This window comes from Manacus candei, unplaced genomic scaffold, assembly GCF_025592945.1.
Source record: "Manacus candei isolate 608988 ecotype Guabito, Panama unplaced genomic scaffold, ASM2559294v1 h1tg000117l, whole genome shotgun sequence".
In the NCBI taxonomy this organism is placed as follows: Eukaryota; Metazoa; Chordata; class Aves; order Passeriformes; family Pipridae; genus Manacus; species Manacus candei.
This window is the reverse complement of record NW_026138165.1, coordinates 316,572-438,467: the sequence shown is the minus strand read 5'-3', so window position 1 is coordinate 438,467 and position 121,896 is coordinate 316,572. Positions and strand designations below refer to the sequence as shown.

At 57.0% G+C, this 121,896-nt stretch overlaps 6 protein-coding genes and 1 non-coding gene across 47 annotated transcripts; 4 read left to right on the top strand and 3 right to left on the bottom strand.

The window, feature by feature from the left end:
* The first annotated feature begins 4,411 nt into the window (after nt 1-4,411).
* Nucleotides 4,412-10,337, top strand: QPRT (quinolinate phosphoribosyltransferase). The gene is given in 4 exon segments (XM_051770165.1): nt 4,412-5,862; nt 5,864-6,034; nt 7,199-7,330; nt 7,665-10,337. Coding segments are annotated over 4 exon segments (906 nt in total). The 5' UTR covers nt 4,412-5,445; the 3' UTR covers nt 7,851-10,337.
* An 884-nt stretch (nt 10,338-11,221) lies between these two features.
* LOC127461963 (medium-chain specific acyl-CoA dehydrogenase, mitochondrial-like) lies at nt 11,222-19,487 on the top strand. Its single transcript, XM_051770218.1, has 11 exons — nt 11,222-12,237; nt 12,378-12,477; nt 13,116-13,213; nt 13,312-13,381; nt 14,242-14,342; nt 14,522-14,602; nt 14,740-14,910; nt 16,717-16,791; nt 16,934-17,029; nt 17,443-17,691; nt 19,112-19,487. Exons 1-11 carry the CDS (start codon nt 11,947-11,949, stop codon nt 19,181-19,183), a joined length of 1,404 nt encoding a protein of 467 aa, XP_051626178.1. The 5' UTR covers nt 11,222-11,946; the 3' UTR covers nt 19,184-19,487.
* Nucleotides 19,488-21,230: 1,743 nt separating this feature from the next.
* Nucleotides 21,231-21,314, top strand: LOC127461986 (small nucleolar RNA SNORD45). Its single transcript, XR_007900260.1, has one exon. It is a non-coding gene; the product is annotated as a small nucleolar RNA SNORD45 (small nucleolar RNA).
* Nucleotides 21,315-22,575: 1,261 nt separating this feature from the next.
* LOC127461959 (tenascin-X-like) lies at nt 22,576-56,048 on the bottom strand. Of its 38 annotated transcripts, XM_051770174.1 has the most exons (32): nt 56,021-56,048; nt 53,443-53,681; nt 52,809-53,033; nt 52,095-52,207; nt 51,426-51,579; nt 49,839-50,597; nt 49,324-49,413; nt 48,780-49,073; nt 46,286-46,666; nt 45,227-45,583; nt 44,153-44,509; nt 43,072-43,428; nt 42,007-42,363; nt 40,939-41,295; nt 39,522-39,878; nt 38,442-38,798; nt 37,369-37,725; nt 36,037-36,384; nt 34,663-35,016; nt 33,322-33,675; nt 32,203-32,559; nt 31,080-31,433; nt 29,977-30,333; nt 28,920-29,270; nt 27,844-28,200; nt 26,663-26,787; nt 25,956-26,088; nt 25,476-25,627; nt 24,928-25,024; nt 24,343-24,504; nt 23,797-23,993; nt 22,584-23,375 (listed from the first exon to the last, which is right to left on the bottom strand). In XM_051770174.1, the coding sequence occupies exons 2-32, from the start codon at nt 53,678-53,680 to the stop codon at nt 23,295-23,297; spliced, it is 8,889 nt and encodes a 2,962-aa protein (XP_051626134.1). In that variant the 5' UTR covers nt 53,681; nt 56,021-56,048; the 3' UTR covers nt 22,584-23,294. The 38 variants fall into 38 exon arrangements, with proteins under 38 accessions (XP_051626169.1, XP_051626170.1, XP_051626164.1 ...); XM_051770172.1 differs by lacking the exon at nt 56,021-56,048 and having other exon boundaries at nt 22,582-23,375; nt 27,844-28,194; nt 53,443-55,279; XM_051770185.1 differs by lacking the exon at nt 56,021-56,048 and having other exon boundaries at nt 22,583-23,375; nt 27,844-28,152; nt 29,229-29,270; nt 53,443-55,279.
* A 1,774-nt stretch (nt 56,049-57,822) lies between these two features.
* On the bottom strand, nt 57,823-67,344 carry LOC127461955 (antigen peptide transporter 1-like). Its single transcript, XM_051770166.1, has 11 exons — nt 66,879-67,344; nt 65,662-65,764; nt 65,238-65,583; nt 64,378-64,575; nt 63,546-63,674; nt 62,724-62,930; nt 61,129-61,302; nt 60,244-60,412; nt 59,447-59,583; nt 58,476-58,731; nt 57,823-57,866 (listed from the first exon to the last, which is right to left on the bottom strand). The coding sequence occupies exons 1-11, from the start codon at nt 66,973-66,975 to the stop codon at nt 57,823-57,825; spliced, it is 1,860 nt and encodes a 619-aa protein (XP_051626126.1). The 5' UTR covers nt 66,976-67,344.
* Nucleotides 67,345-67,570: 226 nt separating this feature from the next.
* Nucleotides 67,571-75,468, top strand: LOC127461962 (antigen peptide transporter 2-like). Of its 2 annotated transcripts, none has more exons than XM_051770216.1 (12): nt 67,571-67,671; nt 68,106-68,698; nt 69,523-69,631; nt 69,709-69,839; nt 70,393-70,598; nt 71,761-71,958; nt 72,487-72,615; nt 72,695-72,883; nt 73,101-73,274; nt 73,687-73,846; nt 74,153-74,280; nt 74,866-75,468. In XM_051770216.1, the coding sequence occupies exons 2-12, from the start codon at nt 68,176-68,178 to the stop codon at nt 75,091-75,093; spliced, it is 2,175 nt and encodes a 724-aa protein (XP_051626176.1). In that variant the 5' UTR covers nt 67,571-67,671; nt 68,106-68,175; the 3' UTR covers nt 75,094-75,468. The 2 variants fall into 2 exon arrangements, with proteins under 2 accessions (XP_051626176.1, XP_051626177.1); XM_051770217.1 differs by having other exon boundaries at nt 67,597-67,652.
* A 4,779-nt stretch (nt 75,469-80,247) lies between these two features.
* Nucleotides 80,248-91,149, bottom strand: LOC127461961 (integrin alpha-L-like). 3 transcript variants are annotated; one of them, XM_051770214.1, is made up of 29 exons: nt 91,075-91,149; nt 90,651-90,759; nt 90,444-90,538; nt 89,851-89,909; nt 89,640-89,754; nt 89,251-89,381; nt 88,625-88,770; nt 87,628-87,772; nt 86,868-87,012; nt 86,565-86,632; nt 86,358-86,490; nt 85,748-85,896; nt 85,417-85,548; nt 84,815-85,018; nt 84,607-84,734; nt 83,822-83,952; nt 83,597-83,742; nt 82,915-83,028; nt 82,617-82,829; nt 82,401-82,508; nt 82,238-82,317; nt 82,069-82,155; nt 81,909-81,984; nt 81,720-81,836; nt 81,340-81,420; nt 81,012-81,125; nt 80,859-80,945; nt 80,570-80,680; nt 80,248-80,477 (listed from the first exon to the last, which is right to left on the bottom strand). In XM_051770214.1, the coding sequence occupies exons 1-29, from the start codon at nt 91,130-91,132 to the stop codon at nt 80,352-80,354; spliced, it is 3,408 nt and encodes a 1,135-aa protein (XP_051626174.1). In that variant the 5' UTR covers nt 91,133-91,149; the 3' UTR covers nt 80,248-80,351. The 3 variants fall into 3 exon arrangements, with proteins under 3 accessions (XP_051626174.1, XP_051626173.1, XP_051626175.1); XM_051770213.1 differs by having other exon boundaries at nt 84,572-84,978; XM_051770215.1 differs by lacking the exons at nt 81,012-81,125; nt 81,340-81,420 and having other exon boundaries at nt 84,572-84,978.
* Between the last annotated feature and the right edge of the window lie 30,747 nt (nt 91,150-121,896).

The following is a 121,896-nucleotide window of genomic DNA, read 5'->3' as shown; positions in this document are numbered from 1 at the left end:
GATTTGCTGTAGTTTTGTTACAGTTTCACTTGGCACATTTAGGAGTGAATTTGGATGGGTGAAATCCCTGACGTTTCTGATGTTCTCCAAGTGAAATCTCGTGGGTCCTGGGAGGCAAAGGGATGGTCTCTCAGTGCAGAGAGAAGAACTACGCTGGCCATCACTCCTGTTCTCAGCCACCCCTCGCTGGCAGCTTGGAGCTGAGGGAGGATCACACTAAGGAGCTCCCTTAAAAAGAGACAGGGCCTTTCTGGGAGCAGAGGAATCCGGGCTCAAAGGGCAGATTGACAGACTCCTTGTCTTTTCTCAGGGTGCCTGATTAGGATCTCCTCTTTCTTCTCCCAGACTGCTACACAGAGGGATCAATGCAGCTGCCCAGAGCATTTCTATGGCTCTACCACCGAGGTGTCCTCTCCATGGGGATCCCAGACAGCACAGAGATACTATGGCAGAGCTGTGCCTTTCTGGAGGACACCCTGCAGGACACCCGGGGAAGCAGCTGAATGTCCTGAAGTTGCCTGGAGGGCACTTGGGCATTTTGCTCCCACAGACACATCCCCACAGCAGCACCCAAAGGGTTTGTGTCTGGACAGGAACCTGCCACCCCAAAGCCCCTGCACTGCCTGAGAAAAGCCAATGGTGAGAAGAAGAACAGCCCAGACAACAGGGGATGGCAGGGAAATGCCACAATGCGGCTGCCAAGGGAGGAGGGACACACAGAGAGAGATGGAAATGGGGGCCTTGTCCTTGCCTGGGCTCTGGCTGCTGCAGGGCAATGCACAGCCCAGGGGCCATGGCCTGAGGGCACAGGCTCTGCTTAGGCTGGGAAAGGAGCCCAGGCAGGAGCTGCTCAGGGAAGGGGTCTGTGCCACAGGGACAGCAGGGAGGGGCCCCCATCCCCCTGCCCAGCACTTGTGGCAGCAGCTCCCTGTCCCTGCCTGCCTGTCTCTGGGTGAGGAGCTGTTCCTGCCAGCAGCCCCTCCCTGTGCCCAGCTCAGCTCCCTGCCAGTGCTGCCAGAGCCATCCCCAGCCCAGTGCCCAGGGGCAGCTCTGCCTGGGCAGGGGCTGCAGAGCAGATCCCAGACCCCTGCGGTGGCTGGGAAGGGGGAGGTGTTCGGGGGGGATGTGCTTCCTGAGAAGGGCCCCTGGAAATGGAGGAGGTGGAGCTGAAGCTGTGAGGAGCCCTGACCCTGCAGCTGAAGGGCCCTGCCCTGCCCTGCCCTGCTCTGCCCTGAGGGGTCACTCCTTCCACCCACCCCTTCTCCCCCAGCCCCGTGGCAGCTCCTTGGCCAGGCTGAGAGCTGCCCCTGGCAGGCAGCAGAGTCCCTGCCCCAGCACACAGAGCCCTGGGGGCAGGACCCTGCTCTGCACCACAGCCCTGGGCACCCCTGGCTGCACCCCCACCTTCCCACCCCACAGCCAGCCCTGGCACAGGGAACCTTCTTGCCCTGGGCCTCTGATGGGGCAGCAGCAAGTCCTGCTCTGCAGCAGCTTCTCCTGCTGCACCCCAGCAAATCCAGCAGAGCCATCCTGACAGCTCCTGCCACTGCTGCCATTTGGCAGCTGGCAGAGGCACTTGCAGGAACTCACCTGCACTGCTCTGCAGCCACAGCCTGATCATGGCAAAGGGCTGGCAAGGTTCCTCCCCTGAGCAGCTCTCTCCTGTCCTCCCACCCCCGGGTCCCTTGAACCTCCTGCTCACTTCTCCTGTCTGCCCTTGCTGCCTGCAGCTCTTGCCCTGCTCTGCCATATGGCCACTTCCTCTGCACTGCAGCAACTGTGAGAGTCCTGCTGAAAGATCCTAGAAGCTGATAGTAACATTTCCTGGGAAATCCCTGAGTGCAGCATTGGGATGTGCTTCTGTGCACAGAGCTCCCCGTGTCCATCCCTCAGGCCGTGGGGCATCTCAGACAGGGCAGAGCAGGTGACACCCCGCAGGGCTGAGGTGACTCCAGCCCTTGGGAGCAGCAGGAGCCAGGGAGACCCTGCCCCTGCTGCAATGAACTGTCTGTGTGTGCAAGGGAAGGACTCGTGTCTCTGAGCACCCCGGGGGTGTGAGCAGGGCATGAACCCAGCTCAGGTGTGGACACTTCACAGAGCCCTGATACACACACACACTGCTGCTCTTCCTCACCCTCCTCCCCAGTCCCAATGAGAGGTCTCTCATCTGCCTTGGAAGCAACCACTGCAAAGGCCTCTCTGCTGGATCCCCTTCCTTGGCTCTCTGGCTGGTGCCTGCCGATGCACAGCCTTTGGGGAGGCACACATGGGGAGCTTCTCACCTGTGCACTCAGAAGAGTTCTGCGGGCACAAGTGACATTGGCCTTCAGAAAAATACTTTTCTTCCCTTTCCTCAAGACCCCGCTGAACACGCTCATCTACAGCCCGTGGAACAGAGAATTCATGACTCTGAGAAAAACACTCAGAAAAGCTGAGCTGGAGTTGTGATCCTGTGGGAAGAAATCTCTTCTGATTGTCTTCTAATCGGGCCCAGAGGACCTGCACTCTTTGCCAGGCATTGCCCTGGAAATGTGCCATGTGGGGAGGGCTTTGGGTGTGGGAAGGGGCAGAGAGGTGCTGGGGGACCTGGCTGGTGTTACCATGAGACCTCTCTCAACTATCTCAGGAAAGACAGAGCAATCAGGGGGGTTTCCAAGTCCTCAGAGAAGGAAAATACCAAATCTGTCTTCAGGAGGGAGAATTAGGGACTGGTCAGCTCCACCTCAGTCCTTGGGAAGGTGACAGGACAAGCTCTCCCACAGTCATCCCCAGGCACTTGAAGGCAAAGAAAAACACAGCACAAAGTGTTTGGGAGGGCAAAGGAGGGAACGGGGCACACTTGGACTTTGGGAAGGCCTCGGCCATGGTCTCCCATCATCTCCCACAGCCAGACTGAAGCAGTGGACGATGAGGGAAGTTTGGCTGGATGACCAGGCCCAGAAGTCACCAGTGGTCTGGAGCTGTCCTGGCAGCCAGTCACTGTTGTCATTCCTCTGTGCCCAGCACTGGGCCGCTACTGTGATGCACATGAACAATTGTCTATGTCCATTGACCACAGACCTTCTCTTCTTGATGGGAGGAAAACCACTCAGGTTCCCAGTGACCTTTGAAGTCAACGAGAAAGTTTGCTCAGGTGACCTGTGAGTTTCTTGTCCCACTGCAGGCATTGCTGCTCAGATCCAGGGCTGCCTGGCAGCTCCCCCCAAACAGCCCTGAGCATTTCCTTTGCTTCATCTTGTCTTTTTCCTTTTTCTCTGCTCACAACTTGCTGCCATTGCCGGCTCGCCCCCCCCAAACCCGATCCAAATGAGGATTCCTCGAAGGGAAAAGGTGCCAGCACAGAAAGCCCATTGACCTTACCCATCCCATTGACCATCCCTGTATCTCCCCCTGCAAACAGCCCATGTCTGTTTGCCCTTCCCTCCCTGGCCCCACTTGGCATCACAGGAACATGCACCCTGGGGAGCAAGATCATCCAACAAGCACTTCATTAATAGTTTGTAGCGCCCTGCAGTGCCTCGGGCTGTTCCCTTGCCAGAGGCACCCCAGGCCACACACATTGACAGCATGTGGATTATTCCTGACAATCCCAGTCTTTGGGCACTGCACTCCATGCACATCCCCCGTTCATTAGAGGCTCCACGGGAGGGCAGCTCTGCCGGAAAGAACAACACACTGACAGAAGGCCTTGGGGTCAGAGGGACGGCTTGGTGTGGCTGTAGAAACCCAATACTCACAGGACAAACACCCAAAGCACAGAAGCTGCTGGACAGTAGCTGGGAAACACTTGGGAAGAGAGACGGGTGGCTCAGCCCTGCTGGAACGTGACCACGTGAATCAGCTGCCTCAGGGTGTCCTTGAGCTCCTGGTTCCTCAGGCTGGAGATGAGGCCCCTCAAGCACCCCCGTCCCTGGGGCACCACCCAAGTGCCCTTCAAGAACCCTGAGCCCCCAAGTCCTCCAAGCACCTCTCCTGATCATGGGGTGCCCCCCAAATTTCCCCCAGTCATTCCCCCCACCCCCGGCATCGCTTATTTATTGCCAATAAAGAGAATTTTCCCTCCCCCACCCCAAACCTTTGGGGGGGGGGGGTGGGGACCCCGGGACAGCCAATCACAGCAAAGGGGGAGGGTCTTTGGGCAGGGCTGGGCACGCCCCCACAGGTAAGAACTCCCCTGACCCCCCCCAGTTCCGCTCAGTTGCCCCCCAAGTCGTGACAGGTCAGTGAGGTGCCCATCCCCCACTTGGGCGCGGGGGGGGAGGGGTGGGGATGTGGCCAATCAGGGCCAGACTTTGGACCCCCCTGAGCTGGGGAGGAGGGGCAGGTGGGAGACCCACATCTGGGGGGGGTCGGGGGGGTGCGAGATTTGGGGGTGTTTCGGGGGGGGTTTGGACCCACATGTGTGGGGGGGTGGATTTGGGAGTGGGACGGTCATTTTTGGGGAGGAAACTCACATTTAAAGGGGGTCTGGGTGGAGTGGGACCCACATTTGGGGGTCTCTGTGGGGCAAGACCCACATTTGCCCTACCCCCAGGGCCCCAAATACCCCCCAGGACCCAAATAACCCCCTAAAATCCCTTCCAGGACCCCAATATATCCCCCTACCTTCCCTCAGGATCCCAAAATTCCCCCCCTCCGACACAAAATACTCCCCAAAATCCCACCAGTAAACCCCCCGAGCCCCCCACATCCTTCCCTCTGCCACTCCAAGGACCACAAAACCCCCCCAAATCCCTCTTGGACCCCTGAAGACCCAAATAACCAACCGAAATCCCCCCGCGGACCCCTCAGGACTACCCCTAAACCCCAATATCTCCCCCCAGGACCACAATAAACCCCCAGGGCCCCCCCAAAATCCCTGTCAGAACCCCAATAATCCCTCAAACCACCTCCAAGAGCCCCCAGACTCCTCCTCCCCACCCCCCGAAGACCACAAATTCCCCCTGCTGGACCAAAATAACCCCCCGAAGTCCCTGCAGGACCCCCAAATCCCCTGCAAGACCCCTTCCAGAACCCCCAACCTCTCTCCCAGATGCCCCCTCAGATCCTCCCCAGAACCTCCTCGACTCCCCCAGGATGCCAAAATCACCCCAAGGACCCAATAACTCCCTAAGATCCCCCCAAGAACCCCTCAGGACCCCAATTACCTCCCAAAATCCCCCCTCCAGATCCCTCCAAAATCTGTCCAAGGACCCCAAAATCCTCCAGGAACTCCCTAGCACCCAATAAGCCCCCCAAATCCCCCTCCCAAACCCCCAATATCCCCCCCAAATCCTCCTTCAACGACTCCAATAACCCTCCAAACCACCCCCCCCCCGCAACTCCCGAGCCACCTCCCCCCGCCCCGAAGATCCCAAAATTCCTCCCTGGACCCATATAACTCCCCCCAAATCCCCCGCCAGCACCCCAATAACCCCCTTCTCCCTCTCCCCAGGACCCCCCACCATGACCTGCGAGCCCCCCGCCCCTCTCTGGGCCCCCCTGCCGCCCCCCCACCGCCTCGTGTCCCTCGCCCGCGCGTGGCTGGACGAGGACCTGCCCTGGCCCGACGCCACCGTGGGGGTCGCGGGGGACGCCCCGACCCGCGCCCACCTCCTCAGCAAGGGCGGGAGCGGCCTGGGGGGCGTCCTGGCGGGGGCCCCCTTCGCCGATGCCGTGTTCGGGGTGTCGGGGTGCCGCGTCACCTGGAGGGTTCCCGAGGGGGGGTCGCTGCCCCCCGGGCGGGCGCTGGTGGCCGAGGTGGAGGGTCCGGCCGGGGGGGTCCTGACGGGGGAGAGGGTCGCCCTTAATATTTTGGGGCGCTGCAGCGGGGTCGCCTCGATGGCCGCGAGGGCCGTGGGGGTGGCCCGGGGACAGGGGTGGGGGGGGGGTCGTGGCGGGCACCCGAAAAACCACCCCAGGCTTCCGACTGGCGGAGAAATACGCGCTGGGGGTGGGGGGCGCCGACCCCCACAGGGGAGGATTGGGGGGGGGGCTCCTCCTGCTCAAGGACAATCACCGAGCGCTGGCGGCAGCGGCGGGGGGGCTCGAGAAGGTGGGCACCCCGAATTTTTGGGGAGTAATGGGTCGGGGGACCCTTGAATTGGGGGGGTTCGGGGAGGGGGGCCAAAGTCTGGGAAAAGACGAGGGGGGAACTCCGATTTGGGGAAAGAGATCCATAAATTGGGGGGTTCTGGGTAGAGAGACCACGAAATTTGGTGGAGTACTGTCGATATTTTCGGGAGGCAAGGAGGGGGGACCCCGGTTTGGGGGGCTGGAGCAGGTGGGTACCCTGAAATTTTGTGGGGAGGGCACCCGTATTTGGGGCTTGATTTGGGGTAAAAGGTGGGTGGGGGACCCCAGTTTCAGGGGGGAAACATCGATTTGGGGGGGTGACCCCTAAATCGGGCGTTCTGGGTGGAGGGACCCCGAATTTGGGTAGGGACACACTGATTGGGAGACAATGGGTGGAGGGCAGATAGAAGGACCCCTGGATTAGGGGGAAATGGGTGGGGGAACCCCAATATTTGAGGGGAGGAGCCCAGTTTGGGAAGGAAATGGGGGGGGGCCCTGAATTGAGGGGTTCTGGGTGGGAGGAGAGATGACCCCAGTTTTGGTGGTGTTGGGTAGGGGGGACTCCTGAACTGGAGGGGTTGGAGGTGGGGGCCCGATTTTGGGGGGTTATAGCTTGGGTGACCCCAAATTTCGGGGATGGTGGGCAAACACTGATACGGGGGGGGGAGGAGACCCCAATATTTGAGAGGGGCACTGAACTGGGGGGGAGATGAGTGGGAGGGACCCCCGGATTAGAGGGTTCTGTGTGAGGGGTGATGTGGGGGGACCCCTGAATTGGGGAGGGATGGGTGGGGGAACCTCACCCCTCCCAGTTTGGGAGGGAAATGGGGGGGAGTCACACCTGAATTGGGAGGTCCTGGGTTGGGAGATCCCAAATTTGGAGGACAATTGGTGGGGGAACCCTAATTTTGGGGGGAAATAGGAGACATCCTCGAATTGGGGGATTTGAGAAGCGAGGACCCCAATTTGGGGGGATCAGTGCGGGGGGGGAGACCCCAATTGTGGGTCAACGAGTTGGGGGGGACAACCCCATTTGAGGGGCTCTGGGTGGGGCACCCCCTCTTTTACCTCACCCCCACCCCATATCGGGGCTTGGTGGGGTCCCTCTGGGATTCCTCCCCCTCATCCTCCTCTCACCCCCCAGATGGTTTTGGGGGTGCGCCGGGCCGGGGGATTCACCCGCCGGGTGGGGGTCGAGTGCTCCAACGCGGCCGAGGCGCTGGAGGCCGCGGGGGCGGGGGCCGACATCGTCCTCCTGGACAACCTCTCCCCCCAGGTGAGCCCCCAAAATCCGGGGGGGCAGCCCCAGGTGTGGGACTGGACCCCAAAAATAGGGGAACCCCCTGTATAAAATGTGGGGAAGCCCCATAGATAAGGGGGGGTGAACCCCATTTTTAGGGTCAGTGGGTTGGAGAACGCCAGTTTTGGGGATCAGCGGGTGGGTAACTCGTGGGTTTGGTTGGGGGGACCCTAGTTTGGGGGGTTTCTGAGTGGAGGGGACCCCGATTTTGGGGGTCAGCGGGTGGTAACTTGTAGATTTCTGCCTTGCACACCTCCAGTTTTGAGGGTGAGGGGCTCCTCGCTGACATGGTGCCCCCCGTGTCCCCCAGGAGCTGCACTCAGCGGCGGCGCAGGTCAAGGCTGCGCACCCCAGGGTGACGGTGGAGGCCAGCGGGGGGATCGTTTTGGGGACCCTCCCCCAGTTTTTGGGGCCCCACATCGACGTGGTGTCCATGGGGTGTCTGACCCACAGCGCCCCCGCCCTGGACTTCGCGTTGCGGGTGCTGGAACCCTAAAACCCATCCCGGGGCCCCGGAAAGCCACCCTGGGACCCCCTAAGTCCCCCCCTGGGAGGGGGACCCCGAAATCCGGCAGTGGGTCCTCCCAGCCACCAGGGGGCGCCAACGGCTGAGGACCCCCCCCCGCCCCAATATCCAGGGGATCCCAAAATCCATCCTGGGGCCTCCCTAAACACATGCTTGGACCCCACATCTTCACCTTGGGGTCTCCCTTACCCAGAGAGGACCCCAATGCCCATCCTGGCATCCCCAGGGTCCCCCCAAACTCTTCCCCCCTCCAGGGGTGACCCCAGATCTCAATCCTGAAGTCTCCTCACCCCCCTTTTCTCTCTGTACCCCCAAATAAACCCCTCCCACACCTTCCCCCTACGTCTCCCCAACATTTTTTGGGGGCATTGCTCCCCAAACCCCACCAGTGAGTGTGAAAACATCCACTTTACAGCGATCAAAAATGGAGGGGGGGGGGAAGGAGGGGGAGAGAGAAGAGTGTCAAGACCGCCAACCCATTTGAGTCCCCTACTCAAAAATAGTGGAAATTCTGCTAATCAGGGAGTGGGATCCAGCCTTTTGTGGAAATTGGCACTTGGGGAACGAGTCTGAGTTCAGGACAACAGTTTGAGGGGTCCAGAGCCCAGTTTGAGGGACCCAGATCTCAGTTTGAGGTGCACAGACCCCAGCCTGGAGAGCCAAGATCCCAGTTTAAGGATCCTAAACCCCAGTTTCAGAGGCCCAGAGCCCAGTTTAAGGGGCTCGGACCCCAGGGGATGGGTTAGGGATGAGCAGGAAATCTGGCCATAAATTACTGCCACCAGCAAGGCACTGTCACCCCTGCACAGGACCCCATCCCATCCCAGGACCCACCCTGTGAGTCTGATCCCTTATCCCAGGACCAGCACCCACGCTGTGTGATCCCTTATCCTAGGACCAGCACCCATCCCCTGAGTGTGATCCACTCTGGGACCAGTGCCCCCCGCTGTGGTCCAGCCCCAGCCCTTCCTGGTGATCCCCCTGAGTCACCACCTTCCAGGAAGGCTGCAGGCCAGGCTTCTCCTTATCTCACCACCTCGGGAAGCTTCACCCTGGCATTCCTGTTTCCAGCCACATTACCCCCTTCGGCATCTTGACCCTCTTGAACCCTCCCCATATCAGCTCATTCCTGGGTCACAGATCTCAGGAGCTTGTTCCTTACCAAAGGGTTATTGATTCTGATCTTGGAAGTCCCTGGAAATAACGTCTCAGTTCTGTCCATGCTGTCCCAAAATCCCTCCCCGCAGCAGGAACACCCTGCAGTTGCTCAGGCTCCTGAAGCAGCTGCACCTGTTTGTGACAGATGTTACCTGTGCCATTACCTTTCCATAGGGATACCAACCCCCCCTTCCTGCCTCTGGGATTGTGTGTATGGGGGGGGGAAGATCCCAGTTAGTGAACTCCAGTAAAATCCACTCTGCTCATTGGAAAACCCACATGTTAGAACCTTTCTCTTAAAAGGGATGGAGAAATGTCTCTGCATCCCAGAGCTGTGGTGATAATAAATCACCTGAGGAGCACTGAGGAATTAGGTGTGCAGGAACCGTGCAAATAAGGGATGAATAATCCATGGACAGAAATTGGGCTACTCAGCAGTTAAACTCCCAGCTTCAGTCAGGAATGTGACCTGTGGAGCAGAACCTGTGGTGCACAGGACACAAGCTGGAGAGGGGGTGTTTCCCAGCCCTGAAATCACACGTCCCGTGGCCTTGAAACTGGATTTAAAACTGGAACATGAAAATCTTCATTAAACATTGGAATAACATAAAGTTACAAATTAACTTTAACTCAGCTGCAGGGAGAAAAGTCACAGAATCATCAAATTACTAAGGTTGGAAAAGGTTGGAAAAGATCTCCAAGGTCATTGAGTCCAACCTGTGACCAATCCCCCCCTTGTCAACTAGGCAAGAGCACTGAGTGTCACGTCCAGTCGTTCCTTGGACACCTCCAGGGATGGGGACTCCACCACCTCCCTGGACAGCCCCTCCCAATGCCTGACACCCTTTCCATGAAGAAATTCCTCTTGATGTCCAACTTGAACCTCCTCTAGCACAACTTGAGGTCGTTTCCCCTTGTCCTGTCCCTTGTTCCCTGGGAGCAGAGCCCGACCCCCCCGGCTCCTCCCTCCTGTCAGAGGGAGTTGCAGAGCCAGAAGGTCCCCCCTGAGCCTCCTTTTCTCCAGGCTGAGCCCCCCCAGCTCCCTCAGCCGCTTCTCACAGGACTCACGCTCCAGCCCCTTCCCCAGCTCCCGTCCCCATTCCACCCGTACCAGAGCGAAAAACCAGCCGCGACCTGAACAAAACCCGTGCGAGACCACGATCGGCTGCTTTTAACGCGGTGCCTTCACCCGATCCGCGTCTACCCAAGCCCACCTCCTCCCTGGGCAGGGGCCCGGGGCTCGGGGCTCTCCCGGTCGCATCCACCCAACCCAGCTCCCGGGGAGCCCCGAGCCCAGCGCGGCTCCGAGGGCGTGGGGTAAATTTCCCGCCGAAAAAGGCTTTTCCCAGGGAAATCAAAGCAGCTCTTTCCCTAAAGTGTCATCCCGATGAAACGGGGCAGCGGCGGGGGAGGGGCGCGGAGGGGAACCCGGGCCGCTCTGTTCGGGGGGAGCACGGGGCTGTTCGGGGGGAAAACAGGGACGTTCGGGGGGCGAGGATGTTCGAGGGGGGGCAAGGGGATATTCGGGGGAAAAGGATGTTCGGGGGGGGCACGGGGCTGGTTCGGTGGGACACGGGGCTGTTCGGGGGAAGCACGGGGCTGTTCGGGGATGGGGGGGGGCACCGTCCTATTCCGTGGGCGGGAGGGGGCCGGGACCGTCCCACTCTGCTCCGCCCCCCCCAAGCCGGACACTGCCGGAGCCGCCGCCGCGATGTCCGCGCTCAGCGTCAGCCGGGCTCGGGGGCTCGGGGGGCTCGGAGGGGACGGAGAGGGCCGGGATCGTGCTGGGGCAGGGGCGCCGCTGCCAGCCCCGACACCGGGGGTCTCGTCCCGGGGGCGGCCTCAGAGCTGCTGCCCCCGCTGCCCCCGGGATCAGTGCCCGCTGCCCCTCCCAGCGGTCGGTGCCCTCTGCTCCCCGAGGGCTGCCCGTGCCATTGGTAACTGGGAACATTCCTTACGTTGGGATCCACCGGGCCCCCTCCCCGAGAACTGCGCCGGCGCTTCCAATTCTCCCCGTGATTCCTGAACTGGGGGAAAGGTGAAAGGCGCCGGCCCGGCCGTGTCCCTGCGCTGTCCCTCCGGTGCCGCTCCAGTGTCCCCATGGCCACCTGCCCCAAGCGTCACGGTGACCGGGGGGGGGTTCCGTCCGGGAGCGGCGGGGGCTGCGGATCTCACAAGGGATGCTCCGGGCACCGGGATTTGGGGTTCAGCCCCCGGCAGCGGGGCCAGAGAGGGTGGAAGGCACGAGGAGTTGGGGTTAGGCTCAGGGCACAGAGAGGTGACCGAGCAGACAGGTGCTCGCCCAAATCCATACACGGAATCACAGACTGGTTTGGGTGGGAAGGGACCTTAGAGACCACTCAGTTCCACCAGTTCCTGCCACAGGCAGGGACACCTTCTGCTAGACCAGGTTGCTCCAAGCCCTGTCCGACCTGCCTGGGAACACTTGCAGGGATGGGGCACATAAACTGCTCCAGCATCTCATCCTCTGTGTGTGACCTTTGGTCCTTTGTCCCTCCTCTGTGCGCCTCCTGCTGTGACCCCCTGCCCAACCCTCACCTCCACCTGTCTGAGGGTGTTGGTGTTTCCAGAGTCACCTCAGCGATGTCCTTGACCTTGCACAGCCCTGGGACAGGAGAACCACGAGACCGAATGTCTCTAACACAAACTTGACAGCTCCTTTCCACAGGGTGTCACCTTCAGCCTTGTTAGGAATTCAGGGCTTTTCCTAGTTTCGTCTAAACTTTTTGGTGGACAAGCTGCATAGGACTGGATCATCCTTAAGGAAAAAAAACCAGCAAATCCCAAAGGAAAACAAAAACCAACCAAACAAAGCTCCCACAATTGCAATTCCCTTTTTTTTTTCTACCTCATCTTCCTGTCAGTTATAGCTCAAACAAGGTGTAAAATGTTTGGGAGGGTTGAGGTTTGTCTGGAGGTTTCCTGGTATTATTTGTTTTATTTTCCTACCCTGTGGCAGCAGTTTGGCAAGAAAGCTCAGGCAAGAAGGGAAAACCTGGATGAGAAGGGAAAATATCATTTTACAACATCTGTGGGTTGTGAAAACCCCACGGATAACACTTCAGCTTCTGGAAGCCACCCCCCCCATTCCCTGAGCTGTGCAGCACTGACTCTGCAGCTCTGCCTTCCAGGCTCTATCCCAGTTCTTCCCACAGTTCTTCACCTTTTGGTTTTACAGGTATTTTCAGTATTCTCTGAAAATACCTTTTTTGCCTGTGTGACACCTGTCACAGCCCGTGTCCCTCACCAGCACCTTTGGGATGTGCCCCTCGCTTCAGCCCGGGACATTCCCTCATTCTCACACTCCTTTTCCTGCAGCAGCTGCTTCGGACCGTGGTCTGGCACAGCTGGAGGTCGAGCTATAGCAAACCTGCCCCAAATGTGCACCTGAGCAAACCTGGGGCCGGGTTCAGCTTCGGTGAGTGTGGCAGGGCTGGGGAGGGAGGGAACAGGGAAGGACAAATGGCAGCAAATGAGACAAAAAACCAGAGACCCTCCCCAAAAAAACCCCAACCAACCCCAAAAAAGCCAAACAACGGCATTGGAGTTCAGGAGGAATTTCAAGGTAGGTGTTTATTTGGAATAGATTTCTATTCTTTTTATAAAAACTATTTGAAATCCGAAATCCCTTTTCCTTTCCAGCTCAGGACTGCTGGGAGGACGTGTGTGATACTTCTGAGACCTTCTTTTACCTGTCTTGAGCTCTTTTCATTGCCAAAGTTACCTCAGCATTGAACGATGATCCTGCATTGGCTTTTAAACTGTTAAAAGAACCCTGTGTAGCATCAGGGGAACGCAGTGGGTCCAGGGATGTGACACACAGATTCCTCCTCACTTGAGCTATTACAGCAAATTCTGTGGGGCAGCAGCAGATGTTTGATGGGTGTTTTTACTAAAACATTTTGTTACCTGGCACTTCCTGCTCTATTTTCAGTAGTTTTTGAATAATTTGGTAAGTAATGGTGTTGTGGGCATTGCTCAGAGCTCAGGGGAGTTTCAAAGGGAAGGAGAAAATTAAACATCTTTGTGATTTTTTTACCTCTTATTTTCCACTAGAACTGACAGATGAACAGAAGGAATTCCAAGCCACTGCCTGGAAATTTGCTCTGGAGGAGATTATTCCTGTTGCTGCTCAGTATGACAAGACTGGCGAGGTAAATCCACCACACAGCAGGGGAAAACCAGACTTTTCTCTTAATGTGAATTTTGAAATGTTACCTGTGATAATCAATCGGGATTTTTCCTGTTCCAGTATCCTGTGCCACTCATCAAACGGGCCTGGGAGCTTGGGCTGATGAATTCTCACATCCCAGAGAGCTGTGGTGAGTGATGATCCATTTTAATCCCTAAAATAAACCAAAGAAAAGGTCTTGGAGGGGATTTATGTGTGAAATTGTGGCTTATGTGTAAAATTACCAGTTGCACCCTGGAGTAATCCCAAAAGGATCCATGGGCAGGTGGACACACACAGGTGGGCCAGGTGGGTGTTAAACACTCGAAATTCAGGAATGGATTTGAAAAATCATCATGTTTCATGGTGAGAAAATCATCAGCACAGTCTGGCTGGGATACCCACAAATAACCTGGAAAAGGAGGTCACTGGTGAGACTGACTTAGTGGGTGTGGAAAAATAGAGACTGGTGCCTCCCAAGAGCTGTGGGAGAAGGTCATGGAACAGGGTGTTAAAATGAAATTCAAAATGGGAAAAGAGATGGACACAGGAAAGGGGAAAAGTGATCCAGACTTCCCAGGTAAATGGTGTCTGCTGCACCAGTCCCTGCCTCTGAAAAAAGGGAGTTGGGGGTTCTAATAGGTAGTTTTGTGAGGTGTCAGAGCCCTCATGGCCCTGCCTCTGCTCCCCAAGAGCTTCTGGGGGAATGCTTGGATGTAAAGCAGTGACAGATCCTAGTGGCACCTCCTGGCCATTTTGTGCCACTTGTTCCACCTTGAGCGCAAAACTCCCCCAGAACCATAAAATGGGATTTTTAAATCATCTGACTGAAATGAAAATAAAGAAATAAAATAACAAAAGTATAAATCTGACAGCACATTCTTTCCCAAGCCCGTGGGGGGATGTCCAGTGGAATGCAGTGCACACAGGGGATGTTTGGATAATAAAAGCTTGTAAATCACTAATATTTTCCGCTTGAGACTCCACTGAGCTCTGACCTGTCCCCTACAGGGGGGCTGGGGCTGGGCTCCTTCGAGGCATGTTTGATCACAGAGGAGCTGGCCTATGGATGCACCAGGGTGCAGACAGCCATCGAGGCCAATTCCCTGGGGGTGAGTCCTGCTCAGCCCCAAACTGCACTCTGGGACCCTCAAACTCATCTCTGCATCCTTTAAACTGGGGTTTCAGCCCTCAGAACTGGGATCTAGGCCCTCCAAACCGGGCTCGGTCCTCCAAACCGGGTTTGGGGCCCTTGAAGTGACGGATTAATGCTCTGAACGTTGCCTTGCAGCAAACGCCGGTGATCATCGCTGGGAATGAGCAGCAGCAGAAGAAATACTTGGGAAGGATGACAGAGGAGCCCCTCATGTGTGTGAGTGTGACCAGGCAGTGACAATAATTAGTTAATTAACTAGCTGATGACAGAGGAGTCCCTGACGTGTGTGAGCGTGACTGGGGATCCATCGGTGCCCACAATTCCACAGTAATTTCATGGCTGCCCAAACTCAGGCCGTTGATTCCTCGGGGTGCTGGCGTTTGTTACCTCCAGGCCAACTGCGTGACGGAGCCCAGCGCGGGCTCGGACGTGGCCAGGATCAAGACCCGGGCGGAGCGGAAGGGAAACGAGTACGTCATCAACGGGCAGAAGATGTGGATCACCAATGGCGGGAAGGCCAACTGGTGCGTTGGCTGGAACCAGTGTGGCTTCGCAGTCCCACTGGGCTCTGCTGGTGTTCCTGGAAGGGCCTGTCACCAACCTGAGTGCTCCGCTCTGTCACCAGCTCATCAGGATGAGGCACCAGCAGCCCCTGTGGGTGCCCAAACAGGGAATGGAGTGATGACATCACAGCTCGGTGACATCATGGCTCGATGATGTCAAAGCCCCAGTCAGGAATGCAGCTTTATTTGGGCTGAAACCAAACCAAATCCGCTCTGCTTTCCCCTTGGGACAGGGAGTTACTCAGCGTTCACTCACAGAGCGCTCAGGTTACCCAGCCCTGCCCTGGCTCTGGGACAGGGATCAGCTGCTTCTGACTCAGCCACGAACCTCTCCAGGGAAAACAGGAAAACTCTGGAACTGGGGAGTTACATTGAATTTCCTTAAGGGAAGGCATTTCCAAGGAGTCCCAGAGCCTGCCCAGCACAGCAGGGCAGCACAGACCCTTCCCCAGGGCTCAGCACGCCATCCCTCCCCACCCCAACACACCAAGGCTTTACAGTTCAAGAGGAAAAACTTTATACAAAAAATATCTACAAAAGTTGGGGTTTCTCACTGTTTAACTTCTTGCTTGAAGCAGAACCATCACAGAGACTCTCCCAGCACATTCCTGACCCCCAGCAATGGGATTTCAACAATTGCTAACAGAAAAAATTGCATTTACAACTGATACTGAGTAAAATTGAGATATTGGCAATTGAGAGGATAAGGCTTTGCACACAATACTGTATTCCCTGAGCAATAATCCTTACGGATGTTCCGGGAATTGGTTTATTTGGGGCTACTTGTGAGGCTGAGTGTGATATTGAGACACAACTCATGGAGAAGGCAGAGAAGCTTTGCAGGTAGATCTGAGGGAATTTCATTAAGTCTTGATGTTTGCAGGAAGAGAGGCCCTGAGAACACTGACATTCCTCACACTCCTCCCTCCTCGTTGGTTGGGGTTTTTTTTGGAAGGGCTCATTAAAAAGGTTTCCTGTATGGTACACAGATAAAAACTGGGGACATTTCTGTCCAGCAGTGTCTGCTTGCTGAGGATGAGCCAAGCCCCCGTCTCTGTTCCCCCACAGGTATTTCCTGCTCGCCCGCACTGACGCCGACCCCTGAGCCCCAGCCAGCAAAGCCTTCACGGGGTTTATCGTGGAGGCCAACAGCCCCGGCATCCAGATCGGCAGGAAGGTGAATTGGCAAGAGCTGATTAATATTCAGGGGGGTGAAGGTGTCAGCAGCCAGGTGGAGAACTTCCCCCAAAACTTCACAGTTCGCTGGAATTTCGCCTGCTCCTGTCCCAGGAAGGCGCTCTGGAGTTCTCTTTGTGGGGGGGGAAACAAAAACAAAACAAAGAAACTGCCATTTTTAGTAGCAGCAAAACTAGAGATTGAACATTTGGAACTTGAAAACCTCATTTATTTAGGAATTTGTCTGTTGGCAGCACAGCTGGGTCTCACAGCTGCCTTCACTGAGGTTCTTGGCTGTTTCCTCTCCCATGTCAGAGGGTAGAATTGAATTACACATGTAACTGAATCCTCCAAAGGATAAACTGAACCAGAAAAAGCCAAAGGAGAGATTCTAGCCCCAGGATTGATATCCCACACAGTGGGACAGGTCAGGGCCTTGCTGGGCTGGGAAGGCAAAGTTGGTATTTCTTGTCTCTATGATTGGTTTTAGCTAAAATTGAAGTGGTTTGGGGGGAAAAAAAAGCTTCTTTGAGTAAACTAAATCTCAGAAGAATCTGATTTAGTGGCACCTCTGTAAATTCCCTTTTCCAGGAGCTGAACATGGGCCAGCGCTGCTCGGACACGCGCGGGATCGTCTTCGAGGACGTCCGAGTCCCCAAGGAGAAGGTGCTGATCGTGGAGGGGGCTGGCTTCAAGATCGCCATGGGCGCCTTTGACAAGACCGGGCCCCCCGCGAGTGCCAGAAATGGGCTGTTTCTAACCTAAGCTGGGGATTTCTGCTGCTCATCCTGCACTGTGCCTGCCCCAGGTGGCAGCGGGGGCCGTGGGGCTGGCGAAACGAGCGCTCGATGAGGCCACAAGGTACGCGCTGGAGAGGAAAACCTTCGGGAAACCCATCGTAGAGGTGAGTCCGAGGGATTGGGCGTCAAAAATGGCAAAGTCTAATTCAACATGGAGTTGAGGGATGGATCCCAGTTCTGTAGAACTCCTCAAGCACAACTTCCCAAGTGTATTGAATTTGCAAATTAGGAAATGAAGATATAAAATCAGATTATGGGGAAAAAATTTATTCCCAGAAAGATTTCTCCAGCCCTGGCACAGGGCTATGGGGGACTCCCCGTCCCTGGAGGGTTTCATCATGTGGATGCAGCACTTGGGGACACAGTTTAGTGGTGAGGACAAGGGTTGGGCTCGGTGATCTTGACACTCTTGTCCAGCCTCAACGATTCCATGGCTCCTTGAGTCCCTGAAGAAGGCACATTCCCCTCAAGTGTCCCTGCCCTTTGAAGCTCACCCGGTGGGTCTCCCCGCTCCCAGCACCAGGCCATGGCGTTCCTGCTGGCAGAGATGGCCATGAATGTGGAGCTGGCCCGGCTGGCGTACCAGCACGCGGCCTGGGAGGTGGACGCCGGCCGCCGCAACACCTTCTACACCTCCGTCACCAAGGCCTTTGCCGGGGACGTCGCCAACCAGGTGGCCACCGATGCCGTGCAGATCTTTGGGGGGAACGGGTTCAACACGGAATATCCCGTGGAGAAGCTCATGAGGGATGCCAAAATCTACCAGGTGAGTGGGACAGAGCGTGGGGCCTCCACAGCGACACAGGTGTTCTATAGAGAATAATTAACACCTGAGTAATTGCAATCAGGATGGACACGGGATGAAAAGATTTGGAGGCTGAGAGCAACAATCCTTCCATTGGCAGAAAGGCCTTAAATTTGAGATCCTCAAATACTCACACACCGGGCAGGTGCTTCAGCTGAGCTCTCACGAGCACTAAGGAACACGGATTAATTAATCAGCATTAATTACCCTGTGTGGGCTGCAGGAACAGCTGTGGGGCTCAGCCTGTGGTGATTCACTTCTTTAGGTATTTATTTATTGGTTTTTTTTCCAAAAGAACAAACACGGTCATATTTCCTCATTTTTGGCCCACAGACACCCCTAATCCCCAGCAGTTTTTCTGCAGTATTATTGCCAAGAAATTATTCCAGGCCAGAATTTCTCTCTTGACTCCAGTTCGTTATTCAGCAGGAAAGATTACATTCCATTTAGCAAACCCAGGGATCTTCACCTTTCCCCTCTTTCTGACATTACCCATGACTGGATGGAAGAGATCCAAACAGGTCTCAGGGAACAGGGGTCACAGCTGCTGTTGTTACTGTTGATTCTGGGTAGTTGACATTCCTTTTACAGCTGACTTTAAAATTCCAACTGTTCTCACCAGCTAGGAATTTTTCCCTCCCCAAGGACAGAAAGCAGCTGTTTGCAATCTAAAAATTATCAGTCCTGATTTCAATCCTGCCAGGGAGGAACTGAATGAGATGCAGGCCTTTGTCAAAATCAGGCTCTTTTCCTTTTCTGGGATTTTTGTTTCCCAGGATCCTAGTTATCCAATTCTCCATCACACAGATTGATCTTCAATGCAGAGCCAGGGAAGCTGGGACCTTGAAATTGTTCCAATTACTCTGCTTTAGTATGAATTTTGGGGTGTGTTTCCTGCTCCCTCCATCCCTGCAAGAACTCAGGAAAGGCACTGGGCCGTACAATTCCAGCAGCTTCACCTGGAAAAGGTTTGTGTGGTTTGGGGAAGATTATCTTGATTTTGAGACTGCAGAGAAAGTGGATCTGCAGGAGTGGGAGCAATTTGCCAATCCTACTTCTGGTAGAACTGGGAGCTGAAACACTGAAACCCCCAAATTCTGCTGCCCTGGAGCTGCGACAGGCTGAGCCTGGGGGATCCCTGGATCCCTCCTGCGCTGCACACACAGGTGTTTGTGTACCTGGGATCCCTGGATCCCTCCTGCACTGGGCACACACACCTATACGTGGTTATTGCCTGTTGTGGGTCATGGTCACACTCATTTTTCCTCCTTTTCTCTCTTCCTGCCCCCGGGCTCGGCGCTGGGAGGGTCCCGGGTGGGCAGAGCTCTGGTTGAGCCCCCTTCCCAGCACTCGGCTCCCCCAGCCATGGCTCTCCATGCAGATCTACGAGGGCACAGCGCAGATCCAGCGGGTGATCATTGCCCACGAGCACCTGGGCAGGTACAGGGCCTGAGGGACGCGGCGGCTCCGGGTCCTGCCTTCCAGGGAAGGAGATTTTGCTGCATTTCTCCGTTAGAAACATCTGGGAAAATCCCTTTTCCTCCAAACTCCTCTTCTTGTGCCTGATCCAGCACAGGCTCTGGGACCCCATCCGTCCCTTCACCCGTCCCCCCAGCTGACCGTCTCAAACATCCCTGAATCCCACAGGGATCGGTGTCTCCCTCGCCCACTCTCCTTTTGGCAGCAGAGGAAGAAAAAACCTTCCCTGGCAAACCTTTGTGATCAAAAAGTGAACAAAATTTGGATTTTTTTATTTATTTCTGACTTCTTGTTGATTTGTTCCCGTGAAGGCAAAAAATCCAGCACATCCCAGGGGTCGGATTTGGGGGGTTTCCATGTGTGTAACAGCACTGATCGGCTCCCAGTGTTTACGCCTGGAGCCTGAGCAAACGGATCAGTCTCAGGGAACCTAAAAAACTGGCTTTGCCTCCTGAGGAAGGGCCCAGCTGGCTCTGGCACAGGGAACGCAGGGCCCCAGTTCCCCAGATCCATAGGAAGCACTGTGGGTTTGGGGCCTTTCATCAGCCAATTTGAGAGGAAAACAAAAGTGAATCCGTTTCTTGTGCCTTGAGCTGGATTTCCTTGTTACAGGCAAGCAGCAATGATGGTGCCTGACAGGGGCCGCGTGTCCGGGGGCCAAAGGAGCAGGATGGGGCAATGGGAACGTGGATTAACTGATCCCATGGGAAAAGCCTGCAGGAAAGGGGCTTGGTTTGGGCATCGCAGCGTGGGCTGAGCTGGGGTGACCCCAACACAGGCTGGAGATGGGGCCTGCCCAGCACAGCGGGTTTCCCTGGAAAAGGGCTGTTTGGGAGTCGCTGCTGCATCCCAGTAAAAGCTGTCGTGTGGGCGGGACAGGGGCGGCTGTTCCCACACTCCTTGCACGCTCCGGTGGGATCCGGTGCAGTGTGCGGGACCCAGCGTGGGATGGGCCCCGGGTGGGGCTGGCGGGTGGGAGTGGACAGGGGATGGATGGGCTGGGGATGGAGGCAGATGGAGGCAGATGGGATGGGGATGGAGGCAGATGGGATGGGGATGGAGGCAGATGGGATGGAGGCAGATGGGATTGGGGATGGAGGCAGATGGGATTGGGGATGGAGGCAGATGGGATTGGGGATGGAGGTAGATGGGATGGGGGTGGAGGTGGGTGGAGGTGGGTGGGATGGGGATTGGGCGGATAGGATGGGGATGGATGCGGATGGAGGTGGATGAGATGGGGATGGATACGGATGGAGGTGGAAGGAGGCGGATGGGGGCGGGCGGATGGGGATGGAGGTGGATGGGATTTGGGGCGGATGGGGATTAAGGCGGATGAAGGAAAATGGAGGCGTGCGGATGGATGCGGATGGGGGAGGACGGGATGGGGGTTGGGCAGACTGGATGGAGATGGAGGCGGATGGGGGAGGATGGGATGGGGACTGGACGGATTGGAGAGCAGCGGATGAGCACGCAGCCAGACGGGGGAGGATCCCGCCGGCAGCTCCTCCTGCCCCGCCCGCGGTCGGGCGTCACTTCCAGCGGAACCGAGGGTAGGAGCGGCCGCGTGGTGCGGGACGGGGCGGGGGTGCAGAGGTGCCGGCGGGTCTGGGGGTCCCGGGGGGGCTGCTGGGCGGCTCGTTCCCCGCAGGCGGCGGATGCCGCGGGCACGAAACCCCCCGGCCCTGGAGCTGCCCCACGGGCTGGGGGGGTCCAAGGTGCCGCCCCAAGGCCGTGGCGCCGGAGCCGCTGCCCCGAGCCCGGCGGGCCCAGGACGGAGCGTCCGGGCCGGGCGAGGCGGCCGCGGGAGGATCCTGAGCCCGATGCCGGCCCAGCCGAGCGGCTCCTGCGGGAACAGCCCTGCCGGCTCCGGGCAGCAGCTGCGGGCGGGTTTCTCTTGCCCGCAGCGGCGATGGCTCCAGCCCCGGGCTGTGCTCCGGGGTCCCGGCTGAAGGCGGGAGCGTCCTGCTTTGGGGACAGGGTGTGTGGGCTGGGCTGGGCCGGGCCGGAGGAGGCACCGCCTGGGCCGGGGATGAGTGCTGGCATGTATTAGCTGAGCTGAGCTGATGTCTCTCACCGCTTTAGCTCTAGAATTACTCTGAGGCCCAGCGAGCTCCAGGTCCCTTGGGAGGTTAGCGCGGAGCTTTTCCAAACTGTGGGATCAAGGTCCCATCGTCCCAAACTGTGACGCAGCGAGAGGGGGAGGGGGGCACAGGTTGTGTTTTGCTCGGTTCCCACGCTGGGCAGGAGCAGTTCTGGGCTCAGTCCTGGCTGTTGTGCGCGGGGGGGCTCTCCCCTGGCCTGAACTCCATTGTTTGGGGCTTTGTGGCCATATCCGGGGGGAAATGTTGACTCGGGGTGTCCCTGAGTGCCACGTGCGCTGCAGTGCCACGTGTGCGGCCGGGCTGGTGCAGCTCCGGGTGGGAGTGGGCAGGAGGGAACTGGCACCTCCCATCAGCTTTGCCCTAAAACCAGAATGTTTTCTGTCCCACCCAGGTCTTTGGGACAGCCCCGGGCTGTGCCATTTTGGCTGGCCCAGAGCTGTGCGCCAGCATTTTGGAGAGTCTGCAGAGCTGCAGCTTCCGGTGGGGCACGACAGGTGAGGTTTGGGGTGACCCAGCTGCTGGCAAGGTCCCTCTTCCAGGGCGTTTGGATCTCCAGACGGGTCTCCAGCCAGCTGGAAAGGTGTGGGTGCATGTGTGCAGCTCCCTGGCGCTTCTTGGGCACCTGTCAGCTCCCGAGAGACTGATCCGTGGGGTGAGAAAGAAAACAGGCCAGGGGCACTTGTTAGATTGGGTCTTTTTGTGTCTGTAAAATGCAGGTTTGGCAGTTGGTTTCATATTTATAAAGAGGATTTGAACATTCTTTTGTTGGTATCACAGCCTGTGATTTGTTCCATTCCTACCACTCTGCATCCTGGGAGACACACTGATCATCATCCAGGCTCGGACGGGGAAAAGCCCCCGAGCTCCAGGTTGCTCCTGGGAGGAGGTGGTGCAGCAGGGCGGGGGTCACAGGGATATTATGGGGCTTTATCCAAGGGGAGGGTGATGCCCATCCCTCTGCCCATGGTGCAGGTCCTGTGTCACATGGTGGGTGCTGGTCCCCAGCCCCTCAGTGATGGGTGTCCCGTGTCACACGGGCGGTGCTGGTCATCAGCCTCTTGAGCCACCATCCATGTTTCCCACCTGCCCCTTCCCTACACTCAGGGAACAAACAGGCAGAGAGACCTGAGCAGCTGGGGGAGCTCAGGGGGGGAAACCAAACCCATGTGATGGATATTCAGTAATCCAAAGGAGGCAGCCTTCCCTCTTCCTACCCTGGAAAGGTCTGGAAGGCCCTGTAATTTGGAAGCTGGCAAAGCCCTTCCCTGTCAGAGGTGACAAGGAGGTCCCACAGCACCGTGTGGAAAGGGGCCCACGTTGGAGCAGTTTGTAGAGAACTGTTGCCTATGGGATGGACTCCTGTTGGAGAAGAACTGTCTCCCTCCCTCCCAGGAGGGACTCATGTTGGAGCAGGGGAAGGACTGCCACTCCTCTCCCTGAGCAGCACCACAAACAACATGAGATGACCATGACCCGATTGTGACCAGGAGATGACAATGACCATGACTGTGACACAACTGTGACCTGACTCCATCTCTGAGTCCTGGGAGGATGCCCAGGGCATTCCAGTTACCCAACTCCACAACCTCTATTTTTGGCTTGAGGGGATGGATCATCCCATCCCACCCTACCCCACCTCTGCCCACTGCTGATGACAACACGTGTTTGTGTTGCCCAGGTTGGGACATCTCAGCATCTCCAGGGCCAGTGGGGGGTTGAGTCCAGCATTTCAATGGACAGAGAGACCAGGCTTGAACCCCTGGGTGCCCCCTGCCCCCACTCCCAGCCTGACCCTTGCTCCCCCCGGATGCCGGGATCACCACGGGACGGGGGCGTCACCGTCAGCTTTTATTAACCCTCAACGAAAGTTTCACCGTTGACCCCCCACCCTCTCCCCAAGTCCCACCTGGGGCCCCCCAGCACCCAGGGAGGCCCCTTGCCCCCCTAAACTCCCCCCGCACACAGGGGGCTGCCCCAGCCCCCTCAGTCACGTTGCGGCCGCAGCTTCATCTCGGTGAAGGGGATGGAGACGTTGAAGCCTTTCCAGGGGAACCAGTGGATGCCCTGCGGGGAGGGGGGGTCAGGACCTCCAGAGACCATATTGACCCCTACAGGTTCCATAGACCCTGTGGATCCCTTTAGAACCCCCTAGACCCTATAGAATCCCCACAGACCCTATAGACACCTCTAGATCCCCACAGGCCCTGTAGTACCCAATAGAGACTTATAAACCCCCATAAACCCCGTAGACTCCTACAGACCCCCACAAACCCTTATAGATAGATCCCTATAGACCACCACGGGTTGCCATAGACCCCACAGACCCTAGAGACCCCCAGAGATGCCTACAGACTCCCACAGACCCCTGTAGGCCTTGACCGTCTAGACCCTCACAGACTCCCACAGAATGCCCACAGACCCCTACAGACCCCCAGGGATCCCCCCCATGCCCCCAAATCTCCCCGTACGCCCCAGCCCCCTGTACCTGGTGGTCCCGGGTGGCCCCGTAGCGCCCGTTCAGGTTGGCATAGTGGCAGTTCCGGTACCACCAGGCCCCTCCATAGGCCACAGCACAGTGGGGAGGCCGGGGGTGCCCCGGGGGCTCTCGGGGGCCCCGAGGGTCCCGGGGGTCCCGGTCCCGTGTCGAGAAGGGGCTGCCCGAGTGGTAGGAGAGGGCGTCCCCTGCAGGAGGGGGTGTCAGCACCCCCAGGGACCCCAAAACCCCACAGAGAACCCCCCCCAGGGACCCCTTGGAACACCAAAACTTGTCAGGGATCAAAAACCACCAGGCACCCCTAAAAGCCCCAGCAAAAATCCACCAGAAACCCCCAAAACCCGTCAGGGACCTCGAGGAACCCCAAATCCCATCAGGGACGCAAAAATTCCACCAGGGACCCCCAAAACATCCAGGAACACCAAAACATCCCAGAGACCCCCCAAAGCCCAGCAGGGACCCCCCCAAAGCCCAGCAGGGACCCCCCCAAAGCCCAGCAGGGATCCCCCAAGCCCACAGCCCCCCCTCGCCCCGCACCGGCGGTGCCGCTGAAGGTCCCGACTCGGAGCCGATATCGCTCCTCGGCGCCGCCGACGGCGAAGTCGCGATAGTGCGCGAAGGCGGAGTCGCGAGGGGTCCGCAGGTCCACGCGCAGCTCCGTGGGGGTCCCGGCCGTCAGCGCGTGCAGCGCTTCGTTCCCTGCGCCCCAAAACCGTCCGGCACCCCCCGAACCCCTGGGGACCCCCCGAATTCCTCCCCCAGATCCCCCCTTCCATTCCCAAGTCAGCACCTCATTCTCCGTGCCCCGAAGACCGTCCAAGACACCCCCTCAACTCCTGGGAACCACCCGGACCACCCTTAGATCCCCCGAGTCCTCCCTGGACACCCCACAGCTGCTGGAGCCCACCCGAGTTCCCTCTGTGCCCCCTCAGGTGCTGGGTCTCCTCAAAGTCTTCCCCCCACATCCTGGGGTGCCCCTGTGGGTTGCTTTCTTCCGTGTCCCCTGGAATTTCCGGGTCCCCTCAAAGGCCCCCCGGACCCTCCAAACCCCGGGGGACCCTCAAACCCTCCCACGCCTCACCAAACCCCCCCAGGACCCCCCAGACCCCTGCCCCCCCTCACCGAGCCAGAACTCGCCGCTGATGTTGCCGAAGCCGCGGGCGTACGACTCCCACCCCCGCCAGAAATCGGTGCCCCCGTCCTGGCGGCGCTGGAACACCTAGGGGGGGTGGTCAGGGGCACCCCAAAATCCACCCAGGGGCCCCCAGTTCCACCCCAGACCCCCCCAGTGGCACTATGGCCTCTTGTAATACTCCCCAGAAACCCCTGGAGAAGCTTCCCAGCCCCTCCCAGTGCCCCCAGTCTCTCTTCCTGTGTCCCCCAGTTCCTCACCAAAACCCCTCTCAGTCCCCTCCCACTGCCCTCCAAGCCCCCCTAATCCTGCTTCAGAACTCTCTGTTGTCCCCGAGGACCCTGATTTCCTCCCATAAACATCCGTGAAGCGCCCTATGGAAGACCCCCAGCCCCTTTCCAGGGCCCCTGTGCTCCTCTGTCACCCCCAAACGCCCCCATTGCCCCCAAAGACCCTCATTGCTCCCACAGAACTCCCTACATCCTCCCCCAGCCCCCTGTAGAAGTCCCCCAGCCCCTCCCGGTGCCCCCAGTCCCACCAGCCAGCCGCCGCCGTCCGTCTCCATGTCACAGAAGACCCTGAGGGGCCGGGCCGGGTCCCCTCCGAGGAACACGAGGGTCTCCCGCGAGGGGCCCGGCCCGTTCCGCTGCTCCTCGGCACAGTCCCGGGGGTGGGGGTGCGGGAGAGGGGCTGGGAGGCACGGGGGGGTCCCTCAGGCACCACAGGGGCTTCTGGGGACACAGGGGTGCGGGTGCCCCCTCCCCAGAAGGACCCAGACCCTCCCTGCCCAATAAACACCTCCCCACCAGGGACCCAGTGGTCCAGGTGCCCTCCCCAGAGATCCACTCCCCCCTCCCAAGGGACACAACTCCCCCCAGTAAAGTACCCAGCTACCCCTTCAATGAACCCCTCACGCCAGGCATCCATTTGACCCCGCAAAGACCCAGAGCCCCCAAAAGGACCCAGGGGTCCAGGTGCCCCCCCAGGGAGCCTCCCCATCCCCCCATGCCCCACTCACGGGTGTCAAAGGTGGCCTCGAGGGGAGCGGTTTGGGGGTCCCCTCCCCGGCCCCACAGCTGCACCCCATAATGTCCCGCTGGCTCAAGCCCCCACAGCTGCTGCGACGTGGCCTCAGGAGGCAACTGCAGGGTCTGGGGGGCACAGAGGGGGATTGGGGTTCCAGGGGTGTATTGGAGGCCCGCAGGGGGGTTACTAAGGTGCCCAAAGGGTTATTGGTGTCCCCCGGGGGGTGTAATGGGGTTTCCCAGGGTATTGAGGTGCCCAAAGGGGGCTAAAAGGGAACTCCTGAGGTGTTATTGGGATTGCCTAGGGTTGTACTGAGATCACCAGGAGTGTTACTGGGATCCTGCAAGGCATTATTTGGGTCCTCAGGGGGGTACTTATGTTCCATGAGGGGTTTTGCGGTCCCTCAGGGAGGCATTGGGGTCCCCACGGGGTTACTGGCGTCCTCCAAGGGGATACTGGGGTCTCCTGAGGTCATATTGGGGTCCCCCAAGGGGTTATTGAGGGGGCCACAGCAGTGTCCCACAGGGGTTTTGGAGGTCAGGACCAGTACCTGCTGGGGCCCCCCAGGCGGTTCCTGGGGATTTTTGGGGTGCCACTGAGGGGTCTCCCGGGGATTTTGGGGTGGGGGGGCCTGTTACCTGGTGGGGTCCCCCTTGGAGGTCCCTGAGGGGGGTCGGGGTGCTTGGGGGGGTCCATTACCTGCTGGGCCCCCCCGGGGGGGCCATACACCAGCTCGTAGCCATCGGGGGGGATGAGGGGGGGGTCCCAGTGCAGTTGGGCACTGCGGGGCCACACGGAGCCCACCCAGAGGGTCCCCGGGGCACCTGTGGGGGGAGAACTGCTGACACCCCAAAACCTTCATGGCCTCAGGGCCCCACCCACATACTGCACTCCAGTAGAGAGGCCCCAGTGCCCCTCAGTTTCCCTCAGGCCCCAGTTCCCCCAGGTCCCTCAAGTCCCCTCTTCCCTCCAGTTTCCCACACCCCTCAGTTGTCCCAAGTCTCCACATCTTCTCCCAGTCTCTCCCAGTGCTACATTCCCCTTAATCTCCAGTCCCCCCCAGTCCCTAGTTCCCCTCAGTCCCCCCAAGTCTCCTTTTTGCTCCAGGTCCCCCCAGTACTCCAGTTCTCTCAGCCCCCCAGCCCTCTGGTTCCCCCCAGCCCCCAGATCCCCCCAGTTTCTCCCAGTCCCCCAATTCTCCCCAGTGCCCAGTTTCCTCCAGTCTCCCCAGTCTCCAGCTCCACTTTAGTCCCCAATTCCCCCAGCCTGTTTGCCCCAGCTCCCCCCGGTACCCAGTTTTCCCAGTTCCCCCTAGTCCCCAGCTCCCACCAGTTCCCCCACTCCTCAGTTCACACCAGTTCTCCACAGGTCCTAGTCTTTCCCAGGCACCAGTTCCTCTCCCATTCCCCCTGAATCCCCAGTTCCCCCAAGTCCCCCAGTTCCCATCAGTTTCCTCCAGGCCCCAGTTCTACCCAGTTCCCGCCAGCCCCCCAGGGCTGAGAACCCCCAGTTCCTTCCAGCTGTCCCAGTTTCCCCCAGTCCCTCTGGAGCCCAGATTCCCCAAATTCCTTCCAGCAGTCCCCAGTTTGCCCCAATCCCCAATTGCCCCCAGTCCCTCCAAGTGCTGTGCTCCCCTCAATCTCCAGTATTCTCCAGTCCCTGGTTGCCCCCGGTTGCCCCCGGTTGCCCCTGGTTACCCCCAGTTGCCCCTACATCACCCAGTTGCCAGTCCTCCCCAGTGCCCTGGATCCTCCCAGTTGCCCCCAGTTCTCTGGTTCCCTCCAGTACAGCCCAGCCCCGCAGGTCCTCCAGGCTAACCCTGGGCCCCACTCCAGCACCGCTCCCTGAGAGGCCCGGGGGGAGGACCTGCAGCCCCTCACCTGTGGTGACATCAGTGGAGACCCGATCGATCCTCTTCCCGCCCCGCAGCCCGTAGAGGTGGAAGCGGTACCGGCGGGATGGGGACAGCCCCGGCACTGTCACCGAGCGGGACCCGCCATCAATGGGCAGGGCCTGGGGCTGGCCCTGGGCATCCCGGTACTGCAGCATGAAGGAGTCAAAGGGGCCCTTGGGGACGCTCCACTGCAGCCCCACAGAGCTGGGGGTGATACTGGAGACCCTCAGCTCCCCCAGCACTGCCTGTGCTGGTAGGGCCTCAGATGGGGGAGGCTCAGTTTGGGGATGCTCAGGTTGGGGCTCCTCTGAGGGCAGGAGCGGCTCCTCTGGCTCAGCTGCAGCTGCAACAGAGGGGATGGTGATGGGCTTGGCCACCCATGTGTCCATCAATGTGTCCATCCATCAATTACCCAACTATCCATCATTCATCATCCATTCAGCCATGTCTTCCTCCATCCATAAACAACCATCCATTCATCCATCCATTCTATCTACCACCCAACACTCAACCCAACTCCCCACCTAATCACACATCCATATCTCTGGTTCTTCCTCCTCACATGCCCCCAGGCCTCCACCCCTGACATCCCATAACCCATGGAAATTCTTCCACACATAAGAAATTGTAATATGGCCACCAGGAATCCTCTGTCCATCTCAGCTGCCCCACCTCAATCCAACTACTCATCCACCCATCCAGCTTCTTCCATCCATCTGGGCAGGAACCCACCCACCATCCAGTCTGGAATCCATTCAGCCATTCAGTTCTTGATCTGTCATGGATGGATGATGATGATGATGATGATGATGATGGAAGCTGATGATGATGGATGAATGATGATGATAATGGATGGTGGATAATAATGATGATGGATGACAGATGATGAAGATGATGGTGGATGATGGTGGGTGTTGGTCAGTAGGGGGTGGAAGGGTCGATGGTTGACTGGATGGTGCCAGGGTCAGTGGTGGCTCAATGCCTGGTTGGGATGGGACGGGGATGGGAACCCTTGATCCCTCCATTGCTTGATTCATCCATCCCTCTGACCTTCCCCCTCACCTGTGATGGCCTCAGTGGAGACATGGTCGATCCTCTTCCCGCCCCGCAGCCCGTAGAGGTGGAAGCGGTACCGGCGGGATGGGGACAGCCCTGGCACCGTCACCAAGCGGGATCCGCCATCGATGGGCAGGGCCTGGGGCTGGCCCTGGGCATCCCGGTACTGCAGCGTGAAGGAGTCAAAGGGGGCCTTGGGGACACTCCACTGCAGCCCCACAGAGCTGGGGGTGATGCTGGAGACCCTCAGCTCCCCCAGCACTGCCTGTGCTGGTAGGGCCTCAGGTGGAGGAGGCTCAGTTTGGGGGTGCTCAGGTCGGGGCTCCTCTGAGGGCAGGAGTGGCTCCTCTGACTCAGCTGTGGTTGTGACAGAGGGGATGGTGATGGCCGTGGTCATCCATGTGTCCATCAATGTGTCCATCCATCATTTACCCAACTATCTACCATTCATCATCTATTCAGCCATGTCTTCCTCCATCCATAAACGACCATCCATCTATCCATCCTTCCATCCATCCATCCAATCTAGCACCCAGCATGCAACCCAACTCCCCGCCTAATCCCACATCCATATTTCTGGCTATTTTTGCCCGCATTCCCCCCAGACCTCCATCTCTATTATCCCCATTTTCCATGGACAATCTTCCATGCATAAGGACATTCATACGGTCACCTGGAACCCTTCGTCCATCCCAGGCGCCCCACATCCATCCAATCACTCATCCATCCATTAAATTTCGTCCATCTGGGCAGGAACCCGCCCATCATCCAATGCGGAATCAGTTCAGCCAGTCGGTTCTTGATCCATCATGGATGGATGATGATGATGATGGAAGGTGAACGATGATGATGATGGTTGATGATGATTATGATGATGAGGAATGATTAAGATGGTGGATGATGGCAGGTCTTCATCAGTAGGTTGGTGGAAAGGACAATGGTTGATTGTATAGTATCAAGGTCAGTGGGTGCGTGACAATGGGTGGGGATGAGATGGGGATGGGATGAGACGGATGATCCCTCCATCACTTGATCAATCCATCTCTCTCACTTTCCCCCTCACCTGTGACAGCCTCAGTGGAGACGTGATCGATCCTCTTCCCGCCCCGCAGCCCGTAGAGGTGGAAGCGGTACCGGCGGGACGGGGACAGTCCCAGCACCTTCACTGAGCGGGACCCGCCATCGATGGGCAGGGCCTGGGGCTGGCCCTGGGCATCCCGGTACTGCAGCGTGAAGGAGTCAAAGGGGCCCTTGGGGACACTCCACTGCAGCCCCACAGAGCTGGGGGTGACGCTGGAGACCCTCAGCTCCCCCAGCACTGCTCGTGCTGGTAGGGCCTCAGATGGGGGAGGCTCAGTTTGGGGATGCTCAGGTTGGGGCTCCTCTGAGGGCAGGAGCGGCTCCTCTGGCTCGGCTGCAGCTGCAACAGAGGGGATGGTGATGGGCTTGGCCACCCATGTGCCCATCAATGTGTCTATACATCAATTACCCAACTATCCATCATTCATCATCCATTCAGCCATGTCTTCCTCCATCCATAAACAACCATCCATCCATCCATCCATCCTATCTACCACCCAACACTCAACCCAACTCCCCGCCTAATCCCACATCCATATCTCTGACTCTTCCTCCTCACATCCCCCCAGGCCTCCACCCCTGACATCCCATTACCCATGGAAATTCTTCCACGCATAAGAAATCATATAATGCCACCAGGAACACTCCATCCATCCTAGCTTCCCCACATCCATCCAACTATGCATCCATCCATCCAGCTTCTTCCATCCAGCTGGGCAGGAACCCACTCACCATTCTGTCCAGAATCCATTCAGTCATTCAGTTCTTGATACATCATGGACGGACGATGATGATGATGATTATGGATGGAAGATGGATGATGGATGAAGATGGATGATGATGATTATGTTGCTGAATGATGAATGAGAATAATGCTGATGGATGATGATTATTATGGTGACGGTTAATAATGAAGATGATGGTGGATGACAGCAGGTGTTGGTCATTAGGTGGTTGAAAGGTCAATGGTTGATTGGATGGTACTGAGATCAGTGGGTTCTTGATGGTGGTTGGGAATGAGATGGGATGGGATCCCATGATCCCTCCATGGCTTGATCAATCCATCCCTCTCACTTTCCCTCTCACCTGTGATGACATCAGTGGAGACGCGGTCGATTCTCTTCCCACCCCGCAGCCCATAGAGGTGGAAGCGGTACCGGCGGGATGGGGACAGCCCCTGCACCGTTGCCGAGCGGGACCCGCCATCAATGGGCAGGGCCTGGGGCTGGCCCTGGGCATCCCGGTACTGCAGCGTGAAGGAGTCAAAGGGGCCCTCGGGGACGCTCCACTGCAGCCCCACGGAGCTGGGGGTGGCGCTGGAGACCCTCAGCTCTCCCAGCACTGCCTGTGCTGGGGGGGCCTCAGTTTGTTGGTGTTCATGTTCGTGGTCCTTAGCTGGGGAGTCCTCAGTTGGGGAAGCTTCCGAGAGTGAGGTTGGTGCTGTGCAGAGATGGGACAAGGCAGGACATGGAGATCAACCACCTGCCTGACCTTTTGTCCATCTGTCATCTGACCAGTCACACGCAGCCCCCCTGTCTGTTCTTCCATCTTCAACCCCACACCCCTGCTTCCCAAATCCAGGGCACAAACCAGCCATAGACTCATCCCAACCTGCACCCATCCATAAACATGTCCACCCCTCCATAAACATGTCCACCCATTCATCCATTGACCCATCCATCTCATCCCTCCAACCCATGAGACCCCCATCCATCCACACACCCAACTATCTATCCGTTCTCCAACCATCCATCCATCACTCCGTTCCACACTGTCTTCCATTGTTCAATCCATACTTCCTTCCTCTTGTTATTTCGTTCATCCTATCCATCCATTCATGCATCCATTCATCCATCCACCAATCACCCATCCACACCACCACCCATTGACCCATTCCAGGAACCCCACTACCCATCCACCCATCCAATCCAGGATCTCCCATCCATTCTCCATCCATCTTACTTCCCACCCCACAGGACCCATCCCCTCTCCATGAACCTTCTCCCTTACACACATTCATTGATCCATGAAGCTCAGGATCCACTTAGGGTCCAACCACACAATAAGTCATTAAATGTCCAAATAGTCACCTGAGCACCCGCACATCCATTCCTGCTTCCATCCATCCATCCATCCATCCATTCCCTGCTTCATCCCTCCATCCATCCATCCATCCACCCATCCTCAACTCTTTGACCTTCCCCCTCACCTATGACAGCCTCAGTGGAGACGTGATCGATCCTCTTCCCGCCTCGCAGCCCGTAGAGGTGGAAGTGGTACTGGTGGGATGGGGACAGCCCTGGCACCGTCACCGAGCGGGACCCGCCATCAATGGGCAGGGCCTGGGGCTGGCCCTGGGCATCCCGGTACTGCAGCATGAAGGAGTCAAAGGGGCCCTCGGGGACACTCCACTGCAGCCCCACGGAGCTGGGGGTGATACTGGAGACCCTCAGCTCTCCCAGCACTGCCTGTGCCGGTAGGGCCTCAGATGGAGGAGGTTCAGTTTGGGGGTGCTCAGGTTGGGGCACCTCTGAGGGCAGGAGTGGCTCCTCTGGCTCAGCTGCAGCTGCAACAGAGGGGATGGTGATGGTTGTGGCTGTCCATGTGTCCATCAATGTGTCCATCCATCAATTACCCAACTATCCATCATTCATCATCCATTCAGCCATGTCTTCCTCCATCCAAAAACAACCATCCATCCATCCATCCATCCATCCATCCATCCAATCTACCACCCAACACTCAACCCAACTCCCCGCCTAATCCCACATCCATATCTCTGGATTTTTCTCCTCGCATCCCCCCAGGCCTCCACCCCTGACATCCCATAACCCATGGAAATTCTTCCATGCATAAGAAATCACATAATGCCACCAGGAATCCTCCGTCCATCTCATCTGCCCCACCGCAATCCAACTACTTATCCACCCATCCAGCTTCTTCCATCCAGCTGGGCAGGAACCCACCCACCATTCTGACCAGAATCCATTCAGCCATTCAGTTCTCGATACATCATGGACAGACGATGATGATGATGTCAGTTACGGACTGAAGATGGATGATGGATGAAGAGGGATGATGATGATTATGTTGATGGATGATGAATGAGAATAATGATGATGGGTGAGGATCATTATGGAGATGGGGAATGTTGAAGATGATGGTGGATGATGGCAGATGTTGGTCAATGGGTTGGTGGAAGGGTCGATGATTGATTGGATGGTACCAAGTTCAGTGGGTTCTCTATGGTGGGTGGGAATGTCATTGGGAGAGGATCCCATGATCCCTCCATGGCTTGATCAATCCATCCCTCTCACTTTCCCCTCACCTGTGATGACATCAGTGGAGACGCGGTCGATTCTCTTCCTGCCCCGCAGCCCGTAGAGGTGGAAGCGGTACCGGCGGGATGGGGACAGCCCTGGCACCGTCACCGAGCGGGACCCGCCATCAATGGGCAGGGCCTGGGGCTGGCCCTGGGCATCCCGGTACTGCAGCGTGAAGGAGTCAAAGGGGCCCTTGGGGACGCTCCACTGCAGCCCCACGGAGCTGGGGGTGACACTGGAGACCCTCAGCTCCCCCAGCACTGCCCGTGCTGGGGGGGCCTCAGTTTGTTGGTGTTCATGTTCGTGGTCCTCAGCTGGGGAGTCCTCAGTTGGGGGAGCCTCTGAGGGTGAGGCTGGTGCTGTGCGGAGATGGGACAAGGCAAGATGTGGAGATCCACCACACACCTCTCCTTCTGTGCACCCATCCACTCTCCAGCCACATTCAGCCCCCTGTCTGTCCTTGCATGACCCTTTCACCCTTCCCCTCACTCACCCAGGGCACAAACCAGCCATGGGCTCATCCCAACCTGAAACCATCCAAAAACATGTCCACCCATCCATCCATCGATCCATACATTTCATCCATCCCACCCACAAGACCCTCATCCATCCATCCATCCATCTATCCATCCATCACTCCATCCCCCCTTCTTGCATTTCTCCATCAGTCCTTTCTTCCTCTTGTTTTTCTGTCCATTCCATCCATCCATACCCCCATCCAAGAAATCCATAAGGGCCTAGGCATGCATCCATCCATCAATAAATCCATCATCCATCCACCCATCCCAAGAGCACCACATTCATCCATCCAATCCAGAAGCCCCCAGCCTTTCTCCATCCACCTCTCTTCCCACCCCACAGGACCCATCCCGTCTCCATGACCCTTCTCCCTCACACCAGTTCATGGATCCATGAACCCCAGGATCTCCTTAGGCTCCAAACACACATTAAGTCGGTAATGTCCAGTTAGTCACCTGACCATCCACCCTTCCATTCCTGCTTACATCCATTCATTCATCCACCAATCCATCCCCATTTCCATCCATTATACATTCATCACTCTATCCGACATCTCTTTCTACTGTTCCATCAATCTGTCCTTCCTCTTGTATTTATGTCCATCCTTGCTCTTTATCCTACCACTCATCCACCACTCATCTGGGCATTCATCCAACCATCATGAACCCATGATCCATCACCCTCTTGGTTCCTCCATCCCTCCATCCAATCCCTCAACCATCTTCCATCTCTCCAACCCTTCGTCCCAATCTCCGTCCCTCTCATCAACACTCCATGCATCCCTCCATTCACCCACCCACCCTCAACTCTCTAACCTTCCTCCTCACCTGTGACAACCTCAGTGGAGACGTGGTCGATCCTCTTCCCACTCCGCAGGCCATAGAGGTGGAAGCGGTACCGGTGGGATGGGGACAGCCCTGGCACTGTCACCGAGTGGGACCCTCCATCGATGGGCAGGACATGGGGCTGGCCCTGGGCATCCCGGTACTGCAGCGTGAAGGAGTCAAAGGGGCCCTCGGGGACGCTCCACTGCAGCCCCACAGAGCTGGGGGTGATGCTGGAGACCCTCAGCTCTACCAGCACTGCCCGTGCTGGGGGGGCCTCAGTTTGTTGGTGTTCATGTTCGTCGTCCTCAGCTGGGGAGTCCTCAGTTGGGGGAGCCTCCAAGAGTGAGGTTGGTGCTGTGCAGAGATGGGACAAGGCAGGACATGGAGATTCACCACCTGCCTTTCCTTCTGTTCATCCATCATCTGTCCAGCCACACACAGGCCCCCTGTCTGTTCTTCCATCCTCAGCCCTCCCCCCTGCTTCACTCATCCAGGGCACAAATCAGCCATAGACTCATCCCAACCTGCACCCATCCATAAACATGTCCACCCATTCATCCATTGACCCATCCATCTCATCCCTCCAACCCATGAGACCCCCATCCATCCACACACCCAACTATCTATCCGTTCTCCAACCACCCATCCATCAGTCCATCCCACACTTTCTTCCATTGTTCCATCCATACTTCCTTCCTCTTGTTATTTTGTTCATCCCATCCATTCATCCATCCATCCATCCACCAATCACCCATCCACACCGCCACCCATTGACCCATTCCAGGAACCCCACTACCCATCTACCCATCCAATCCAGGATCTCCCATCCATTCTCCATCCATTTTACTTCCCACCCCACAGGACCCATCCCCTCTCCATGACCTTTCTCCCTTACACACATTCATTGATCCATGAAGCTCAGGATCCACTTAGGGTCCAACCACACAATAAGTCATTAAATGTCCAAATAGTCACCTGAGCACCCACCCATCCATTCCTGCTTCCATCCATTCATCCATCCATCCACCCATCCATCCCTCCCTTCCCACTTCCATCCATTGTATATCCATCACTCGATCCCACATCTCTTTCCACTGCTCCATAAATCTGTCCTTCCCCTTGTATTTATGTCCACCCCTGCTCTTTATCCTGCCACTCATCCACCCATCATCTGGACATTCATCCAACCATCATCCACTCATGATCCATCACCCTCTTGATTCCTCCATCCCTCCATCCAATCCCTCAACCATCTTCCATCTCTCCAACCCTTCATCCCACTCTCCATCCCTTTCACTAATGCTACACACATCCATCATCCATCCATCCATCCACCCACCCACCCACCCTCAACTCTCTGACCTTCCCCCTCACCTGTGACAGCCTCAGTGGAGACGTGGTCGATCCTCTTCCCACCCCACAGCCCGTAGAGGTGGAAGCGGTACCGGTGGGATGGGGACAGCCCCGGCACCGTCACCGAGTGAGATCTGCCATCAATGGGCAGGGCCTGGGGCTGGCCCTGGGCATCCTGGTACTGCAGCGTGAAGGAGTCAAAGGGGCCCTCGGGGACACTCCACTGCAGCCCCACGGAGCTGGGGGTGACACTGGAGACCCTCAGCTCCCCCAGCACTGCCCGTGCTGGGGGGGCCTCAGTTTGTTGGTGTTCATGTTCGTGGTCCTCAGCTGGGGAGTCCTCAGTTGGGGGAGCCTCCGAGAGTGAGGCTGTGCAGAGGTAGGATAAGGCATGATGTGGAGATTCACCACCTGCCTGTCCTTCTGTCCATCCATCATCTCTCTGGCTATATTCAGTCCGCTGTCTGTTCTTCCATCTTCAACCCCACTCCCCTGTTTCACTAATCCAGGGCACAAACCAGCCATGGGCTCATCCCAATCTGCACTCATCCATAAATATTCTCCACCCACCCATCCATCAACCAATCCATTTCATCTATCCTATCCAGGAGACCTCCAGCCAGCCAGCCAGCCACCCACCCACCCAGCTATACATTCTCCACCCATCCATCCATCACTCCATCCGCCCTTCTTCCATTGCTTCATCCATCTTTCCTTCCTCTTGTTTTTCTTTTCATCCATCATCCATCATCCCATCCAAAGAGCCACACATCCTTCCATCCAATCCAGGAGCTCCCATCCATTCTCCATCCACCTCTCTTCCCACCCCACAGGACCCATCCCCTCTCCATGACCCTTCTCCTTCACACCCATTCATTGGTCCATGAATTCCAGGATCCACTTAGGGTCCAACCACACATTAAGTCATTAATTTTCCAATTAGTCACCTGAGCACCCACCCATCCATCCCTGCTTCTAGTCATCCATCCATCCATTCATCCATCACAACTTCCATCCATGATACATCCATCACTCCATCCCACATCTCTTTGCACTGCGCCTCTGTCCTTTCCCTTGAATTTCTGACCACCAGAACTCTTTATCCTGTCACCCATCCACCCATCATCTGGACACTGATCGAACCATCATCCACCCATGATCCATCACCCTCTTGATCCCTCCATCCCCACAGCCAACTCATAACCAATCACCCATCTCGCCAACCTGTCATCCCACTCTCCATCCCTCCCACCAACACTCCATGCATCCATACATCCATACATCCATCCTTCCCCAACCTAATCCCTCCATCCATCCACCCAACTACTCTCACTCTCTGACCTTCCCCCTCACCTGTGATAGTCTCAGTGGAGACGTGATCGATCCTCTTCCGGCCCCGCAGCCCGTAGAGGTGGAAGCGGTACCGGCGGGACGGGGACAGCCCCGGCACTGTCACCGAGCGGGACCCGCCATCAATGGGCAGGGCCTGGGGCTGGCCCTGGGCATCCCGGTACTGCAGCATGAAGGAGTCAAAGGGGCCCTTGGGGACGCTCCACTGCAGCCCCACAGAGCTGGGGGTGACGCTGGAGACCCTCAGCTCCCCCAGCACTGCCTGTGCCGGTAGGGCCTCAGATGGGGGAGGCTCAGTTTGGGGATGCTCAGGTTGGGGCTCCTCTGAGGGCAGGAGCGGCTCCTCTGGCTCGGCTGCAGCTGCAACAGAGGGGTTGGTGATGGGCTTGGCCATCCATGTGTCCATCAATGTGTCCATCCATCAATTACCCAACTATCCATCATTCATCATCCATTCAACCATGTCTTCCTCCATCCATAAACAACCATCCATCCATCCATCCATTCTATCTACCACCCAACACTCAACCCAACTCCCCACCTAATCACACATCCATATCTCTGGTTCTTCCTCCTCACATGCCCCCAGGCCTCCACCCCTGACATCCCATAACCCATGGAAATTCTTCCACACCTAAGAAATTGTAATATGGCCACCAGGAATCGTCCGTCCATCTCATCTGCCCCACCTCAATCCAACTACTCATCCACCCATCCAGCTTCTTCCATCTATCTGGGCAGGAACCCACCCACCATCCAGTCTGGAATCCATTCAGCCATTCAGTTTTTGATACATCATGGACAGACGATGATGATGGTGACAATTATGGATTGAAGATGGATGATGGATGAAGATGGATGATGATGAATGAGAATAATGCTGATGGGTGAGGATCATTATGGAGATGGGGAATGATGAAGATGGTGGATGATGACAGGTGTTGGTCAATAAGTGGCGGAAGGGTCAATGATTGATTCGGTGGTACCAAGGTCAGTGGGTTCTTGATGGTGGGTGGGAATGAGATGGGATGGGATCCCATGATCCCACCATGGCTTGATCAATCCATGCCTCTGACCTGTGGTGGCCTCAGTGGAGATGTGGTCGATCCTCTTCCCACCCCGCAGTCCACAGAGGTGGAAGCGGTACCGGCGGGAGGGGGACAGCCCCGGCACCAACACCGAGCGGGACCCGCCATCGATGGACAGGGCCTGGGGCTGGCCCTGGGCATCCCGGTACTGCAGCTTGAAGGAGTCAAAGGGGCCCTCGGGGACGCTCCACTGCAGCCCCACGGAGCTGGGGGTGATGCTGGAGACCCTCAGCTCCCCCAGCACTGCCCGTGCTGGGGGAGCCTCATATGGGGGAGGCTTAGTTTGAGGGTGGTCAGGCTGGGGCTCCTCTGAGGGCGAGAGCGGCTCCTCTTGCTCTGCTGTGTCTGTGACAGAGGAGATGGTGATGGGTGTGGCCATCTATTTGTCCATCAATGTGTCCATCCAATATTTACTTAACTATCCATCATTCATCATCCATCCATCCATATCTCTCTCCAACCATAAACAACCATCCATCCACCCATCTATCCATCCATCCATCCATCCCTCCTATCTATCACTCAACCCAACTCCCCACCTAATCTCACATCCATATCTCTGGCTCTTTCTCCTCACATAAACCCAGGCCTCCACCCCTGACATCCCTATTTCCCGTGAGCAATCTTGTAGCATAAGAACATGCATACAGCCACCAGAAACCCTCCATCCATCCTAGCTTCTCCACATCCATCCAACAATTCATCCACCCATCCAGCTTCTTCCATCCATCTGGGCAGGAACCCAACCACCATCCTGTCCGGAATCCATTCAGTCATTCAGTTCTTGATCCATCATGGATACATGATGATGGATTCATGATGGGTAATGGATGAAGATGGATGATGATGAGGACAGATGGTGAATGATGATGATGGGGGTTGATGAAGATGATAGTAGATGATGGCAGGTGTTGGTCAACAGGTTGGTGGAAGGGTTGATGTTTGATTGGATGGTGCTGCGGTCAGTGGATGCTCAATGGTGGGTGGAGATGTCATCGGGATGGGATCCCATGATGCCCTCATGTCTTGATCAATCCAGTCCTCCATTCCTCTCACTTTCCCCCTCACCTGTGGTGATGTCAATGGAGACACGATCGATCCTCTTCCCGCTCCGCAGCCCGTAGAGGTGGAAGCGGTACCGGCGGGATGGGGACAGCCCCGGCACGGTCACCGAGTGGGACCCTCCATCGATGGGCAGGGCCTGGGGTTGGCCCTGGGCATCCCGGTACTGCAGCATGAAGGAGTCAAAGGGGCCCTTGGGGACACTCCACTGCAGCCCCACAGAGCTGGGGGTGACGCTGGAGACCCTCAGCTCCCCCAGCACCGCCCGCACTGGGGGGGCCTCAGATGGGGAAGGCTCAGTTTGGGGGTGCTCAGGTTGGAGCTCCTCTGGGGGCAGGAGCGGCTCCTCTGGCTCAGCTGTGGCTGTGACAGAGAGGGTGGTGATGGTGTTTGCCATCTGCTTGTCCATCCAGCTGTCCATCCCACCATCAATCCATCCATCCAATCATGTTTCTTTCCATGCACTCTTTTCTTTCAATTGGTTTTTTAACCTCTCCCTCCAAAGGATTATCAAATCACCACCAAGTTGCTCCAACACACATCATCAATCCATCATCCATCCAGCATCCATTATTTTCCTTCTTTCAATCCTTGAATCCATTCCACCATCACTCTTCACTCCCTGCATCAACCCATACCCCCACACTGACCCCCTCCTTCATTCAGGGCACAAGCCAACCATGGGCTCAGTCTCACATATGCCCGTCCAACCACATGTCCATCTGTCATCCATCCATCCAAAACACCCAGGAGACCCCCATCTGTCCATTCATCCATCACCATCCATACCTCATCTATCATCCATCCCTCCATCAGTCCATCCATCCATCCCATCACCCATCCAACACCCAAACCAACTCCCCACCCAGTCCCACAGCCATCTCTCTGGCTCTTTCTCCACAAATCCCTGCAGGCCTCCTCCCCTACCATCCCCCATTTTCCATAGAAAATTTTCCATCCAAGAGGACATGTGTCAGGCCACTAGGAACCCTCCGTCCATCCCAGCTGCCCCACATCCATCCAACCACTCATCCATCCATCCACGTTCTTCCATCCATCCACGTTCTTCCATCCATCTGAGCAGGAACCCACCCAGCATCCAGTCTGGAATCCATTCAGCTGCTCCATTCTTGATTCATCATGGATGGATGAGGATGATGATGATGATGGAAGGTGATGATGATGGATGGATGATGATGAAGATGATGGAAGGTGGATAATGATGATGATGGATGACAGATGATGAAGATGATGGTGGATGATGGCGGGTGTTGGTCAATAGGTCTAAGTAAGGGTCGATGGTTGATTGAATGGTGCAAGGGTTGGTGGGGGCTCAATGTCAGGTTGGGATGGGATGAGGTGGGATCCCTTGATCCCTCCATCACTTGGTACATCCATCCATTCCTCTCACTTGTCCACTCACCTGTGATGACATCAATGGAGACACGATCGATCCTCTTCCCACCCCACAGCCCGTAGAGGTGGAAGCGGTACCGGCGGGACGGGGACAGCCCCGGCACCAACACCGAGCGGGACCCGCCATCGATGGACAGGGCCTGGGGCTGGCCCTGGGCATCCTGGTACTGCAGCATGAAGGAGTCAAAGGGGCCCTTGGGGACGCTCCACTGCAGCCCCACGGAGCTGGGGGTGATGCTGGAGACCCTCAGCTCCCCCAGCACCGGCCGCACCAGGGGGTGCTCAGATGGGGGAGGCTCATTTTGGGGGTGCTCAGGCTGAGGCTCCCTGGAGGGTGGGAGTGACTCCTCTGGCTCAGCTGCAGCTGCAACAGAGGAGATAATGATGGTTGTGGCCATCCATATTGCCATCCATCATTTAACCATCATTCATCATTAATCATTAACCATCATTCATCATCCATCCATCCATGTCTCTCTCCATTCATAAACAACCATCCATCCATCCATCCATCTACCCTATCTACCACTCAACCCAACTCCCCACCTAATCTCACATCCATATCTCTGGTTCTTTGTCCTCACATCAGCACGGGCCTCCAACCCTGCCATCCCCGTTTCCCATGAATAATCTTGTAGCATAAGAACATGTATACAGCCACCAGAAACCCTCCATCCATCCTAGCTTCTCCACATCCATCCAACAATTCATCCACCCATTCAGCTTCTTCCATCCATCTGGGCAGGAACCCAACCACCATCCTGTCCGGAATCCATTCAGTCATTCAGTTCTTGATCCATCATGGATACATGATGATGGATTCATGATGGGTAATGGATGAAGATGGATGATGATGAGGACAGATGGTGAATGATGATGATGGGGGTTGATGAAGATGATAGTAGATGATGGCAGGTGTTGGTCAACAGGTTGGTGGAAGGGTTGATGTTTGATCGGATGATGTTGTGATCAGTGGATGTTCAATGGTGGGTGGAGATGTCATCGGGATGGGATCCCATGATGCCCTCATGTCTTGATCAATCCAGCCCTCCATTCCTCTCACTTTCCCCCTCACCTGTGGTGATGTCAATGGAGACACGATCGATCCTCTTCCCGCTCCGCAGCCCGTAGAGGTGGAAGCGGTACCGGCGGGATGGGGACAGCCCCGGCACGGTCACCGAGTGGGACCCTCCATCGATGGGCAGGGCCTGGGGTTGGCCCTGGGCATCCCGGTACTGCAGCGTGAAGGAGTCGAAAGGGCTCTCGGGGACGCTCCACTGCAGCCCCACGGAGCTGGGGGTGACGCTGGAGACCCTCAGCTCTCCCAGCACCGCCTGTGCCGGTGAGGCCTCATATGGGGGAGGCTCAGTTTGGGGGTGTTCAGGTTGGGGCTCCTCTGGGGGTGGTGGTGGTTTCTCTTGTTCAGCTGTGGCTGTGACAGATGGGATAGGGATGGGTGTGGTCGTCTGCTTGTCCATCCATCACCCACCCAGTTATCCATCACTTATCACCCATCCATCCATTTGCCAGTCCATCCATAAACAGCCATTTGACCATTCATCCATCCATCTATCCATCCCATCTACCACCCAACACCCATCCAAAGTCTACACTCAGTCCCACATCTGTCTCTCCAGATCTTTCTCCCCACATCTTCCCAGGCTTCCGACACTCCCATCGCCTATATCCCGTGGACAATCCTCCACACACCACGACATGGATCTGGCCGCCAGGAACTCTCCAGCCACCCTGGTTTCCCCATATCCATCCAAACACTCATCCATCCATTGAATTTCTTCCCTCCATCTGGGCAGGAACCCACCCACCATCCCATCCAGAAACCATTCAATTCTTGCTCCATCAGGGATTGGCAGTGATAATGGAAGATGATGATGGTGATGGATTGTTATGACAATGGATGGATGATGGAAGGTGATTGAGGAATGATGATGATGACAGGTACTGGGTAATAATGATGGAGGGTAGATAATGATAATGATGGAGGGTAGATAATGACAATGATGGTGGATGACAGATGATGAAGATGATGGTGGATAATGGCAGGTGGGGATGTCATCATGATAGGATCCCTTGATCCTTCCATCCTTTGATTCCTCCATCCTCTCATTTTCCCCCTCACCTGTGATGACATCAACGGAGGCGTGGTCGATCTTCTTCCCACCCCACAGCCCGTAGAGGTGGAAACGGTACCGGCGGGATGGGGACAGCCCCAGCACCTTCACTGAGCGGGACCCGCCATCGATGGGCAGGGCCTGGGGCTGGCCCTGGGCATCCCGGTACTGCAGCATGAAAGAGTCAAAGGGGCCCTTGGGGATGCTCCACTGCAGCCCCACGTTGCTGGGGGTGACGCTGGAGACCCTCAGCTCCCCCAGTACTGCCCGTTTCGGGGGGACATCATATGGGGGAGGTTCAGTTTGGGGGTGCTCAGGTTGGGGCTCCTCTGAGGGCAGGAGCGTCTCCTCTTGCTCAGCTGTGGCTGTGATGGAGAAGGGATGATCCCGGTCATGACCATCCGTGTCTCATCCACATGTCCATCCCTCATTTACCAAACTATCAATCATTTGCTATCCATCCATCCATGTTTCCATCAGCAATTTCCAAGCTATCAATCATTAAACATCCACTCATTCATCCACGTCTCCATCCATCCCTAAGCATCAATTCATCCATCCATGCAATCAACCACCCAACACCAAACCCCACCCAATCCCACATTCATCACTCTGGTTCTTTCTCTCCACATGGCCCCAGGCCTCCCCCCTTACCATCCCCCACTTCCTATGGACAATCTTCTATTCACCAGGACATGCATCTGGCCACTAGGAACCCTCTAGCTGTCCCAGCTTCCCCACATCCACCCAACCACTCATCCACCCACTGGATTTCTTCCATCCATCTGGGCAGGAACCCACCCACCATCCAGTCCAGAATCCATCCAGAGTTCATCATCCATCATGATGGATGATGATGATAGTGGATGGACAATGATGATGAAGATGGATGATGATGATGATGATGAAGATGATGGTGGATAAGAGCAGGTGTTGGATAATAGGTCAGTGGAAGGGTTGATGGTTAATCGGATCATGCTGAGTCAGTGGATGCTCAGTGGTGGGTGGGGACGTCATTGGGATAGGATCCCATGATCCCCTCATGTCTTGATCAATCCAGCCCTCCATACCGCTGACCTTCCTCCTCACCTGTGGTGACATCAATGGAGACATGACTGATCCTCTTCCCACCCCGCAGCCCGTAGAGGTGGAAGCGGTACCGGCGGGATGGGGACAGCCCCGGCACGGTCACCGAGTGGGACCCGCCATCAATGGGCAGGGCCTGGGGCTGGCCCTGGGCATCCCGGTACTGCAGCATGAAAGAGTCAAAGGGGCCCTTGGGGACACTCCACTGCAGCCCCACGGTGCTGGGGGTGATGCTGGAGACCCTCAGCTCCCCCAGCACTGCCTGCGCCATGGGGGCCTCATATGGGGGAGGCTTAGTTTGGGGGTGCTCAGGTTGGGGCTCCTCTGAGGGCAGAAGTGGCTCCTCTGGTTCAGCCGTGCCTGTAATGGAGAGTGGGTGGTGATGGGCATGGCTATCCATCTCTCCATCTATATGTCCTTTCATCATTCACTGAACTATCCATCATTCATCATCCATCCATCCATCTAGATGTCCATCCACCCATACATCCATGTGCCAATCCATCCATAAATATCCATTCATCCATCCATCCCATCCATCATTCAACACCCAACCCAACTTTCCACCCAATGCAACCTCCATTGTTCTGGCTCTTCCCCCCCACATCCCTCCAGACCTCCACCTCTACACCAGACCTGCATCCCATTACCTATGGAAAATTTTCCATGCATAAGGACACGCATTGGGCCACCAGGAACCCTCCAGTCATCCTGGTTTCCCCACATCCATTCAACTATTCATCTGTTCATCCACATTCTTCCATCCATCTGGGCAGGAACCCATCCACCATCCAGTCAGGAACCAGTTTAGACATTCAATTCTTCATCCATTATGATGGATGATGATGATGATAGTGGATGGACAATGATGATGACGATGGATAGAAGATGGATGATTGATGAAGATGATGGTGGAAAACAACAGGTGTTGGTCAATAGGTAAGTGGAAGGGTTGAGGGTTGATCAGATGGTGCTGGGGTCAGTGGGTTCTCAGTGGTATGTGGGGATGGGATGGGGATTGGATCCCATCAACCTTCCATTCCTTGATCAATCCATCCCTCTGATCTTCCTCCTCACCTGTGGCAACATCAATGGAGACACGATCGATCCTCTTCCCGCTCCGCAGCCCGTAGAGGTGGAAGCGGTACCGGCGGGACGGGGACAGCCCTGACACGGTCACCGAGTGGGACCCTCCATCGATGGGCAGGGCCTGGGGTTGGCCCTGGGCATCCCGGTACTGCAGCGTGAAGGAGTCAAAGGGGCCCTCGGGGACGCTCCACTGCAGCCCCACAGAGCTGGGGGTGATGCTGGAGACCCTCAGCTCCCCCAGCACTGCCCGTGCTGGGGGGGCCTCAGATGGAGGAGGTTCAGTTTGGGGGTGCTCAGGTTGGGGCTCCTCTGGGGGTGGTGGTGGCTTCTCTTGCTCAGCTGTGGCTGTGACAGATGGGATAGGGATGGGTGTGGCCGTCTGCTTGCCCATCCATCACCCACCCAATTATCCATCACTTATCACCCATCCATCCATTTGCCAATCCATCCATAAATAGCCATTTGACCATTCATCCATCCATCTATCCATCCCATCTACCACCCAACACCCATCCAAAGTCTACACTCAGTCCCACATCTGTCTCTCCAGATCTTTCTCCCCACATCTCTCCAGGCTTCCAACACTCCCATCGCCTATATCCCCTGGATGATCTTCCACACACCATGACATGCATTGGGTTGCCAGGAACTCTTCAGCCATCCTGGCTTCCCAAATCCATCCAAACACTCATCCACCCATCCACCTTCCACTATCCATCTGGGCAGGAACCCACCCACTATCTAGTCTGGAATCCATTCAGCCATTCAATTCTTCATCCATAATGGATGGGCAGTGATAAAGGAAGATGATGATGATGGCGATGGATTGTGATGACAATGGATGGATGATGGAAGGTGATTGAGGAATGATGATAATGATGGATGCTGGATGACGATGATAATGATAGAGGGTAGATAATGACAATGATGGTGGATGACAGATGATGAAGATGATGGTGGATAATGGCAGGTGGGGATGTCATCATGATAGGATCCCTTGATCCTTCCATGGCTTGATCAATCCATCCCTCTCATTTTCCCCCTCACCTGTGATGACATCAATGTAGATGTGGTCGATCCTCTTCCCGCCCCGCAGGCCATAGAGGTGGAAGCGGTACCGGCGGGACGGGGACAGCCCCAGCACCTTCACTGAGCGGGACCCGCCATCGATGGGCAGGGCCTGGGGCTGGCCCTGGGCATCCCGGTACTGCAGCGTGAAGGAGTCAAAGGGGCCCTTGGGGACACTCCACTGCAGCCCCATGGAGCTGGGGGTGATGCTGGAGACCCTCAGCTCCCCCAGCACTGCCCGTGCTGGGGGAGCCTCAGTTTGGGAGCTCTCAGGTTGGTGGTCCTCAGTTGGGGGTGCCTCACTTGAGGGGGCCTCAGCTGGGGGGTCCACCAAGGGTGGGGGCAGATCATCTGGGTCAGCTGTGGCAGGAACAGAGAGGGGAAGGTGATAAACATCTGCAGTCACATGTCCATCCACATGCCCATCCAACATCCACTCACCTATCTTTTATCCATCATCCACCGTCTGCCCCCACCCTCTCCCCACCATCCCATCCCCACCCACCATCGAGCATCCACTGACCCCAGCACCATCTAATCAACCTTCGACCCTTCCACCAACCTACTGACCAATGCCCATCTCATCCACCATCATCATCCATTCACCTTACATCATCATCTTCAGCATCATCCACCATCGGCATCCATCATCCAGCCATCCAACCAACCACCAATCCCTCCATCTCTCTACACTCCCAAGGTCCCAGCCATCTCCCCATCCTCAACCTGTCACCAGTTTCCCAGCCCAGTTCCACTCATCACTCCTTCTCCCCAACCACATCATCATCCACCATCAAGTGCCCACCAATCCCAGGAAGTATCTGTTCAATGGTTGATACTTCCCACCTTCCTATTGACCAACAATCACAATCATCCATCATCTATCATCCATCCATCCTTCCCAACATAACTCCATCTCCTGGACCATCTTCTGGCTACCTCCATCCATCCATGCATCCATCCAACCAGGCTTCTTCTACCCTGTGGTGGGGGAAAAAAAAGAAGTTTTCCCCTTGGAGTTAAAAAAATGGTAACCCCCCAGGGGGTGGTGACCCTTGGGGTTGAGCCAATGAGCGCTCCTGCAAAATATAAACATATCAACAACCAGACTGGAAAAGTAGGGTAGTAGTTGTTGTTGGAGGAGAGTGGCCATGTTCTAAGCCACAAGGAAGGGGTCGGGAGCCCTGCTGGGGGCTAGGCTCTCCCCAGCCCCCAGCTGAGAGGCTGCAGGAACCTGGAACGGTGTTAGACTGGGCCAGGCATCTGTAGCTAAGAGCTGGGGGGAGTTTCTCCACTGTGAGTAGCAGCAGAAGCAGCAGCAGAAACAGCACTGACCAGAGAACAGTGGTAGAGAGCCAGAAGAGATAAGAACTGAAGAAGCAACTAAACAAGCATGCAGCAGCAGAGAGAGAACTAAACTCTACAGAGAGAGTTGGGGTAAGAACTGAAACAAAAACCCCCCAAAACCCTTTTGTGACCTCTCCTAAGTGGAGGGGGTGGACTCCCACTTGAGGGAAGTCCTAAAGTGCAGCATGCACCAAAGAGAGGAGCTAAGAAGCTCAAGGCGTCCCAGAGCTGGACTGGTATGGCCAGATGAAATGCAGAGGGGAGTGACCTTGGCCCCCCTGCTGTTGCTGCTAAGCTAGCAGCCTGAGACACAGCATGGGAGCTCTGAGAGAACTCTTGAGGCAAAGGTTTTCAAACTGAAAGCTGCCCGAGACGTTCTGACTTGAGGGAACTTGACCCCTCGAGGAAGGGACCTTCATGGGATGTCTTACACCCCATGATATGATGTGGTGAGGCGAGCCTTGTCCCTGCTATGCAGTCCACGGAAGAGAAAGACCCTCGCTTAGAGTCAAAGGGTCGAGAGGGGCTTAGAGACCCCCCTCGTGTGTATCTGGAAAGAGATCCAGTTACAGCTGCTGCATGGAAGAAGAGAGACTGCTGCTCTGAGAGTTGAAAGGATCCTTCCTTTTCCCTTCTGGACTTTTTTTGGAGGGAGAAGAGATTGATCCATTGTAAATACTGATGTATCATAGGAGAAATAGTTAAAGATTATGTATATGAGGTATTGTAACATTTATTTGTAGAGTGCATTGTAATATAATTCCCTTTCCCCCCATATTTATTCTTGTGTAGTGTCTGGAAAACCCATCTCACACTGGGTTGAGATGTGGGAGGGGGCTTGAACTCGAGAATTGGATTTTAGGGGGTCTCAAACCACCACACACCCACCCACTAGTGAGTTCATTCAGTCACCATCCATCCACTCAACTCGCCATCCATCCCATCATTGTCCAGTTCTCGTGGCATCCAATGATCCTTGTGATAATCTGCCCATCCTTCTACTCACGAATCCATCCAACTCTCCACCCATCCATCCATCATCCATCTCTGTGTCTATCTCTCCGTCCCTCTCTCTGTCTCTAAATTTATTTCTCCAATCCTTCCTCCCTCTGATTTTCCCCATCACCTGTGGTGACGTCAACGGAGATGTGGTCGATCTTCTTCCCGCCCCGCAGGCCATAGAGGTGGAAGCGGTACCGGCGGGACGGGGACAGCTCCGGCACGGTCACCGAGTGGGACCCACCATCGATGGGCAGGGCCTGGGGTTGGCCCTGGGCATCCCGGTACTGCAGTATGAAGGAGTCAAAGGGGCCCTCGAGGATGCTCCACTGCAGCCCCACAGAGCTGGGGGTGACACTGGTGATAGTGAGGTCACCCAGGACTGGCTTGGATGGGGGCGGCTCTTCTGCCTCGGCTGCAACTGCAATGGAGTGGGGATGGTGTGGGCATGGACACCTGTGTGTCCATCCACATATCCATCCATCATCCATCAATCATCCATCTCTCCAGCCCTCCCATCACCTTTCCCCCCCTTATCCTTCCCTCTCCCCATCCATCCCCTCTTCCTTTCATTTCTCCATCCATCATCCAACTCTCCATACTTCTATCCATCCATCCTTCAGCCAACATCCAACCATGCCTCCATCCCATCTCCCACCCTCCATCGGTACCTGTTTTCTCCACGTCCCTCCATGGTTGCATCAGCTCTATCCCATCCATGTCCCCCCACTGCAGCACCAGCTCCTGATTCCCACCCTCCCCTGCCCCCAGAACAGGTGTTACATGACTTCTCTTCTGCCCCATCTCCTTCATCTCCCTCCCCAGGATGTTCCTCCCCCATCCCCCTCATTCTCTTTTCAGATGTCCCTTCCTCCCTGATCCCCCCATCCCCCCTGTGCCACTCCCCTGTGATGTCCCCTTCCCCCATCCCCTTCATCCCTCAACCGCCCTCCTCCCTGGAACTTCCCTTCCCCCATTCCCCTCCTTTCCCCCCTTCCCCTCCCCTGGACATCTCTCCTGCCATCCCCTGACCGCTCACTAGGATGTCCCTTTCTCCCCATCCCCCCTGTTCTGCCCCTGTCCCATCCCTGTTCCCCCCACCCCTGTGATGTCCCTTCCCCCCATCCCCTTCCCCAGGACATTCCTTCCCAGTGTCCCCCCGTCCTGTTCCCAGTGTGTCACCCACCTGTGGTCCCCAGGAGTGTTCCGTCCCCTCGGGGTTTGGAGGGGGGTCCCTGTCCCTTCCCGAGGGCCATGTGCCGGCGCAGGACATATTCCAGGATGGCGCGGGCCACTGCTGGCACTGTCTGGTTGCCCCGGAGTGGGAAGTTGGTGGCCCGAAGGTGGCTCTCAAGGCGCTGGAGCAGGGACCCACTGTACGGGGACAGCCGAGCCACCAGTTCCTGCAGGGAGGGGATACCCGGGGACAGCGGGGACCATGGGGACAGCTGGGACCACGGGGATTCTGGGAACTCTGAAGATAATGGGGACTTTGGGGGCACTGGAGACCCCAGAGACTGTGGGGTTGGAGGTGACCTTGGGGACACTGGGGTCACTGGTGACTTTGGGAAGCTTGGGGGTTCTGGGGATGCTGGCCACACTGGGAAGTCTGGTGACACTGGGGACCTTGGGAATTCTGGAGACACTAGTGACCCTGGAGATTCTGGTGACACTGGTGATTCTGGTGACACTGGTGACCTTGGGGGCGCCGGGGATCCCAGGGACCCTTGACCTACGGGGGATGCCGGAACCCGGGGGGATGCTGGTGACCCCAAAGACCCATGTGAACCCAAGGACACATCTGGTGATGCAGGCGATGCTGGTGACCCTGGGGACCCCAGTGACCCTGGGGACCCTCGGGCTGACGGTGCCACTGCTGGGGACCCCAGGGAGCCCTGAGGGGACCCTGGGGACCCCTCATGGGGGGGCACAGCCAGGACAAGTGCTGTGGAGCAAAGGGGACTGGGGTCACTGACCTGTCCCAAGAGTCCCCAGTGGGGACACTCCTGCCCCAGCTCTGTCCGAGTCCCCAGTCCCAATGCTGTCCCCATCCCTGGGCCATCCCCCTCCCTGTCCCCATCTCCATGCTCTCCCTATGTGTGTCCCTAACCCTGTCCCCATCCCTGTCCCTGTGTTCATGCTATCCCACACTGTCCCCAAACCCATGATTATTCCATCACTGTCTCCCTTCCTGTGCCATCCCTATTCCACTATTGTCCCCAACGCTGTGTCATCCCTGTCCCTGTGCCTGTGCCATTCCCATCCCTGTCCCCATCACTGTGCCACCCCTGTCCCCATGTCTCTGTCACTGCTGTCTCCATACCCATGCCACCCCCTTCCTTGTCCCCCTGCCATCCCTGTCCCTATCCCTATCCCCATCCCCATGGCCATACCATCGCTATCCCCAACCCCATTCTTTTGCCATCCCACCCCTGTCCCATGCCACTGTCCTCACTGCTGTCCCATCTCCCCCCCCGTGCCATCTCTGACCACACGTCTGGGCTGTTCCCATCCCTGTCTCCTTGACTGTGACACCGTGCCATCCCTGTCCCCACCCTGTCCCCATGCCACCCTCTGTCCCCACGTCTGTCCCTCCATCCCCACTCCCATCCCTGTCCCCACAGTGTCCCCAACCCCGTCTCTGTCCCCCCCACCCTTGTCCCTGCAGTGTCCCAGTTGTCCCAGGTGCCTCCACTCGCGTGCAGGCGCAGGACCCCAGGCCCTCCCCATCCTTGTCCCCGTGCCACCCCCATCCCCACCCCCCTGTCCCCACCTGTGCGCAGGCGCAGCACTCCTGCTGCCCCCAGGTGAGGCCCCCGCCGGGCCTGGACCAGCAGCTCAAAGGGGCGGCCTGGGGACAGCCCTGTCACCGAGAAGGCCACAGCAGAGCCAGGCAGCTCATGTGTCGTCATGGCCATGGGGTCATCCTGGGGATGGGGACAGTGTTAGGGGACAAGGCAGACACCTTGGGGGGATACTGGGGACACACTAGGGGTCACACTGGGGACATGTGTGGGACATGCAGGGGACACCACGGGGGGGACACATTGCAGGGACACTGCGGACATGGGGACACATTGGGGAGGTGTTGGGGACACACTGGGGACATCACGGGGACACACTGAGGTCATGTTGGAGACACGTTGGGGGGATGTCTTGGGCACGTGTTTGGAACACACTGGGGACACCAGAAGGGGACACACCGGAGGGACTCATTTGGGATATGTTGGGGACATGCAGGGAACAGCATGGGGGGACACATTGGGGACATCATGGGTACATGTAGGGGACATGTAGGGGACACATTTGGGCCAGCCCACTGCAGTCACATAGGTGGTGTGGGGGTCTCACCCTTCCAATGTCCCTGTCCCCCTTCCCCACATCCCTGGCCCCCATGTCCACCTCATGTCCCCTGCCGTGTCCTCCCTGTGTCCCCACTCACCAGGGGAACAAGTGTCACCCGGTAGCCATCGGGAGGGGGGGAGGGCCGGGGCCAGGTGACACGCAGGGATGTCGAGGTGCGGGTGGCCAACCGTGGTGTCACTGCGGGCACCTCTGCAGGGACAGCATGCGGACACCATGAGGACACCAGGGGGACATCACAGGGACATCTATGGGATGGGGGTGCCCTGGGGACACCCTGGGACACCTTGGGAATACCATGGGGACACCAAAGGGACACCACGGGATGGGGACACCGGGGATGGGGCACTGGAGGGTCCTGGGAGGGGCATGGGGGCACCCTTGGGGACACACTGAGGTGGTACAAGAACCCCCCATGGATGGGAAAAGAACTGAGGGAGCACTGCAGATACTGGGATGGGGGCACTGGGATGATATTGGGGGGCACTGGGGAGCTCGGGGGGGGCATTGGGACCCACTGATGTTGCACTGGACCACCCCCCCAGGTCGGAGGAACAGCCGGGGATGTTGGAGTCAGGTCACTGGGGAGCACTGGGGGGCAGCTCTGGGAGCACTGAGGGGGCACTAGGGGCGACTGGGAGCACTGGGGGGGGGGCTCTGGGAGCACTGGGGGGGGGCTCTGGGAGCAGTGGGGGGGTTCTGAGAGCACTGGGAGGGTGGCTTTTGGAGCACTGGGGGGCTCTGGGAGTACGGGGGAGGCTCTGGGAGCAATGTACGAGTTCTGGGGACGCACCAATGTCGCAGTGGACGCCCCCCCAGCCGGGGGCACAGGCGGGGGTGCCGCAGTCGGGGCCGCTGAAGCCCGGGAAGCAGCGGCACCGGCCCCGCTCGCACCGGCCCTGGTCGCTGCAGCCCCGCGGGCACGGGGGGGGCGGGGCGGGGGGCGGGGCCTCGGCCGTGGGGGCGGGGCAGGCGCAGCCTCCCCCGGCGGGGGGGGCACAGAGCTGAACCGACCGGCCTGGGGAACACGGGGGGACACGAGGTCATGACCCTGCGACTCCCCAGCGACCCCCCAGTGACCCTCCGTGATTCCCCCAATGAAGCCTCATGATTCCCAGGACCCCTCAGTGAGTCCCCCAGTGACCTCCCGTGACACCCCTGTGACCCCCTGTGACTCTCTCAATGATCTCTGTGACCCTCTAAAGACCCCCCTCGGACCTCCCAATGAATCCCCTGTGACCCTCCCCCGACTTCCCCAATGATCCCCCGTGACCCCCAAATGACCCCCCCTGGACTCCCCAGTGACCCCCCGAGACCCCCCAATGACCCCAGTGTTCCCCCATGTCCCTCCAATGATCCTTCAGTGACCTCCCAGTGATCCCCAATGTCCAAAATGACTCTCGATGGCCCCCCATGTACCCTGTTACCTGTCCCGGCCTGGGGCCCCCCCGTGTCCCCACAGTGTCCCCTCAGTGCCCGCACATGTCCCTCGAGCTCCCGCAGCCGCGCCAGCACAGCCGCCAGCGCTGCCGCGCATGACTCGGGGGGGACCTCGGGAGGGGCCACCGGGGGGGACATCGGAGGGGACACAGGGGGGGTGCCCGCCCCCCCCCGCAGCGCCAGCGTCAGAAGCAGCAGCCGCAGCTCCAGGGTCACCGGCATCATCCTGGGGGGACATAGGGGGACATGGGGTGGGAAACACTGGGGGGGACAACTGGGAGAACCGGGGGGCACCCACGGGGGGAGATGGGGACACACTGGGGACATTGGGGACACTCGGGGAGAAGTGGAGACATGGGGGTACACCCGGGGGGGGGACAGGGGCATCCGTGGGGACACAGGGACACTCACGGGGGGATATGGGGACACTAGAGGGATACCCAGAGGGACACAGGGGATACGGGTGGTGGGGACACTGTGGGGAAACAAGGGGATATGAGGACACTGGGGTGAAACCTAGGGACATAAGGGGACACCTGGGGAGGACCCCCAGGGGACAAAGGGATGCCACAGGGATACCCAGGGGACACCCATCGGGGGACATGACAGGGGGACATGGGGCATGGGGACACTGGAGGACACCTGGGGAACACCCACTGGGACACCACAGGGGAATGGGGACAAGTGTGGGGGCACTGGGGGGACATAGGGGGACACATAGTGGGGACAGGGACATCCATGGGACAGCCATAGGGGCACCCAGGGGACACAGGCAGACACGGGGACACTTGGGGGACACCCGGGGACACCCACAGTGGGGGGGCCATGGACATCATGGGGTGACACGGGAAACACCCAGGGCACACAGGGACACAGCGAGGGGATGCAGGGGACACTCCTGGGGACACCTAGACATCAGTAAGGGACACAGGGACAGCTGTGGGGACACCCAAGGGACACAGGGATCCCCCCGGGGACATTCACGGGGACACATGGACACCAGAAGGGGACACCCAGGGGACACCCAGGGGACACAGGGACACCTGGGGGACCATCACAAGGGGACACGGACATCGTGGGGGGGACACCCCTAGGGACACCGAGGGGGACACAGGGACAGCTGTTGGGACGTGGGGGACACAGGGACACCTGTGGGGGGACATCCACCTAGGGACATCCAGGGACACCCACAGGGACACAGAAACACATGGACACCTCAACCCACAGTGCCTCCCAGTAACCCCAGTTACTGCCAGTAACCCCCCCAGTGACCCCCAATAACACCAAGTAAACCCCAGTGACCCCTTAGTGACCTCCTAGTAACACCCAGTAATCCCCCAGAAAGCCCAGTCACACCAGTGACACCAGTAACACCAGTAACCCCCAGTCACAACAGCACCTCCAGCCATTGCCAGCAGTCATCCCAGTCACACCAGTGACACCAGTAACAGCAGTAGCTCAAGTAACTAGTAATCCCAGTAATCCCAGTAACACACCCCAGTAACCACAGCAATCTGTTACATGTTCCAGTAATAACAGTAACACCTCCCAGTAACTCCAGTAACACCTCCAGTAAGACCAGTAATACATCCCAGTAACCCCAGTAACACCTGTGCTTCTGAGCATCAGTAGCAATCCCAGTAACACATCCCAGTAACACCAGTAACACCAGTAGCCTCTCCCAGTAACACCAGTTATATATCCCAGTAACATCAGTAACTGCTTCCAGTAATACCAGTTGCCCCAGCAAGACCAGTTACCGCATTCACTCCCACTACCCCCAGTCCCCTCACAATCCCCCCAGTCCTCCACAATCCCCCACTGTGTCCACCAGTGCCCCACAATCCCCCTGCTGTGTCCACCAGTGCCCCCCAGTCTCCACCAGTGCTCCCCATTCCCCCCCAGTGCCCCCAGTCCCTGCAGTCCTCCACAATCCCCCGCTGTGTCCACCAGCCCCCCAGTCCTCCCCAGTGCACCCCAATCCCCTCCAGTAACTCCCACTGTCCCTCAGAGCCCCCCAAAGCTCCCAGAGACCCCAGTCCCCCAGTGCCTCCAGTTCCCCCAGTCCCCTCTATGCCACCCCAGTCTTCCCCAGTGCCCTTCAGTGCCCCCTAGTCCCTCCCAGTTCTCCCAGTCCTCCCAATCTCCCCCCAGTGCCCCCCAGATCCCCATTCCTCCTCAGGGCCCCCCAGTGCCCCCTAGTTCCCCCAGTGTTTCCCAGTGCCCCCAGTCACTCCCAGTCCCTGCCAGTGACCCCCTATGTCCCCTCAGTTTCCCCAGTACCTCCAGTTTCTCCCCATTCCTCCCAGTTCTCCCCAGTCCCTGCCAGTTCCCCCAGTGCCCCCCAGTTGCTCCCAGTTCCCCCAGTCTCTCCCTGTCCCTCCCAGTCCCCCCCAGTCGCTGCCAGTCCCTCCCCAGTGCCTCCAGTGCCCCTCACTGCCCCTAATCCCCCCAGTCTCCCCGAGTTCCCCCAGTTGCCTCTCATCCCTCCAAGTCCCTCGCAGTCTCTCCCAGATCCCCCCAGTCTCTCCCAGATCCCCCGGTCTCTCCCAGTGCCCCCAGTACCTCCGGCTGATCCCGCTGGGTTCTCGCTCTGGGGCGGGCGGGGTCACGGGGGGGGCGGGGCCGGGGCCACACCTGCCCCGCCTCTCCCAGGGGAGCCGCCCCCGCCCGTGTTTGGGACGTCTCCATGGAAACCAAACAGTTGCTGAGGGGGCTTGTCCTCCCAGTGCTCCCAGTAACCCCAGTAACGTGTCTCAGGCTGACCCACAGCTCCCAGGAACCCCAGTATAGTCAGTCCCAGTGCTCCCAGTAATACCAGTGACACCAATAACACAGCACAGCCTAACCCAGTGCTCCCAGTATTGCAGGACAGCTCATCCCAGTTCTCCCAATAACACCAGTAATAAAGCCCAGTCAATCCCAGTGCTCCCAACAGCAGCAGTAACGCCAGTGACACCTGCCTCACAGCCCCCAGTGCTCCCAGTGCTCCCAGTAACTCGGCACATGTCCCCCAGTAACACCAGTATGGCCCATTCCAATGACACCAGTGATGTGGCACAGCCCATCCCCGTGCTCCCAGTAACCCCAGTGTAGTCTGTCCCAGTGGTCCCAGAAACATGAGTAAACCCAGTATGGGCTGTCCCAGTGCTCCCAGTAACACCAGTAACCCCAGTGCCACCTGCCCCACAGCTCCCAATGCTCCCAGTCAACCCAGTATAGACTGTCCCAGTGCTCCCAGTAACACCAGTAACCCCAGTGCCACCTGCCCCACAGCTCCCAATGCTCCCAGTCAACCCAGTATAGTCTGTCCCAGTGCTCCCAGTGACACAAGCAATGTGGCACAGCCCATCCCAGCCCTCCCAGTAATACCAGTATGGCCCATCCCACTGACATCAGTAACCTCAGTGACACCAGTAACACTGGACAGCCATCTCAGTGCTCCCAGCAACCCCAGTATAGTCTGTCCCAGTGCTCTCAGAAACACCAGCAATCCCAGTATAGCCAGGCCTAGTCCTCCCAGTAAAGCCAGTAAAGTTTGTCTCAGTGCTCCCAGTAACTCGGGTAATGTAGCACAGTCCACCCCAGTGCTCCCAGTGACCCCAATATAGTCTGTCCCAGTGCTCCCAGTAACACCAATAATGCGGCACAGCCTGACCCATGGCCCCCAGTAACACCAGTGACATGGGACAGCCCATCCCAGTGCTCCCAGTAACCCCAGTATAGTCTGTCCCAATGCTCCCAGAAACAGCACTAACCCCTGTACAGCCTGGCCAAGTGCTCCCAATAACCCCAGTGCCACCTGCCCTACGGCTTCCAGTGCTCCCAGTCATCCCAGTGCTCCCAGTGACACCAGTAACATGGCACAGCCCATGCCAGTCCTCCCAGTAACGCCAGTATGGCCCATCCCAGTGTTCCCAGTAACACAGCACAGGTTCCCCCAGTGCTCCCAGTGCCCCGGCACGGCCCCTCCCAGTGCTCCCAGTGCCCCCAGTCCGGGCGTGGTCGTGACTCACTGCCCCAGCAGCAACAACAGCGGGGAGGGTGCGGGGGGGCCCCTGGGACCCCCCGAAAGCCGGGGGGAGGAGGGGGCAGGGCAGCGCTGGGGGAGCCCCTCGCGGCCCCCCCGTGTCCTCCCCCGCATCCCGTCCCATGTCCTTCCCGTGTCCCCCTGTGTCTCCCACCTTCCCTCCCCCCGTGTCCCTCCCGTTTCCCCCCATGTCCGCCCCGTTTTCCTCTCTGTGCATCCCTCCCGTGTCTCCTCTTCCCCCCCCGTGACCCCCCTGTGTCCCCCCACCGTGTCCTCCTCATGTCCCCCCCTCCCCCCCACCCCGTGACCCCCCGCCCCCGCCAAGGAATTTTCTCCATCAACACGATGAGCTCATGGGGGGGAAGGGCGGGGGGGGCCCAGCTGGGGAGAGGGGAGGGAGGGGGAGGAGCCCCATTGTGGGGGGAGGAACGGGTGTCCCGGCTCCGCCCCTCTCCAGCCACGTTTATTGATTGATCCATCGATTTATTGATTTGGTGATTTATTGACTGATTTCACACTTGGTCACTGTCACAGGCCTGGCCCCGCGGTCCCCTGCCCCACCCCGGGGTCCCCATGTCTGTGTCACCAGTGTCCCCATCCCTATCCCCACTGTTCCCATCCCAGCCCCAGGTGTCCTCATGTCACCTCTTAGTGTCCCCATCCCTGTCCCCAGTGTCCCCAACCCATCTCTTGTGTCCCCAGCCAGCCCCTGGTGTCCCCAGTGTCCCCATTCCACCTCAATGTCACCATCCCTGTCCCTGGTGGCCCCATCTCTGTCCCCTGTGTCCCCAACCCTAATCCCACTGTCCCTATGCCACCTCAGTGTCCCAAACCTATCTGCAGTATCTCCCTCCCTGTCCCCCATGTCCCCATCCTTGTCCCTGATGTCCCCATCCCCAGTGTCACCACCCCCAGTGTCCTCAGCCCAGCTCCTGGTGTCCCCATCCCTAATCCGTGTCCTTGTTCCACCTCAGTGTCCCCCACCCCTACTGTCCCCAGTGTCTCCCTCCCCATCCCCAGTGTCCTCAGTGTCCCCTCCCCATTCCCAGGTGTCCCTGCTGTCCACTACTGTCTCCCAGGGGGGTGTCCCCAGCTCCCCAGGGCTGCCCAGCTCCCGCAGCCGCCCCCCCTCCAGCAGGGCCACCCTGGGTGCCCGCCGGGCTAGGGCCACCTGCCCTGTCACCAGCAGCACCGCTGGCCCCTCCCCGGCCCCCAGGCCACCAGGACCCAGCAGCTCTTGTTCCACCTGTGGGGACACGGAGGGGTCAGGGGACGGGGGACACGGGGGGAGCCCAGGGGCATTGGGGGGACTCTGGGGTGGGGGAGACATGGCGGTGTCAGGGGACCCCTGGGTGGGGGGACAGGGGGGACACAAGTGGGGATCTAGGGAGTGAGGACACAGGGATTGGAGTCAGGGGGACACGGGAGTCACAGGGTGCAGAGACCCAGGGAATGTGGGGACATTGGGACACAGGAGACCTGGGGACATGGAAGGGAAAAGGGGGTACATGGCGACCCAGGGGACATGAGGACGAGGGACCCAGGGACGTGGGGACCCAGAGGTTATGGAAACACAGGGAGTGGGGACACAAGGGATGTAGGGACACAGGGACCGAGAAGACGTGGGGGATGTGGGGACCCGGGGGATGAGGGGACATGGCATGCAAGGGACATGGGGACCCATAGGACGCCGGGATTTGGGACCCAGGGGACATGAAGGACTTGGCGACATGAGGATCCAGGGGATGTGGGGGCAGGGTCCCAGGGGATGTGGTGACCCGGGAGACCCCAGGGGACGTGAGGGGCAGTGACCAAGGGGACATGGGGACTGGGGACCTGGAGGACATGGGGACCCAGGGATGTGGGGGATGGGGACGCAAGGGACATGGGGACCCAGGGACTCAGGGGATGGGGCCATGGGGCCAGGGGACACGGAGACCAGGGCCAGTGCTGTGACCCACCTGGTGCCGGGTCACGGGGTCGAGCGCCCGCGTGGGTTCATCCAGCACCAGCAGCCGGGGGGTCCTGAGCAGGGCCCGGGCCAGCGCCACCCCCTGTGCCTGCCCCCCCGAGAGCTGCATCCCCCGTGGGCCCACCTCTGGGGACAGAGGGGACTCCATGGGGACACCACAGAGACACACTGGGGACACACTGGGGACACACTGGGGGCACACTGGGGAGCTGCACCCACTGTGCACCCACCTCTGGGGACAGTAAGGGGACAGGGAGGGGACAGGAAGGAGACACCATGGGGGCACCATGGGGACACCGTGGGGATGGTAAGTGGACACTATGGGTATGACGAGGGGACGTTATGAGGACACAGTGGGGACACCACAGGGATACATTAGGGACACTATGGGGACATGCTGGGGAGATGCTAGGGACACATTGTGGGGATCACCCCCCCCCCTCCTCACTTCTAGGGACAGAGAAGAAACTATGGGGACACCACAGCAACACCATAAGGACACCATGGGGAGATACCGGGGACAGTGAGGAGACAGCAAGGAGGCAGAGAGGGGACACCATGGGGACACTGTGGGGATACTATGGGGACACTACAGGGACACTCTGGGGATGGTGAGGGGACACCATGGGGACAATAAGGGAACAGGGAGGGGACAGAGTGGGACGTGGTGGGGAGGCTGTGGGGACATTACAGGGACACCTTGGGGATGGTGAGAGAACATTATGGGGACACACTGGGGACACTACAGGGACATGGCAGGGACGCCAGGGGGACATGTTGTCTTACCTGTGTCATAGCCATGTGGCAGCCGTGTGGCCCAGGTGTGCACCCCCACCCGCTGTGCTGCTGCTGTCACCTGTGTCACCTGCATCCCCTCCCCGTGTCCCCAACCCAGCGTGATGTTGGCACTGAGGGAGCGGGACAGGAGGGACGGAGACTGCAGGACACCAGCCACCTGCAGGGACAGGAGACATAAGGGGACACAGGGACATGGAGGTATATGGGGGGGACATGATGGTATATGGGGGGACGTGGGGACATGGAGAACATTGGGACAGGGGGGACACAATGGCAGGAACAAGGAGGGAACACCTGGGGACACGGGGCGCTGGGAGGGCCATGGTGGGGCTGGCTGGGGACATGCGGGTGGCCATGGGGATCTGTTGGGGACACAGTGGTGACCCAAGGGTGGCAGCAGAGGACACCAGGCAACCCAGGGGTGGCAGTGGGGACCCATGAGGGGTAGAGAGTGACATGGTGGTGACCATGGTGGACCACTGGTGACACAGGGGTGGCACTGGGGAGTCACTGGGGAGCCTGGGGTGGCACTGGGGACTTGTTGGGAACCCATTGGAGACCTGGGGGTGGCCACGGGGACCCGTTGGTGACCCACTGATGACCCAGGGTGGCCCAGGGGACATGTAGGTGACGCAGGGGTGGTAGTGGGAACCTGCTGGGGACCCAGGGGTGACCTGGGCATAGCACTGGGGATCTGGGGTGACTCAGGGGTGGCCTGGGGTGTCACCTTGTCACTGCAAGGCAGGACCTGCACAGGGTGGGTCAGAGTGTGTTTGGTGACAGGGGCTAGCAGTGGGGACCCGGGGTGACTCAGGGGTGGCAGTGGGGCTGTGCGGGTGGCCATAGTGAGCCGGGGTGACCCGGGGGTGTCACCTGTCGCCGCAGGGCGGGGTCCGCGCGGGGGCTCAGGGGGGTCCCGTCCAGCAGCACCGCCCCGCCCGCCAGGGGGCGCAGTCCCAGCGCCGCCGCCGCCAGGGAGCTCTTCCCGCCGCCAGGGGGCGCCAGCACGGCCAGGAGCTCCCCTGGAGCCAGAGACAGAGACACCCCCTGGCGGCGGGAGAGGGGATGGGATCGCACCGGGAATGGGAACAGCGGGAATGGGAACAGCGGGAGAGGGGATTGGGATCGCACCGGGAATGGGAACAGCGGGAATGGGAACAGCGGGAATGGGAACAGCGGGAGAGGGGATGGGATCGCACCGGGAATGGGAACAGCGGGAATGGGAACAGCGGGAATGGGAACAGCGGGAGAGGGGATGGGATCGCACCGGGAATGGGAACAGCGGGAATGGGAACAGCGGGAATGGGAACAGCGGGAGAGGGGATTGGGATCGCACCGGGAATGGGAACAGCGGGAATGGGAACAGTGGGAATGGGAACAGCGGGAGAGGGGATTGGGATCGCACCGGGAATGGGAACAGCGGGAATGGGAACAGCGGGAGAGGGGATTGGGATCGCACCGAGAATGGGAACAGCGGGAATGGGAACAGCGGGAATGGGAACAGCGGGAATGGGAACAGCGGGAGAGGGGATTGGGATCGCACCGGGAATGGGAACAGCGGGAATGGGAACAGCGGGAGAGGGGATTGGGATCGCACCGGGAATGGGAACAGCGGGAATGGGAACAGCGGGAATGGGAACAGCGGGAGAGGGGATTGGGATCGCACCGGGAATGGGAACAGCGGGAATGGGAACAGCGGGAGAGGGGATTGGGATCGCACCGGGAATGGGAACAGCGGGAATGGGAACAGCGGGAATGGGAACAGCGGGAGAGGGGATTGGGATCGCACCAGGAATGGGATCACATCGGGAGCAACGGGAACAACGGGAACAGTGGGAACAACGGGAGAGGGGATTGGGGATCGCACTGGGAATGAGAACCACAGGAACAGCGGGAAAGGGGATTGGGGATCGCTCCGGGAATGGGATCACACGGGGAGCAATGGGAATAATGGGAGAGGGCACGGGGGATCGCACTGGGAATGGGATCACACTGGGAAAAACGGGAGAGGGGATTGACGATCGCACCAGGAATGGGATCATAGCAGGAAGAGGGATGGCAATGGGAATGGGGATTGCAATGGGAATGCGATCACACTGGGAACAGGGATTGCACCAGGAGAGGGGATCACACTTGGAACGGGGATAGAACCGGGAAAGGGGATTGCACCAGCACTTCCATGTGAACCCTATCCCCACGTCCCCACCCTGTAGCCATATCCCCACCGGGTGCCCCAATATCCTCACCGTGTCCCCATGTCCCCCCACAACTTCCAATCTCCTCCATGTCCCCCCACATCCCTGCATAGCCCCCATGTCCCATCTGTGTCCCCCTGTATCTTCCCCTGTCCCCCCATGTACCCCATCTCCCCCACCTCCCTTCTATGTCCCATGGACCCCATTTCCCCATTTCCTCAATATCTCTGTGTCCCCTCCTGACCCCCCATGTCCTCCACGCCCCCCTGTCACCTTGAGGACGGGCTCGGACCGCCCGGGGTAGGTCACGTAGACGTCCTTGAGACACAGGCCTGGAGTCCTGGAGGCCTCATGGCCCCGGGGGGTGACAGGTGACAGTGTCCCCACAGGTGCCACCCACTTGGCCTTGTCCAGCAGCTCCAGGAGTGTCTCGGAGGAGCCGACAGCCTTAGCCAGGACTGGGAGGTACAACAGCAGGGCCTGGGGACACAGGGACACTAGGGGATTTGTGGACATGGGCATGGGGACAGGGAGGGACACAACCAGGAAGGCATGGGGACATGGCAGGGATTGGGGAAATGGAGGGGACATGGCAGGGGGGACGTTGGGGACTTGGGGGGGACATGGCTGGGACAGGCATGGGTACATGGATGGGGACACAGGGACATGGAAGGGGACAGGGGGACCTGGTAAGGACATGGCAGGTGCACACTGAGACACAGTGAGGGGACATGGGGAGGATCTGAGGACACGGAGGGGACACAATAGGGTTGGGGTTGGGAGAGCGGACAGGGATGGGGACATGGCCAGGAGAACACGGGGACATGGGGACACAGCTGGGAAGGTGTGGGGACACGGGGACATGGTGGGGGGACATGGGAGGACACAGTGTCCTCCCATGGGGAATGGGGCTGGGGACAGGACAGGGACACGCTGGGGACATACCGGGGACACACTGGGGATAGGTTGGGGACAGAATGGGGATACACTGGAGACAAGCGGGGAAAACATTGGGGATAGGCTGGGGACACAGGAGGGACAGGTTGGGGACACATTGAGAATAGGCTGGGGACACAGTGGGGACATTCTCCTCACATCCACAGCCCGGGTGAAGCTCAGGTGGCACATGAGGATGGTGACCAGCTCCCCAGGGGTGATGGTCCCCGCAGTCACCAAGTGTCCCCCCCTAAGGAGCAGCCCCAGCTTCATGACCAGCGTCGGGAACTGGGGACATGGGGACACAGGGTCACATGGGGTCACCCCAGCCCCATGTCACTGTGTCCCCCAGTCCCATGCCACCACGTCCCTGTGTCCCCCTGTCACCACATCTCCCATCCCTGTGCCACCCATCCCTGTGTCCCCATGTCCCCTGTCTCCATACCCTCTATCCCCATAACCCCATGTCCTCATGTCCCCCAGCCCCCTGCCACTTCAATCCCACATCCCCTGTCCCCCGGTCACCCTGTCCCCATGTCCCTCAGCCTCCTGCCACCATGTCCACCAGCCCTGTGCCACCTTTCCCTGTGTTCCCTGTCCCCATGTCCCCATCTCCGTGCCACTGCATCCAATGTCCCCTAACTCCCTGCTGCCACGTCCCCATGTCCCCTCTTATGCCACCCTGTCCCCATGTCCCCCAGCCCTGTGCCACCCATCTGCATGTCCCCTATCCGTGGATCACCATGTCCGCGTGTCCTCTGGCCCTTTACCAATACACCCAACATCCCCATCCCCATGTCCCCATGCCCCATGTCCCTGGGCCCCCTGCCACCCTGTCTTCACCCCTATCCACCCTCACCCCCATTTCCCCCATTCCTGCATCCCCCATTCCCATGTCCCCATCCCCCTGCCACCATGTCCTCCGTTTCCATACCACTGTTCCTCATTCCCCCGTGCCCCCCATCCCTGTGTCCCCCCAGTGTCCACGTACCCCGCTGGCCCAGCGCCCGGCCCCATAGGCCAGGGCCTCTCCACATTCCAGCTGGTGGCCGTGGCTGAGGCGCTGCTGGACACGTGCGGTCACTCCGGCCTCATGTCCAAAGGCCCGGACGGTCCTCAGGGCCCCCAGTGACTCCACGGCCACCGCGGTGGCATCAGCCAGCGCCGCCCGCGCCCGCCGCGCCAGGTCCTGGGGACACACGGGACAGGGGGTCACCACAGGGTTGGAGGGCACAGAGGGTGGACAGGGTGGGGACAGGGAGGGGACAGAGGAGCCACCACAGAGTCACGGGGGGTTACAGAAAGCACACGGGGGTTACACTGGAGTCACTGCAGGGTCACTGCATGGGATCATGGGGGGACACAGAGGGAACAGGGGGTCACCCTGGAGACAGGGAGATCACCTCGAGGTCACCATGCAGATGGGGAGACAGGGAGGGCACAGGGGACAGAAAAAGGTGACAGTGGGCATTGGGAGGTGACAACAGGCACCAGGAGGGGACAGGAGGGACTTGGACAGAACCCAGGGAGATGATGAGGGGCCTTGGGAGGTGCCATGGGGTACAGGGAGGTGACCAGGGGTGCAGAGAGGGGACAAGGGGCCCAGGGAGGTGACATGGGCTGCAGGGAGGTGACAAGGGGCCCAGAAAAGTGACCGGGGTGCAGGGACAAAGGTACAGGTTACAAAGGGAGGTGACAAGAGGCCCAAGGAAGTGATGAGGATTCTGGAGAGGTGACGAGGGGCCCAGGGAGAGGACAGGGGCTGCAGGGAGGTGACACTGGGGACACAGATGTGACAAGTGGCCAAGGGAGCTGACGAGGTACTCGCAGTCCCTGTGTCCCTCTCGGTACCTGTTGGATGCCTGCGATGGCACGTGGCAGCAGCAGGAGGAGGGGCAGCACCAGGAGTGTGACCAGGGCCAGCAGCGGGGCCAGCGAGGCCATCACGGTAAGCAGGGCCCCGGCCCGGGCCAGAGCCCACAGCGCCGGGACCACCGCGTCGGCCAGCGCCGCGTGCGCCGCCTCTGCGTCCCCCGTCACCCGTGCGGCCACCGCACCCGGCGTGTCTCCCAGGCTGCCCCCCGGGCCGGGCACGTCCCCCCGCAGCACCGCGGCCACCGCGCCGCACTGGAGCCGCGCCCGCGCCCGCGTCAGCGCCACGGCCGCCGTGCCGTCACAGACCAGCTCGGTGAGGGCACTGCAGGGACAGCGGGGTCAGGGGGCACCGAGGGGCATCGCCACCTTGGGGTGTCCCCCCGGCCCTGCAGTCACCCACCTGCCGAGCCCCAGCACCACCAAGGGCCACATGGCCGCCGACGTGTCCTCCTGTGTCACCTGGTCAGTGATGTGGCCTGTGAAGTATGGGCCTGCCACCTCGCCTGTGGGGACACTCTGACAGTGGGTGGGGAGCCCCTGACTTGGGGGCTGAGCCCCAAGAAGTGGGTACTGACCACTCTCAAAACTGGGGGTTGAGCTCTGAAATTGGGTCCTGACCCCCTCCATTGCGGGCTAAGACCCCAAACTTGGGGGTTGAACTTCCAAAATTGGGTCCAGAGAACCCAAAGTTGGGTGTTGACCCCTGAAAATTGGGTGCTGACCCTCCAGATTGGGTCCTGACTCCCTAAACTTGGGTGTGGGGCCCTACAAATTTGGTTGTTGAGCCCCGAAATTGAGTGCTGATCCCCTCGATACTGGGTCCTGGCCCCTAAAATTGGTTGATTGGCCCACCAGATTTGCACCTGACCCCACACAACTGAACCCAAAATTGGGTCCTGACCCCCCAAAATTACGTGCTGATCCCCCACGTTGGGTAATGGCCCCCAAATTGGGTCCTGCACACCTAAAATTGGGTGTGTATCCCTGAAAATTGGGTGTTGAGCCCTGAAATTGGGTCCTGATGCCCCTAAGTCGAGTGGTGACTCCCTAGTGGACCTGCACTGCAAAATGGGCTGTGGACCCTTGAAAAGTGGGTGTTGAACCACTAAATTGGGTCTGACTCTTTAAAGTTGGGTGTCACCCCCCAAACTGAGTCTTGACCCTTGAAAATTTGGTCCTGACCTGCCAAAATTGTCTCCAAAATGGGTCCTGACCAGCCAAAAATGTGTTCCAACTGCCCAAATTGGTTTCTGGTCTCCCAAAATCGGGTCCTGCCTCCCCAAAATTGGGTTCCACCCCTCAAATCACCCCCCAGAGGGATCCTGCCCCGCCACATATTGGGTCCTGACCCACCAAATTGTCTCGACCCCCGAATTGGGTTCTGACCCCTCAAACTGGGTCCTGCTCCCCCAGATCGGGTCCTGCCCCTCCCCCAGTCGGCTCCTTCCCTCCCCCAATCGGGCCCTGTCCCCCCAAATCGGGTCTTTCCCCCCCCAGTGGTGTCCTGCCCCCCACCCAGTGAGGTCCTGCTACTCCCCCAGTCGGGCCCTGCCCCCCCAAATTGGGCCCTGACCCCCAAATCGGGTCCTGCCCCCCCGAATCGGGGTCCCCCCCTACCGAGGGCCGAGGCCACCATCAGCACCCCCACCAGCGCCCACTGCCCGCACTCGGGGCGCAGCAGGGCCAGGAGCCGGCGGATGGCGGGGGACAACATCGGGGGGCGGGGGGCGCGGAGAGGTCCCGGTCTGGTCCCAGTGGGTCCTGGTTCTGCTTTCAGTGGGTCCCGGTGAGTCCCGGTGGGTCCTAGTGGGTCCTGGTTCTGCTCCCGGTGGCTCCCGGTTCTGGTCCCTGTGTCTTCCGGTGGGTCCCGGTTCTGCTCCCGGTGGGTCCCAGAGGGTCCCTTGGGGTCCCCGTTCTGCTCCCGGTAGGTCCCAGTCGTGGTTCCGGCGTATCACGACGTGTCCCGGTGTATCCCGGTGTCCCAGTCCGCCCCAGCCCTTCTCAGCCCTTCCCAGTCCCCCCCGTCCCCCCGGTCCTTTCCCGGTAGCCGCCGCCGTTTCCCGGAAAGCCGAAGGCGCGCGGGGCGGGGGCGGGGTCAGCGGAGACTCCGCCCTGGGAATCCCCGGGAACCCCAGCTTGGCCCCGCCCACAGTCGCGATGGCGGCGCTGACTGGTTAATAGTCCCGTTACGTCATCGGTTACCGGGCAGAGGGAGCCGGAGCAGGTTGTGAAGAGGAGGGGGAGGGGGCAAAAAGAGGGCGGGCTCTGGGCGGGGCCGGGGCGGAACGGGGCGGGGCAGAGGCGGGAGAGGGCGTGGTCTCGGGAGAAATTTTAGCGGAGAGTTCTGCGGGACTGAACTGGAAGCAGTGGTGTGGGTTGGTGAGCTGAGGGGTCTGTACTGGGAGCACTGGTGAGCTGAGGGGGCCATACTGGGAGCACTGGTGTGGACTGGGGAGCTGAGGGGGCCGTATTGGGAGCACTGGTGTGGACTGGGGAGTGCCCAAGTCTGTACTGGGAGCACTGGTGTGGACTGGGGAGTGCCCCAGTCTGTACTGGGAGCGCTGGTATGGACTGGGGAGCTCAGGGAACTAGACTGGAAGCACTGGTGTGGGCTGGGGAGCACCCCAGTCTGTACTGGGAGAGCTGGTGTGGACTGGGGAGCACCCCAGTCTGTACTGGGAGAGCTGGTGTGGACTCGGGAGCACCCCAGTCTGTACTGGGAGCACTAGCATGGACTGGGAAGCACCCCAGTCTGTACTGGGAGCACCCCAGTCTGAGCTGGGAGCACTGGTGTGGACTGGTGAGCCCCCAGATCCTAACTGGTGTTAACCGGTGAGTTCACAGGCTGCCGAAGCCCAGCGCAGGAGCTGCACTGGAAGCCGTACTGGGAGCACTGGTCCGTGCCGGTTCCACCATGGCACTGCCGCCCTCCGCGCTGCTCCCCGGGGTGCTGCTGGTGGCTGACGCGCTGGCACTGGTGTTACTGGGGCCGCTGGTGCCGGCCCTGGTGCCCATGGGGGTGGCGGGCGTGTGGCTCGAGGCTGCCCTGCGCCTGCCCTTCCTGGCCACGGCCCCCCGGCTTCTGACCCTGCACCGGCCCCCCGGAGCCACCGCGGCTGCCGTCACCGCCGCCGCCACCCCCGCGGTCTTCGGAACCCTCCGGAGCCTCCTGGGGCCACCCGGGGCCAGGCCGGGGCTCTTGGCGGCCGCGGCACCTGCCTGGCTTGGGGTCACCCACGCGGCCACTGCGCTGGCCCTGTTGGCCTGGGCCACACCTCTGATGCCCGGCAGCGTCCCTGAGGCCTCTCCCGGTGTCCCCAAGACCCTCGGCGGTGTCCCCAAGGCTCCTGCTGCCTTCCGGAGGGTCCTGGCGCTGGCCTGGTCTGAGTGGAAAGTCCTTGGAGCCGCCTTCCTTTGCCTCATGCTGGCGGCCACTGGTGGGTGACGGTGCGGGGAGGGTGAGGGCACGCGGGGACGGCCACTGACCCCCCATTCATTGAGCCTTGCAGCCCTGAACTGGGGGCTGACTCCCCCCAGACTGGGCAGGGACCACCCCAAAGTTGGGTGTGGAGCCCCTAAATTTGATGTTGAACGCCCAGATTTGGAGCTGACTCCCTAAATTGAGTGGTGACCACTCCAAACTTGGGTGTTGAACCTCCAAACTGGGAGCCGACCCCCCCGAAATTGGGAGCTGATCCCCCAAATTGGGTGCTCACCACCCCAAAATTGGGAGCTGGCCCTCCAGAATTGGATCCTGGACCTCCAAACTTGGCTCTTCATTGCCCTAAATTGGCTGCTGAGCCCTATGACTGGGTGCTGACCATCCCAAAATTGGGTGCTGAGCCCCTACACTGGGAGCTGACCACCCAAAAATTGGGTGGTGACACCCCCATAATTGGGTGCTGACTACCCAAAAATTGGGTCCTGACCAATCAAACTTGGGTGTTAACCCCCACAAAGTTGGGTGTTGACCCTCAAACTTAGGGTCTGATGCCCAAAAATGGGTGTTGACCCCCAAGAAATTGGGTCCTGACCCCTAAAATTGGATGCTGAACCCCCAAAATTAGGTGTCAAACCCTGAAATTTGGTCTCAAATCCCTGCACTGGGCGCTGACACCACAAAATTGAGTCCTGACCCCTTGAAATTGTCTCCTGCCGCCACCAAATCACATCTTGTCCCCTCAATCGAGTCCTTCCCCCACAATCGGGTCCCCCCATGCCAGCGGTGGTGCCGCGGTGACATGGTCCTGGTGACACCCAGGGGAGACGGCGGGGCCGTACGTCACCGGGAAGGTGCTGGACGCCATCAGGAACAGGGACGGACTCACCGCTGGAGCTGTTGGGATGGTGGTGGCCACCGAAGCAGCCAGGTGGGTCATGGCATTCCCAGTGTCCACGCCCGTGTCCCCATGTCCCCAACGTCCCCAATGTCACTGTGTCCCCCCAGTGTCCTGTTCTCTGGGTGCCGTGGGTGGCTCTTCCTGCTGGTGGCAGCGCGTCTCCGGCAGAGCCTGCGCTTCCAGCTCTTCTCCCACCTGGTGCACCAGGACCTGGATTTCTTCCAGGGAATGCCGGCAGGTAATGGGACATGGCCCAGACCTGTCCCATCCCACCATCCCATGACTCCAGTCCCCATCCCACTATTACATCCTTTCCCTATCATCCTGTTATCCTATTTCCCATCCCATTCTACCCCACCCATCCATTATCCCATCCCACCATCCCACCCCCCTCATTCCCATTCTTATTATCCCATCCTTTTCTATCCTATCCCGTTTTCCCGGTCTCATTGTACTATCCTCTCCGAATCCCACTATCCTATCCCACTGCCCTGTCCTTATTCTCATTCCCATCCCACCATCCCATCCCCACTGTCCCATCCCTATCAGTCCATTCCCACCATTCCCATTGCCACCATCCCCTTTCCCATCATCCTGTCCTCCCAGTCCCCATCCCATCTTGTCCCCCCCATTATCCCATTTTGCTATCCCATTCCATATCCTGACCTTCATCCTATCATCCCATCCCACCATCTCCATTCCTGCCATCCCATCCCAACTGTCCGATCCTGCCCTGCCATTCCCATCCCATGTCCTCCCCCCCGATCCCAACCTCCTTTCCTGCCCCGCAGCCGAGCTCTCAGCGCGGTTTTCCACGGAGGTGCCGCTGGTGTCCATGGCGGTGCCGAGGGGAACCAACCTGCTGCTCCGCAGCCTGGGAATGGCACTGGTGGTGGGGATGGCCATGGTGTGGCTGGCACCGGGGCTGGCACTGCTGGCACTGCTGGAGCTGCCCCTCGGAATCACCACCCGCCGCATCCACAGTGCCCGGAAACAGGTTGGGAATATGGGAGGGGAGGAGAGGTGGAAAGGGGACACAGAGGTGGGATAATGGAGTGGGAATGGTGGGGGTGGGATGGAGAGCAGGGGAATGGGATGGTGGGGATGGGAATGGTGGGATGGGATGGGATGGGATGGGATGGGATGGGATGGGATGGGATGGGATGGGATGGGATGGGATGGAAACCGGGTGTACAGGATGGGATGATATGATGGCAATGCTGGGGATGGGGCAGGATGGAGTGATGGAGATGGGATGGAATGGGATGTGATGGGTTAGTGAAGATGGGATGGAGAGCAGGGTCATGTGACAGGGGATGAGTTAGGATGGGATGGGGACAGGATGGAATGGTGGGATGGGGACAGAGGCATGGGGTGGAATAGAATGAGATGGTGGGATAGGGTGTATATCAGGGGATGGGCCAGTGGGGATAGGATGGGGATAACGGGGAAGAGACTGCACAGAATTGGTGGATTTGGGAGTGGTGGGATGAGGCTATGGAGATGGGACAGAATGGTGGGATGGGATGGGGATGGTGGGTACGGGAATGCTGGGATGAGGACCAGGGTGATGGGATGATGGGATGGGATCAGGTGGGATGGAGACAGGATGGGACAGTGGGGACAGGACAGTGAGATGAGAAAAGAGATGGGATAGGAATGGATGGAATGGGGGGATGGGATGGTGGAATGTGTACTGGGGGGGACTGGATGGTGGGATCGGGATGGTGTAGAAGAGACGGGATGGCACAGCTGGGATAGGAATGATGGGAACAAGATGGGATGGGGATGGGACGGGATGGGATGGGACAGGATGGAACAGGATGGGATGGTTAGATGGAGACCAGAGAGATGGGAGTGGGGAAGGTGACCAGAGGAATGGGATGTTGAGAATGTGAATGGGGGGGATGGGATGGGAGAGTGAGAATGGGGACTGTGGGATGGGGGCTGAGAGATAGGATGAGATAGCAGGATGGGAAGTGGGAAGGATGGCATGATGGCATGGGAATGGTGGGGATAGAAGGGAGACCACGGGTGCAAGATGGTGGGAATGGAATTGTGAGTTTGCGATGGGTGTGATGGGAATTCTGGGGATGGGATGTGGATGGTGGGCCAGGAGAGTAGTCTGGGAAAGCTGGGCACCCCCCATGCCTCCACAGGCGCTGCAGCGATCCATGCTGGAAGCATCCGCCCGGACGGCCTCAGAGGTGCAGGAATCCATCGCCGCCATTGAGACGATCCAGATCTTCTCAGCAGAGGAGGAGGAGGAGGAGCGGCACAGCCAGAACCTGGACAAGGAGCTGAGGCTGAAGGAGCGGATGGAGTTGGAGCTGGCAGGATTCACCCTCATCCATAGGGTCAGGGGGGCTGGGAATGGGAATAGCAACACCAGGAATGGGGACAATGGGATCAGGGATGAGGACACTGGGATGGGGGCACTGGGAGCAGGATGGGGACACCCAGGAAAGGGGACACCAGGAGCTGGGATGGGGACAGCAGGAATGGGAGTGGGAAGACCAGAATAGGGACACTGGGATCGGGAAAGGGGACACCAGGAGCTGGGATGGGGACAGCAGGAATGGGAGTGGGAAGACCAGAATAGGGACACTGGGATCAGGGATGGGGACACCAGGAATGGGAATGCCAACACCTGCAGGATGGGGTCTCCAGGACAAGGGATGTGAACACCAGAATCAGGAATGGGGACACCAGTAAAGGAAGTGGGGAGACTGGGACAGGGATACCAAGACCAGTTATGGAGACACTGGGAATGGGGACACCAGGACGAGGTTGGGGGCACCGGGACTGGGATGAGGACACCAGGGACAGGATGGGGACACCAGGTGCGGGAATGGGGACACCAGTATCCCTGTTCCCACCTACAGGTCCTCCGACTGGCCATCCGGGTCCTGGTGCTCTTCCGGAGCCACCAGCAGCTCCGTGATGGATCCATCACTCCTGGGGTCCTCGTCACCTTCCTGCTGTACCGGGACACGGTTGGCAGCCATGTCCAGGTGATCCCATGGAATCCATGTGTCCATCCATCCATCCCCGTTTCCATCCATCCTGGTGCCACCCCCTCCCCTTCCCCAGGTGCTGCTCATCGGCTTCAATGAATTCATGACCAACATGGCTGCTGGGCAGAAAATCTGGGAATACCTGGATCAGGAACCCACGAGGGACACTGGGGGGACACTGGAGCCTTCCAAGCTCCGGGGCGACATCACCTTCCAGAGGGTCTGCTTCACATATCCCGGGAATCCAGAGCGCCCTGTGCTGAAGGTGGGTCTGAGGGGAGTGGGGATTCCCAGGCGTGGGAATTCCGATGTCATTCTGCAGGATGTGTCCTTCGAGGCAGATCCAGGGGAGGTTGTGCATTCCCAGGGATGGGATGGTGTCATCCTCTCCGTCTTGCAGGATATGTCCTTCAAGGCATATCCTGGGTAGGTGTGGATTCCCAGGGATGGGAATTCCAGCATCACCTGTCTCCATCCTGCAGGACGTGTCCTTCGAGATGCGTTCCGGGGAGGTGACGGCACTGGCAGGGCCCAATGGGAGCGGAAAGAGCACAGCCGTGGCACTGCTGGAGCGGCTGCGGGATCCTGGGAGCGGGAAGGTGCTGCTGGATGGGATCCCACTGCAGGAATATGAACACCAGTACCTACACCGGCAGGTGGAGAAAGCAGGGAGACTGGGAAAACCAGGAACAGGATGGAGACAATGGGACAGGCATGGGGGCTGAAATGGAATTGGGACCTGGGAGACAGGGGTGGGGGCATTGGGAAAAGGGATGGGTACACCAGCGACAGGATGGAGACACTGAGGTGGGATGGGGACAGTGGCAAATGGGATAGGGACACTGGGTACAGGGATGAGGACAGTAGGAAAAAGGATGGGGACACCAGGCATAGGAATGGGGACAGTGGGAAATGGGATGGGAACATCAAGGATGGGGTTGGGGATAGTTGGATTAGGGAGGGAGACCATGGGGACAGTGATGGGGACACCAAGACTGGGATCGGACCATGGAACAGGGATGGGGACACCGGGAGCTGAGACGGCTCACAGGCTCGGGGCCGGGGCAGGTGGTGCTGGTGGAGCAGGATCCTCTCCTGTTTTCTGGAACGATCCGTGAGAACGTTGTGCTGGGGCTGGAGTGCTGTGAGGAGTCGGAGCTGCAGGAGGCGGCCACTGCTGCCGGAGCCATGGAGTTCATCCAGGGGCTGGAACAAGGCTGGGACACCGGTGAGAGCTGGGGGGTCCTGGAGGAATCCTGGGGCCAGGGACTTCATCTCGGGGTTGGAGTGGGACTGGGACACTGGTGAGAACCGGGGGGAGCTCCCAGGGGAATCCTGGACCCAGGGGCTTCATCCCAGAGTTGGAGTGGGAGTGGGACACCGGGGAGAGCTGGGAGCATGGGGGCACCCCTGAAATGGATCCTGCTGGTTTTGGGATACTCTGGCAGAGGTGGCTGAGGCCGGGGGCGATTGGCAGGGGGATGTGGGAGACCCCAGGGGCTGGATCCCACTGATCCCATGGGATCCCCCGCAGAGGTTGGGGAGCTCGGGGGGCGGTTGGCGGCGGGGGAGCGGCGTCGCCTGGCCCTGGCCCGGGCCCTGCTCCGGCGTCCGACTGTCCTAATTCTCGATGAGGTGCTGGATGATGGAGACGAGGGGGCGGTGAGTGGGGTGGGATGAGGGGGATTGGGTGGGACTGAGGTGAGATGGACAATGGAGGGATGGGATGGCTGAGATGGGACTGGGGGGAGGGGATGGTGGGAATATGAGGTAGTGGGATGGTGGTGGGAATGATGAGATGAAGACAAAGGAATTGGATGGGATGGGGTAGGTCAACAATGTAGGGAGTGGGAAGGTGAGAAGAGGCTGGGGAAATGGGACAAGATGGTGGGATGGGAGTGGTGAGGATGGGATAAAAGCCAGGTGGATGGGATGGTAGCAAGTTGAGATGAATGGATGAAGATAAAGAGATGTGATGGGGCTGGATGGGATGGTGTAGGAATGGTGGAGTTGGGAATGTGGCAATGAGGACAGAGAGATGGAATTGGATGGGATGGAGGGGTTGCGGTGGTGGGAATGGGGTGGGATGGGACAGTGTGGATGGGGACAGTGGGGAGAGGACAGGAAAGTTGGAGTGGAGATGTGGGTGGTGAAGGGGTGGGGTGGGATGGGTTGGTTGGGGTGGGATGGGATGGGATTGGGTGGGGCAGGGTTGGATGGGATGGGATCAGGGTTCTCTGGCCCCAGGCGCAGCGCTGGGTGCGCACTGGGCTCGCCCGGACCGTGCTGGTCGTCTCCCACCGGCCGCGGGTGCTGGAAGCGGCCGATCGCCTTGTGGTGCTGGAGCGCGGGGCCGTGGCAGAGGCAGGAACACCGACGGAGCTGCGGGAACGCCACGGGGCCTACAGCCGCCTGCTCCAGGGTGGAGGTGGGACCGGGCGGCCCGACGCCACGGGAGAGGGAGGCAGGGAATAAAGGGAAATTGGTGTCCCCATTCCTGGTGTTTGTGTCCCATCCCTGTTTCTAGTGTCCCCAGCCCCTGTGTCCTGCAGGTCCCTCATCCCCCCATCCCCTGGATCCCCACTCCCTGTGTCCTTTTGATTCTTCTCCCCATTCCACCAGGGATGGGAAGTGGGGGGGGGGTATAGCGAGGGGCTTAATTTCCAGCTGGGCTTAAAACCACAACAGTGGGGACATGAGGGACACGTGGTGGGCAGGGACACAGGGAACACAAGGACCAAAGTAAAACTTGTATGTTTAAGACAGTTTAATAATTGTAAATAAAGTAAAATGCAATAATAATGGTAAATGATAATAATAATGGTAATAAAAAAGAGAAAACAAAGTGATACACAGTGCAATTGCTCACCACCTGCAGACTGATGCCAGACCCCTTTGCCCACACCCAGATAGGCCCCTTCCAGATACCTGCCCCCAGCTTGTATCCTGAGCATAATAATCCATGGTGTGGAATATCCCCTTGCTCAGTTCGGGTCCCCTGACCCAGCTGTGCTCCCTCTCAATTTCTTTTGTGAATCTCGTCAGTGGCAGAGCAGGAGACAAGGAAAAAAGAGTCCTTGACTCAGGATAAACACGACTTAGAAAAAAACCCAAACCATTGGTGTGTTATCAGCACCATTCTCATTCTGAATCCAAAACATAGCACTGGTGGGATATCAGAGAAGGGAGTGGAGGAGTGCAGGATAAGGGGGTGCAGGAGGGTGCCACTGTTGAGGAATGGGGAGTTCAGGGGGGTCCTGGTACTGAGTGTCTTAGGTTAAAGACAATGTGTGCTAGGAGGCGGGACCTCTGAGGGAATAAAAACCCCTCCCTCCCAGACTTCTTGTAAATATGAGACCTACAAGCAAGGCGTAGAAACAAAATGACAGTTTACTAAAAAGAGGGAACAAAACAGAACAAAAGCAACACCCACACAATAACAGAGAAAAATGTCACCCACTTTTATTCTTCCCAGTTCTCACACAGTTTGTGCAGCACCGACTCCTCACAGCCGCCCTGCTTGGTGTGGCTACAACTGCACCGAAAGGGAACGTGCTACTCAGCTGGTTGAAAGCTTCTCTTACAGTGTTGTTCTTTGTTTAGTATATATTTATTTATATTTATATATTTAGTAAAGAACCTACATTTTTGCCTGAAAACCTCTTAATTTTAAAGCTATAATACTTTGGAGGAGGGGGTCTTCTTTCTATTCCAGGAAGGTTCCTGCCTTCTTTGACTGACATTTGTCTTTAAACCAAAACAAAATTTTGGTGCCCAAGTGAGGCATCGAGAGAAAAGTTGGAAAAAGAATAACAGTTCTTGGGTAATCCATTTCTGTATTGGATATAGAACCCCGTAGGCATCATGCTATTCAATTTTTTGTTTTTCTGATACCTATTCATGCAGAAGCATATGGGTTCATAGGCAGGTTTTTTGACCTGGGTCCTCAAACCAAGACAGCTGTGGCTATTGTTGATTTCCTACATTGGATTCATGACACTGTGAATTCAACGCTGTAGGTCTCGTGGAATGTATTTTCAAGGTTGTCTTCCTGCCCTTGCCTAACCTATTACCTCTGGGGGTTAGTGATAATTGGCATCAAGCCTTGGGGAGAAATGCAGGGGAGGTTTTTTTCCCAATTCTTCACCCATTTCCTATTCAGGTCTGCTACAACAGCTTTGGGGAAGTTTAAATTCCCTCTAGATGCCAGAGATACCTTTCTCTTTGTGCTTTGTCTGCAAGCTTGTGTCATTATGGCCTATCTTATTTACGAAGCTAGGGAAGGATCCTTCGAGAACATGTTCCACCCCAGGGGCAGAAAACTTTGAGTGGCCCAGGTTGTGGGAGGACATGGGTAAGTTCTTGGAAAATTGTTCTGCTCCAATGCCATGGAAGTTCACCCTTGAACAACTCCAGGATCCCACAAAAGTAATGAGATCTGTGAGGGAGAGATGCCGTGGTAGTTGCATGCGAGGCTTTGGCCACTGCCTACCAAAATCTGCTTGGTCTGGTGCAGCACCTCCAGGGGGAAGAGAGTAAAACACCTGGCACCATGGTGACTCAGGATGTAGCTAAACTAGGAGAACAGTCCAGGCCAATAGAAGTTGCCCCTATCCAAAAAAAGGAAATATAAGACCAAATCAGTTCGTCCGGTGGACGATGATGAGGAGGCAGCACCCTCACAGATAGCAGACCCACAGCCAGAGAGCATCACTGAGTCCCTGTCCTTTGACAACCTCTGCAGTCTGCAGAAAGATGTTAACACCCGAGCGAGCCCATTTTCACCTGGTTGGTCCGAGTTTGGGTCCTTATGGATGAAGGTTTGCAACGTGATGGCACCGAAACGAGGTTTTTGGGATCTCTGGTCCAGGATGTGGGCATTGAGCAGGTGTTTCTGAGGGAATCAAAATCCCTTTCTCTCTGCGCACAGCTTCTAACAAGTGTGAGAGAGAAGTTTGCTTATAGGGACAGCCTGCAGGAGCATCATCATAAAGTGGCCTGTAAGACCATGGAGGAAGGGATCCTATGCCTGAGGGAAATGGCACTGTTAGAGGTACTTTTTGGAAGGGACAGGCAACCCAATAGCAACCCCAACCGGGTCAGGTGCACGTCACAGATGTGGTGGAGCCTTTCACGCCAGGGGCCATCCAGTCTCCTGGTGTCTACATATTCTGAGGGAAACTGAGAGACAGTGGGCTCTGTAACAAACTCAGAATGTACGGTGGCATGGTCCATACCCCACTACAGGCCCTTATTTCTACTGCAGGGACATTGGTTGAGAGTCTTGAGGCACTAAATGCAGAGGCAAAAGATGAACAGAAAAATCTCAGAGGAGAGATTAAGGAGAACAGTTTCCATGTGGCAGCAGTGTGAACCAGAGCCTCCGAGGTCAGAGCCAGATGACCTCCAGCTAGAGAAAGGGGACAGACCCCATGAACTGAGCTGTGGTCCTTCCTACTTGACCATGGGGAAGACAAGAGACAGTGGGACAGGAAACCTACCCGTGCCCTGGCAGGGCGAGGACAAGAACTGAAGGAGAGAGAAAAAAGGAAGTCAGTGAGAGTAAGTGCAGTGCAGGTTTTCCATGGGCAAGGATCTGACCCGCCAGAAGGTACCTCCCATGTGTATTCACAGGATGTGAAAGAGCTGTGATGGCCATAACCAAGACCAGTGTTAGAGGGGCCCTGCCTCTAGCCAGGTAGAGGCACGGGACAACCGTGTCTATTGGACTGTGTGGATCCGATGGCCTGGCACATCAGACCCACAAGAACACAAGGCGCTGGCTGACACTGGTGCTCAGTGTACGTTAACGCCATCAGGACAGGTAGGACCAGAGACTATTTCCATTTCTGGGGTGACAGGAGTGTCTAAAGACAATGCTGGAAGCTGAAGTGAGCTTGATCGTGAGGGACTGGCAGAAACACCCCCTTGTAACTGGCCCAGATGCCCCATTATCCTAGGCATTGGCTACCTCTGGAATGGGTACTTCAAAGACTCAAAAGGACATTGATGGGCCTTTGGAATTGCTGCTGTGGAAATAGAAGGGATTAAGCAAATGAACACATTGCCTGGACTGTCACAAAATCCTTCTGCTGGGAGACTCTTGAAGGTAGACGAACAGCAGGTGCCAGTTGCCACCTCAACAGTGCATTGCTGCCAGTACTGAACCAGTCGACACTCGGTGATCCCCATCCACAAGAGGATCCCGGAACTGGAGAGCTGAGGAGTGGTCAGCAAGACCCACTCACTCTTCAACAGCCCCATTTAGCCTGTGGGTAAGTCTGGTGGAGAATGGAGACTGACTGGACTATTGTGACTTGAATGAAGTCACCCCACTGTTGGGTGCTGCTGTGCTGGACATGCTGGAGCTTCCACACAAACTGGAGTCCAAAGTAGCTGAGTGGTGTCACCACTGACATTGCAAACATGTTTTTCTCCATTCCTTTGGCAGCAGAGTGCTGGCCACAGTTTGCTTTCACTAGGAGGGGTGTACAGTACCCCTAGAATTGACTGCTCCAGGAGTGGAAACAAAGCCCCAGCATCGGCCATGGACTGATCCGGGCCGCACTAGAGAAGGGTGACGCTCCAGAACACCAGCAGTACCTCGATGACATCATCATACAGGGGAACATGGCAGCAGAAGTCTTTAGGAAAGGAGCCCCTGTGATGCCCTGGCGACCCCTGGGCCATCCTCACTGACATCCTGGACCCCACGTTTTGGAGCCCTGGGTGGGTTTGGGGGTACCCTGGGGGCGTTGTCCCCCAGATCTCCCAATTGCCCCCCAGTGGGCCAGCGCATCAATTATTTGACCCCATAAAACCTCCCAGTTTCCCACACTAGACATCCCAGTTGTCCATCCAGACCTCCCAGTTGCCTTCCAGTGGGCCACTACACACCCCAGTTCACAGAATCACGAGATCACTGAGGTTGGAAAATCCATCCAAGACCATCGAGTCCCACCTTGTGATCAACATCCCCCTTGTCACCAAGTGCCACATCCAGTTCCTTGAACACCTCCAGGGATGGAGACTCCACCACCGCCCTGGGCAGCCCCTTCCAATGCCTGACAATGCTTTCCATGGAAGTTTCTCCTGACATCCAACCTGACCCTCCCCTGGCACAGCTTGAGGTCATTCCCTCTCCTCCTGTCCCTTGTTCCCTGGGAGCAGAGCCCAACTGCCCCTGGCTCCCCCCTCCTGTCAGGGAGTTGCAGAGCCAGAAGGTCCCCCCTGAGCCTCCTTTTCTCCAGGCCGAGCCGGCCCAGCTCCCTCAGCTGCTCCTGCTGCTCCAGCCCCTTCTCCAGCCCTGTTCCCAGCTCTGGACACGCTCCAGCCCTTCAGATTTCAGGTGCCCCTCACCTGTGTCAGGCACAGGGGTTCGGGCATTCCCCTGGGCCTGCGCCCACCCTGGGGGCTGGTACAGGCCACACAAGGAGGGAGGAGGGTGGGCAATGTGCTGCAGGGGGTTTAATGAACCCTGGGCCCCTCCCCTGTGTTCAGAACCAGCTTGGAGAGGGGGAGGGGCAGCGTCATGACCCTTCCCTCTCCCCCCCCCCCCCCCTCACCCTTTTCTCAGGGCTTCCCAGTAAACCCAGTGAAGACAATGGGAGGAGCCGTTATGGTGGGGGAGGGGCCTGAGAGCCTTTTATTGGGGTGAGGGGGGGGGCTGGAAACCCCTTTGGGGGGGGAGGGGCCCAGAACCACTTTACCCCGTGAGGGAGGGGCAGTGCAGGTCAGGAGGGTGAGTCCCCCTCTTTGGGGGTTTCCCCACTCGGGGGACTCTCCTCTCCCTCTCCCTCCCCCTCCTCTGGCCCCTCCCGCTCCATCCGCTCCCGGTAATTCCTCCGGAAGAAGCCGCACTGTGGGGGAGGGGCAGGGTAAGAATGGAGGGGAGGGGCACGCCAAAAGTGGGGTTCACCCCTCCACCACTCACAGAGCCCCCCCTCCTCACCTTGGCGAGGCCGAGGACGATTAGGAGGAGGAGGAGCAGCCCCCCCACCCCTCCCCCCACGTAGCCGGGGAGAGGGTTGACTTCCCACAGCAGTTCGACCTCCGTGACCCCCTAAAACGAGGGGGAGGGGTCAAGGTCAGGCGTGGGGGAGGGGCTGCCCCAATTTATGGGGCAGCTCCTTCCCCACAATTACCTGTAGACAGAAGAATTGGGGCGTGGCTTCCAAATAGACCCCTCCCCATCCCAGAGCCCCTCCCTCTATAGACCCAGAGCCCCTCCCCACCATTACCTGAGCTCGGAGGAATTGGGGCGTGGCCAGAAAGGGCGGGACCAGAGTGAGCCAGAGGGCGGAGCAAAAGTGGGAGTGGGCAGGTCCCTGTGGTGGGGGAGGGGTTAGAGGGGGGGAGGCTTTGGGGTGGAGGAGGGGTGGGGGCAGGGGTACCTGGCTGTGGGGGAGGGGCCGCAGGGCAGCACTGACGGTGACCCCCACAGGGACCCCCGGGGTCAGCTGGGTCGGGGGGCAGCGGAACAGCCTCAGGTGGGGGGTGGAGCAAGTCTGGGGGTGGGAGGGGTGGGACCCCAAAGTTAGGGCCCTACCCCTCCCCCACCATGAGGGGGGCACTCTGCAGTGCCCCACAACTGTGGGGGCCCCAGAGCACCCCCACATTGGGATCTCCCTGCCTCAGAGCACCCCTGTATGGGGGTCCCCCCACACTCTGTAGTACACCCCAGTTACAACCCGATATTGGGGTCCCCCCACCCCCCCTCACCTCGGCGATGCTCCTGTTCAGCTCCTGCCCCACAGCGTCCCCCAACTGCGGCTCCACAGCCACACAAGGGCCCCCCAGATCCTGCGGGGCAGGGGGTGAGTTGGGGGACAAGGGTGGAGCTGGGGTCAAGGGGGGTAGGGGGGTGAACTGGGGGCAGGGATCAAGGGGTCAGTAAGGGAAGGGGTTATTTGGGGGATAGGGGGTCACCTGGGGTTCAAGGAGAGTAGAAGGCAGGAAGGACCTTTGAGGGGCAGGAGGGAGCTGGGGGACAGGTGTCAGCTGGAGGGCAGGGGTTGAGTTGGGGGAAGGGGGTCCTGCCCCTTGTATCTGGGAGGGAGGGGCTCAGAGGGGCACCTTATGGGGCAGAGCCCCCCACTCACCACTTGCACCTGGGGGGCAGCCACGGCCACACCGTGAGGCAGCACCTGGGGCAGGAGGACGAAGGGTGTCGCCTGCGGTTTGGGGCTGCCCGGGGTGGGGGCACGGAGAAGCTCCACCTGTGGGGCAGAGCTGGGGGTCAGCAAGGGCTGTGGGGCAGAGGGATGGGAGGGATCACTCAGGGGGCTCACCCGATAGTGGTGCCGCAGTGTCTTGTTGTGGGGCTGGGGGGGGGTGAAGTTGAGGTGGGGGGTGGAGTCTTCTTTCCTGTGTGTGGGGCAGGTGGGGATCAGTGGGGCCCAGATGCCTGGGCCCCCCCAAATCCATGGAGCAGGAATGTGTGGGGCTCACCAGGAGGCCACGAGGTCGAGGACAAAGTGGACAGGGACATCCCAGGATTTTATGTTGTCCTCGAGGGTGATGTTGGGCTCGTTCTCACTATGGGACAGGTAAGACCCACAGGTGTCACCTCCCTGCCCCACAGCACTCCATGGACCCATCCCCACCCCACAGATCCCACCTGCTCACAGTCGCCATCAGCCCCACGGATTTCCCCCACGTGGCATTTTGCTGGAGGTCAAAGGTCACCTCCACCATTACCTGGCATTGGGCAGAGTTGGGGTGACTCGGGGGGCTACCCCACAGTGACCCCCGACCCCAGGGTGTGGCCCCACAGATCTCACCTGCCAGCCAGCACGGAGGATGGGGTAGCTGAGGTTGCAGGAGAGGCCCCACGGCTGCCCCTCGGCGCCCTGAGCGTCCCAGCAGGTGATGGGCACCGGGGCAGAGGCCTGGGGGGAGATGGGGGGCTGGGATCTGTGGGCCCCAAACCCCCCTGTCCCTCCCCTGCCCTCCCTCCCCCCATATTTTGGGATCCCCATGTGGGGCACCTCACATACCTGGCTGGCCCGGGCCCACCGATAGGAGACCCCCGGGGGGTGCTGCACTTGTAGGGCCGCCTTATAAGCATCTTCCCTCCTGTTGTCCACAATCAGCTGAACCCTCAGTTCGGCGCTGGGAACCCCCAAAACAGCTGCGTCCCCCAGCATCACCCTGACCTCCAAGTCAGCTTTGCACACCTCATCGTCCCCACAGTTCTGCTCGAAGGGGATCTATGGGGCAGGGAAAGAAGGGGGTGGGTTAATTTTGGGGACCCCACCCATCGTGCCCCACATCCCAGTGCCTCTGTGGTGTTACCTCGACCCAGGTGGGGCCAGTGCTGGGAGGCAGGATGGGCCCTGGGGGGTCCCTTTCGGGCAGGGCAATGGTGACACTGGCACGGATAGGGGTGACAAAGTCCTCGAGGCAGGGCTGGGGCACAAGGCGCATAAGGTTGGGGGGCACCCCAGAAGTAGGGGGTAACACCCCAGCCACACTCTGGACGTGTGGGTCCTCCACACCCAAAACTACGTTCTTCCCCTCAAGTACTGGTTCCCCTCTGCCCCCCAAGTGTGGGTCCCGTCCCCCAGATGTGGGTCTCACCCCTACCCCAAAGTTGGATCCCATCCCCCAAGTGTGGGTTCTGCCTCCCAAATTGTGTGCCCCACCCCACCCCAAAGTGGTATCTCACCCCCTAAATGTGGATCTTGCCCCCCAGGTGTGGATCCCACCCCTCCACGTGTGGATTCCACCCCCACAAATGTGTTTCTGTCCCCCCAAAGTGTAGATCTCGGCCCCCCAAGTGTGGGTCCCACACTCCAAGTATAGGTCCCACCCCCCCAAGTGTGGATCGCACCCCTCCACGTGTGGATTCCGCCCCTACAAGTGTGGATACCTCCCCACCAAGTGTGGATCTTATCCCCATCAAGTGTGGATCACACCCCCCAAGTGTAGGTCCCACCCCTAATTGTGGATCCTGGCCCCAGGAGTGGGTCCCTACCAGCACCCTCAGTTCCTTGCTCTGGCAGCTCAGCCCTGGCTGCATCTCCCCGTCCCAGCTCCGCTGCCCCTCCCTGAATTCCCCCCGACCTTGTGCCAGCTGCGGGTCGACATCCACCCGGAAGGTCACGGGGGTCAGCAGGTCACCTGGAGGTCAGTGTCAGGGTGAAAAGTCAGTAACCCCCACAGCACCTCCTGGAGTGCCCCCAGGCACCCCTCCCCAGACCTGGGCGGTGCAGGCAGAGCTGGAGGGTGACAATGGTGACAATGGTGACATCAGAACAGTCGACCCCGCGGGTTGAGATCACAGGAGGGTCAAAGGTCAAGTTGGTGGTGACCCTCAGCACTGGGCGGGACCTACAGGGGAGGGGACATGGGGGAGGGGACATATCAGGGGTGGCACTGGCTGTGTCACCACCCCGTGTCCCTCCATGTACCCCATATCTCCCCAGTGCCCTTCCTCCCTGGACTTACCCCCATGCCCTTGTCCCCACTGCTGCCTTCATGTCTCCATCCCTGTGTCCCCATGCCTGCATCTGCACCCCCCATGTCCCCATCCCCATGTCCCTGTCCCCACCCTCGTGTCCCCATCCCCATGTCCCTGCCCCCCCCTTGTGTCCCCATCCCCCTGTCCCCACCCCCACGTCCTCATCCAACCCCATGTCCCCATCCCACCATCACCACCCATGTCTCCATGTCCTTGTCTCATGTCCCTATGTTCTTGTCCCATGTCCCCACCTCCACATTCCCACCTTCATGACTCCATTACCATCTGTCCCCATCCCCATGTCTCCACATCTCCATTCCCCTCTCCAACCCCACTGGGTCCCTGTGTTCCCACCCTGTGTCCCCATCTCCACCCCCACATCCTTGTCTCCAACCCCGTGCCCCCATCACTCTCCCCACAACCCCACATTCATGTCCCCATCACCATCCCTGTCCCCACCTCCACATCCCCATGTCCCCATGTCCTCACCTCCACCCTGTGTCCCCTATGTCCCCCCATGTCACCTCATCACCACGACGTGTCCCTCCATCCCCACTGCCATGTCTGCCAGCCCATCCCCCGTCAGGTCCAGGCCCCCGGCCACCGCCTGTCCGAAAAAACGCCCCAGGGCCACCATGTCTCCCTGCAGCCTCTGAGGGGGGAGAGGACACCTCAGCCCCTGATGTCCCCTCCCCTGGTGGGGGTCTGCTCCCCCTTGTCCCCAGGTCCCACCTGGCGGGGGTGGAGCTCCACTCCCCCGGGATGCCCCCAAAAGATGTAGACAGCCCCACGCTCCTCGTCCTCCAGCGGGGCCCCCACAGCCACCTCTGGCAGGTTGTCACCGTCCAGGTCTCCCAGGGTGGCCAGCGACGCCCCGAAACGGCCCAAGGGGTGACCTGGAGCACCATAAAGCTGCCCAGAGGGGTGCAGGGCATCCTGGGGGCACAAAGACATTATGGGGATCCCCTTGGCCAACCCCAATCCCATGGACCTTGGGTGGGGGTCACTGTGGTTACCCCATGGTCGCCAAGCTGCTGGCACTGTGGTGACCCTACATCTCTGGTTGGTTGTCACCCCGGTCTTGCCAGGACTCTGGTCACCCTGGTCCTGGTCACCCTTGGCTGTTGTTACCCCTGATCACTCTAGTACTACATTCCTCAGGATGGGGTCACCCTGGTCACCTTCATTCCACCCTCCCTGGGTCGGGGTCCTCCTGGTCACCCCCATCCCATGGGCTTGGCTTGGGGTTACCACAGTCACCCAACGTCCCTGGCCATGTGCCCCCCCACTTCTGGGGGTTGGTGGTGACCCCAGGGTGGGGGTGCCCCCCTTACCTCCTCCCACCTGTACAGGTGCACTCGTCCTCCCCAGCGCCCATCGTAGTGGCTGGGGGCCCCCACCAGCAGTGCCACCGTCCCCCCGCCCTGGTCCAGGGCGCAAAGGGTGGCCCCGAAATAGGACCCCACCTGTGGAGGGACATACGTGTCAATGGGGGGGTGGGAGCACCCATGGGGATCACGTGTCACCTGGGAGAGGGTGGGGACACCCATGGGGCCCTCCTCCATGGCACAGAGGGCGGCCCTGAATTAGGACGCCACCTGTGAGGGGACACTTGTGTCACGTGGGGGGAGTGGGGACACCCAGGAGTACCCTGTCCCCCCATACCTGCTCCCCTTCGAGGGTCTGCAGCGCCTTCCAGTCCCCAGTGGCTTCAGGGACCTCAAAGAGGACGACCCCACCCACGTAGAGGTGACGGGGGGCACCTGCAGCCACCAGCGCCCGGCCGGGGACGCGCAGCCCGGCCAAGGCGTAGCCTGGGGGGCAGTGGGGCACCAGGGTCACCAGGGTCATCCTGGTCCCCAGGGTTGGGGTCACCTTGGTCACCACGTGTCCCTGGCCTGGGGTCACCAGGGTCAAGGTGGTCACCAAGGTGTGATGACCTGGTCACTCTGAGCTTTGGGATGGGGTCCCAATGGTCACCCTGGGTTAGGGTCACAATTATGACCTGGTTCCTGGTTGGGTCTGAACCCCCACCATGATCCCACTTCCCACCTGTGCTGAGCCCTCCAGCCCAGGGTCTCCCCCCACAAGATTGCCCCTCCCCCGACTCTCTCAACCCGTGTCCCACACATTCAACCCCTCCCCCACTCCATCCCCCTGATTAACCTCTCCCCCCAATTAACTCCCATTCCCCACACCTATTGACCCCTCCTCCATCCATATAATCCCTCCCCCATCCCTAATCAACCTCTCCCCTCTAATTAACCCCTCTCACCCAGGTACCCCTCGGGCCTGCTCTCCTTTGGGTGGGGGTTGGGCACGAAGGTCTCGTTCTCCTGCAGCTCCAGCAGCTCCAGCAGCCCCCCCGCCCAGTTATCAGCCCCTACAGCCCCCGTCACCCGCCGGCCCTGGGGGGAGGGGGGAGAGGGTCACGTGAGCACAAGGACACCCCTCTCCCCCAACCCTTCTCTCCCCAACCCACCTGGATGACATCAACGCTGATCCCGCTGGAGCACATCTCCAAGTGGAAACTGTGCAGCTGGGTGGTACCTGGGCAGAGGGGACGGGGGAAGGTTAACTAGGGGAGAGGGGACTGGGGGTATCAGACTTGAGGGTGGGGGAGGTGTTAATTGGGGTGAGGGAAGGGCTAATTGGGAAAGAAGGGGTTAATTAGGGTGGCAGGTGGGGTGCAACCCCCAGCCAGTTTTGGGGTTTCTTCCATGTTGCAGTCGGGCTTCTGGGGAGGGGGACGTGTTGACTGGGGAAGTAGGGGGTGCCGGGGTACCCTCGATGTTGTAGAGCCGCGCCTGCAACTCCTGGAAGAGGCCGCGGAGCCGCTCGAAGCTCTCGAGCACCTTCACGAAGCCGGGTCCGGAGGCGAATTGCTGCAGGTAGCGCTTCGTGTCGGGACTGTTGAAGTTGTTCCCCACCTGTGCCGGGAGGGGTGGGCGTTGCTGGGGTGGGGGGTGGATGTTGTCCATCCCCTCCACCCACCTCCCACCCTCCCCATCCCGGCACCTCAGGATGGGGCAGCCACAGCCACGCCCACCCAGGGCCACGCCCACTATGATCACACTCACGTGAGCCATTCTGCCAATCCCACCATGACCACATCCACTTGTGATCTGTTTTGCCACACCCTCAAAGGGCCACACCCCTAAGTCGCACCTGACCACGCCCACTCATGACCATGCCCACATCAACTACACCCACCACACTCAGCTCCACCAAACCCTCTCCTGGCCACACCCACCACCACAACTCCTTGCTGCACCCACCACTGGTCATGCCCACTGTGACCACGCCACCCCAACCACACCTACTTACCACTCCCACCCAATAACACACCCAGTCATGACCATTCCCACAATGGCCATGCCCACACAATGACCACACCCACACAATGACCACTCCCACACAATGGCCATGCCCACACCACTACCAGTCCCACCATAACCACGCCCACACCTGACCATGCCCACCATGTCCAGCTCCATCATGGCCTCACAGCCACACCCAACACGACCACACCCCTGCCCACCCACCCCAATGACGTAGCGGTGGATCCCACGCTCCTCGGCCACGTCCAGGGCCTTTGGGTCGTGGTCGGTGGCGTCACCATCAGTGATCATCACCAGGACCCGCCGTGCCCCCGGCCGCGCCCCCGCCTCCTCCGAGAACAGCTCCTTCCTGCAGACATGGGGCACTGATGGGGCTGCAGCGGGGAGCACCGGGCAGGTGGGGGGCACCGGGGCTGGTTCTGGGGGGCAGGGGCACTGGGGGATAGGGGGGCGGTTGAGGGGCTGGAGGATAGTGGGGCCTGGGGGTAATTGGGGATTTTGGGGTGTGGTGGGAGCTGGGGGTAATTGGGGACTGGGGGCACAATGGGAGGTGCAGGGAGGGCTGGGGGGTCGCTATGGGTTTGGGGGCTGGGGGTGGCAGTAGGGTGCTGTGGTGTGGTTATGGGGCAGATTCAGAGGACGGGGGGTGCTGAGGGTGTTGGAAGGCAGCTCTGGGCAGCAGTGGGGGCTGGGGGCACTCAGTGCACAGCTGGGGGAGCACTGGGGCTCAGTAGGTGGCACTGAGGGGGTAGCAGGGGGGCAACAGTGGAGCAGTAGTGAGGCGGAGGAGGGGCAGTGGGGGGACAGCAGGGGGACAATGGGGTGCTGGGTGGTGGGGAGCAACCAAGGGACAGCAGTGGGGCACAGGCGGGTGCTGGAGGTTGGCAGTGGGGTGCAGGGGTGCACAGGGGCAGCAGTCAGTGGGGTGCAATGGGGTGGGGCAGAAGTGGGGCAAAGGGGCAGTGGGAAGTGGCAGTGGGGTGCAATGGGGATCAGGGTGGTTCTGGGGGCCAGCAGTGGGGGTGCTGCCCTGCTGTGGGGGTGGCAGTGAGGCACGGAGATGGCATTAGGAGGGCAGTGCTGCAGGGTGGCGAGAGGGAGTGGAGGATGGTGTAGGGCATAAGGGGTGGCCAGGACAGGGGGGGACAGTGGAGGGCAGCCGGGGGGCAGTGGGGCAGCTGTGGGGCAGGGCATGTCTCACGCGACGAAGCCGATGGCAGCAAAGGTGTCGGTGAGGCCCCCGTGCTGTTCCAGCCCCTGCAGCAGCTCCCGGGGCTGTGGCCGGGCCGCAAATTCCTTCAGCGTAAACACGGTCTGGACCCTGTCCGAGAACTGCACCGCCCCAAACTGCCCACAGGGGCTGCTCTGAGTGTCCAGCCCACCGTGGGCCCAGAGCCCCCCATAGTCCCCCATTGCCCCCAGTGCCCCCACAGTGCCCCCAGGGACCCCATCCCCAAAGTACCCCCTGTAGCTCCCATCCCCATAGTGCCCTCGATTGCCCCCATCCCCCACACTGCCCCTTATAGCCTCCCTCACTGCAGTGCCCCCTAAAGTCCCCCCGCATCCCCCTGTAGTGCCCCCTATAGCTCCTGCCCCCACAGTGCCACCATAGCCTCCACCTCCAACCCCCCCAGTGCCCCCTATGGCCCCCATCCCCCACAGTGCCTCCATAGTCCCCATACTCCCCCCTATAGATCCCATCCCCCACAGTGCCCCCTATGGCCCCCATCCCCTATACTGGCCCCTGTAGGCCCCACACCACGCCATTTCCCCCTGCACATCACTCCACTGAACTCCCACCCCTGCCCACGCCCACCCGGGGTGTACATGGATCGAGGTGTTCTGCAGCTTCTCCATCACATCCACCATGAAGTCCCGGATGGCCTTGAACTGGGAGGTGCTCATGCTGCTGGAGTCATCGAACAGGAACACCAGGTCCACCGGGCCCCGCTGGCAGCCTGGGGTCAGGGGGGGCCACTGGGGGGTCAGCACCAGGGTAGGGGGGGCACAGGGAATGGCTCAATGGCCCCATGGGTCAGCCAGGGTCACTGTGGGTCCATGATGGCCTCCATGGGTCAACCATGGTCCCTATGGGTCAGCCCTGGGTCAACCACAGGTCAGCCACCAGGGTCAAGCACCATGGCCACCATGGGTCAGCCATGAGGTGACCCTGTTCTCCAAGGGGTGGGGGACCATCTCTGGGGCGGGCTCCTCACCTTGGTATCCAGGCATCAGCTCCTGCCGTGTTCTCAGCTGGGGGTCCAGCAGGACACAGACCCCGTTCGTGTAGACATTGCGATCGCAGACATGGGTCGAGCCGGGGCCACAGGCCTGGGGAGGGGGAAGAAAGGGGCAAGGGGTGGAGCTGAGGGGAAGGGGGGTGGGATGGGCCCCCCTTCCCCTGGGTGGGGAAACTGTCGGACTCACGATTGTGATATCACCATCCCGGGCCAAGGCCATTCCTATGTGGGTCCGGGTGCTGTTCCCTGGGGATGGGGTTTATTCCTAATCCTGTCCCAATCTCATCCTAATCCAGACTCGATCCTGCCCTAATCCTACCCCTCCCCCATTTTAAATGACACCTCATCCCCACCCCCTCCCAACCCCACCACCTATTATAATTTCATCCTCATCACACCCTAATCCTGTCCCCACTCCAAACCCACCCCTAAAACCACTTTACCCACACCCACACCCCCACCCACACCCTAATCCCACCCTAATCCCACGCCAGTACCACCTCACTCCCACTCAAAACCCATCTCCAAATCCCTTCCACCCCCAACCCTAATCCAATCCCTAATCCCATCCCAATCCCACCCTAATCTCACCCCACTCTAACCCCACCCACTCCCAGTTCTCTCTAACCCACCCCCACCCCACTCTCATCCTAATATCACCCAAATCACCTCTAATTCCACTTCAACCCTACCTGTAATCCCAGCCCATCCCCACCTCTAATTTCACCCCACACCCACTCCTAATGGCACCCCAATCCCTCCTAATGTCCCCATTCCCACCTTCCAGCTGCACCTTCTGGCACTCCCCACTTTGCACCGAGCACTGGAACAGCTGCCCCCCATCTCCCACCTCTGCCGGGGCCCCCACCAGCACTCTGGAGAGAGGGGTGGGGTCAGGGCGTCCCAGCCACCCGGAACCCCCGATCCCTGGGGTCAGGGGGGCCCCACAACTGGGGTATTCAGGTGTTCAGGGCCCCTATCTCCTACCGGGCCCCATCCAGTGGCAACACCTGGTGCCCGAAGCTCCGGCCCTGGCCGGGGGTCAGGACCCGATGTGGGACCGGGTGGATGCTGAAGGCTCCGATGTGGGGCAGTGCTATGGGGCAAGAGAGGGGGAAGGGGTGAGAGGAGCTCCCGTTCCCCCCACAGACCCAAATGAACACACAGAGGGAAGCCAGCTCTCTGAGCACCATAACTGGGGGTCCCAGGTCCCTTCCATAAGCAGGGGGCACCCATCATCAGGCCTCATGGCGCCAACATGGGGCTTCACTTCCTTCCCCCGAGCATGGGAAGGATCTGGGCATCTAGCTGCTCCCACCCCCCCCACAGTGGGTCAGGGCTCCCCACCTCCCCTGCTGTGGGATAGAGACCCCCATCCCCCCATGGGTCAGGGCCCCAAGTGCCCCCATACCGGCCAACAGCACCCCGAAGACAATGCTGATGATGCCACCGTGCCCCACAGCCGCCATACTGTCACTGTCACCCCGTGTTACCCCACCCCCGCATTTCCTTCCTGTGGTGGGAGGGTGACAAACTTCCCACACAGAACCAGGGGGCCCCGGGCATCCGCGACCCAGAACGGGAGGAGACAGAACTGGGGGGGAGACAGGATTTTAGGGCAGGGGGGAAGGAACCAGGAGGGACCCGGAACTGGAGGGAAGCAGAATTTGGAGGGGGACAGAACTGAATGCGAGACAGAACTGGGGGGTGGGGGACAGAACTAGGGGAGGCAGAGAACTGTGAGTGATGCTGGGGGATGATGACCTTAGGGGGGGAAACCAGAATTGGAGGGGGTCCCAAACTGGGGAAGAGACAGAACTGGGTTGGGAGGATGCAGAACTGGGGGAGAGAGAACTGGGGAAGACCCAGAACTGGATGGGAGACAGAACTGGGGGATGGGGGCCCAGGCATCTAGGATCTGCAGTGCCCCCTATAGTCCCCCCCCATCCCCCTGTAGTGCCCCCTATAGCTCCCCTATAGTGCCCCCCCAGTGCTGGGGGGGAAGGGGGCCATCAGTGGAGGTCTCCAGGCAACTGGGACTTGCCTGTCACCATTGGGAGGGGCATGGTGGAGGGAGGTTGGATGGGGGTTGAGCTGGGGGTTAGGAATGGCTGTACTGAGAGGGTCCTGGGAGTTGTGGGGGCTGTGGGGGGGGACACCCTGGCTGGATGCCAGGTTCCCCCAGAGACACTCTGTCACTCCCCTCATCACCTGGACAGGGGAGAGAAAACAGAACATTTATTTCAGTGCTGGGATGAGGAGTGAGGGCTTGAGTTTGGGGCTGGGATGCGTTGGATGATAGAGGAGCATGAATTGGGCTTTAAAAGAACTGGATGGGCTATGGGAAACTCAGAGGCGTGGGGAAATCCTAAAGTAATGACAGACTGGTGTTTAAAGCAGCAACCAGTGAGGACAGAATGATATCAGTAAATCTTGGCACATCCTGGGGTAAGAGTGAGTTTGGGAAGCAGAGGGGTGGTTAAAGTGTGCAGGGAAACAGCACAGGCACAGGGGAGAGTAGGACAGTCTGGGGCAGTGACAGCCAAGGGCCTTGGTGGGGCTGGGACTGTTCCACCCCCACATTTCCAGCTGTAGCCATTGCCTCTGACTTCCTGCTTCATCAGCCCCAAGGGATGGTCAGGACCTCACTGGTCTCTTCAGTGATGACCCTCAGTGGGGCCAGTTAACACCCTCAGGGTCTTGGGGGTCGTTGCTGACTTTGACTTCTCAGGACGTTTGTTCCCAATGTGCTATTCAGGCATTCAACACCACAGGGAGCAGGAACAGGCAAAGTGCCCAAACACACCACAGCTCTGGGGTTCGTTTCCTCATTTCTCACGTGGTTGATTGGAGCAGTTTCATGGGTGCTGTCAAAGTCAGAAGTTTATCAAAAAAAGTAAGCACAAGAAAGCATTTTTCTGTTTTTCCTAATCTTTCTGCCCGCAGAATACAGGGAGCTTCTGACTGAGGTTGTTTCTGAGCATTTCTTAATGAAGCACAGACATATACAGAAAGCCAAAACTGGGGGGAGTTTTTAGTGCACTCCATGGGGTGAATTAAACACAGGATTTTGCTTAAATACAAACCAAAAGAAGCACCCACGTGTGTGCACAATGCTTCGGGTAGAGTCCTACCACTATGAGCCATTCTCCAAGGACTCTGACAAGGTGTGTCTGAGCTGACCCCTCAGACACTTGCACCAGCACTGACAAAGGGTCAGCACAGGGCACCTCATCCCAGCCTTGGCTCATCCCCCATTAAATATAAAAAGAGGCCTGAGATCTAGTTAGTCTAGAGACCATATGCCTGGATCAGATACTGGGGAGCCCTGAGAGCCTGCAGGTTGGCTACTGGATGGACACTGTGGCCTAAACACCTCTTAAGAGCAAGTGCCAGATCCTTCCTTAGAGCAGATCCTTGGAGGCCAGTAGTGCAGGCAAACAAAGGCTCTGGGCAGGCCCCTGCAATGCTGAGCAAAGCCTGCCTTGGTTTTGTGGAGCAGAAAGGCCAAGACCTGAGCCCCAGGCCCTGGCCCAGCAGATCCTGTCCCTCCCGGCTGGCTCAGGGCTGTTTGGGGGCACTGGAATGGGAGGGGGAGGAACAACAAAGGCCAAAAACTGGGCAACCCCTGCCAGGCTGCTGAGGGAGGGGTGAGGCAGAAACAAAGTGCAGAACCTCAAAGGACAGTTGCTTCTGGTGGCCTCAGTGGCAGAGGCAGCTGCCAGAGCCAAGGGGACAAAGGCCTGGGTGCCTTTGGGCCTTGCAACCCTTCCAGAGCCCTTGGCCATCTCTCCTGCAGGCTGTCCTGCCCTGTCCCTGCTGCTCCTCTGGCCTTGCAGGCTGCACACACCCCTCCTGCTTTCCTACCCCCCTCCCAGCAGCACTTCTAGATCCTCACTGATGTCTTTGCACCCATCCCTGGCTGTTCCCTGAAACACAAAACCATGGGATTATCCTGACTCTTCTCTGAGTGACCTCTTGCCCTTTTGAGTGATACTTCTTTTTCCTCACTTTCAGTCTGAACATTCCAAATTGCACTTTGTGGGTTTCCTTCTCTTTCCAGAACCAATAAAAACTCCATTATCTCTCAAACTGCTCTCTCAAACTGCTCTTCCAGCAGTACCAGATACTCCTGCAGAGCCCTGGGCCTCCTTTTCCAAAGGTACAGCAGCCCATGTCCCTCAACTTCTCCACACAGGCCCCAAACCCCCTCCTGTCAGTCCTCCAGAGCCTCTCCAGTTCCTTCTCATTATTCCAGAATAGGGAACCCCACACCCAGGCACACCAGTCCAGATGTGACCACAGCAGAGCAGAGTCTAGGGTGTGACAATCTGTGCTTTGGGTGGCTCCCCTGGCCCTGCTGCAGCTGCTCTAATCCAAGGGCAGCAGCACCTCTGGCTTGTCTGGCCTCCCTCATAACACCCCAGCCCTGCTCCTCAGGTGGCTGAGCAGGGCCCACTGTGCCCTCAGCTCTGGGGCCATTCTGCCCCAGTAAAGGACTGACCATTTTTCCCTGTAAAGCCCTGGGAACTTTCCATGTGCCGAATCCCAGAGTTTTTCAGAGTTCCCAGCACTGAGGCTCTCTGGGGCAGCTGTCAATGTGTGTGTGCAGGGGGCTCACTTGGCCTGGGGTGCCTCTGGCAAGGGAACAGCCCGAGGCACTGCAGGGCGCTACAGACTATTAATGAAGCGCTTGTTGGATGATCTTGCTCCCCAAGGTGCGTGATCCTGTGATGCCAAGTGAGGCCAGGGAGGGAAGGGCAAACAGACACGGGCCGTTTGCAGGGGGAGATACAGGGATGGTCAATGGCAGCAAGTTGTGAGCAGAGAAAAAGGAAAAAGACAAGATGAAGCAAAGGAAATGCTCAGGGCTGTTTGGGGGGAGCTGCCAGGCAGCCCTGGATCTGAGCAGCAATGTCTGCAGTGGGACAAGAAACTCAAAGGTCACTCCTGTTGGAGATGCACTCCGACACACTCAGACACACTCAGGCACACCCAGACACACTCAGAAACACTTGCACACACTCACACACACTCACACACACTCAGGCACACTCAGGCACACTCAGACACACTCAGACACATTCAGAAACACTCAGACACACTCACACATGCTCAAACACAACTGCAAACACACTCGCACACACTCAGACACACTCAGACACACGTAGACACACTCAAGCACACTTGCACACACCCAAACACATTCGCTCACACTCAGACATGCTCAGACACACTCAGACACACTGAGAGACGCTCAGACACACTCGCACACACTCACACACACTCACACACACTCAAACACAGTCAGACACACTTGAACACACTCAGACACACTTATACACACTCAGACACACTCAGACACATTAAGACACACCCAGACACATTCACTCACACTCAGATACGCTCAGACACACTCAGACACACTCCCATACAGCCAGACACACTCAGACACATTCGAACACACCCAGAAACACTCAGATACACTCAGACACGCTCAGACACACTCAGACAAACTCTTACACACTCAGACACACTTGAACACATTCAAACAAACCCAGACACACTGAGACACACTTGAAAGCACTAAGACAAACTAAGACACACTCAGACACACCCAGACACACTCAGACACACTCAGACACACTCCCACACACCCACACACACTCAAACACACTCAGACACACATAGAAACACTCAGACAAATTCGCACAGGCTCAGACACCACTGCAAACACACTCAGATACACTCAGACACACTTAGACACACTTGCACACACCCAGACACATTCGCTCACACTAAGATACGCTCAGACACACTCAGACGCACACGCACATGGTCAGACACACTTAAACACACTCAGACACACTCAAACACACTTCCACACATCCAGACACACCCAGATACACTCCAACATGCTCCGACACACTCAGGCACACCCAGACACACTCAGACACACTCAGAAAAACTCACAGACACACACACACTCAAAGACACTCAGGCACACTCAGACACACTCAGACACACTCAGACACACTCAGGCACACCCAGACACACTCAGACACACTCAGAAAAACTCACAGACACACACACACTCAGAGACACTCAGGCACACTCAGACACACTCAGACACACTCAGACACACTCGTGCACATGCAGACACATTTGCACACACACAGATATTCTCAGACACACTCAGACACACTGAGAGACACTCAGACACAATCACACACGGTCAGACAAAGCTGCAAACACTGAGAAACAATCAGACTCATAAATAAAGTGTCAGGCACACTCATGGACACTGAGACACACTCGCACACACCCAGAAACACTCAGATACACTCCGACACGCTCAGACACACTCAGGCACACCCAGACACACTCAGACACGCTCGCACACACTCACACTCACACACACTCAGACACACTCAGGCACGCTCAGACATGCTCAGACAAACTCAGAAACACACAGACACACTTAGACACACTAAGACACATTCGCACAAACCCACATGCATTCGTTCATACTCATATACGCTCAGACACACTCAGACAACCTCACACACAGCCAGACACACTTAAACACACTCAGACACACTCAAGCACAGCCCCACACACCCAGACACACTCAGATACCCTCAGACTCACTCAGGCACACTGAGAGACGCTCAGACACACTCGCACACACTCAGACACATTCAGACACACTCAAGCACACTCCAAAACATCCAGACACACTCAGAAACATTTGCACACATTCAGAAACACTCTCACACACTCAGAAACACTCACACACTCTCAGACACACTCAGGCACACTCAGACACACTCGTGCACACGCAGACACATTCCCACACACACAGATATTCTCAGACACACTCAGACACACTGAGAGACACTCAGACACAATCACACACGGTCAGACAAAGCTGCAAACACTGAGAAACAATCAGACTCATAAATGAAATGTCAGACACACTCACAGACACTGAGACACACTCGCACACACCCAGACACTCTGAGATACACTCCGACTTGCTTCGACACACTCAGGCACACCGAGGTACATTCAGACACACTCGCACACACTCACACACGGTCAGACAGAACTGCAAACACACTCGCACAGACTGAGACGCACTCAGACACACTTAGACACCCTCAGACACACTCACGCAAACCCAGACACATTCACTCACACTCAGATACGTTCACACACACTCAGACACACTCACACACAACCAGACACTCTCAGATGCACTCAAACACGCTCAGACACACTCAGGCACACTGAGAGACGCTCACACACTCGCACACACTCACACACTGTCGTGGTTTGGACTTTGTTTTCCCGCAGAGGCTAAGAAAAGTGGTAGACCCCAAGGGGTGGAAACCCCTGGAAGTTTTGGAGTCCTGTCCAATGGGCGCTCCTGCAAAAATGTCAACATCCCACAATCTCACCGGAAGAGATGAGTTGTAGTTTGGTTGCTGAAGAGTGGTGGCCATGTTGTGAGCCACGAGGAATGGGCTCTGAGCCCCTTGGGCCCTCTGGGGCCTCCCAGCCCCTGGCTGGGGGGCTGCAGGGACCTGGAACAGCATAAAGCTGGGCTAGGTGCCTGTAGTTATGCCGGGAGATGTTTTCTCCATGGGCGCAGAGCAGCAGCCGGAGTTGACCAGAGAAACGGTGGCAGAGAGCCAGGATAGATAACACCTGAACTGAAGGAGCAGCAGAAGCAACATGCAGCACCAGAGAAAGGACTCCTGGAAGGAGAGCCGGGAAGAAGAGAGAACCAGCAGCCTGAGAGACAGAGTTCTGGGGGTAAGACTGTACCAGCCCCCCAAACTCCTTTGAGACCTCCGAGAAAGGAGGAGTAGATGGACTCCTATTTTAGAGGAGCCTTGGAGTATGCAGCACCAGAGAGAGAGAGGAGCTAAGAAGCTCAAAGACGTCCCGGAGCTGGACCGGGACGGCCAGAGGAATGCGGGGGGAGTTGACCTTGGCTTCCCCCCCCCTTGCACTGCTGCCACGGTGGCAGCCTGAGAGACAGGGCACAGAGGCCCTGCAAGGAGCTGAGTCTCCTGGAGATACCAGACCGTCACGAAGACCCCCCTGTGTCTTCGTGATATGACGTGGTGATACGACCTTGTCTGGGGTTACGAAGCCCACGGAAGACCCCTCGGTTGGAGGCGATGGGGCCGAGAGAGGCTTGAATACTTCCCTCGTGAGTGCTGGCAGAAAGCCAGCTATCAGCTGCTGCATGTGGAGAAGACAGACAGACTGCTGCCTCAGAAGATGCTGCTGCTTAAGGACTGGAAGGGATCTGTCCTTCTTTCCCTCCTGGACTTTTATTTGGAGGGGAGAAGAGATCTGATCCACTGTAAATACTATATGTCATGGTAGAGATAGTTGTGATCGTGTGTATAATGTGATGTGGTATTTATTTGTACAGTCATTGTAATATATTCCCTTTCCCCCACTTTGAGTCTGGTGTGTTTTGTCTGGAAAAACCCATCTCACATTAGGTTGAGATGTGGGAGGGGGAATGGAGCTAGGGGATTGGATTTTGGGGTTATCTCAGACCATGACACACACTCTCAGACACAGTCAGACACACTTGAACACACTCAGACACACTCAGACACACTTAGAAACACTCAGACACACTTAGACACACTCAGACACATTCGCTCACACTCAGATACACTCAGACACACTCAGACACACTCGCACACAGCCAGACACACTTAAACACACTCAGACACACTCAAACACACTCCCACACACCCAGACACACTCAGACACATTCACACACATCCAGAAACACTCAGATTCCCTCAGACACGCTCAGACACACTCAGACAAACTCTCACACACTCAGACACACTTGAACACATTCAAACACACCCAGACACACTGAAACACACTTGAAAGCACTAAGACACACTCAGACACACTTAGAAACACTCAGGCACACTCGCACACACTCAGACATTTTGGCACACAGCCAGACACACTTAAACACACTCAGACACACTGAAGCACAGTCCCACACACCAAGACACACTCAGACACACTGAGAGACACTCAGACACAATCACACACAGTCAGACAAAGCTGCAAACACTGAGAAACAATCAGACTCATAAATAAAGTGTCAGGCACACTCATGGACACTGAGACACACTCGCACACACCCAGAAACACTCAGATACACTCCGACACGCTCAGACACACTCAGGCACACCCAGACACACTCAGACACGCTCGCACACACTCACACACACTCACACACACTCAGACACACTCAGGGACACTCAGACACGCTCAGACATGCTCAGACACACTCAGAAACACACAGACACACTTAGACACACTAAGACACATTCGCACACACCCACACGCATTCGTTCATACTCATATACACTCAGAAACACTCAGACAACCTCACACACAGCCAGACACACTTAAACACACTCAGACACACTCAAGCACAGCCCCACACACCCAGACACACTCAGATACCCTCAGACTCACTCAGGCACACTGAGAGACGCTCAGACACACTCGCACACACTCAGACACATTCAGACACACTCAAGCACACTCCAAAACATCCAGACACACTCAGAAACATTTGCACACATTCAGAAACACTCTCACACACTCAGAAACACTCACACACTCTCAGACACACTCAGGCACACTCAGAAACACTCGTGCGCACGCAGACACATTCGCACACACACAGATATTCTCAGACACACTCAGACACACTCTCACAAAGCCAGACAGACTTAGACACGCTCGCACACGCTCAGACACGAACGTATACACTCTGACACACCTGCAAACACTGACAAACAATCCAATTCATAAATATATGCTCAGGTACACTCACGGACACTGAGACACACTCGCACACACCCAGACACTCTGAGATACACTCCGACATGCTTCGACACACTCAGGCACACCCAGGTACATTCAGACACACTCGCACACACTCAGACACGGTCAGACACAACTGCAAACACACTCACACAGACTGAGACGCACTCAGACACACTTAGACACCCTCAGACACACTCACACAAACCCAGACACATTCACTCACACTCAGACCGCTCACACACACTCAGACACACTCGCACACAACCAGATACACTTAAACACCCTCAGACACACTCAATCACACTCGCACACACCCAGACACACTCAGACACACTCAGACACTCTCACACACACTCAGGCACACTGAGAGACGCTCAGACACACTCGCGCACACTCACACACACTCAGGCACACTCAGACACACTCGCACACACTCACACACCCTCAGACACATTCTCACACACTCACACACACTCAGACACACTCAGACACACTCAGAAACTCTCAAACACACTCGCACACGCTCAGACACAACTGCAAACACACTCGCACAGTCAGACACACTCACATAGAGCCACACACTTAAACACACTCAGACACACTCAGGCACAGTCCCACACACCCGGACACACTCAGAAACATTCACACACATTCAGACACACTCTCACACACTCAGAAACACTCACACACTCTCAGGCACACTCAGACACACTTGCACACACCCAGACACATTCGCACACACAGATATTCTCAGACACACTCAGAGACACTCTCACAAAGCCAGACACACCCAGACACACTCAGACACAATCGCATACACTCCGACACACCTGCAAACACTGAAAAACAATCAGACCCATAAATATATTCTCAGACACACTCACGCACACTGAGACACACTGGCACAAACCCAGACACACTCAGATATACTCCAACACACTCAGACACACTCAGGCACACCCAGACACAATCAGACGGACTCGCACGCACTCACACACACTCATACATGCTCACACACGCCCAGACACACTCAGACAACCTCAGACTCTCTCAGACACACTCAGGCACACTGAGAGACGCTCAGACACACTCGCACAAACTCAGACAGACTTGAGCACACTCAAACACACTCAGACACACTCAAACACACTGCCACACATCCAGACACACTCAGAAACATTCACACACATTCAGACACACTCTCACACACTTAGAAACACTGACACACTCTCAAAAACACACAGGCATACTCAGACACACTCGCACACACTCAGACACATTCGCACAGAGACAGATATTCTCAGACACACTCAGACACACTCTCACAAAGCCAGACACACTTAGACAAACTCAAACACATTCAGACACACTCAGACATGCTCAGACATAATCGCATACACTCAGACACACCTGCAAAAACTGACAAACATTTAGACCCATAAATATATGCTCAGGCACACTCACGCGTACTGAGACACACACTCACAAACCCAGACACACTCAGATATACTCCGACACACTCAGACACACTCATTAACTCCCAGACACACTCGCAAACACTCGCACACACTCACACACACTCACACACACACCACTCACACACACTCAGATACACTCAGACACACGCAGGGACACACGCACACACTCACACACACTCACACACACTCACACACACTCACACAAACTCACACACACTCAGGCACACTCAGGTAAACCCAGACACTCTCAGACACTCGCACATACTCACACACATTCATACACACTCACACACACTCAGACACACTCAGACGTGCTCAGACACACTCAGACAGACTCAGAAACACTCAAACACACTCGCACACGCTCAGACACACTCACACACACTTAGACACACTCACACACATCCAGAAACATTTGCTCACACTCTGATACGCTCAGACACACTCAGTCACACTCGCACACTGCCAGACACACTTAATCACACTCAGACACACACAAACACAGTCCCACACACCCAGACACTCTCAGACACACTCAGGCACGCTCCCACATATCCAGACACACTCAGAAACATTTGCACACATTCAGACACACTCAAACACACTCAGAAACACTGCTGCCATGAGGTAATGATCAGGCGGTGTTTGGCTGCCATTCAGGCATCACCTTATACTACGTACTGGCCCTACGTAGTGTAATGTGGAACTGATAAAAATGGGGTGTCGGAGCTGCTGAGTTGAGCGATACTCATCCTACCACCGAGACTGTGTTGCTCCACGGGGACGCCCGCTAAGCATGGGTACCGACCAGCTGCTGCAGATCCTGACAGCCCTGGCCTGTCTGTGTGGGTAAGCACAGTTTTTTGATAGGAAGCAACTGAGAGAACAAACTTTTTAAATATCCTTTTAGTGTTCCTTTAATTCCCCTTTTATGTTTGTAGTATTTTTCCTTTAGTTTTCCCTTTTTACTAACCAATATCGTGTTATCCATAATATTGTGTTAAGATCCTTCTTTGGTGTCCTTTTTTCACTAGTTAATACTGTATTAAATGCTGTTCGTAGTATTTGTTTTAATGCCACCCGATAAGATAGTTATTTTGTATCCCTTTTTCTTTTTAGTTTTTAATCCCTCTTGTTAAGTTTATTACTAGTATTATTATTCTCACTGTAATAAAAGATATTTTGTGTGCTTGAGTATTTTTGGCACTTGTCTTTATTCCGGACATGTATCCGAACGTACTGCTACATAAATTGGTGTAGTCGGCAGGATACATGGAGGAATAAGCATTGCCCCAGGGAATTCGTTGGTGGAGTGCTCAGCTGACGTGTCCCTGTGTATTGGTGGGAGATCTTCAGGTGGAGTGCACAGCCTGGAGAACCGTGTCCTCGTGTGTGTTGTGTAAAAGGGAGATTCTCAGGTGGAGAGCATAGCCTGGGAAGCCGCGTCCCTGTGTGTGTGGTGAACTCTGTGTGGGTGCCGTGAGTGCCAGTGTCTGGGTTCATATCTTATAATTGTTTTGTTTTAAAGTGGTTTTTGTTGTTCTTGTTGATTAAGTTACTATATGGGTGGCAATGCTTGTGTTTTATATGCTTTGTTTGTTTTTTGCATATGGGAGGTAGTTCTGAGCAATTAATTGTGAGTATACCACACTTCTTGAGACCTAGAATTAAGATTTGTCCTTTTTTGCAACTGTTGTTTATATGTATGACTTTGTTGTATTAATTGTAATAAATATATCTTGGGACGTAGAGGCAGCCAGGAGATAAGGCTAGATCGGACTTTAAATTTTTATTGTATTCGGTGTGGAGCGAATCAAAGCCTAGAAGATACCCAGTGGATTAGGTTTTATTGTTGTTTCACTCATAGACATGTCTTTCTGAGGATTCATTTAGAGTTACTGTAGAGTGTGTATTTTGTGGTTGGTATATAAAGATTTTAGATTTGATGTGTATGTGTAGTTAGGCTTGTTTGTGATGTAAGAGTCATAGTTTGTGGATTAGTGTGTCTCATTGTGTTTAGCTTAAAAATCGAGAATCTTTTGTCATTGTTCTGTTAGTGAGAACATTAGTAGATTAAGATGAAAAAGTGGTTAGGAGGGTCAGCCGCAGGCGGCAATGAACCTAAGAAAGCTCCTCCCCGTGAATTAATAGAATTGGGGCAGGAGCCATAGATTACTTTGTAGAATAAGTGGGAAGCATGTACAAAGATTCCTCTTGAGTATTGGGGGCAGCAGACCCCAATGGAGGTATTGCAATACTGGGAGCAGTTTACCCCTACTACTAAATCAAGCAGTCATCTGGAACAGGCTGGACGAATGGGGGGGTGCACTGCTTACTGCATACAAGTTAACTGTGGAAAAATGCAAAAAACTGCAGGAGCAGCTGAATGCTCTAAGAGCCACTCAGCTGGTACAACGCCAGACTTTACTTGACCTTCAGGCCTAAAAGAACAGGGTAGAAGATAAATGTGTTACTTTAGCTGAGAAATATGCTGTGAGAACTGTTCGGCACAGGCAAAGGAAAATAGACCCAAGTGATCGGGGACCAGGGGTGCGAGCTATAATCACTTCCCCTGATTGAGATCCAGAGAAGTGGGATAGTAACATATAGAGTAGTAGTGATGATTCTGATGAGGACGATTTTATAGAAAATTCAGAGAAGTTATCAACATCAGATGAGTTGGCACACAGAGCAAGGGGCTGACTCTGTGATAATAGACGATGTTGATGCCACGAAGTTTTTAGGGTTAACTAATGATGTATATGTACAAAATGCCCTTCGGCGTTTAAGACGATCACCAGGAGTTGATAGAACTTTGGTTTCAGTTATTGCTGAAGGTCTCAGTGACCGTTTTACTAATGATGGATCATGGCAGGATGGAAGTTCATCCTGGGTGACTCTGCATCAAGCAATCAAAATATTAAAGGGGGAAGAAATGAAAATAGCTATTGAGCTGCAAAGTCCTGAACTTTACATGCAACAGCCTTTAATTCCAGTAATGCGAAACAAATTGTTAGAAGGCTGTCCTGTACCCTGGAAACCTGCTCCCTCCCTGACCACTCCTACACTTCAGATGAACATTGGGGTTTTCTAGTCACTGGAACTGCCCAGACCAGCCCCTCCCTGGTCCCCCCATCTCCCTGCCACGCCCCAGCACAGTAGAGCAGCACAGTCGTTTCTGGTCCTGCAGCAAGAAAGGGAGGCAATAGAGGACAGGGAGAGTGACTGCATGTCTGGACTGCTCAGGAGATCATCAGCTCAGGCGGCAGCTCCTGCAGCCCCAGGGCCAGACCCGCTTCCCAGTGGCCCAGGCAGCTGCTGCCACGTGGGCACAAGCTCTGATGCCCAGGAGGGTCCTCTAGTGAAGGACTTTGCAGATGGCTACGTAGCGGTCATAGGACATGATGGTGAGAAGGGCAAACTCCGCTGTGATCAAGAAGAAAAGTAAAAAACACCTGTGCAGCTCATCCTGAGTAGGACATGCCCCTGGTGTTCCAGAGGGAATTGGCCATGGCTTTGGGGAGAGTGGTGCAGATGCAGCCCGGGTGTGTGAGGGAGAGGTGGAGCAGGAAGAAGTCCCTGGGGGGTGTGCGGGTGGTGGTGGCAGGCTACGGCGCTGAGGATGAGGCCGTTGCCCAGGAGGGCAGCCAGGGAGATGCCCAGGAAGAAGCAGAAGTGCAAGAGCTGCAACCCGGAGGAGGAAGTGGGGGATGGAGCTGCTGTTGGACATGAGCTTCCTCCGGGCATCAGGAAATGTCCAAGGAGGAAAAGGCAGTGAAAACTTTGGGACAGGTTTCCTAGATCAAACCCATGAATTCCTCTGAGCATCTACCCTCATCCCAAGTATCTGCAGTCACACATATATAGATTCTGGACTGTAGAAGACAGGCTTAGCATGACTTTAAGATGATTTCTTCTCAATTTTTTGATTTATTTTTCTACTGCCAGGTCTGAGAGGGGCATCGTGGAACCAGAGCAACCCTGAGACATTTCAGAATCCCACGTGTTGGGTCTGTCTGAGCTGGAGTTCATTTTCTCACTGCAGGCGTCACAGTGCTGTGCTTTGCATTGGGAGCTACAAAGGGGTTAATCACACCAGTGCTTTGGCAACTGCTGAGCAGGGTTGGTGCAGCATCTGCATTGTCGGCTTCGTCCCTTGAATCGGGGGCAAGATCATGGGAGGTGATACAGACAGGTCAGTTGAGCCAAATGGACCAAAGGGACATTGCAGAATATATGGCGTCAGCTCAGCTACAAGAGCTCAGGAAAGGAACAGGAAAGGGGGAAAATCCATTTTTTTACAATACATGCCTTCTGAGCGGCTTCTCTGTGTGGTGAAGCCCTGCTTCCCATGAAGTGGCCAGGTATCGCTGCTGACAGGAAGTAGAGAGAAAATCTTTTTCTCCCCTCTTCACTTATGCATGCGCAAACTTTGGCTTTTGCTTTAGTAAAGTGCCTGATCTCAAGGTAGAAATAATTTTCCATCTTATTCTGTCTCTTCTGTCTGGCTGGGAAGGGCAGCAATAGAGCAGCTTGGTGGGCACCTGGCATCCAGGTAAGGTCAACCCACTGCAACATTGTAGGGTCTCATGGAACCAAAGGACTGCTGGGAGACTGGGGGAACTCACGGAATCAAGTGGCCGTCGTGGCACTGCCCTGCATCATAGAAGCAAATATTCCCTGGGAAACTACAGAAACCAGGGACTTAAGGGACATCATTGGGATGTGCGGGACCTCATGGAATTAAACAAACCGTGGGATATCTTTGGAACTTCATGGAATCAAAGGGATAAAACAAAAGAATTAAACCCCATGACCAGAAACCATTGGATCGAACATTTCTTTAATATGCCAGCTGGGGATTCATGGGGGTACTCTGCCATGCATGAATCAAAGAATCAGTATAAATTTCAGAGTATAAATACAGTGATACTTGAAAGACCCTCCCCTTCACAAGCAGTCCAAAACTCTCTTCTGATTTTAGGGTCAAATCGCCTCTTGGATTTTATTCGTGGAGCAAGACTGCCATCTAGCGTCCATTTCTTCTGGGAGGGGCAGTCATTTTCACAGAGTGGTCTTCTCCCTTAGCAGGCCTCGTAGCATCTCTGATTGATCTATCCTACCCCTAACCCCTAAACTAAATGCTTGAGGACCAGCTAAGACGTGTCTTAGAACTTCCCATTTGCTAAAACAATGTATAATTGACTTTCTTCTTAACAGAACAATCTCTTATTAAACAAGTTTTCTGAGGCCTGTAAGCTAATTTCTTGAAGATGGGCATATGATACACTCTCTATTAGTTTCCATGTATCATCTACATTCTCTCTCCTACAACTAATTGTAGTCTTAAAAGAAAAGAAAAGACTGCTACCATGCCAAGAAAGCAAACCCCTTTGATGATTAGGATTTTTATCTAAGAAAAACTTCTGATTTACGAAGCCTTTAAGGATGGAGATCCTCTCTCATTTCAGTGCCATTGTGACAATATGGGGCCTTATGTAACACATGGAACACAGAACACTGCACATTCCCAAGCAATCAAGGGGCCATTGTAACACTCCAGGGCCTCATGGAAGACGGAGGCCCTGCAGAGAGACCTCAAATCAGAGGTTTGGGCAATCCTCAACCAGAGGACGTTCAACAAGGGGAAGTGCCAGATTCTGTCCCTGTGATGGGGCAATCCCGAATGTCCGGACAGACTGGGAATGATATTCTGCATAGCCGCACTGAAAAATGGCCTCTGGGGTCCTGGTGGATGGCCAGTTGGCCAAGAGTCAGTGGTGCTCTAGCGGGGGCTCACTGTTCGGTCACAGGAGGGTTTTCAGACACACGAGTCCTTTGCTTGCACACAGACACAGACAGTTCATGGCAGCAGGGGCAGTATCTCCTGGGGTTCCTGCTGCCGCACCAGGAGTCTGGATGCACCTAAGCCCTTGTGGGGTGCCACCTGCTCTGCCACTATCTGAGATACCCCACCGCCTGAGAGATGGAAACGCGGAGCTCTGTCCAAGAGAAGCACATCCCAGAGCAGCATGCATGGGCTTTGCCAGGATTTAGAACCGTAAATGCAATGTGACACCGAGACACTCTTTGTCCCACATAACTTCAAGGTCTCCCCAGGAGGTTGATGGCAATTGTTCTTGCTCAGGGTCATCTCCCCACACCAACAGCAGGTGTGTGCTCAAGACTTGTCTGTGCAATGCAAACAGATACACGCTGTCTAGTTCTTCCGGTCTCTCCAAGGAAGGCAAAAGAATCTCTGTGTGCCGGGTGAGAAGCCAGTGCTGGAAGTTGTGGTTCTATTGTGAGTGCCAAGAGCGGATGGCAGGTCTGTGATGAATGCCCTGAGGAGATGACCTGGGTTTTCCAGCGCACATGGCAATAGATCACACCCTGCTTTGGTGGTCATTTATGCCCTACGGAGGTGACAGAGATGGTAAAGAGAATGAAATTTTTGAATGTGCCTCTGAGTGCCCCTCAACCTGCTGCAAATGTGCAGATTCCAGTACATCCAGTTCAGGTGTGAGAGGCTGTTCCCTGGTCCTCTGAGCAAGAAGAGTTGGACGAGGGACACAGTAGAACTCGCTTACTGAGACTGCATCTCCATGAATCCCAGAGCAAGTGCGAGGGGTTATGCCACGTCCGAGTTTTCTCAGGGGAAGGTGTTTCTCCCATGCACTGCCTCCCCGTGGCACTGGTGCCACAACCCCCGACAAAATCACAAGTGGTCTTTATACCTAGCAAAAGTGCTCCTGCAGGGATGTTCCACGAGAAAGGCCAGGAGAGGTTAAACCCGGAGGGCACTGAGCCCGGAGGGATGTTCTACCTCTCGTGCCCCTCGAACATTCTCGCAAGCGCTTGCCCTGGAGGACAGTTCAGGAGACTCCACGTGCCAAAAGAGAGATGTGAGGGAAGATACGATGGCGGTGTAAGAAGCACATGGCCTGTCAATCTGAAGATCCTCGATACCAAACACCAACCCCTGCCACCCAGTCCGGCCCCGCCGTTTCTACGGCGCAGAGCACGGACCGCTGCCGCGCTGCCGCCGCTGTCACCTGGCCTCCGCCTCCAGCCAACACCCGAGGAGAGCCCGAGATGCACCGGTGCCTGTCCCAGCCCCGGGGCGGATTTGTCGGAGGAGGACAGGGGAGGAGGGAGAGGAAGGCAGAGGAGGCGCAGGCGACCCGCTAGGAGCAGAGAGTCGGGGCTGGCGGGGGCAGCGAGGCGCCGGGAAGCGGATCGGCGGCTGCGGCGCTGTCGGGGAGCGGGGCTGGTGGCGCTGACCGCGGTTTTGATCTGTGCGCAGGGCTGGCGGCCGGAGACCGTAGGGACCGGGGCAGCCCCCTGGGGTGGACGTGCATATTCCTAGAGGTTGTCCTCCTGTCTGGTAGGTTCTTCACAAAGCTCTTCTCCCGAACTATCTTCCCAGCCCTCCCTCCCTCTGGTCCATAAAGTATTCCCTGGGAACACTCATCACTTTTTTCTTTGTCGAGCCGTTATTCTTTCCTTGCTTTACTCTCTGTCCTTCAGTGAATTCGTGCAGTCCGTCCTTCCCCTTTCCTACTTTTCTTCCTCTCTTCGCTTGGCTTAATCCCGCAGCTTTCCATTCTTCAGTGACTTCACCAATCCACTTCTCTTTTCCGCTCACCTCTCTCCAGCAAATATTAATGGACATTTCAACTACTACACACTTTTATATCCTCTTCAAATTCTTCTCCGTATTGGCTTGACTGCTGCTGTGTCCTTTGTTTTGGGAAAAAACATCCAGTGCAAAAACACTTCCGACGGTTTTTCTTCATCTCCCTGCCAGTGTCTGCAGGTAGAGCCCAGGTGCAGCAGGACCCATTGGTAGAGACCAGCGAGAGCAGTGAAATCACCAAGTGCTCACACGCCAACATACGAAACGTTGATTTTATCCATTCCTACCGGCAGCTACCGGGTCACAGACCCGAACTCCTCGTACGCGCTGCTAAATAATCCAGAGAGCTGCTGGCGCCAACGGGGTGGCTGTTGGTGACGGGAGACGGTCTTTCCACCGTCCTCTGGCTCTCTGGGCCCAATCATGGGAACACGGCTCTGTATTCCTGTGCCCTGGTGGACACGGACTCATTGACACGGTCGTCTTCAGAGATTTCAGGGGATTCTCTTAGAAACAAAACTCGGTTAATTGGTTCTACGGCAGAGTAAATTAACAGCCTTATGAAAACATGGCTTTTCTTTCCTACACAGAGTGCAGGTTTGTGACAGAATACCTGAGTGCAAAGTGATTTATACAGCGCAAGGCAACGCAAATCTGGGCGTCCTGCAGTCAGCTGCCATGTGTGTCCCTTGCTTCTCATGAGGCATCGTCTCCTGGTTACTCTGATCCACTCCAGGCAGGAACCGCGATTCTCTTGTTCATGAAGATCTTTCTCTTTGGATAGGAGGAGGGGTTCTTGCCTTACCTGGAGTGTGGAAAAGACAGAGAGTAAGATTTGGTCCGCAAGATTTGGAGTGTCACTCGTCAAGGATCTGAACACTACATCTCGGACGTGTTCTGAAGAAGCTGTGAAGGCAGACAGTGCGAAGGAGCGAGGTGCAACCAAGCCAGACCAAGCGTTAGAGGTGGTGAGAGAGGAAAGCAAAGCAGTAAGAAAGGAGAGACCTCCAGCCATGTGGCCCTGGCCTAAGGCAGGATGGTTGCAGGACCATCCTTCATTAGTCTCTCAGTAAAAATGCAGAATTCTCAGCTTCCTCTAAATGTGTTATCTCTCTTCTGATATTTAAGATGGTAGAAAATTTTCAGGAGCACACAGGCATAAGGAGGGTGAACTCGATAATGCTCTTCCACCTGGGAAGCATGTGAAAGCCTCTGTTTCCTGTGGTGTGATGGGTGCCTGGGATCCCTCTGGACTTGGTTTAGGGAAGGGGCTGGGTGTAAGAATCTCCATCTGCCAAGCCCCCAGACCTTCAACTGCACTGGGTGGGCCAGGGTTCTCCTAGCCCCACCACTCGCAAGCAACACTCTGGCAGTTGCCCCATGTGCTCCCTGTATGTGCGTCAGGGTCTTCATCCTGTTCCCTGCTCATCCCTCAGTACATTCCCTATGGTATATGTTCTCCTTGCCATCGCTGGAGCTGGGATATCCAGCAGCCCTGCTCGAGCCACGTTCCTCTCAGACTTTTGTGTTTTCGCAGAAGAGAAAGGCAAACCTAGAGACATTGGGCTGCTGCCCAGCAGGGCTCATCTCCCTTTCCCGGGGAACTGGGAGAGAGGTATTCTTCCCAGGTAGATGAAGAAGGACAGGGGAAAAGCCACAGAATCGGAGGAGGCACGTTCCCCGAGGAAGCTGCAAGCAGCCCAGAGAGCTGAGGACAGCACGGGAAGATGTGAAAGGTGCAGAAGGGTAGAAGCCGGGAGCTCCCAAAAGCACATCAGTGGGTGTGCAGCAGAGCATGCGATTGTAACTGGAGAGGGGAGGACTGCACTGCGATTGGACTGGGAACAATCTCTGCTCATGAGTGAGACCCCAGAGCCAGGCAATGCTCAGAATGCCATCGGCTGGGGGAGCCAGACGGGCTAATGCTTGAGGAGGGAGAAACCCAAAGAGAGCATTTGAGGTACTGAAAGTACAGTTCATTTCTCGGCCCTCCTGCTTCCTTTGCTCCCCCAAGAGATTCGTTTCTGGCAGCTCTCTTCTCTCGGCACAGGGTGGAGATTTCTGACACTCTCGGCAAACAGGCAGGTTTGTTTCAGCATGAATTTTGGCTAACTCGTCTTCACTTTCTGCCTGGCACACCTCCTCTCTATATCCCAGCTTTTCATAAATGCATTTCCTCCCAGGAAATAGTCAACGGCCTTTTCAGGCCCCGTGGGGGAATACAACTGAATAGAGAAACATCGCTGCAGATCATGTACTTACTGTCTTCCATGTGTTCACTCCAGGCGATCTTACTTCTCTAAAGAAATAAAGAGGGAAAGAAGTGAAAGCTCAGGCCTCCTTCTCTCTCTCTGCTCTTCACTTCAGCTTCGTTATTCCTCTCCGTCTGTCCTCTCCTCCACATGCTGCCACCAAAAGATATCTCGGCTCTCTCTGCAGTCACACATTTCTCCTTTTCTAAAGAAAATCAGGAGATCATTCCAAAGTTGCTCCAGGTCTATCAAACTCTCATCTCACTAACTTTATTATTGCATCCCCTTCAACCTGCAGGCTGCCTCTGGCACGACTTCCAGTTTTCCTCGGCTGACAACATATTCAAATCTCTCTGTTTGCAGTGGGTCATGGCTTACGGGGGCTGCGATACACCGGGAGACCGATCGACGTCTGTGGGGAGCGGAGCTGTCAGTAGGAGCATTTCTACTGGAGACAAATAGCACCTTAGTTTTAGACTTGGGCTGTGGCACCAGTTCTACGCCGAAACAGTGCATGGGTGAAGCACCTGCCCATGAGAAATCATGGCATGGCTTCTCCCACCTGCTTTCGACCAATGGAGATACATTCTCCATGATGAGATCCCAGTTGTGTCACTTCTCCTGCTCAGAAGAGTTCAGAACACATGAAATATGTGTGCTTGTCCTGAAAACAGAGAGCTCTAACTATTTGGGCAGCCTGGAGAAAACTGGAGGTCGTGCCAGAGGCAGCCTGGAAGCAGAATCTGACGCATTATTAAGTTTAGTGAGATGAGGATTTGATAGGCCAGGGCTAAATTCAGTGTTCCAGCACTGGTACCTCTTGCGCTGCGCTGTGCTTTTTACGTCACTTGGCACGCAGGTACTCAAGCCTGTTCTCTTTGTATGGCTAAAACTCTGTTTTAATAGAAGCGCTAATACCCAACTCGTCTCCATGACGGTGTCCGGAGAGCCAGAGGACGGTGGAAAGACCATCACCCATAACCCACAGCCACCCCGTTGGCGCCCGCAGCTCTCTGGACCATTTAGAGGCTCTCTGGACCATTTAGCACCGAGGAACTTGGGTTGTGACCCGGGAGCTGCCGGTAGGAATGGATAAATTCACCGTTTTGTATGTTGGCGTGTGAGCACTTGGTGATTTCACTGCTCTCACTGGTCTCTACCAATGAGTCCTGCTGCACCTTGGCTCTACCTGCAGACACTGGCAGGGAGATGAAGAAAAGCCGTCGGAAGTGTTTTTGCACTGGATGTTTTTTCCCAAAACAAAGGGCACAGCAGCAGTCAAGCCAATACGGAGAAGAATTTGAAGAGGATATAAAAGTGTGTAGTAGTTGAAATGTCCATTAATATTTGCTGGAGAGAGGTGAGCGGAAAAGAGAAGTGGATTGGTGAAGTCACTGAAGAATGGAAAGCTGCGGGATTAAGCCAAGCGAAGAGAGGAAGAAAAGTAGGAAAGGGGAAGGACGGACTGCACGAATTCACTGAAGGACAGAGAGTAAAGCAAGGAAAGAATAACGGCTCGACAAAGAAAAAAGTGATGAGTGTTCCCAGGGAATACTTTATGGACCAGAGGGAGGGAGGGCTGGGAAGATAGTTCGGGAGAAGAGCTTTGTGAAGAACCTACCAGACAGGAGGGCAGCCTCGAGGAATATGCACGTCCACCCCAGGAGGCTGCCCCGGCCCCTACGGTCTCCGACGGCCAGCCCTGCGCACAGATCAAAACCGCGGTCAGCGCCACCAGCCCCGCTCCCCGACAGCGCCGCAGCCGCCGATCCGCTTCCCGGCGCCTTGCTGCCCCCGCCTGCCCCGACTCTCTGCTCCTAGTGGGTCGCCGCCTCGCCGCCTCCTCTGCCTACCTCTCCCTCCTCCCCTGTCCTCCTCCGACAAATCCACCCCGGGGCTGGGACAGGCACCGGTGCATCTCGGGCTCTCCTCGGGTGCTGGTTGGAGGCGGAGGCCAGGTGACAGCGGCGGCAGTGCGACAGCGGTCCGTGCTCTGCGCCGTAGAAACGGCGGGGCCGGGCTGGGTGGCAGGGGTGGTGTTTGGTATCGAGGATCTTCAGATTGACAGGCCATCTGCTTCTTACACCGCCATCGTCTCTTCCCTCACATCTCCCTTTTGGCACGTGGAGACTCCTGAATTGTCCTCCAGGGCAAGCGCTTGCGAGAATGGTCGAGGGGCACGAGAGGCAGAACATCCCTCCGGGCTCAGTGCCCTCCGGGTTCAACCTCTCCTGGCCTTTCCCGTGGAACATCCCGGCTAGCAGCAGGAGCACTTTTGCTAGGGACAAAGACCACTTGTGATTTTGTCGGGGGTTGTGGTACCAGTGCCACGGGGAGGCAGTGCATGGGAGAAACACCTTCCCCTGAGAAAACTCGGACGTGGCATAACCCCTCGCACTTGCTTTGGGATTCATGGAGATGCAGTCTCAGTAAGCGAGTTCTACTGTGTCCCTCGTCCAGCTCTTCTTGCTCAGAGGACCAGGGAACAGCCTCTCACACCTGAACTGGATGTACTGGAATCTGCACATTTGCAGCAGGTTGAGGGGCACTCAGAGGCACATTCAAAAATTTCATTCTCTTTACCATCTCTGTCACCTCCGTAGGACATAAATGACCACCAAAACAGGGTGTGATCTATTGCCATGTGCACTGGAAAACCCAGGTCATCTCCTCAGGGCATTCATCACAGACCTGCCATCCGCTCTTGGCACTCACAATAGAACCACAACTTCCAGCACTGGCTTCTCACCCGGCACACAGAGATTCTTTTGCCTTCCTTGGAGAGACCGGAAGAACTAGACAGCGTGTATCTGTTTGCATTGCACAGACAAGTCTTGAGCACACACCTGCTGTTGGTGTGGGGAGATGACCCTGAGCAAGAACAATTGCCATCAACCTCCTGGGGAGACCTTGAAGTTATGTGGGACAAAGAGTGTCTCGGTGTCACATTGCATTTACGGTTCTAAATCCTGGCAAAGCCCATGCATGCAGTTCTGGGATGTGCTTCTCTTGGACAGAGCTCCGCGTTTCCGTCTCTCAGGCGGTGGGGCATCTCAGATAGTGGCAGAGTAGGTGGCACCCCACAAGGGCTTAGGTGTATCCAGGCTCCTGGTGCGGTAGTAGGAACCCCAGGAGATACTACCCCTGCTGCCATGAACTGTCTGTGTCTGTGTGCAAGCAAAGGACTCGTGTGTCTGAAAACCCTCCTGTGACCGAACAGTGAGCCCCCGCTAGAGCACCACTGACTCTTGGCAAACTGGCCATCCACCAGGACCCCAGAGGCCATTTTTCAGTGCGGTTATGCAGAATATCATTCCCAGTCTGTCCGGACATTCGGGATTGCCCCATCACAGGGACAGAATCTGGCACTTCCCCTTGTTGAACGTCCTCTGGTTGAGGATTGCCCAAACCTCTGATTTGAGGTCTCTCTGCGGGGCCTCCGTCTTCCATGAGGCCCTGGAGTGTTACAATGGCCCTTGATTGCTTGGGAATGTGCAGCGTTCTGTGTTCCATGTGTTACATAAGGCCCCATATTGTCACAATGGCACTGAAATGAGAGAGGATCTCCATCCTTAAAGGCTTCGTAAATCACAAGTTTTTCTTAGATAAAAATCCTAATCAACAAAGGGGTTTGCTTTCTTGGCATGGTAGCAGTCTTTTCTTGTAAGACTACAATTAGTTGTAGGAGAGAGAATGTAGATGATACATGGAAACTAATAGAGAGTGTATCATATGCCCATCTTCAAGAAATTAGCTTACAGGCCTCAGAAAACTTGTTTAATAAGAGATTGTTCTGTTAAGAAGAAAGTCAATTATACATTGTTTAAGCAAATGGGAAGTTCTAAGACACGTCTTAGCTGGTCCTCAAGCATTTAGATTAGGGGTTAGGGGTCGGATAGATCAATCAGAGACGCTACGAGGCCTGCTAAGGGAGAAGACCACTGTGAAAATGACTGCCCCTCCCAGAAGAAATGGACGCTAGATGGCAGTCTTGCTCCACGAATAAAATCCAAGAGGTGATTTGACCCTAAAATCATAAGAGAATTTTGGACTGCTTGTGAAGGGGAGGGTCTTTCAAGTATCACTGTATTTATACTCCGAAATTTATACTGATTCTTTGATTCAATCAGAGATACTACGAGGTCTGCTAAGGGAGAAGACCACTCTGTGAAAATGACTGCCCCTCCCAGAAGAAATGGACGCTTAATGGCAGTCTTGCTCCACGAATAAAATCCAAGAGGCGATTTGACCCTAAAATCAGAAGAGAGTTTTGGACTGCTTGTGAAGGGGAGGGTCTTTCAAGTATCACTGTATTTATACTCTGAAATTTATACTGATTCTTTGATTCATGCGTGGCAGAGTACCCCCATGAATCCCCAGCTGGCATATTAAAGAAATGTTCGATCCAATGGTTTCTGGTCATGGGGTTTAATTCTTTTGTTTTATCCCTTTGATTCCATGAAGTTCCAAAGATATCCCACGGTTTGTTTAATTCCATGAGGTCCCGCACATCCCAATGATGTCCCTTAAGTCCCTGGTTTCTGTAGTTTCCCAGGGAACATTTGCTTCTATGATGCAGGGCAGTGCCACGACGGCCACTTGATTCCGTGAGTTCCCCCAGTCTCCCAGCAGTCCTTTGGTTCCATGAGACCCTGCAATGTTGCAGTGGGTTGACCTTACCTGGATGCCAGGTGCCCACCAAGCTGCTCTATTGCTGCCCTTCCCAGCCAGACAGAAGAGACAGAAAAAGATGGAAAATTATTTCTACCTTGAGATCAGGCACTTTACTAAAGCAAAAGCCAAAGTTTGCGCATGCATAAGTGAAGAGGAAAATAAAAAGATTTTCTCTCTACTTCCTGTCAGCAGCGATACCTGGCCACTTCATGGGAAGCAGGGCTTCACCACACAGAGAAGCCGCTCAGAAGGCATGTATTGTAAAAAAATGGATTTTCCCCCTTTCCTGTTCCTTTCCTGAGCTCTTGTAGCTGAGCTGACGCCATATATTCTGCAATGTCCCTTTGGTCCATTTGGCTCAACTGACCTGTCTGTACCGCCTCCCATGATCTTGGCCCCGATTCAGGGGACGAAGATGACAATGCAGATGCTGCACCAGCCCTGCTCAGCAGTTGCCAAAGCACTGGTGTGATTAACCCCTTTGTAGCTCCCAATGCAAAGCACAGTACTGTGATGCCTGCAGTGAGAAAATGAACTCGAGCTCAGACAGACCCAACACATGTGGGATTCTGAAATGTCTCAGGGTTCCTTTGGTTCCACGATGCCCCTCTCAGACCTGGCAGTAGAAAAATAAATCAAAAAATTGAGAAGAAATCATCTTAAAGTCATGCTAAGCCTGTCTTCTACAGTCCAGAATCTATATATGTGTGACTGCAGATACTTGGGATGAGGGTAGATGCTCAGAGGAATTCATGGGTTTGATCTAGGAAACCTGTCCCAAAGTTTTCACTGCCTTTTCCTCCTTGGACATTTCCTGATGCCCGGAGGAAGCTCATGTCCAACAGCAGCTCCATCCCCCACTTCCTCCTCCTGGTTGCAGCTCTTGCACTTCTGCTTCTTCCTGGGCATCTCCCTGGCTGCCCTCCTGGGCAACGACCTCATCCTCAGCGCCGTAGCCTGCCACCACCACCCGCACACCCCCCAGGGACTTCTTCCTGCTCCACCTCTCCCTCACACACCCGGGCTGCATCTGCACCACTCTCCCCAAAGCCATGGCCAATTCCCTCTGGAACACCAGGGGCATGTCCTACTCAGGATGAGCTGCACAGGTGTTTTTTGCTTTTCTTCTTGATCACAGCGGAGCTTGCCCTTCTCACCATCATGTCCTATGACCGCTACGTGGCCATCTGCAAAGTCCTTCACTACAGGACCCTCCTGGGCATCAGAGCTTGTGCCCACGTGGCAGCAGCTGCCTGGGCCACTGGGAAGCGGGTCTGGCCCTGGGGCTGCAGGAGCTGCCGCCTGAGCTGATGATCTCCTGAGCAGTCCAGACATGCAGTCACTCTCCCTGTCCTCTATTGCCTCCCTTTCTTGCTGCACGACCAGAAACGACTGTGCTGCTCTGCTGGGCTGGGGCGGGGCAGGGAGATGGGGGGACCAGGGAGGGGCTGGTCTGGGCAGTTCCAGTGACTAGAAAACCCCAATGTTCATCTGAAGTGTAGGAGTGGGCAGGGTGGGAGCATTACAGGGCTGAGGTGGCTCCAGGCTCTGGGAGTGGTAGCAGGAGCCCAGGGAGACACTGCCCCTGCTGCAATGAACTGCCTGTGTGTGTGCCAGGGAAGGACTCGTGTCTCTGAACACCCCTGTGTGTGCATCAGTCCAGCTCAGGGTTGGACACCTCTCAGAGCCCTGACACATTTCTCTGTGTGACTCCAGGAAAACCCCCACTGTGCCAGGGAGTTACCAGATCCTTTACTGTCACCCTCCTGGTGTCCTGTGTAATGATGAAACTAGAAAAGGTGATCATCATACCCTGGTAATTTTCTAAGAGGAGAAATGTCACTGCTGGAAAGAAGTGTCACTGCTGGAAAGAAGTGTCACTGAAGAGGTGAGAAGAGGGAACATCATTGTTTCCTTCAGTCTGTTCCACAGCAGGTTCCCCTGGAGCCCCAGGGACACCTGCGGGGAACCCAGAGGGGCAGAGAAAGGGCTGCCTTTGGCTCTTGCTGTGCTGCTCAGCTGGGCCAGGCTCCTGGCACACAGGGAAATCCTGGCAAACGGGCAGCACTGCAGAGAGACAGCTCTGCCCAGGAGCAGCTCCTCTGCACAGCCCAGCAGGGCCGAGGGCACTGCCTGTAGGCACGAGAGAAGAGAAGAAAGGCAAAGGGAGGTTAAAGGCAGCAGAAAGATGGCAGGTGTTCAGCTGAGACACAACTTGGGGACACAACTTCACACTCTCTGCAGAGTGAGTCTACAGGTGCAGGGCAATGTCGCTTGTGTTCCTGGAGGAATCTCCTAAAGCTACCACATCCCACAGCCTTGCACATCTGTCAGGACTCTCCCAGTTTCTCTGTCGCGCCGGAGGAGGATGTTCTCCAGGGCAGGCCTTCCCTGCAGCACCGTCAGAGGGACAGCGCAGGTGGGCTCCTTCTCCCAGGGATGACTGCGGGGTGGGAAGGTGGGGGTGCAGCCAGGGATGCCCGGGGCTGTCCTGCAGAGCAGGGTCCCTGTGCTCCGGGGTTCTTTGTGCCAGGGCAGGGACTTTGCTGCCTGCTGGGGTCAGGTCTCATCCTGCCTGGGTAGTTGCCCACCCCTCTGCAGGGAGAAGCTGTCGGTGGGTGGTGAGAACCCCAGCAGGAGCCAGGCAGGTTCTTCCTGCCGTTGGATGAGGTGTGTGTGTGGTCAGGGCTGTGGGAGGTCAGGGTTGCTCCCAGATCCAGATCACACCAGCACATTTCCAAGAGCACTGTCAAATGGGAAGGACAAAGCACAATTATTAGGAAGGAATGGAGCTTTTCTCAGTCAGTGTTTTCAGTTTCCTACTCCTGAGGAATCTGGGGGTTGAGAAATGGAAAAGAAACTCTCATGTTGGACAAGTCACTGAGACTCCTGAGCTGTAACTTGGAATGCACAAGTGCTTCTGTAAGTAACTTCCTAAAGTGCTTTCGGTCTCTGCTCTGCTTTTGACAGAAGCAGCATCACTTCTGCTGGACCCATCTGTTTTTTCTTTATCTGCCCTTTTCCACCTGCAAAAAGAAAAGTTGCCCAGTCAGTGCGCTGCAAACAGGCAGGTTTCTCTCAGGCCACAGTGAGTGCACAGACATTCGGATGGAGTGGTGACAGGGAAGTCATGAATGGATTTCTGATGTTGAGTCTACTGTTTTGAAATCAGAAAATGTAGTGTTGAAGTCATCGTTAGCCTTTGAGAGGGAAACAGGAGAAAAATCGGATAAATTTGTTGCTAAAAATGAGCTGCTTCAAACTGAGGTTGACCACCTTCAAAGTCTTGTTAAAATTTGGATGATTATGAAACAGTCAACTCACGGATTACCCCCATCAATACTAGACAATGCCCGCAGTATAAAGGCATAAAGCCCTCCCAGCCCCTCCAGGAACCCTCAAATCCCATCCCGGTCCCACAGGACACTCCCAACTTCCCCTTAAACCCTCCGAGGCCCCCAGACTGCCTCCCAGACCCACAAAAACCCACAAGATGCCCCCAAACCCCTCCCAGTTACCTCCGCCCTCCCAGGACCTTTCAAACCCTCTCCTAGTTGCCCCCTTCCCCTTGAGTATGCCCCCAAACTCTCTCCCAGTTCCTTCCCACATCCCCGACGATTCCCCAAAACCCCTCACAGCTGCCCCAATCTCCCCAACCTCCCTCCCAAACCCCCAAACTCCCCCAAACACCTTCCCAGTTACCCCCACGACCTCCAAGCCCTTCTCAGCCTCCCCATTCCTTCCCAAAGCCCCTCCCAGTTGCCGACCCGTCCCCCAGGCTCGGGTGAGGAGGTGCCCCAGGCTGATGGGCCCCCCCAGACAGGGGCGGTTCCAGCAGCATGTCAGGAGCCACCCCCTGCCCCGAAAGCTCCCGCCCGCCCTGGAGCCACCTCAGCTGCCCCTGCAGGGGAGAAATCCAGGCCGGAGCAGAGCAGGGGGCAGGGCCGGGCTGGGACCTCGATGGACGGGGGCACTGGGAGAGCAGGGGAGAGACCGGGATGGGCTGAGGGGGCACTGGGAGGGAGAGGGGAAAGTTTTTTGCCCCTTTCCTGGGCACTTGAACACCCTCTGCACCCCCGTTCCCGGCCGTGCCGGCTGTCCTTCCCCCCAAGCCATGAACAGGTTTTGGGGCTCCCTCGTCGGTCGTAGCCAATAGAACGGCTCTGCTGGAATGACATTGCCAAATTCTGCTGGGCCCCTGTCCTTGTGCCGGTGAGTCACCCAATAGAATGTGGAAACTTCCGCGGGGGCTGCCAGGAGCGGGGCAGTGATGGCGCGGGAAAGGAGGATTGGGATTGAACTCGATTGGTCCCGATCGATCCCGGCCCCAGGGTCTCCCCCCGCCGCGCTGTTTTTCACGTGCGGCCCCAACGAGGCCATGGTGGTGTGAGTTCAGGGGGTCCGGGGGCTCCTGGTGACCCCTCCGAATCTCCCCCAAGACTCTCGGGAACTGCCCAGATCCCCCCCAAGACTCCTGGGGACCCTCCGCCTTTCCCCCTCCTCCCCCAAATCTCCTGTGCATCCCCTTAACCCTTGAAAATCTCCTGGGACCACCTCAGACCTCCAGACTCCCTCCTGGGGACCCCCAAACACTTTTCAGGACTCCGGGGCCCCTCCCGACCCCCTCCTAGAGTCTTTTGGATGTCACCAACTCTTTACGGTGGATTCCTCCGTCCATTTTTCCACCCCGGACCGCTGGGGGTCCACCCCCCCAAGAAACTACTGGGAACTCCCCAGTGTCCCACCACGAGATTCCTGGGTCCCTCCCTCCCCCCAACTCCCTGTGGGTGCCCCCATCCTTTCTTCCCCTCGAAAATATTCTTGGGGGTCCCCCAATGTCTCCTCCAGCCCCCATCCTGCCAGGGATGGATTTGGGGGGATCTCCTTCCCCTTCCCTCTGGCCCGAAGGCAAAAGCCCTCCCTGTCCTTCTTCCTTTGCCCCCAGGCAGAAAAGAGAAGAGAAACAGTCAGTTGGCCCTGGCAGGTGTGGGTGTGTGCAGGCTGTGGTTGAGTGGTTGAGAAGGGAGAGCAGGGGGCTGGTGTTTGGGCCAAGTCCAGTAGGTCATGTCTTTTGTGTCTGGCAGTCCTTGGTCGGCTCCACGACCATCCAGCTGTCAGTGTTCATGACATACCCATCAGCCCTTCTCTTCTTGGCTCCTACACTTGCCAACCCTAAGCTGCTCCTAAGTTCTCTTGCTGTCAGTTCATAAAGAGGTCTTGTCAAGTGTTACTGATTTAGAAACTAAAGCCTGACATCTTTGTCTTTGCCAAAGATGTGTGTGAAAGGGCAGTGCTGTTGCAAAGCAGTGTTGAGCTTCACATTGGGTGACTTGGCAGCTTCCTCTGCATCACCCATGCACCCTGGGTTTCTTTGAAAAGTACTTTTCACTCCAAATGTGACACCACATTAGCCTGTAGGACATCCTGTCCCCAAATGGATAACTGTAAATATTAATAATTAAAAAGTGCCCCCCTCCATTATTCAAGAAAAGCTTGTATCTCTGTACTAAAAGCATCCAAGGGTCACGTCCCCCAGTTTTCTATCTGACAAGGGTTTGGAGGGGCTGCTTTGTGCAGGGAACCCTTTGGGGGCCCCTTGCACATGGGTAGGGCTGCACTCTGGGGGTGTGGGGCTTTGGTTCTTTGGTTGCCAGGGGCCACTGTGAGTCACTGAGCCGGGTTGGGGACAATGGGCAGGGCTGGCTGGGACAGGCTGTGGTACCTGTGACATAAAAGGGAAGTGTCCACGTGGGGCAGCTCTGCAGGGCCCATCAGGGGATGCTGCCCAGTGCAGCCTGTGCTGTGGGGAGCACGCACACAGGGAGAGGCTGGGTCGGACGAGGGCCAGGGCAGCAAGGCCGCCCCAGGGAGTGGGTTCTACCCCTGCCTGCAGGGCCCAGCCCCTGGCAGGAGTGCCTTGGGCAGGGCCCGGTGCTGCTGCTGGGGCAGGGGGTGAGGCCTTGCCACCTGCCAGCTGCCTGGGCCCCTGTCCTTGCTGCGCCACATCCCCGAGGCTCCATCCCCGCTCCCCCAGCACCAGCTCCCTCCTTCCCAGCCCCAACCAAGCCCTTCTCTGTGTCCTCCTGCAGGCCATGGCTTTCACAACATTCCTTTTGGTGCTTGTGCAAAGCATCATTCAGTCCCTGCAGGCGGTCGGGGAGGGGCTGCACAAGACTCAGTGAGCTTGGAGGTCTTTTCCAAGCTGAAGGACTCTTGGATTCTGTGATTGTGTGCTGGATTCAGCTGGGTCCGTTTTAGCAGCATTACTTTGCTCCCAAAGTTTCCTCGCTGTCAGC

Coding starts and splice junctions, on each gene's coding strand:
- LOC127461962 (XM_051770216.1), top strand. CDS start 68,176: ATGGCACTGCCGCCCTCCGCGCTGCTCCCCGGGGTGCTGCTGGTGGCT. Junction 68,699..69,522: donor CCTCATGCTGGCGGCCACTG/GTGGGTGACGGT, acceptor GGTGACACCCAG/GGGAGACGGCGGGGCCGTAC. Junction 71,959..72,486: donor GATTCACCCTCATCCATAGG/GTCAGGGGGGCT, acceptor TCCCACCTACAG/GTCCTCCGACTGGCCATCCG.
- LOC127461963 (XM_051770218.1), top strand. CDS start 11,947: ATGTTTGGGAGGGTTGAGGTTTGTCTGGAGGTTTCCTGGTATTATTTG. Junction 14,911..16,716: donor AATGGCGGGAAGGCCAACTG/GTGCGTTGGCTG, acceptor TCCCTTTTCCAG/GAGCTGAACATGGGCCAGCG. Junction 17,692..19,111: donor GGGATGCCAAAATCTACCAG/GTGAGTGGGACA, acceptor CTCTCCATGCAG/ATCTACGAGGGCACAGCGCA.
- LOC127461961 (XM_051770213.1), bottom strand. CDS start 91,132: ATGGCGGCTGTGGGGCACGGTGGCATCATCAGCATTGTCTTCGGGGTG. Junction 86,633..86,867: donor GCGGCTCTACAACATCGAGG/GTACCCCGGCAC, acceptor CCCTCTGCCCAG/GTACCACCCAGCTGCACAGT. Junction 85,549..85,747: donor AGACCCTCGAAGGGGAGCAG/GTATGGGGGGAC, acceptor GTCCCTCCACAG/GTGGGGTCCTATTTCGGGGC.
- LOC127461959 (XM_051770171.1), bottom strand. CDS start 53,842: ATGCCCCTGTCCCCCCCCCGGGTGTACCCCCATGTCTCCACTTCTCCC. Junction 50,598..51,425: donor AGTGCTGCGCCTGCGCACAG/GTGGGGACAGGG, acceptor TTTGCTCCACAG/CACTTGTCCTGGCTGTGCCC. Junction 24,505..24,927: donor CAGCGGCGAGTTCTGGCTCG/GTGAGGGGGGGC, acceptor TTTGGGGCGCAG/GGAACGAAGCGCTGCACGCG.
- LOC127461955 (XM_051770166.1), bottom strand. CDS start 66,975: ATGTTGTCCCCCGCCATCCGCCGGCTCCTGGCCCTGCTGCGCCCCGAG. Junction 58,732..59,446: donor ACCCCGTGACCCGGCACCAG/GTGGGTCACAGC, acceptor GTGTCCCCACAG/GTGGAACAAGAGCTGCTGGG. Junction 57,867..58,475: donor GGAGGGAGACACTGGGGACA/GTAGGGGTGGGG, acceptor CCCTCTCCCCAG/CTGGGCCCCCCCCGCCCTTC.